Source organism: Lampetra planeri, chromosome 75, assembly GCF_965212315.1.
Source record: "Lampetra planeri chromosome 75, kcLamPlan1.2.h2, whole genome shotgun sequence".
Lineage (NCBI taxonomy): Eukaryota > Metazoa > Chordata > Hyperoartia > Petromyzontiformes > Petromyzontidae > Lampetra > Lampetra planeri.
The window spans coordinates 910911-1055089 of NC_136180.1; the positions used below are offsets into that span (position 1 = coordinate 910911).

Consider the following 144179-nt stretch of genomic DNA (forward strand, 5'->3'; position numbering starts at 1 on the left):
AACATGAATGGTCGATATCGTGAGGACAAAGGCGTTTTGTGATCATTTTCCAAGAACTGTTACAATCAATAAGTCGCAATAGTTCAAGAAGCAGTTTTGAACCAGACTTAATAGTCACTTCCTCCCACCATGAATAATCAGAAGATCAAAGTCAAAGGTGCCCCACAACACCGAAGTTAAACATATGACAAAAATGTAATGCTCCAAATTCATGGAATTACTAATAATAATGATTTTACAAATAGCATAATTTATGCAACTGCATCCCACAATGCTGTATATTTCACAAATACAGGGACAAAGATGAATGTTTTTAGAGAATGAATGAATGTTCATGCATGAGGCAGGAAACTGGAGTACCTGGAGAAAATTCACATGTGCAAGGGGCAACACTCCATCCCATAGAGATAGGGCAGTTAATATTAGTCAAGTTTATGAATTCCACTGCTTAAAATGTAATTGGTTATTTGTCTATCTCAAGCACAATTTGATTTGGAGCTGTCGATTCTGTATGAAAACTTCACTTGTAAATATAATTGATACAGATCTGATTACATCCTAAATTAATGTTTTTGTAATTTAATTTTACAATTGGGTTTTAAAAGTAATTTATCTGAGCTAATTTTATTATCGGAAATGTATTTAATTCAATATCAATTTATATTTATGCATTTTTTATGACATTTATTTTTGCACGAATTTATATTTGCTTCACTGTTGTGATTGTTTCATTTTATTGTGGTTGCCATTTTGGTGACCGAGGTCACTCTTGAAAATGAGAGTCATCCTGGTGTCGCGAGTTCTCACCTGGTTAAACAAAATGAATTTGAAACGCAAAGTTGAACATTCCAAATGTGCATGTTAACTTATTTTCCATCATACCTAATGCTCCATTTGATAAAAAATCGAATTGACAACCATCATTTTAAAATTACAACACAACACAAAAGGCACAAGGACAGGAAATGCCCGACAAGGCAAATGGCCAGCACACTGCACTGCTGAAGGTGCAATAGATTGGAGTTAATAAGATGTGATGGGTCGTTCTGTAATGTGGGGGCACAAAAACTCTCATGATGGATTGACCAAGGTTTTTACAAGGACTCGAGAACATAGAAGATGGTGGGGAATTCCACAGACAGGTAGTACGAGGGAAAAAAAGATTTAAACAACGTTGGGTTCAAAATTCCGTGGGTAACGAGGTGCTCTAACTACTGTACCACCTTTCCCTGTTCCCCAGTTAGAATTGCTCAAAAATGTCCTCCAGGTATGGGTAGATTTCACGGAGAGCCCACAGCACCATCCAGAACTGCTTGACATTTTGTCGTCTTATCACATTAAACAGCTCCAGCAGGTATTCAGTCGCATTCTCGCTGCCTTGCCACTGCTCCTTTTGTTTCACTTCCTGCACTGACACAGGCAGAAAGCGTGTTTCTTAGAGCAGAGTGATATTTCAGGCATTGGTAAATTTTCAGACCCATTGCTTAGACCCACTGCCAGGCTACTCTGTGTGTGTTTCGGTTAAATGGCAATGCTAATGGAAAAGGTTTGACTTGGCTTGATGTTTTGCATTGATGACAACACAATCCCTGGATGATGTTAACACTATCCAATTAAAAGTGTTAAGCGTTAACTTATTAATTCTATTCGTCGTTTTGTAATGTGGGGGCATAAAAACTCTCATCGAGATGACTCAATGTGAACAAGAGTTTAGTATATACATGCAAACTGAAAACACACTGATAATATATGCATTGTCTTTGAAACTTATTGGTCCACACCAGAGACGGCTTTCTTTTGAGCCTCGTCTCAATAGGTGCTAGATCAGAGGACGCCAAAAGGCGTACAGCTCAAAGACAATGCACTATAGACCTCCTTTGCCACAAGTAATGATTCTTTGTAAAAAGGTTTCAGTTTTGTTGCCAGAAAAAAGGGGACAAGCCCTATTATTATAGTTTAGTATAAAGTTTTGCTGCAATTAGGGTCTTGTCTTGAAGGATGTTGGCCAAATTGATTAGAGAGTCACCATAGATTTGGAAGCAGCTAGTGCCAAAAGGCTTAACTTTGCATATGGCCTCGTGGCCAATGCGCGTGCACCTCCCCATTTGCTCCCAATGACGTGAGGATGGGAACGTGATGGTATTTTTGATACTGCAATACTTCTGAGGACAAAAGTTAGACATGTTTATAGAATACTTGGATCACCTACATGAAAAATGTTAATGACGGCCGTTGTACCTCCATGTTATGGACAGACTGTACACCATCCTACTCTCTCACCTTGTAATTTCACATTTTCAAATTTATCCTGATCACCCTTAATTACTACACCAGACCATGGACATACCTGCACATTGATGTCAGTGAATATCTTTTGGCTCTGTAGTTGGGACAGCAGGGGTGTCAGGTTGGAGTGCAGTGCATCGATCAGCTTCCATTTGTGGGATTGGGTTTTTTCTACTAGCGAATAGTTGGTATACTTGTTCAGAAACAAGGTGGTCTTCTTGCAAAGCCTTTGGAAAAACACTGCAGTAAAAAAAGACAAAGTCAATGCTGTTTCAGCCTTATAGGTGGACAAGAGGAGGTTGGAGTGCTTTTGGAAAACTGAACTTGATCATGACAAGTAGCACCCATTTTCCTGAAGAATAACAGTTTAATTAATTGTACATTACCTGACATGACGTGCATCAAATACATGGACATTGACAAGGAATAAGGAACAAAGACTGGAAAATGTCCAAAGAAAAATGGAAAAGTGCACATTTAGAATTAGAGTGATAGACAGAAAGTGGAGCACATGTATTCATGTGTTATGCCGCCGCCATGAAGCCGCTCGGCGGGCGCCCCATTCACGACCTCGCCACCACCAAGCGACGGGGCCGACCCCGCTTCCCCCTCACCGCCCCCAACATAAACACACCCTCACACATTTCCCCCCATAGAGCTCCGAGGGGAGGTCACCTGGCCAACAGGTTTTCACCCGGAAGCCCTTATAGGGATAATCTTCACGGTTTCCTGCGGCCAGGGAATTGGGCGATCTCCCCCGATGCTAACTCGCACCGCGGCGCTGTGACCTGGGTTGAGATTACATGGTCACGGCAGTGGCTATCCAGCCACCACGGTTAAAATGCACCCCACACATGGATCGGCAGGCGGGCAGGGAGGGCGCAGCCACGAACGAAGGGAGAAACCAGAGTGGGCGGCTGATTGGCATAGCTGGTGCGCTCGGGGGCCGCCGCCGCGCAGCAGCCAACGGCGGGACCTTTGTTACGGAAACCGCGGCTGATGAGCATAGCAAAGGCGCCCGTGGACCGCCACTGGCGCCGCAGTCAGCGGGGGGGGGGGGGGGCCCTTTGTTAGGGAAACCAGTTTTGTTGCCAGATAGAAGGGTAAAAAAACAATTATCATATTTTTTACTGGCAAATGAGGTTCCAATGGTGTAAATGCTTACCCCGAGCTCTCATACTCTGATGGTGCATTGTCTTTGAGTTGTGCTCCTTTTGGCGTCATCTGGTCCAACCCATGTGAGACTAGGCTCTAAGGAAAGCTGTCTCGGGTGTCGACCAATCAACTTCAAGGATAGTGCACATTTTCAGAGTTATGTTTTTTGTTTGCATTATGACTGCAGGTATTGTGGTCTATACAAACATGACCCCTTGTAAAAAAGGTGTCAGTTTTGTTGCCATATAGAAGGGTAAAAAAACAATTATCATATTTTTTACTGGCAAATGAGGTTCCAATGGAACTAATCATAGCCTCGTGTGGTTTCGACGAGCGTTTAAAAGCGCGTGGTGCTGTGTGTACGTGCGCTCACAGCGTGTGTTATCAGTGCTCCACGGGTATGTGCTTCCTCTTGCTGTTGTGAACGCCCGTCTCGCAGCCCTTTACACCCCCCGTAATGAAAACTCCAGTCGGCAAAGCAGACGCGAGCGACGCCATTCGCCCTCCGACCCCTGACCCCCCGTTCAGAGCGTGTGATTGCTGCGCGGGGCTGTGTGAGGGGAGGCGTCTCGTTTGATTGGCGGAGAGGCAACGAAGCGTTTACAGGCGACCGTGAGCCGGCGACGAGCCATGCCCCTCTCGCGACCTCGCAGGGGTGCGACCCAAGGAGGGGAGCCATTAGGCGACAGCCCTTATCCTGCAAGCGATGAGCCCAGCGGCGGTAGCAGCTGTTCGCACACCAGCGAGGGATCGGGAGATGGCGGGACCCCTGCAGCCGGCGCCCAGTAGGGAGAGGCCTCTGGGGCCAGCGGCCCCAACACATGTATGTTGAACTTCTTGCGGACCATAAGTAGCCAATCGTTGAAGATTTAATGTCTTTGACTGCTGAGAAAATTAATTGGGCTTTGTTGGGACAGGTCGCGAGGAGGATTGCGAGCCCGGTGATAGAGACTCGCGATGGATTGGCAGAGAGAGGAGGGAATGCACCCAAGGGTGTGCACAGTGTCGAGTTGGAGGAGTTAAATTGGCTACATTTCTGGAGCTATATGGATTGTAAAACATGACTATGGATTAACAGTGGCTTGGGGATGCCTTCATTCAGCAGTGGATAGACTATAGCTGAGGATGCCTCGTAGAAATCGATTACAGGGCTATAGTAGCTGGGTTAAAACTGTCGACTCATTGCAAACCGACTCATTCGTGAGTGTGCTGACCACTTGGTCACCCAGTGTTCATATTGGCAGTTCTTTACATAAAAAAGCTGTAAGACATTTGAAATGTAGTAATTTCTCACCAAGAGAGCCCAGCCACTGCGTGACTTCAGGATACTCATCCTGCACGGCTTGCAGAGCAAACAGCAGCTGGAGGCAGTCGTCATTGCCTCTGGATATGAAGTAGTTGAGCAGTGCCTCTGCAGACTTATCACCGGCATTCATGCCCTTGGTTTGAGTGAAGATTCTATTAGGAATTCGTCCTTGACTCATCAGCTGCAGCAGGAGATGTCGGGGGTCTCTAGCGATCCACAACTTCAGATCCAACTTCTTCTCTTCAATGGACCGCACGGACTCACCTGTGACAAACAGAGCTTGGAATGCATTTTACATTTCTCTTTTCATATGCATTGTCTTTTCGTTTTACTATCCTGTTATTCCAAAATGTGCCAACAGAATAAAGGAACAGGAAACATATGTTAAATACGGTATTCAACCATTTTTAATATTCAAATTGGAAAGTTTTACAATACCCGTGCATATGCAGGATGTATTATTAATGTGGGTCATACCGTGCTTCTGAAACCAGCTCCTTAGTGGCTCATAGTTCCTCCTCACATAGTAGAGAACTTTCCACAGTTCCCACAACGCCGCCTCTTCTTGGTTAAAGAAGTGATTTAGTAGGACCTCCACACACTCTTCTCCATGCTTGTTTTTGGCTGCTTGGTAAACTTCGTGTGGAATAGAATGTGAGTCATCAAAATATTTCAGGAAGTGCGATATATCCGCTCCAATCCATTTCTTGAAATTCTCCTTGTTTTCTTTGATGAGTTTCAATGTGTCACTCTGATGGAGGTCATGAATTAGAGAACATGGGAGTTACGTTTTTTTTCTATGTGCAATGGATCCCAAAGCATACTTCATTCTAAGCATAGATACTAAACAAATGAAGAGTATGTTCAATTACTTCTAGATTTGAAGCTTTGGTTCTTTCGGTAAAGTCACGTATAAAGATAAAATAAGAAATTAAATAATAGCATACGACTTTTCGATTGCAACACAAGCAGTCATCAGGTATAAAAGAAATAGCAACTAAAATCTAACCAGAAAACTATAGACAGACATATAAGCAGACAGATATCACATAGATACACAGAGAGAGGACACGCATCGGCACAAAGAGAGAGATCGTCTCTGTGACGGGGCCTTAAATAGAGAGAGGGGGGGGCGGGGTCAGAGAGAGGGAGGAAGCAGAGGAAAAATTAGCATGTCAATGAGTAGGGCATGAAAAATTACCATGTCAATGAGTAGGGCATCAATGAGTAGGCGACGCCGCCCTACTCATTGACATGCTAATTTTCCCTCTGCCCCCTCCCTCTCTCCGACCCCGCCCCCCCCTCTCTCTATTTAAGGCCCCGTCACAGAGACGATCTCTCTCTTTGTGCCGATGCGTGTCCTCTCTCTGTGTATCTTTGTGATATCTGTCTGCTTATATGTCTGTCTATAGTTTTCTGATTAGATTTTTGTTGCTATTTCTTTCTTTTATTCCTGATGATGATTGCTTGTGTTGCAATCGAAACGTCGTATGCTATTATTTAATTTATTATTTTATCTTTATACGTGACTTTACCGAAATAACCAAAGAGTAATTCTTGCAGTCACGAAAGCTCCAAGTTAAGAGTATGTTCAATGTGCATGCAAACTGCATCTAGTTTACCTGAATTCCATTGGACACCACATCAACACGTGGCACACTGATTTCATTGTTCTTTGTTTTGTTACCACCTGTGAATAAATACAATAGTACTAGGTTGGTGTGGTTAAATAATATTTCTCATTTTATAGCAGCAAATTACATTATTATAACTGATTAATAATGATGCTAGACACAGAATATGAGACACTGAGATGAGAGTGAGGGAGGATATTTACATTACAAACGTTATAATATACTCTACAGACATGAACGGGAATTGAGGTTGAACAATTGCATTAAAGATCAATATGTCTTCATCATGCTACCTCGCATCCCCAGTGCATTCTACATTCTGCCAGATCATGCAGTTGCTGTACAATTGTTACCCGACCTCAAGATCTGCTGAAAATGCATCTCACTATCTACTCTTAGGTCTTCCCCTTTGTTGTTGCACTTCTGGAGACCACTCCAATGCCTGTCTCAACGATTGGCCATGACCCATTGTGTACACATGTCCCATCCAGCACAAACGTGTCTAACGATATCTAAACTGCTTACCGGTCATGTTCTCTTCCCAACTTATGTATTGCTTATGCTATCTTGTCATTACATTTCTAGAATAATTTTCATACATTTGTGATCAAATGCCAACATCATCTTATTTTCAGACGAGAAGTAATGTTTGTCGTCACTATCATGGTGTGGTTGCTGGAACACAGCATCATATGGTAACTGCTCCTTTTCCATTGTGTTCAGATTCCATTGGTCTCTGAGTCTCATCTGCCTCTAGTAACCCACATTACCAAGGCTCCCAATGCCCTGTTGTGGACGCTATTGTCTATTGTGATCATTGTCTGCATGTTAGGACTATACCAAGTGTCCCACACTCATGAAACTGATATCTGTAGCCATCACTTCCAGAAAGACCACTCATGACGTTGTCCATCTTCCACAACAAGGACAGGGAATTGTTTTTCTGGAGAGTAGAGCATTCTCAACGAACAAGGGAACCTCACCTCTTGACAGTTACAGCAAGTTTGTGCTAAACAGAAGCAAAACAGAATTAAAATAAAAGTGTAGCTCAGCACTGTCTCATCAGGTTAAAAGCTTGGCTGTGTCGGGTGGTGGCAGGTTTAATGACATATTTATATATTTATGCGATCTAACACGAAAAAACCTCTATTATGGAGGTTAAAATCTACTCAAGAATATACTAGCCTACAGTAGGATAGCATATGGTCACTAAAGATTGAAACTAAGTGTTTACATTTGGTATAACAATTTTTGTTGAATATGTAATGCGGGCGTAAGCGACCTTCCGGAGGTGACGTCACGGGGGGTGGAGTCATGTGACGTGGGGGTAAGGTTCGGGGCTTTAAGCGGGTAAACCGGAAGGGGAAGGTAGTCGGGGTGCGAGCGGAAAAGAGTGAGGCCACGCGGGCAAGTGTGGAGAGGGGGGGCGCCGACGGCGATCGGGAGCCAACCCCGAAGAGAAGAGGAAGCTGCGGAGTGGTGTGCAGCTGGAGAGGAGACAGCCAGGAGGGCTGCGTGTTAGAGGCAGCGGTGTGGCTGCCAGGAGGAGCTGCGGAGAGAGAGAGAGAGGGCAAGAAGCTGTGAGAGCTGCGGAGGGAGAAGAGCAGCAGAGAGTACAGCCAAGGGGGGCTGTGTGAGAGAAACAGCAGCGGAGCTGCTGTTGTGGATCGGGCCGACATTGGAGTCAGCACCGTGGAGAAGCTACAGAGTAAAGACAGCCGTGTGGGTGTACAGCACGAACCGAATAATAAAGGACACTGGGACAGACATCGTGGTCCAGTCGTTTATTACACTGGTGTCGGAAGTGCAACGGCATGTCGAAACAAGTGAGGAAGAAAGTTAATCCGGCGCCTGCATCGGCTTCTTCGTCCGACGACGACGAATTCCCTCCAACCACGGATCCTGTTGGGGTGGTGGAGGAGAGCCAGGCTGAGGCGACCACGGGAACGGGTGTGGAGGATGTTGGCGCGGTGGCGGGTCCGTCGACATCATCAGACGCGGATCAACGATGGCAAGCGATGGCGGTACAACTGGAGGCACTTCAGGACGTCCTGGCGCATCTATGTCATCTCGTCGCGCCAGGGACGATGGATGATGCAAGTGGTGCTCCGCGGGCCGCCACGTTGCCTGTCCTGCCGCCGCCATTGCCCACGCGGCAAGAGGCCGCCATTTTGCGCGCTCCGTGGCGCCAAACCGCCATCTTGGCCACGCCGCGGGCCGACGCCATTTTGAATTTGCCATCACAACCACCACCATTGGAAGACGGCGGGAAGAGGAGTCGGAGTCGCCACCTTACAACAGTTAAAGAATTTTCCGTCGGTGGGGACTGGAGCGCGTTCGCCTGCCGCTTCTTGGCGGCGGTACGCACAGCAAGATGGACCGATGCGGAGGCTTTGGAGGTGTTGCCGACTCTTCTGGACGACGAATCTGTCCGATTCTTCCGTTCCATAGCGACCGATAAGAAGGCAACTTTATGTGGTGTTTTTCAAGAAATGGCCGATGCTTATGAGCCACCAGATGATGCGCATCGGCGATTCGCTCAACGACAACGAGCACCAGAGGAGTCGCCCGTGGCGTTCAGGGGTGCGGTGCTGGAGCTGGCCATGGCAGCTTATCCTGAGACGCCACAGGACCTGCTTGAGCCTCTCATATTAGGGAAGATGTTGGAGCTGTCTCGGGATCTAGGGATCCCCATGCCTGTGTGTGGGCATGAGAAGCTAACTTCCCGGATGGCTGCTAAGTGTCTCGATGCGCAATTCAACCTCCGTCGCTGGAAACAAGTGACGGCGTGGACGGGGGGGCCCGTCAAAGAAGGGGATGCGCTGGGGTGGAACCCTGCGCAGGCCGTCTATGTTCCGGATGACCGGGGCCCTCAACAACTGACGGCCGCCTCCGCTCCATGGACGGGACGCGGCGGGCCGAGACCGCGCGCGGTGCTACCAGAACGGGGCCGTCAGGAGGCGAGGCCTGCGCTTCGGCGCAACGAGGCCGAATGTTTCCGCTGCGGGCGTAGGGGCCACTACGCCAGAGACTGCTGGGCCCGCTTCCCGCCTCCGCCGCAGCAGGAGGCCTCGGCACCGGTCAAGTCGGCTAAAGACCCTCCGAAACAGGCATGTCGGCACGCACCAGACACTCGGCAAGGCTTTCCACCTCACCCACCACCTGTGTTGCGCGATCCTATTGTTGTTGTTAAAGAAAGGCCATCGACGGGGCCTTGTCATTCAGTTACGCAGTGGCGCAAATTGGCACGGAGAGTTGTCGCGGCCGCTACGGGTTCGTCCACTGTACCGGGGTCCATACAAGGTGTGGACGTGCGCATTTTGGTCGACTCGGGGGCGTCTGCGACTATTATATCGGATGTCATTTTCCATCTGTTGGGCATTCCGTCGGGGGCTGTGCGTCCGGTTTATGGGTCGTGCGTCGCTGCGAACGGGGGTAGCATGGGCATCGTGGGTCAGGTGGATGCTAAGATATCTATTGGGGATGTGTCGGCCTCGGGTGTTGTGTTGATATCGAGATCTTTGGCGGTTCCTTGTTTGTTAGGCACCGATTTTTTGGCTAAGATGCCCATTTTGATCAAAATTAATGAGAATTGTATTGAACTGCCGGGGGGCCGTCAAATCTCGTTTCTGCCGTCGCCCTGGGGGCGACCTGCTTCGGCCGTACAAGTGCAGGCGCTGTCCGTCGCATCTGTGGACATTCCACCTGGTACACAGATGCTTATACCCTTGCGGTATCGGAAGCCCCTGCCTGATCGGCTAGGAGCAGTAGGGGTCTTGTTGTCACCGTCCGCCACGATAACAACCGGGTTGGCGTTAGTGGGGGCACAGACCATCGTCCGGCCGGATCAATTACCGTTTTTACAGGTGCTTAATGCGGGGGGAGAAAACGTCCGTGTCCCGGCCGGTACGGTTGTGGCACATGCCACTACGGCGTTTGCGACCCATGATTGTCCACATAGCCGGGGAGTTGTTGCTGGGGTTTCAGAGCCAAGGAGTTCGGATGATCGTTGGGTTGCTCAATTATGTGACGAAAATTCTTCCCTGTCCATGGAGCAACGTGGTGCGCTGCGTAAATTGTTGTTGACATATTCCGATGTGTTCAGCTCCGATGATTTGGATTTGGGCCGCACTTCCTTACTTTACCATCACATTGAGACGGGCGATGCTGCCCCTATTCGATTAAATTCGCATCGGATGAGTCCTGCGGAACGAGAACACGTAAGGGGGGCAGTGGAAGACATGTTGGCTGCGGACATTATATCGCCATCTAACAGCCCATGGGGCGCTCCAGTCGTCTTGGTTAAGAAGAAGGATGGCAAATTGCGATTTTGTGTTGATTTCCGCAAATTGAATAAGATATCGGTGGCAGATGCGTACCCCCTGCCGCGTATGGATGACTCCCTCGACGCATTGTCGGGGGCTAAGTTCTTTTCCACACTGGACCTCTCTTCGGGATTTTGGCAGCTTCCCCTTGACGAGTCCTCACGGGAGAAAACCGCCTTCCGTACGCCGCAGGGGTTATTTCAATTCAACTGTCTCCCGATGGGATTGAATGCGGCCCCTGCTACATTTCAAAGATTGATGGAGCTCGTTTTGACGGGGTTGCAGTGGGAGACATGTCTTATATATTTGGACGATATCATTGTCTTCAGCCGCACATTCGATGAACATTTGACGCGGCTGGAGACAGTGTTCACGAGGATGCGTTCTGCCAAATTGAAATTCAAACCAAAGAAATGTCACCTACTGCAACGGTCCGTCCGCTATTTGGGGCACATTGTGAGCGCTGAGGGAGTGTCCACGGATCCGGAAAAGACGGCGTGCGTCCGGGATTGGCCGACTCCGGCCACCGTGGGGGATGTTCGGCGGTTTTTGGGATTTGCCTCGTATTACCGAAGATTCGTGCCGGGTTTTGCGACGATTGCGAGGCCTTTGCATCTCCTTACGGGTAAAGGACGGAAGTTTGGTTGGGGACAGCCGGAGGAGGCGGCCTTTCGGAGTCTGCGTGATCTATTGGCCACGGCCCCAACATTGGATTATCCCGATTTCGATCACCCATTCATTCTTGATACGGACGCAAGTGACACAGGTATTGGGGCGGTGTTATCACAGTCTAAAGGGGGTGTAGAGCGTGTCGTGGCGTATGGTAGCCGAGTCTTGTCTCCTGCGGAAACCCGCTACTGTGTCACTCGCAGAGAACTATTGGCGGTTGTTTTTTTCCTACGGCAATTTCGACCATACCTCTACGGTCGTTCTTTTATTGTGCGTACGGATCATGCGGCCTTGCAATATGCCCTTAAAATTGACCAGCCATCCGGACAGTTGGCACGTTGGTTGGACACGCTACAGGAATTTTCCTTCCAAATTCAACATCGGAAGGGTGTGCGCCATGCGAACGCTGACGCACTTTCCAGATTACCGCGGCGCGCCCCTTGTAAATGTGAGTCGGGGACGCATAGGTGTTCGCCGATTCCAAACCCCCCTCAGCCGCTCACGTTGGCCGTCGAGAAGTCGGACACTCCGATGGAACCGGGACCGGCTGACGGGGTTTTGAATCTGCCGCGGTCTGTCTGGATCCGGGAACAGATGATGGATGAGTCATTGGTGTCCTTGCGGAAGCGGTCTGCTAAGGACAATGGGAGTCCGAGTACGGCTGTGGGGCCGCAAACCGCTCTCCGAGATGGTCTGCTTATGTGGCGGGAGGGGTTCCAGGAACGTTGGCGCCTGGTGGTACCAACGTCCTTGCGGTTCGAGTTGATTAGAACCCTCCATTGTGACACTCTCTTACATTTAGGGGTGCAGAAGACCTTGTTGACGTTGCAACGTCATTATTTTTGGCACGGCATGGCGACAGATGTCGTAGGGCACGTGCGCGCGTGCCCTGCGTGTGCACAACGTAAGCCGCCGAAACATCCTTACGTGCCGCCTCTCCAGTCGATTCAGGTGTCTCGAGTCAATGAATTGGTGGCACTGGACATATTGGGACCTTTTCCACCATCGGCGAGGGGTAATAAATATTTGCTGGTGGGGTTTGAGTACCTCTCCCGTTGGCCGATGGCCTGGCCGTTGCCTGATCAGTCGGCCGCGGCCATTACCGACGCCTTTTTGTTTGGGTATATTATGGATAAGGGGGCGCCTGAGAGACTCCTCACGGACCAGGGCAGGAATTTCTCTTCTAAATTATTGGCGGAAGTGTGCGCGGGCCTTGGGACTAAGAAAGTACGGACATCCCCATACCATCCGCAGACGGATGGTATGGTTGAGCGACTGAACAGGACATTGTCTGCCATGCTTTGCCATACCGTGAGTGAACAACAATCAGATTGGGATCTGCACATCCCCGGGGTGCTTTCGGCGTACAGGATGACGCCTCATGCGGCTACGGGATATTCGCCGTTTTACCTTATGTATGGTCGGGAAAACGTGCCGCCGGTGGATGTGCAATTGGGAACTGGGGTGAAGGGACCTCGGAAACCACTTCCTGAATACATTCAGGACACGGTTCGCCGAGTCACGGAGGCGCGGGAGAATGCCCGCGTGGCTACGGCCAAAGCCCAGGCCCGGAACGAGCGATATGCGCGACGGTCTGAGGGGGAGTGCCCTTGGAAGGTTGGGGACCTAGCCTGGCTTCATTGTCCACAGGTACGTCCGGGGACCTCGCCGAAATTGCACAAACCCTGGCATGGTCCCGTACGCCTCATTGCGGTTCCCAACCCACAGACAGCACGCGTCCAGATTGGGTCTCGTCGCTGGGTTGTGCATACGTCGCGCTTGAAACCATATGTTGCTCCCTTACATGATGCGTCATCCCCCAATGTTGCCTTGCCGGGGTCTGTTGCTGCTGACTCTCCCCTGCCTGCGTCCATTGATTTTGCTAGAGCGCCTGTCGTACCTGTTCCAGACAGGCCGGCCGTGACATTGCGGGGGACGAGGGGCCCTGCTCGGAGGACGCCTGCCAGGTCTGCGGAACCTTCGAGCCCTGCAGCCCTTCCGACCCAGCTGCGGGCACGGTCACAGGACGAGCCCAAGACTAACTCTTTAGAGACACGGGACGGCGGTGGACTTCCAGCTGCGAGAGGGGGATTACCCCCTGTCGTTCCTCGACTTTCATCGCGTTCCCGTTCTGCGAGTGGGCCGCCGACCGTCCGGGACGGGCCGGCGACCCGCACACGTTCCAAATCGCTTACGTTTCGTTGATTGTTGCTGTCTTGTTATTTTCTTCTTACAGTTGTATTTATTGCATGCTTTTGTACGATCGTTGATGTTGATTGCGTTGTTGTTGTTCTTGCTGTTACATTATATGCTTAGTGTCCTTTAGGGGGGGAAGCTCGGTTCGCCGCATTACGATTGGCTATTGGTCAGCCGAGGTCGGCTGGGATTTTTCTACGGGGGAGGGTGGTGTAATGCGGGCGTAAGCGACCTTCCGGAGGTGACGTCACGGGGGGTGGAGTCATGTGACGTGGGGGTAAGGTTCGGGGCTTTAAGCGGGTAAACCGGAAGGGGAAGGTAGTCGGGGTGCGAGCGGAAAAGAGTGAGGCCACGCGGGCAAGTGTGGAGAGGGGGGGCGCCGACGGCGATCGGGAGCCAACCCCGAAGAGAAGAGGAAGCTGCGGAGTGGTGTGCAGCTGGAGAGGAGACAGCCAGGAGGGCTGCGTGTTAGAGGCAGCGGTGTGGCTGCCAGGAGGAGCTGCGGAGAGAGAGAGAGAGGGCAAGAAGCTGTGAGAGCTGCGGAGGGAGAAGAGCAGCAGAGAGTACAGCCAAGGGGGGCTGTGTGAGAGAAACAGCAGCGGAGCTGCTGTTGTGGATCGGGCCGACATTGGAGTCAGCACCGTGGAGAAGCTACAGAGTAAAGACAGCCGTGTGGGTGTACAGCACGAACCGAATAATAAAGGACACTGGGACAGACATCGTGGTCCAGTCGTTTATTACAAATATTACACTGGATTTACACATGTATATACTTTCAAGCCGCACTTAACTTATCAGCTCAAATATGTATTATGTACATGTTCTCAATCTCAGAGTGTTCATCAGTTATTTTTAGCAAATAAAAAAAATAGTTTAGATAACAATGCCACGTTTTTAAAGTAAACTTTGTGGCATTCCTCCAGTATTATACCAAATAATCAAAACTTCCTATGATATATGGATAACCAAACATCCACAAACATCATTAGTAGTTGTACTGCATAATACGTATAATGTTGTGGGTTTACCCTTCAACACACCGGTGTGCTGAACTTGTTACGAATTGGCATGTTTTGTTTACGTGACAAACCTTACTAAATTGGCTGTGTTAGGTGGTGGTGAGTTTAACGACACTTATATTTACGTGATCTAACCCAAAAACCTCTTATGGTCATTATACCTATTTAAAAAGCTGTGTAAGGTGACATTGTGAGTATAACTTCTAGGATCTTGTCTTGACGATGTTTGCTGTTTTTAATTAAGTTAATCGAATTGATAAGTTTGGTCTTAAGGATTGTTCTGCAACTCATTAGCGAGGTTAATCAATAATGATTGGAGTATTAATCGCTAGTACACGGGTCTTAACGACACAGATTTGGTGATATTATTCTGTGGCCTAACACAATACAATTATGAATCATAATGTTTGCTGCGAAAAGCTATGTGTTAAGATTACAGCATTTCTGTGGCAGAGTTACGACTGTCCACTTGTCCTCCAAATGTTCATATTTCCAAAAGTTCACATGAAAGAGGTATAAGGCATACTCTTTGGTTCTTTTGGTAAGAAGCAAAGAGTATGGATTCCTGCAGTCAGGAAAGCTTCAAATCAAGGTATAAGGCATTTTATATAAAATAAATTCTTACCAAGAGAGCTCAGAAACTGTTTGATTTCAGGATACTTATCCTGCACGGCTTGCAGAGAAATCAGCAGCTGGAGGCAATCATCATTGCCTCTCTTGATGAAGTAGTCGAGCAGTAGCTCTGCACACTTCTCGCCGCCATTCATGTCCATGGCTTTAGCGAAGCGTTCATTAGGGATACATTTTTGTCTCTTCAGATGCTGTAGGAGATGCTGTGGGTTCCTACCGACCCACAACTTCAGAGCTGACTTATTCTCTCGAACGCACTGCATTGCATCGCCTGTGATTGACAGCATTGAATAAATGTCACTGGTATTTTTTCAATTGCTATTCACTTTTGCCATAATTGTGCTAAAAGAATCAAGAGGCGACGCAGAGATGGGTTTATAATTGTGCTCAAGCATTATGGCGTTTAACATTAAGTTGTTCAGTCACACGCCACATGGTGTGTGCCATCTTGTTTTGCGGCACAGAACATAACACCGATTAATTATTTGCAAGGGCAATCACACATGCTGCAAAGCTGTACAGAATACGAGCATATGAATTCATTTCATCCCTTGCTTTTTGTAAAAAAATTAATGCAAAATAAATTAACTGCCAGTACACAACTCTTGTTGTAATTAACGTGGGTCATACCTTTGTGCTCAAGCCACCTCCACAGCTGCAAATAGTGCTTCCTCACAAAGTAGAGTGCTTCCCACAGTATCTTACAGTCTGGCTCTCCTTTGTTAAAGAAGTGGTCCAGTATGAGCTCCACACACTCATCTCCATGCCTCTTCCTGGCCGCGTTGTAAACGTGGTGAGGAATCCACTTATAGTCCTTGAGATGCTCCAGGAGGTGTGAGGGATCTACTCCGATCCAGACCTTGAGATTCTCTTCGTTCTCTCGGATGAGATTCATTGTCCCACTCTCTTGGCTCCCCTGTGGTGAAGAACACGGGATCTGATTAATGAGGGGTGAAGCCCACAGCATACTTGTGAGTAAGCCTACACACTGATTAATTATGAAGGTTGGAGTCAATGTGAAAACATGCTGCGTTGATTTTACCTGAACTCCATTTAACCGAACAGCAACAAGTTTGTCGCTTTCATCATTATCCCTTCCAAAGGTAATGCCTGTGAAATGAATCCAATAAAATTAAGTTACCACTGATTCACGTGTAACAGTTGATATGGTTGATAATTTCCTTCTGGTAGCAGAGCAAAACATTCAATCATTGGAACCCATATTCAATTCAAAGAGGCCATCTATATTGCAAACATTTTCCAACTGTTATAAAGATGTAACAAATATTTGGTTGCAGAGTTGCAGAATGAAAAGTATTATTGAACGTTAGTGTTGAAACCAGAAGTAAGCAGTAGGAAACAGGACTAAAATAGAGGTGTGGTGGAGTGCTGTGAGCCTGCAGACCAAGAAAGCAGCAAAGTCGTTGCCTGCATTGTGCTGAAGACAATAAATATAACCTCATGTAAGAAGTCTAACCGGTTCATGGGAGAAAATGTTTGAAGGTGGTTTTTAAATGAAGAAAGGTTGCTGAAAAATATGGCCTTGAGAAACCTCTAAACATTTTTGTCAAAGGTGGGAAAATCTCAGCTCATAGTCGTCCAATATAGCTGTCCATGTAAAATGATTTTGGGTTAAATTGTGCATATATAAATGTGTCGTTAAACCCCCCACCTGACACAACCAATTAGCAAGGTTTGTCACGTAAACAAAACATGCCAATTGGTTACTATTCCAGCACACTGGTATGTTGGAGATTAAACCCACAAAATTTACAATTTGAGTATGAGGTTTTGCTGGTGATTACAACCAGCTTCATCAGGTGATCAGCCAAATTTGTGAAGAAGTATTCCTGTTTCAGTCTTAAAAAGAGTAATTATGAAGTCATCATTGTGAGCCTTTCAGATGCCAAGACCATAGGGGGTTTAATGTAGTAATATAAATTACAATGGATCATGTTAATCGGAGAATATGCAGTACCCATTATTAGTTGGGTTATTCACAGGTAACATTCAGTGGAATGCTTTTATGTTTACTTGTTGTCCCTCCCCGCACCTACGATTAGGATACATTAGATCTTAGAATATTCATATTGGTCGGGAAAGCCTACGTGCTGCCAAAATGTTTATATTGAGGGTCAAGAGATTAATTTCCTATAAAAACATTATTTATTGAAGTAAAATATAAATGTCAAAATATATTGGGGGTCACAGCCATTTTATGTCCAGTACACACCTGTCATAGATAGTGGCAGAACGATAGACAATTAAAATGTTCATAATATCTGGATTTGCAAGTTAGTAACATTTTAAAGGAAAAGTTTTATGTTGGAAACATTAGTCAAATTGTACTCTCATCTAATAGTCTCCAATACATGAAGTGCTCTCTCACCTACATTCTTAGTCATTATTGGAGTCAGTGTGTATCAGATTCTGCAGCAGATTCTGCATCATGTTACTATTTATACTTGATCTTGTTCAACATAATCACTGAGGCTGTTTGGTAGAGGTGCCCTTGTCTGTTGGAGTAATGAACATTTCCCTCAAGGTGAGCTGCGATGAACTAGAGGTTGATCAAGAGTTATCTGCATTTGTTGTGAAAGCGATTAACATTGTTAAAAAAATCTGGTATTTCTTTGGCAAAGTTGGGAGTGAAATTCATGCAGTTGACTAAACTATTGATCATGAATATGCACGCATTACGAACTTATGATTTGGAGTCATGCAAGGTATCATTGAGATTGACGTTGCAGTAGCTGAAAATATACAACAATGAAACATATGCAAGACGGCTCATTAAGTTCTGGTCTCGAGATGATCTGTCTGCCGTATGAGATAGTAAAGTACATGGGGTATGGTGTACTTTCACAATCAATTATAGTAACACCTTACTCTTTTGTGCCAAAATATGTATGGTGAGAAATATCAATAAACAATGATCAGAATATGTAACAGTTAGTTTCTGAATTCAATTACTTAGAGAATGCACCCGGAATATATCAAGCAGTGTCGCCATGGTAGCATAAGGATACAATTTGATAGATTCATCCCTTTTTGTTACTTAATAAAGGAACACTATACCTACCACAATGCTCCAGTGTTTTTTTCAAAGTAAGCCATTTCCCTTTTCTGATACGTCGAGAGAAAATCAATGCAGACAGTACCAGTGCAAGGACACATCCCAATACGATAGCTGTTGTAGCTGCAGTGTAGTTTCCTAAAGGATGAGAAACAACATGCTGTCAAAACCAGAATGTTTACAGTCTAATCTACACCTACTTGTCAGAATTGATAAATTGAACTGCATGTTAATCAATTACGTTTTAAGGTCATAACCCGTATCAGATCAAATAATTGGTACATTTAGTATTTTCCCCATTCTCATGGTGAAAGACTATCACGAAGGAAAGTGCCGTGTTTTATAGCCATTGTCTGCAATGGGTTCTCATTAGGGAGCGATGCTGGTATGTGACTTTATGTACTTAAGTAATTTGTGGGTACAGTAAACCCTCGCTATACGCGAGTTCTAGATTCGTGAGTTTCGCGAGTAACTAAATGCAAACTAATTCCTTATTCGTGACCCACTGGACTTCAGTATTTGCGAAAATACGCAGTACCAGACTACCAACACTGGTGAGGGGTGCACAGACTTGTATATTTGAAACAGTCTGCGAAGATTAGGCATGCCTCCTCGGCTGCCCGATTAGTCCTCAACTCTTGAAGTGATCCCACTCGGAACTCGCTATTGTGCATGCTTACTTAATATGTTCTCACAGTCCACTCGTTTATACATTCTTATATATAAAAGTCTCCACGCGCTCCCGCTTGCGGGGGATTTGGCTCAGGAACGATGGGCTATATGTAGAAAAAAAATTGCCAGGCGGCACGCCCTAAGCCCCGCGGTGGGAATAGGCTCTTTTATTTTCCCATCCCTAAACTTTAAAGTAGTTTAATTAACAAATTTGTGCCATTTCTATTATTAATTATTTACTTATTGCGCGACATCGACCGTACCAACTGACGCCAATTGCGTGGGGGGGGGGGGGGGGGCGGACCCTACCAAGTGATGCGCATTCGCTCCACCTCACGGGACATTTACTTTTACGCGTTTAACAGCCAACACATACACACATGACGCTGCGGATATTTCTTCACATTGTCATGTCCTCTTCGCCCCTCCCCCCCAACACGATGTGTCCAGTTTATTCTACAGACTCCGTAGATAATAATATTTTACTGCTTACATACCATTATTTTTGCACGGGCGGGGGATGCTGGGTGGGGGGGTAGCGGCCCAGCCCCTAGCCTGGCAACGTGCCAACTCCGCCTCCTCGCCAATGTCGGCCAGGAGGGGGGCTACGCATGGCACAAGGCCTCAACACGCCTATGGTAAGTACAAAGTTCCAAGTTTCTTAGACTAACAAATCAAGTCCAATGTTTTCTATTATTAAACACATTAGTTGACAAACATTACAATAATAATGTTTGTGTGCACAAAACTCCTTATTTTTAGGTTGCTAAATTTTCCATTTTTTGCTGCGCTTTTATGACGCTGCGACGGTCTGCCTGTCTGTGATGTGGCCATGTACGCCCATGTGTATGTGTGTGTCAGTCCATATGTGTGTGTTAGTCCACATGTGTGTGTGTTAGTCCACATGTGTGTTAGTCCACATGTGTATGTAAGTCTATACATGTGTGTGTCACTCGATATGTGTGTGTAAGTCAATGCGTTTGTGTGAGTCCATATGTGTGTACATCCATGTCTGTGTATCTCAAGTAGATGTCTGTGTGTCGTATGGGTGTAGGGCTGTGTGTGTATCAGTCTATCTATGTGTGTCTAAGTCCATGTGTGTGTGTCTTAGTCCACATGTGTGTGAGTAAGTACATATGTGTGTTTACGTCAATGTGTGTGTGAGTCCACGTATGTCTGTGTGTGAGTCGCTGTATGTGTGTACGTCGATATATGTGTGTAACTCCATGTGTGTATCTCTCAAGTGGATGTCTATGTGTGACAGTCTGTATGTGTGTGTACGGCAATGTGTGTGTGTCACTCTATGTATGTATGTGTGTGAGTCGCTGTATGTGTGTACGTCCATATGTGTGTGTAACTCCATGTGTGTCTATCTCAAGTGGATGTCTATGTGTGTGTGAGTCCATATGTGTGTGTGTCTGAGTCCATGTGCGTGTGTGTTAGTTGCTGTGTGTGCATGCCTCCATGTTAGTCAGTGTAAGTCCATTTATTTGCGTGTCTGTAGGCCCATGTGTGCGTCTTAGTCCATGTGTGTGCTTTATTGACCTGCTCAAGGCCTATGATACCATCAGTAGGCCTGGCATCTGGGTTGTTCTTCGTGCTTTCCGAGTCCCTCACCCACTGCTCACCATCTGTAATGACCTTCATGATGGTGAGCGGCCCCGCGTCAAACTACGTGGCCGTGAGTCTGAGCCCATTCTCTGTACACCTTGGGGTGCAACAGGGATGTCCTCTGGCTCCCACATTATTTTGCATATATTTGGACCACGTAGTTCCTGAAGCCTTCAATGGCTGCACCGCTATAATTTCCATCTGGTACAGATGTAATACCGTTGACGACTCTTGACGCCGGAGTTGGAGGCACACGGGTTTATTTCACAGCACAACAGTGGGCATATAACACTCGAGGGGGTATCGGCCCCCTCACCCGGCTAGCTGGGAATACGCACGCTAGCTACCCTAGCCTGCCTCTTAGTCCTCCACTAACGGGCTAGGGGAGGCTGTCTGGCCCGACACTGGTCAGTCGGGCTACGGTACCCGGAGTCCCAGAGCACTAGCTCTGGTTCTCGGGACCACGCCGCTGGCTCGGTCCTGCGCGGCCCTGACAAGGGCGGTGTCCCAGGGGAGTCCAGGGCTCTAGCTAGACGATCTTCGGTCTTCACTGGTTTAGCTTTAACATTCTCCCCCAGCCCTCTGACACATCCCCTTTTTATACTCAACCCCCGCTGAGGGGTGGGGCCCCGGGCTGCCCGGTGCGGACGTCGTTGAGAGCACCCCCCCCCCGTGCACTCACGTAGCCCCGCCCACTGTGTTTGTTTCCCATAAGCTGCCATGCATAACGGCTCTCTCTCTAACACCCCTACATCACCCCCCCCCCCCCCCCGCATAGCTTGCAGCTGTCCCGGCTGCCAACATACAAAAAAAACGACAATAAAAGCGCATTTACCCCCTGAACGCGCGTGTGCCTCACTATTTTTCAACAATAACAAGAACAACAACAAGAACACACCAAGAACGCAACAGCAAGAAGAGAAACCAACCCGACGCACCCCCCCCCCCCCGAATAAATACCAATTCCGTAAAACAGCATACATACGATTTGCAGGGAACCCACCACACACCCAACACATGGTGAGCCCAACGCATACGCATCCAATGAGCGGGGAACACACCATTCACACAACACACAATGAACACAACCTATGTACACATCTTCCGTCCTCACAACAGTCTGCGCATTTTAGCGCGCGTCCTTGCAGCGGGCCCCTCACACGGGGTAACCCCGGGTGGCGGACCGTCCTGTGGCAACAGTCCGTCTTGGGGTGAGTCCTCATCCGACGCCGCGTGACCCTTGGCATCCCCAGGAGGGGTGATCGGGCGTGAGCCCGTCACTCCTGATGCACCTGGAGGTGGCACAGCCGGCAAGGCATCAGGTGAGAGCGACGGAGACGGACCCAGTGAGTCGGCCGACCCCCCACGTTTGGCCACGCGTGTGTGAAGTGGGGATGTGTACTGCGACGAATGGTTTTAATCTAGAGGGGTGCACGAACCACCGCCGCTTTCCCCATTTGATACGCACGCACTGCGGTCACAACACCTCAACTACCTCCACAGGGCCCCGCCACGGCCGCACCAGCTTAGAGGAGGTTGCTAATGGCACCTGGGGACAGTGCAGCCATGTCTTGTCCCCCGGCTTCCACTGCAGCATGTGCGCCCGACCCCGTCTGAGTCGTTCGTTCGCTTTCTGACGGAGGTCAGAGTTTTGTATGGCAGCATCCCGTGCCTCTGTCAATTTGGCCAAATTAAATTTCACATGGTCAGCCAATTTAGTTTTTCCCTGAGGCGCGGGGATCTGCAGCTGGGCACGAACAGGCGGGTCAGGTTCGCGGCCGTACATGAGGTAGAAGGGTGAAAATCCCGTAGCTGCGTGGGGGGCCATCCGGTACGCCGCCAATACCCCTTGAATTTGCAAGTCCCAATCGGTCTGTGAGTCCGACACCTGCTGTGACAACATTGACGTGATGGTCCGATGCAGACGCTCGACCATCCCGTCAGTCTGCGGGTGATACGGGGAGGTACGAATTTTCTTCGTGCCCAGGAGCTCACAGACTTCTTTGAGCAATTTACCGGAAAAATTTTTGCCCTGGTCGGTCAGCAGCCGCTCCGGAGCACCTTTGTCCAGGACATAACCCTGAACAAAGGCCTCCACGATGGCTGCTGCCGACTGGTTGGCAAGGGGCCAGGCCATAGGCCAGCGCGTGAAATACTCCACACCCGTCAACAAATATCTATTGCCCCTGGGTGTGGCGGGGAATGGGCCCAAAATATCCAGCGCAACGAGTTCGTTAACTCTGGACACTTTGATTGACTGCAAGGGTGGGTTAGACACACGTGCTGGCGGTTTTCGTTGCGCGCACCGAGGGCATGACCCCAGTAAATCCCCGACATCCTTCGTCATGCCTGGCCAAAAAAAATCGAGTTGGAGTAAGGCGAGGGTCTTTTGGGTCCCCAGGTGTAGGAGGCGCTCATGTGCGGCCCACACCGCCTTGCCCCGCAACCCCGAAGGGACCACCAGCCGATGTCGATGGGATTTCCCGTCCCAATGCATCAGCAGACCATGCACCAATTCTCATGCGTCGGCATCACCCCTGCCCTGCCCAGCACAGACGACGCGACAACGCAACCCGAGGAGAGAGGTATCCTCCATCTGGAGGCGCCCCCATTCATTGACGGGCAACCCCAACTGGGAATCTTTTCCCTGTTGTGCGATTGAATTAGGAACCAATGTTTCGTCGTCGCCGGCGGCTGCCAGGACCGGAACCGGTATGTCCCCTGCTGGCCTGCAACGTCCCGACCCCAGGAGGCATGCACATTTGGAGGTGGTTGGCATGCGCGACAGAGCGTCCGCATTGGTGTGGCGAACGCCCTTACGGTAGGTGGTTTCAAAATCAAAATCCTGGAGGATCTCCAACCATCGGGACAATTGTCCCGATGGCTGTTGAACTCGCAGGGCATACTGCAGTGCCGCATGATCTGTGCGGACGGTGAAATGCCGACCGTACAGATATGGGCGATACTGTTGGATGAAATAGACAATTGCCAACAGTTCCCGACGGGTGACACAATATCTTTGCTCTGCCGGAGACAACACCCGACTGCCGTACGCAACCACCCGTTCCATGCCGTCAACCACCTGGGAAAGCACGCCCCCAATACCCGTGTTGCTCGCATCGGTGTCGAGCAAAAAAGGCTTAGAAAAATCGGGGTAAATCAAGGGAGGAGCTTTTACCAGGGCCTCCCGAAGGGAGCAGAAAGCAGCCTCCTCCTCCTGACCCCAGTGGAACCGAACCCCTTTTGATGTTAAAGCGTGTAGGGGTTTCGCAATCGTCGCAAAATCTGCGACGAACCGTCGGTAATACGACGCGAAGCCAATGAAACTCCTGACCTCTCCCACCGAGGTGGGAGTCGGCCAGGAGCTGACGCACTGCGTTTTGGCGGGATCGGTAGCAATACCTGAGCGCCCCACGATGTGTCCCAAATAACGCACCGAATCGCGTAACAGATGACATTTTTGGCGTTTGAATTTCAAATTAGCAGCCCGCATCTTTAGGAAAACCGCCCGCAACCTCTGGAGATGTTCGTCAAAAGTTTTACTAAAGACGATAACGTCATCCAAATAAATTAGGCACGAATCCCATTGCAATCCAGCCAAAACCAATTCCATCAAACGCTGGAAAGTTGCCGGCGCTGAGTGGAGTCCCATCGGCAACCGGTTGAATTGGAACAGGCCGTGCGGTGTACGGAAAGCAGTTTTAGGCTTTGAATCATCGTCCAGAGGAAGCTGCCAGAATCCCGAAAGTAAATCCAATGTGGAGAAGAATCGCGCTCCCGCCAAGGCGTCCAGTGATTCGTCCATCCGTGGGAGCGGGTATGCGTCGGCAACCGAAATTTTGTTAAGGCGCCGAAAATCAACGCAAAACCGCAACGAGCCGTCCTGCTTTTTAACCAGGACGATCGGCGCTCCCCAGGGGCTGGTGGAAGGAGAAATGACGTCGGCGGCTAACATGTCATCAATAGCCGATTTGACATGGTCCTTTTCGGCGGGACTTAACCGAAAAGGATTCTGGCGTATTGGCGCGCTGTCACCCGTATCAATATGGTGACGCAGCAGATGAGTGCAACCCAAATCGTATTTGTCCCGACTGAAAACGTCGGAAAATTCCCGCAGTAGCGTTTTAAGCTGTTGACGCTCTGAATTTGACAGGTCCATCGATCCCGCACAAAGCGCCTCGAGCCACCCTTCATCGCTGTCCGAATGTGGTCGTGGCGCAGGGACAGCACTCACGTGATTCGCGACGGGTTCCTCACAGGGCACCGGCGTCGCGTGAGCAGGCACGGTCCCCTGCGGGACCACCACCGTCTGCGAGCCCACATTGAGGACCGCGATGAAGGGGTCTCCGTCCCCTCTTACTATGGTCTGGTCCGGAAGTAAATGAGGTCCACTAACCCCGGCCCTAGACGGCCCCAGCAGAACTCCTTGGGCCCCAATGCCCTTAGCGAAGGGCCGCCGAAGTTTCAAAGGAACCAACATTTGTGCCCCCGGAGGAACGCGCACCGTTCTATCTACGAACGCCGGCACCGTTGCGAACGCCGTCCGACTCGTACCGGGGGATGGCAGGAACGCCATGCGTCGGCCCGACGGGAGCTCAATGCATCCCTGGTCGATTAATATCCTAATCGGCATTTTGGCCAGGAAGTCCGTCCCCAGCAGGCACGGAACCGCCAGCGAGGAGGAAACAAAAATCGGCCCAGACAATTTAATATCCCCGATACAAATTTGGGCTCGAATCTGTCCGATGATGCCAAGTGAGCCCCCGTTAGCAGCAAAGAATGGCACGTTAACAGGCATCAAAGGACGGCTCTGGGCAGGGAGAATATTGTAAATTAACTCCGAAATAATGGTCGCTGATGCTCCCGTATCGACCAGGATGCGCACCTCGACCCCGTCGATGTGCCCCACAACGGCCGACGACCCCGACGACGCGGCTACAACACGATGGGCCAACACGGACCACTGGCTGGGTTCAATCTGAGTACCCAGAGTGGTGCATGTTGGTGCGATGGTGCGCGATATTGGCCCCCCAATCGGTGTGGTGTCTGAGTGTGTGGCGGGTGTGTGCGTGGGCCAAACATGTGAGGTGCCGCGACTCGCCGGGTTATGATGATGGAGCTTGGGAAGAGGGCCGGCGTCCCGTCGAGGTGTCGTCCCGCGCTGCCGAGGAGAGCAGCACCCCGAGGCGACATGGCCCCAGATGCCGCAGTTGTAGCAGCGCGGGAGCGCTGGTGACGACGACGGATGATCGGGATGGCTCGAGCCGCTCCGGTCCGCCCGTACTCCCACTCCCTGCTGCCGTTGATGGTCGATGGCGCAGATCTCCTCCGCCGGGAGGGTGGCTGCGGCCACGGTACGCCCGCTCGCCGCCTTGCTGGCCTTGCGTCGTTGCGCGAGCAGGTTTGCGTGGAGGAGTCGTGCCGCTTGGAGGGAGCACATCTCCGCGTCGTCCTGTGCGACGATGACGATCTCCAAGTCGTCCGCCAGCAGGAGTATCTTCTCCGTAACCATGGCGTCGACACCTTCGTTGTCCATCCGTGGAAAGGCCGCCTTTGCCAGTGCCAGGAGGCTTGTGCGGTACGCCAGAGGCGACTCCTTTGCCCCCCGCTGGCGATCGTAGAAGAGTTGCCGACAGTCTGACGGCGGACCGTAAACTGCAGCCAGCACCTGCATCGCCGTCTGCAGCGTAGAGCGCCTCTCCTTCGGTGCCGATGTTAAAGTGGCGAGGGCGTCGCTGTCGAGGAGTGCTGGCAGCGCGCGGAGAGCCTCGGCGTCCGTCCACTCCGCCATTTCCTGGTGAGCGAGGAAGCGCCGCTGGAAGCCGCCCCAGTCGCCTTCCTCGCCCACAAATTCTTTGAGTGGAGGTAGCCGCTGATGTAACGCAGCGGCTGCCGCGGAAGGTCGCACTCCCCCGTCTCCCCCACCCGGCTGTGCCGCGACTCCGTCTCCCCCACCCGGCTGTGCCGTGACTCCGTCTCCCCCACCCGGCTGTGCCGCGACTCCGTCTCCCCCACCCGGCTGTGCCGCGGCTCGAACAACCGATGGCATCGCCGGTCGCACCCGTGGTGACGTGCCGTCCGTTGATGATGACGCGGCAGGTGCTGTATGCCCGCCGTTGGACTCGATGCTCAACCCGGCCACGCCCTCAACAGCAGCTGCGGCGATGGCGGGATTTTCAAATTGGTGTTCCGCCGAAATGGCGGGAAGGCGCTGTGGTCGTCGGCTTTCGTTGCCCCGTGGCGGTCCAGCAGCCCCCAGCTGAGTGATGTGGTCCAGCATGCTGGCAGCGGCGTGCAGCAGCTCCATCAGCTTGGCGTGCGCCTGCCTCAGCCCCTCTGCCGACACCTCCCCACCCTCCTGTTGCTGCGGCGTAGCCGTATCTGGCCCCGACTGCTCCGTGCTCTCTTCACCCGTCCCGGGCTCTCCGACTGCAGCGGTGTCCTCCGCCCACGGTATCCTGACTCGAGCTGTCCGGCGCGTGTCCATGTTCGTATATTTTTACTTCTGACACCAGATGTAATACCGTTGACGACTCTTGACGCCGGAGTTGGAGGCACACGGGTTTATTTCACAGCACAACAGTGGGCATATAACACTCGAGGGGGTATCGGCCCCCTCACCCGGCTAGCTGGGAATACACACGCTAGCTACCCTAGCCTGCCTCTTAGTCCTCCACTAACGGGCTAGGGGAGGCTGTCTGGCCTGACACTGGTCAGTCGGGCTACGGTACCCGGAGTCCCAGAGCACTAGCTCTGGTTCTCGGGACCACGCCGCTGGCTCGGTCCTGCGCAGCCCTGACAAGGGCGGCGTCCCAGGGGAGTCCAGGGCTCTAGCTAGACGATCTTCGGTCTTCACTGGTTTAGCTTTAACATTCTCCCCCAGCCCTCTGACACATCCCCTTTTTATACTCAACCCCCGCTGAGGGGTGGGGCCCCGGGCTGCCCGGTGCGGACGTCGTTGAGAGCACCCCCCCCCCGTGCACTCACGTAGCCCCGCCCACTGTGTTTGTTTCCCATAAGCTGCCATGCATAACGGCTCTCTCTCTAACACCCCTACACAGATACAATGGGAGGCTGATCGATGCCCGGGTGCGGTCAAGAGATGGCTCCCTATTGCTCAACCACGTTATGTATGCCGATGATCTGCTAATTGCTGCTCACTCGGATGACGAGTTGGAGGTGCTGCTGCTGAACCTGGAGCTTGCCACCAAGAGGTGGGGGCCTTACCATCAGCCCCACCAAAACTAAGCACCTTCCTGGGTATTTTGTACCATCGGACAATCCATCCCCACAGCTCACAATTTGAAATGCAGCAGTTGTGTAGAGATTGGAGAGATTCCCATACCTGGCCAGTGTGCTCTTGACTGGCTCCGGTTTAACAGCAGAGGTCTCAATCCAAATCATTCGAGTGCCATTATCTTTTCATCGGCTGCGTAACGCTGTGTGGAAGCTACCTGGTCTCTCGCTCCGCATGAAGCTCCAGGTCTTCTCGGCCACGGTAATTCCCTCCCTTCTCTACACTTGCGAAACGTGCACCCCCCTAATGGAACATTTTTGCTGGTTAGAAACATTTAGGCTGGCCTGCTAACGATCCATCCTGGCTTTAACGATATGTGTGTGTGTGTCGAAGTCGATGTGTTTCTATGTGTGTGGGTCGATGTCTGTGTGGAAGTCCATGTGCGTGTCTGCCTTTTTTGCCCGGGCAACGCCGGGTACTAACCGCTAGTTCGTTTATAACCGAATCAACTGTGAGATGCATTTAGAAGAATGCGGGAAAGTGTTGTGGCTCGTATTCTCCAAATTATAACTGTGCATTGCCATCAAACACGTGCATCTTCTGAGGAGTCATCCTCCTGAGCTCCTCAACATCACCACCACCTTCATCGTTGTAAAATCATCATCGTCAAAGGTAGTTACAAAAAAAACATTGTTTATTATTAAACTAAACCATTTATTTTTCCAGGAAAGGCCCACTATAGCTCTTTTTCAGAAATGACCTGGCCACAAATGATCACTCAACGAAGTGGCTTATCACGTGTAAATTTATATAGCAGCCAAATCCTCTAAATGCATGTTTCTAAATGTGGAGGGAAAAACCGGAGGACCTGAAGAAATTCCATGTGACCACGGGGAGAACATGTAAACTCCAAATATACAGGTGTCTGGGTGGGGATCGAACCCAAAACCTTCTGTATACCAGCAAGGCATCATCGGTCGGCCTTTTATTGTTATAATTGTTATTAAACATTTGCCATCTCCCCCCTATGTCCACTCGTACCAGGAATGTCACCCCATTTTACCATTTGGAACGAGGTTTCTGCATGGGTGAATTCTGTAATTGTGACCGTTTTCAAGAACGTAACCCTGGCAGATAGAGAAAGGGTTTACCATGTACTTAAAATTTTGCATAATTTGGAAGCCAACATACGTGCCAGAATATTTAAGAATAATATCACAGGATCTCTAATGTTAAGTGTGAAGCGGATGCCACGTAGTTTTTATGGATATATATATACCCATAATATTAATTAGTGTGGTTGCTGGTTTCGAACCTTGAACTTCGACAACGACGCACTACCGCTTAGCCATTAAAATTAAGATTTGGGTGAGTTGGTGAAGAGAGACGGTGACGTCATGAGACGTCGGGATGTTGAGGAGAGGGGTTCATGACGCTACGCGGGATTTGGGTGTGGCACGAAGAGGGGGTGAGTAATTGTAATTTATAATCCTCATACTGTATATAGAGATGAAAAATCTATATTTCTGTATGAAATCATCAGTTTATGAAATCATCAGAGTCTGTACATATTTGCCATCCTCTTACCATGGACGTTATGCGGATTTCTAATATTTAATTAATAATAAAATACAAATGAAAACAACAAATAAATTATTTTCACCTACGTGACTTACCGAAAAAAACCCAAAGAGTATGGATCCTTGCAGTCACGAAAATTTCAAATCTAGAATTAGTTAAATAATAGCAATGCTCACCTGATTCCAAAGAACACAGGATGAGATGTTACTATCCTTTGTGCAAGCACTTCCAAGTGTTCATGAACAGTGAGCCTGGTGAAATTTGGGGAGCGCATCGTCAGTAGTGAACCTTTGGTTCCTAGGGTGTTTCGGCCTTTCATACTATACACCCTCCCCAAAGGCGGCCAGCGACAGGGTGATCAATCCTACGCTTGCGTCCCATTGCCAATTAGTCATAGGAGTTGCCTTGTTGTTGATAGCCATCATCCCATGGGACTATGCATGGCAGGGGTGTCCTCCTCCCTGAGTCAAGCATTGTTGACTGCATACCTCCTGGCCCTCTCACCTGCATTGGTTAGGCATTGCCTCACCAACACTTACTTTACCTGGAATGGCACCTTCTACAAACAGAATGAGGGTACCCCTATGGGCTCCCCCTTGTCACCAGTGATAGCCAATGTTTTCATGGAGAAGTTTGAATCAGACGCCATCCAGACGTCTACCCTGCATCCTTCCCTGTGGAAGAGATATGTGGATGACACTTTCGTCATTTGGCCACATGGCCTCTCAGCATTGAACCATTTCCTGGACCATATCAAATCCAGACACCCATCCATCAGATTCACCAAGGAAGTGGAGAAAGATGGCAAACTACCATTCTTGGATGTTCTGTTTGAGAGGAGACCTGATGGCTCCTTGGGACATTCTGTTTACAGGAAGGCCACCCACACAGATTCCTACTCGAAACCTGATTCCCACCACCACCCATCTCAAAATAATTTTCTCATCAAAACACTATACCACAGAGCTCATTGCATATCTGACCAACACCACCTGACCAGTGAATTAAAACATATACATCTGGCCCTCAAGATGAACGGATACTCTGACCGTACTATCCGCCAAGCTGTTTCTCCCACCATACAGAAACAACCACCTGAAACTCCGATCAAAACCATCACGTTACCATACATAGCAGGCGTGACCAAAAAGATCTCCAAAATTCTAAACAAACGTAAGATCCAGGTCAGATTCAGTACAGTACATAAAATCCGTGATCTAATCCCATCTGTGAAAGATGTCATTCCTGACTTGCAATACCCTGGAGTCTATAAACTGAGTTGAATCTGTGGTGATTGTTACATTGGGGAAACGAATCGTCACGTCTCCGATCGTGTCCGCGAGCACAAGTCAGATCTGAAACACATCAAAATTGAGTCTTCCGCTGTTGCCGATCATTGTTATAACGACGTGGGCTCTCATGATAGTCTTTTCCGAGACCAAGGTGCTCTGCAAACCTTCTGGCTACCATCAAAGGTTTGTGCATGAAGCTATCCAGATATACAAACATAGACATAACTTCAACCGTGATGATGGGTACAAATTGAGTAATCATTGGAAAGATGTTATTAACCATGTAAAAAAGATTGAACTACTTGTCAAAGCCACCTCTTAGACACACTCAAGCTGTTGTGCTTACGATTCGCACTCCCCACCTGAAGAAGGATGTAATTAACCAAGTTTAAACTTTAGCTGCCGTGCATTTTACTTCTAAACAGCCAGTTTATATTTGTCTATTTGTCTAGGCGCTCTTCTTCCCACCTCCCCCCCTCTAACCCAGCTTAAATATACGCTCCAAGCTTGGTGGTGTTTCATTCTTCACCTGAGGACGGCTGCTTGCGTTGTGGCCGAAACGTCGTGAGAATTATTTCATTTTATTATGTTTTATTTTTATTATTTTATTACTTCCCTTCTACGTGACTTTACCGAAAGAACCAAGAAGAAGCCAGTTTATATTTACTCTCATAATCATATCCATATTGATTCTTCTAATTTTACAGTCATATCCAGCCTGATACACCACCATCACTAAGAAAAAAAGTCTGATTTACAACAGTGTTTCATTCCCATTCGCCATTCAGCGTCCAGGCACCGTACATGCATTGTACAAGTACCGTACATGCATTGTACAAGTGTAATGCGGGCGTAAGCGACCTTCCGGAGGTGACGTCACGGGGGGTGGAGTCATGTGACGTGGGGGTAAGGTTCGGGGCTTTAAGCGGGTAAACCGGAAGGGGAAGGTAGTCGGGGTGTGAGCGGAATAGAGTGAGGCCACGCGGGCGAGAGTGGAGAGGGGGGGCGCCGACGGCCATCGGGAGCCAACCCCGAAGATAAGAGGAAGCTGCGGAGTGGTGTGCAGCTGCAGAGGAGACAGCCAGGAGGGCTGCGTGTTAGAGGCAGCGGTGTGGCTGCCAGGAGGAGCTGCGGAGAGAGAGAGAGAGAGGGCTGCTTGTTAGAGGCAGCGGTGTGGCTGCCAGGAGGAGCTGCGGAGAGAGAGAGAGAGAGCAAGAAGCTGTGAGAGCTGCGGAGGGAGAAGAGCAGCAGAGAGTACAGCCAAGGGGGGCTGTGTGAGAGAAACAGCAGCGGAGCTGCTGTTGTGGATCGGGCCGACATTGGAGTCAGCACCGTGGAGAAGCTACAGAGTAAAGACAGCCGTGTGGGTGTACAGCACGAACCGAATAATAAAGGACACTGAGCCAGACATCGTGGTCCAGTCGTTTATTACACTGGTGTCGGAAGTGCAACGGCATGTCGAAACAAGTGAGGAAGAAAGTTAATCCGGCGCCTGCATCGGCTTCTTCGTCCGACGACGACGAACTCCCTCCAACCACGGATCCTGTTGGGGTGGTGGAGGAGAGCCCGGCTGAGGCGACCACGGGAACGGGAGTGGAGGATGTTGGCGCGGTGGCGGGTCCGTCGACATCATCAGACGCGGATCAACGATGGCAAGCGATGGCGGTACAACTGGAGGCACTTAAGGACGTCCTGGCGCATCTATGCCATCTCGTCGCGCCAGGGACGATGGATGATGCAAGTGGTGCTCCGCGGGCCGCCACGTTGCCTGTCCTGCCGCCGCCATTGCCCACGCGGCAAGAGGCCGCCATTTTGCGCGCTCCGTGGCGCCAAACCGCCATCTTGGCCACGCCGCGGGCCGACGCCATTTTGAATTTGCCATCACAACCACCACCATTGGAAGACGGCGGGAAGAGGAGTCGGAGTCGCCACCTTACAACGGTTAAAGAATTTTCCGTCGGTGGGGACTGGAGCGCGTTCGCCTGCCGCTTCTTGGCGGCGGTACGCACAGCAAGATGGACCGATGCGGAGGCTTTGGAGGTGTTGCCGACTCTCCTGGACGACGAATCTGTCCGATTCTTCCGTTCCATAGCGACCGATAAGAAGGCAACTTTACGTGGTGTTTTTCAAGAAATGGCCGATGCTTATGAGCCACCAGATGATGCGCATCGGCGATTCGCTCAACGACAACGAGCACCAGAGGAGTCGCCCGTGGCGTTCAGGGGTGCGGTGCTGGAGCTGGCCATGGCAGCTTATCCTGAGACGCCACAGGACCTGCTTGAGCCTCTCATATTAGGGAAAATGTTGGAGCTGTCTCGGGATCTAGGGATCCCCATGCCTGTGTGTGGGCATGAGAAGCTAACTTCCCGGATGGCTGCTAAGTGTCTCGATGCGCAATTCAACCTCCGTCGCTGGAAACAAGTGACGGCGTGGACGGGGGGGCCCGTCAAAGATGGGGATGCGCTGGGATGGAACCCTGCGCAGGCCGTCTATGTTCCGGATGACCGGGGCCCTCAACAACTGACGGCCGCCTCCGCTCCATGGACGGGACGCGGCGGGCCGAGACCGCGCGCGGTGCTACCAGAACGGGGCCGTCAGGAGGCGAGGCCTGCGCTTCGGCGCAACGAGGCCGAATGTTTCCGCTGCGGGCGTAGGGGCCACTACGCCAGAGACTGCTGGGCCCGCTTCCCGGCTCCGCCGCAGCAGGAGGCCTCGGCACCGGTCAAGTCGGCTAAAGATCCTCCGAAACAGGCATGTCGGCACGCACCAGACACTCGGCAAGGCTTTCCACCTCACCCACCACCTGTGTTGCGCGATCCTATTGTTGTTGTTAAAGAAAGGCCATCGACGGGGCCTTGTCATTCAGTTACGCAGTGGCGCAAATTGGCACGGAGAGTTGTCGCGGCCGCTACGGGTTCGTCCACTGTACCGGGGTCCATACAAGGTGTGGACGTGCGCATTTTGGTCGACTCGGGGGCGTCTGCGACTATTATATCGGATGTCATTTTCCATCTGTTGGGCATTCCGTCGGGGGCTGTGCGTCCGGTTTATGGGTCGTGCGTCGCTGCGAACGGGGGTAGCATGGGCATCGTGGGTCAGGTGGATGCTAAGATATCTATTGGGGATGTGTCGGCCTCGGGTGTTGTGTTGATATCGAGATCTTTGGCGGTTCCTTGTTTGTTAGGCACCGATTTTTTGGCTAAGATGCCCATTTTGATCAAAATCAATGAGAATTGTATTGAACTGCCGGGGGGCCGTCAAATCTCGTTTCTGCCGTCGCCCTGGGGGCGACCTGCTTCGGCCGTACAAGTGCAGGCGCTGTCCGTCGCATCTGTGGACATCCCACCTGGTACACAGATGCTTATACCCTTGCGGTATCGGAAGCCCCTGCCTGATCGGCTAGGAGCAGTAGGGGTCTTGTTGTCACCGTCCGCCACGATAACAACCGGGTTGGCGTTAGTGGGGGCACAGACCATCGTCCGGCCGGATCAATTACCGTTTTTACAGGTGCTTAATGCGGGGGGAGAAAACGTCCGTGTCCCGGCCGGTACGGTTGTGGCACATGCCACTACGGCGTTTGCGACCCATGATTGTCCACATAGCCGGGGAGTTGTTGCTGGGGTTTCCGAGCCAAGGAGTTCGGATGATCGTTGGGTTGCTCAATTATGTGACGAAAATTCTTCCCTGTCCATGGAGCAACGTGGTGCGCTGCGTAAATTGTTGTTGACATATTCCGATGTGTTCAGCTCCGATGATTTGGATTTGGGCCGCACTTCCTTGCTTTACCATCACATTGAGACGGGCGATGCTGCCCCTATTCGATTAAATTCGCATCGGATGAGTCCTGCGGAGCGAGAACACGTACGGGGGGCAGTGGAAGACATGTTGGCTGCGGACATTATATCGCCATCTAACAGCCCATGGGGCGCTCCAGTCGTCTTGGTTAAGAAGAAGGATGGCAAATTGCGATTTTGTGTTGATTTCCGCAAATTGAATAAGATATCGGTGGCAGATGCGTACCCTCTGCCGCGTATGGATGACTCCCTCGACGCATTGTCGGGGGCTAAGTTCTTTTCCACACTGGACCTCTCTTCGGGATTTTGGCAGCTTCCCCTTGACGAGTCCTCACGGGAAAAAACCGCATTCCGTACGCCTCAGGGGTTATTTCAATTCAACTGTCTCCCGATGGGATTGAATGCGGCCCCTGCTACATTTCAAAGATTGATGGAGCTCGTTTTGACGGGGTTGCAGTGGGAGACATGTCTTATATATTTGGACGATATCATTGTCTTCAGCCGCACATTCGATGAACATTTGACGCGGCTGGAGACAGTGTTTACGAGGATGCGTTCTGCCAAATTGAAATTCAAACCAAAGAAATGTCACCTACTGCAACGGTCCGTCCGTTATTTGGGGCACATTGTGAGCACTGAGGGAGTGTCCACGGATCCGGAAAAGACGGCGTGCGTCCGGGATTGGCCGACTCCGGCCACCGTGGGGGATGTTCGGCGGTTTTTGGGATTTGCCTCGTATTACCGAAGATTCGTGCCGGGTTTTGCGACGATTGCGAGGCCTTTGCATCTCCTTACGGGTAAAGGACGGAAGTTTGTTTGGGGACAGCCGGAGGAGGCGGCCTTTCGGAGTCTGCGTGATCTATTGGCCACGGCCCCAACATTGGATTATCCCGATTTCGATCACCCATTCATTCTTGATACGGACGCGAGTGACACAGGTATTGGGGCGGTGTTATCACAGTCTAAAGGGGGTGTAGAGCGTGTCGTGGCGTATGGTAGCCGAGTCTTGTCTCCTGCGGAAACCCGCTACTGTGTCACTCGCAGAGAACTATTGGCGGTTGTTTTTTTCCTACGGCAATTTCGACCATACCTCTACGGTCGTTCTTTTATTGTGCGTACGGATCATGCGGCCTTGCAATATGCCCTTAAAATTGACCAGCCATCCGGACAGTTGGCACGTTGGTTGGACACGCTACAGGAATTTTCCTTCCAAATTCAACATCGGAAGGGTGTGCGCCATGCGAACGCTGACGCACTTTCCAGATTACCGCGGCGCGGCCCTTGTAAATGTGAGTCGGGGACGCATAGGTGTTCGCCGATTCCAAACCCCCCTCAGCCGCTCACGCTGGCCGTCGAGAAGTCGGACACTCCGATGGAACCGGGACCGGCTGACGGGGTTTTGAATCTGCCGCGGTCTGTCTGGATCCGGGAACAGATGATGGATGAGTCATTGGTGTCCTTGCGGAAGCGGTCTGCTAAGGACAATGGGAGTCCGAGTACGGCTGTGGGGCCGCAAACCGCTCTCCGAGATGGTCTGCTTATGTGGCGGGAGGGGTTCCAGGAACGTTGGCGCCTGGTGGTACCAACGTCCTTGCGGTTCGAGTTGATTAGAACCCTCCATTGTGACACTCTCTTACATTTAGGGGTGCAGAAGACCTTGTTGACGTTGCAACGTCATTATTTTTGGCACGGCATGGCGACAGATGTCGTAGGGCACGTGCGCGCGTGCCCTGCGTGTGCACAACGTAAGCCGCCGAAACATCCTTACGTGCCGCCTCTCCAGTCGATTCAGGTGTCTCGAGTCAATGAATTGGTGGCACTGGACATATTGGGACCTTTTCCACCATCGGCGAGGGGTAATAAATATTTGCTGGTAGGGGTTGAGTACCTCTCCCGTTGGCCGATGGCCTGGCCGTTGCCCGATCAGTCGGCCGCGGCCATTACCGACGCCTTTTTGTTTGGGTATATTATGGATAAGGGGGCGCCTGAGAGACTCCTCACGGACCAGGGCAGGAATTTCTCTTCTAAATTATTGGCGGAAGTGTGCGCGGGCCTTGGGACTAAGAAAGTACGGACATCCCCATACCATCCGCAGACGGATGGTATGGTTGAACGGCTGAACAGGACATTGTCTGCCATGCTTTGCCATACCGTGAGTGAACAACAATCAGATTGGGATCTGCACATCCCCGGGGTGCTTTCGGCGTACAGGATGACGCCTCATGCGGCTACAGGATATTCGCCGTTTTACCTTATGTATGGTCGGGAAAACGTGCCGCCGGTGGATGTGCAATTGGGAACTGGGGTGAAGGGACCTCGGAAACCACTTCCTGAATACATCCAGGACACGGTTCGCCGAGTCACGGAGGCGCGGGAGAATGCCCGCGTGGCTACGGCCAAAGCCCAGGCCCGGAATGAGCGATATGCGCGACGGTCTGAGGGGGAGTGCCCTTGGAAGGTTGGGGACCTAGCCTGGCTTCATTGTCCACAGGTACGTCCGGGGACCTCGCCGAAATTGCACAAACCCTGGCATGGTCCCGTACGCCTCATTGCGGTTCCCAACCCACAGACAGCACGCGTCCAGATTGGGTCTCGTCGCTGGGTTGTGCATACGTCGCGCTTGAAACCATATGTTGCTCCCTTACATGATGCGTCATCCCCCAATATTGCCTTGCCGGGGTCTGTTGCTGCTGACTCTCCCCTGCCTGCGTCCATTGATCTCGCTAGAGCGCCTGTCGTACCTGTTCCAGACAGGCCGGCCGTGACATTGCGGGGGACGAGGGGCCCTGCTCGGAGGACGCCTGCCAGGTCTGCGGGACCTTCGAGCCCTGCAGCCCTTCCGACCCAGCTGCGGGCACGGTCACAGGACAAGCCCAAGACTAACTCTTTAGAGACACGGGACGGCGGTGGACTTCCAGCTGCGACAGGGGGATTACCCCCTGTCGTTCCTCGACTTTCATCGCGTTCCCGTTCTGCGAGTGGGCCGCCGACCGTCCGGGACGGGCCGGCGACCCGCACACGTTCCAAATCGCTTACGTTTCGTTGATTGTTGCTGTCTTGTTATTTTTTTCTTACAGTTGTATTTATTGCATGCTTTTGTACGATCGTTGATGTTGATTGCGTTGTTGTTGTTCTTGCTGTTACATTATATGCTTAGTGTCCTTTAGGGGGGGAAGCTCGGTTCGCCGCATTACGATTTGCTATTGGTCAGCCGAGGTCGGCTGGGATTTTTCTACGGGGGAGGGTGGTGTAATGCGGGCGTAAGCGACCTTCCGGAGGTGACGTCACGGGGGGTGGAGTCATGTGACGTGGGGGTAAGGTTCGGGGCTTTAAGCGGGTAAACCGGAAGGGGAAGGTAGTCGGGGTGTGAGCGGAATAGAGTGAGGCCACGCGGGCGAGAGTGGAGAGGGGGGGCGCCGACGGCCATCGGGAGCCAACCCCGAAGATAAGAGGAAGCTGCGGAGTGGTGTGCAGCTGCAGAGGAGACAGCCAGGAGGGCTGCGTGTTAGAGGCAGCGGTGTGGCTGCCAGGAGGAGCTGCGGAGAGAGAGAGAGAGAGGGCTGCTTGTTAGAGGCAGCGGTGTGGCTGCCAGGAGGAGCTGCGGAGAGAGAGAGAGAGAGCAAGAAGCTGTGAGAGCTGCGGAGGGAGAAGAGCAGCAGAGAGTACAGCCAAGGGGGGCTGTGTGAGAGAAACAGCAGCGGAGCTGCTGTTGTGGATCGGGCCGACATTGGAGTCAGCACCGTGGAGAAGCTACAGAGTAAAGACAGCCGTGTGGGTGTACAGCACGAACCGAATAATAAAGGACACTGAGCCAGACATCGTGGTCCAGTCGTTTATTACACAAGCACCGTACATGCAGTATACAAGCACCGTACATGCATTGTACAAGCACCGTACTTGCATTGTACAAACACCATACATGTATTGTGCAAGCACCGTACATGCAGTGTACAAACACCGTACATGCATTGTACAAGCACCGTACTTGCAGTGTACAAGCACCGTACTTGCAGTGTACAAACACCGTACATGCAGTGTACAAGCACCGTACTTGTAGTGTACAAACACCGTACTTGCAGTGTACAAACAACGTACTTGCAGTGTACAAACACCGTACTTGCAGTGTACAAACACCGTACTTGCAGTATACAAACACCGTACTTGTAGTGTACAAGTGTAGAGGTGTATTTGTAATGGTGTATTGGTACGGATGGCAAACAAACACAAGGGGCGTGGTTATGGCCGTACGCTACGAAGGTGCTTACATCAACGTCCGCACCTGCCATCCCCCACGGCCCCCCCGGGGGGGGGGGGGGGGCGATTGCTATATAAGGTGGTGAGCCGGAGGGCTCCGGGTCGAGTGTTAGCTTTAACCAGCGAAGATTGAAGACCAGCTAGAGTAGGCCCCGGAACTCCCCTGGCTCGCTGTCCTTGTCAGGACCGACCAGGGAAAGCCGGTGGCGTGGCCCCGAGAGCCCAGACTGATGTTCTTATAAGAGCCGGTCTGGAGACTCAGGGTGCCGGGAATCCCAGCTTGACCAGGGCTGGGATAGATAGCCTCCCTTAGCTCTGTAGTTGAGGACCTGGGAGTAGGCTAGCCGGGGTAGATGTTGGGTCTCCCTGTTAGACGGGTGAAGGGGCCGATACCCCTTCAAGTGTTGTGTATCCCCGGCTCTGTAAATACGTTGGTGTTAATAAATGCGTGTGCCTCCAACGACGTCGTCCAATCCTCCTGCAACTTACTACATCTGGCGTCAGAAGTGATCAATCAACGATGGACACGAGGGACGACTCGTTCCAGGGAGCCGGAGATGGAGGACACCTCGGCCGACTCGGCACCAGAGATGGCCGAAGTCGGATCCGAGCAGCCGGGGCCGAGTACACCCGCGCCGCAACGACAGGAGGGGTGGGGAGCGTCGGCCGGGGACTTCGGCTGGCTCACTCCCGCCTGGCGGAGCTGCTTTACGCTGCGGCCGCCACGTTGGAGGAGATCACGCAGCTGGGGGCTGGAGAAGTTGCACGGGGCGAAGGCGGCCGACACGCAGTGCCGCTTCCCGCCACCTCGACGCGGCTCGCGGTCAAATTTCCCGCCATCGCTACAGTGGGAGCAAAGGGCGGGGCCAGCCTGCGTCAGGTGACCGCCGAGTGCCAAGCAGAAGCCCCAACATCATCAACACCGGCCAGCGCGTCGCCAACGGAGCGACCGGCGATGCCATACTCTCTGCCCGCCCACACTGTACCGAGTGCCGGGATCGACGGGGCGCGATCCACGACCACGGACGTCGCATTACAGCAGCGACTACCACCCCTCAAAGAGTTCGTGGGCGAGGACGGGGACTGGGGCGGCTTCAGAAGACGGTTCCTTGCTCATCAGGAGATGGCGATTTGGATGGACGACGAAGCACTACGCGCGCTGCCGGTGATGCTCGACAATGACGCCCTGGCTACCCTCACCTCAGCGCCAAAGTAAAAGCGCGCCACGCTGCAGTTGGCGCTGCAGCTTCTGTCCGCTGTCTACGGCCCGCCTTCGGACTGCAGGCAGTTGTTCCACGATCGCCATCGGGGCGCCAAGGAATCGCTTCTGGCTTTCCGAACGGCTCTCCTGGCCCTGGCGAAGGCAGCTTTTCCGCGGATGGACGAGGAAGGAATGGACGCCATGGTGGCGGAAAAGCTGTTGCTGCTGGCGGACGAGTTGGACGTTGTCGTCTTGGCACAAGACGACACAGAGATGTGTTCCTTGCTGGTTGCGCACCACATCCACGCGAGCTTGCGGTCCCTGTGTCGCAAGGCCAGCAAGGGGGTGGCCGGCCATGCCAGGGTGGCTACCACCCTCCCATTGGAGGTCTGCGCGGCGGAGCGGCCGGGGGAGTGGAGATCCGCGGGACCACAGGCTCGGAACGGACCGAGCCGCCAGGATCAGCCCAGGCCGTCTGGGGCGCTCACACGCTGCTACAACTGTGGCATTCAGGGCCACGTGGCTTCAGGATGCTGGGCTCCTCGACGGCGCAGAGCGACGCCTCGTCCGGACGCCGCGCCGCCTCTACCAAGCTCCAGCAGCAGAATACGGTAAGTCGTGGCACCTCACATGTTTGGCCTACGCACACACCTGTCACACACTCACTCACTGAAACAAACAGGGGTCGCAAATCGCCAGGTGTTGCGTCGGTGTGTTCCAAAATGCGGCGGCCGCTCCAACCGGGGCAGTGGTCGGAGCTCGCCCATCGTGTTGTTGCCGCGTCGGCGGGGTCGTCGGTCGTGGTCGGTCACATCGATGGGGTTGAGGTGCGGGTTTTAATTGATACAGGAGCATCGGCGACTATTATATCGGATTTGATTTATAACATCCTTCCCGTTCAAAGCCGTCCTTTGCTCCCCATGGTGGTTCCATGCTATGCTGCTAACGGGGGCTCGCTGGGCATCATTGGGCAGATCTGCGCACAAATTTGTATTGGGGACATCAAATTATCCAGGCCGGTATTGGTCTCCTCCTCGCTGGCGGTTCCGTGCCTGTTGGGGACGGATTTCTTGGCTAAAATGCCTATCCGTATATTGATCGACCAGGGTTGCATCGAACTCCCGTCGGTCCGACATATAATGTTTTTGTCCTCCCCAGCTACTGAGCGTCGGGCATTTGCGACGGTGCAGGCGCTCGTGGCGAGGACTGTACGCGTACCACCGGGAGCTCAGATGCTTGTGCCTCTTAGGTTGCGTCGGCCGTTTGCTAAGGGAGTTGCGGATCGGCGGGTCCTGTTGGGACCATCTAGAGCCGGGGTCAATGGACCTGATTTGATAGCGGCTCAGACCATGGTGAAAGGGGACGGGGACCCCTTCATTGCAGTCCTTAATGTGGGATCACGAACGGCCGTCGTTCCTCAAGGGACCGTGCTTGCGCATGCAATGCCGGCGCCCTGTGAGGAACCGGTCGTGGGTCAGGTGAGTACCGATCCTCCGTCGCGACCGCTTTCGGACCGTGATGAAGGATGGCTGGATGCGCTTTGTGTGGGATCAGTGGACCTGTCCGACTCACAGCGTGAGAGCCTTCGAGTTCTCCTGCGTGAGTTTTCCGACGTTTTTAGTCAACACAAATTTGATATTGGTTGTACTAAATTACTGCGACACCATATTAAAAAGGGTGACAGCGCGCCAATCCGCCAAAATCCTTTTCGGTTGAGTCCCGCCGAAAAGGAGCATGTTTTGGGGGGCGCCGATCGTTTTGGTGAAAAAACACGACGGCTCACTGCGGTTTTGTGTCGATTTTCGTCGCTTGAACAAGATTTCCGTAGCCGACGCATACCCGCTTCCTCGGATGGATGAATCGCTTGATGCCCTAGCGGGGGCGCGGTTCTTTCCACGTTGGATTTGCTTTCTGGATTCTGGCAGCTCCCTCTGGACGAGGAATCTAAACCCAAGACAGCTTTCCGTACGCCGCACGGCCTTTTTCAATTTAACCACTTGCCGATGGGGCTATATTCTGCGCCGGCAACTTTTCAGCGGTTAATGGAATTGGTCTTGGCGGAGTTGCAATGGGATTCATGTTTAATTTACTTAGACGATGTCATCGTCTTTAGTAAAACATTCGATGACCACCTCCAGAGGTTGCGTGCTGTTTTCCTCAAAATGCGGGCTGCAAATTTAAAATTCAAACCACAGAAGTGTCATTTGCTCCGCGAATCGGTGCGGTATTTGGGTCACATTGTCGGACGCTCGGGGATTGCCACGGATCCCGCCAAAACGAAATGTGTCAGCTCCTGGCCGACTCCCACCTCGGTGGGGGAGGTCAGGAGTTTCATTGGGTTTGCGTCGTATTACCGACGGTTTGTAGCTGACTTTGCTACAATCGCGAAACCCTTGCATGCCGTGACGTCCAAGGGAGTCAATTTTCATTGGGGACCGGAGGAGGAGGCTGCTTTTCGCTCCCTCCGGGATGCCCTGGTGGGGGCTCCGCCATTGAGTTATCCAGATTTTTCACAACCCTTCTTGCTCAATACAGACGCAAGCAACACGGGCATTGGGGGCGTTCTTTCGCAGCTCATTGGGGGCGTAGAGCATGTGGTGGCTTACGGGAGTCGGGTGTTGTCTCCGGCGGAACAACGGTACTTCGTTACCTGTCATGAACTATTGGCGATCGTTTATTTCATTCAGCAGTACCGCCCATATCTGTACGGTCAGTGTTTCACCGTCCATACAGATCATGCGGCACTGCAGTACGCCTTGCGGATTCAACAACCATCGGGACAGTTGTCTCGATGGTTGGAGATTCTCCAAGATTTCGATTTTGTCACCACATATCGTAAGGGCATCCGCCACAGGAACGCTGACGCTCTGTCGCGGTTGCCGCCCACCTCCGAGTGCGCTTGCCTTTTGGGTTCGGGGCGTTGTAGACCTCCGAATGTGATCGCTGATTCGGTCCTTGCGGCCGCCGCCGATGTGCCTTCAACTTCGGGTCCTATCGAGCAAGAAGGGAGGGATTCCTTGCTGGGGTTGTCCATGGCGGAGTGGGGATGCCTCCAAATGGAGGACACTTCCCTCCTTGCTTTGCGCCGTCGCATCGGGGGGGCTGGTCAGGGGGCGGAAAAAGTTGACTCGTGGGGATTGTTCCAGGGGCTTTTAATGCACTGGGATGGGAGATTCTGCCGCCACCGGCTGGTGGTGCCTTCCGCATTGAGGGGTAGAGTGGTGTGGGCTGCGCATGAGCGGCTCCTTCACCTGGGGACCCACAAGACCCTTGCCATGCTCCAACTCGATTTTTCCTGGCCGGGCACGGTAAGGGACGTGGGCGATCTCTTGGGGTCGTGCACGCAATGCGCGCAGCGGAAACCACCGGCGAGGGGGTCCAACCCTCCGCTGCTGTCCATAAAGGTTTCCCGGATTAACGAGCTCGTTGCACTGGATATTCTCGGGCCATTTCCCGCTACACCTAGGGGAAATAGGTACTTATTGACAGCGGTTGAATATTTCACGAGATGGCCTATGGCCTGGCCCCTAGCTAACCAGTCGGCAGCAGCCATCGCGGAGGCCTTTGTCCAGGGCTACGTCCTCGGCAAGGGTGCTCCGGAGCGGCTGCTGACTGACCAGGGTAAAAAATTTTCAGGGAAACTCCTCCGCGAAGTGTGCGACCTCCTGGGTACGGAAAAAATTTGAACCTCCCCATATCACCCGCAAACTGACGGGATGGTGGAGCGGCTGCATCGGACTATCACGTCCATGCTGTCCCAACAGGTCTCTGAATCCCAGACCGATTGGGACCTTCACATTGCGGGGGTTTTGGCGGCCTACAGAATGGCTCCTCATGCGGCCACCGGATTTTTGCCTTTCTTCCTCATGTATGGCCGCGAGGCTAACCCACCTGTTGCGACTCAGCTAAAGCTCTCGACGCCGCATGCAAACTCTAAATTGTCCGACCACGTCAAATTTAACATTGAGAAATTGACAGAGGCGTGGGAGGCGGCCATACAGAATTCGGAACTCCGCCAGAGGGCGAATGAGAGGCTTAGGCTGGGTCGGGCACATGTGCTCCAATGGAAACCGGGGGACAAGGCGTGGTTGCACTGTCCCCAGGTGCCACTGGCAACCTCGTCTAAGCTGGTTCGGCCGTGGCGGGGGCCAGTGGAAGTCATACAGGTCTTGCAGCCACAATGTGTGCGTGTCCGATGGGGTAAGCATCGGTGGTACGTGCAGCCCTCCAGGTTGAAGCCATTCATTGCGCCCCATGTTCCTCACACACACACGCGTGGCCAAACGTGTGAGGGGTCCACCGACTCCCCGACTTCGCTGCTTTCGACTGACTTGTCACCGACTGTTCCACCTCCAGGTGCACCGGGATTGACGCGCCCGTGTCCTGCGACCCCACCCGGGGGGGTCGGGGATCGCTCATTCGACATACCCGGACGCTCCCGCACCCGAACTATTGACACCCACCACTGGTCCGACCGGGGCTGCACCGTGTGACGGCCCCGCTGCAAGAACGCGCGCCAAAACGCGCAGACTTTTGTGAGACTGGCCGCTGGTAGGGACCTTGCGGGGGACGTCCTGGGCGCTTGTATATATGTTGTGTGGTTGTGGGATGGGGTATTTATTCAAGGGGAGTGCGTCGGGACGGGTTTTTTTTTTCCTCTGTTGGTTGCTGGTTATTGTTGTTGTTGTTATAGTTATGTGAGGCACACGCGAATTCGGGGGGGGGGGAGCCATCTTGTTGGGACTTTGTTGCAGCTGGGGACGGCTGCGGGCTGTACAGGGGGGGGGGGGGTGATGTAGAGGTGTATTTGTAACGGTGTATTGGTACGGATGGCAAACAAACACAAGGGGCGTGGTTATGGCCGTACGCTACGAAGGTGCTTACATCAACGTCCGCACCTGCCATCCCCCACGGCCCCCCCGGGGGGGGGGGGCGATTGCTATATAAGGTGGTGAGCCGGAGGGCTCGGGGTCGAGTGTTAGCTTTAACCAGCGAAGATTGAAGACCAGCTAGAGTAGGCCCCGGAACTCCCCTGGCTCGCTGTCCTTGTCAGGACCGACCAGGGAAAGCCGGTGGCGTGGCCCCGAGAGCCCAGACTGACGTTCTTATAAGAGCCGGTCTGGAGACTCAGGGTGCCGGGAATCCCAGCTTGACCAGGGCTGGGATAGATAGCCTCCCTTAGCTCTGTAGTGGAGGACCTGGGAGTAGGCTAGCCGGGGTAGACGTTGGGTCTCCCTGTTAGACGGGTGAAGGGGCCAATACCCCTTCAAGTGTTGTGTATCCCCGGCTCTGTAAATACGTTGGTGTTAATAAATACGTGTGCCTCCATCGACGTCGTCCGAGCCTCCTGCAACTTACTACACAAGCACCATACATGCAGTGTACAAGCACCGTACTTGTAGTGTACAAGTGTAGTGGTGGTGTTGACGTGCGCCGACTGTGACAGTGATGGATCACGTGGCGGCACGGGGTGCGGGGTTGGGCACGCGTTGTGGGCGTGGTATGGACACGCGCGCCGGGAGTGACAGATGACGGGCGGCACGGCGTGGGTGTTGAGGCGCGCTGACACGAGATGGGGAAAAGAGGATCGTAGCCAGCGCCCGGTGATTGGTCGAAGGGGAGGTGCTCGCAGCGACGTCCGCAGGAGGGGTATAAAGGGTTACGCGCAAGAGCACTCGGGGCAGTTAGCCAGTTAGAGATTAAGGACGGAGTGGAAGGGGTAGGGCCTGTGTGGCTCGAAGGCGAGACCGTGGGACCCGAGGTCCGACGCCCATGTGGGTCGGGACTGTGGGACCAGGGTCGAGACGGACACCCCAGCTGGGTGTGTTCCGAGAAGCTAAGTGGCGTTAGTCGCCGAGTAGATAGTCGAGTAGCTAAGTGGGCGTTAGTCGCCCGGGTAGCTAAGTGGCGTTAGTCGCCCGAGTAGATAGTCGAGTAGCTAAGTGGGCGTTAGTCGCCCGGGTAGCTAAGTGGCGTTAGTCGCCCGAGTAGCTAAGTGGGCGTTAGTCGCCCGGGTAGCTAAGTGGCGTTAGTCGCCCGAGTAGCTAAGTGGGCGTTAGTCGCCCGGGTAGCTAAGTGGCGTTAGTCGCCCGTGTAGCTAAGTGGGTGTTGATCACTCGTGTAAATACAGTTGGTTCAATAAAAGAGTGTGCTACCCGTGAAGTCGTCTCCCGCCGAGTTACTACATTACACAAGCACCGTACTTGCAGTGTACAAGCACCGTACTTGCAGTGTACAAGCACCGTACATGCAGTGTACAAGCACCGTACTTTCAGTGTACAAGCACCGTACATGCAGAGTACAAGCACAATACATGCAGAGTACAAGCACCGTACTTGCAGTGTACAAGCACCGTACTTGCAGTGTACAAGCACCGTACATGCAGTGTACAAGCACCGTACTTGCAGTGTACAAGCACCGTACATGCAGTGTACAGGACTGCACCGAGATGGTTCTCTCACCCCCCCCCCCCCCCCCCCGACTCATTGGCTCCTCCCTGCCCAGCACCCTATATAAAAAAAAACGTGTCTTCAATAGCTTTTTTAGGTTTTTTCGGTAAAGTCACGTAGGTAAAAAAATTAAAATTAAAATTAATAAAAGTTAAATAAATAAAAAAAATCACGACGTTTCGTAGGCAACACAAGCTTCCGTCTTCAGGTGGAACCGTCACAGCCACGACAGCTGTATCATTTACTTGATAACGCTGTATCATTTAATTGTTACAGCTGTCGTGGCTGTGACGGTTCCACCTGAAGACGGAAGCTTGTGCTGCCTCCGAAACGTCGTGATTTTTATTTTATTTTACTTTTATAAATTTTAATTTTAATTTTTTACCTACGTGACTTTACCGAAAAAACCTAAGAATATGAATCCTTGCAGTCACGAAAGCTTCAAATCTAGAATTGAATAGCTTTCTTCACACGCTACAGTAATTTTACTGGAGCAGTTACACCTGATGACGGAGGCTTGTGTTGCTTCCGAAACGTCGTGATTTTATTTAGTTATTTTCATTAATTATTATTTTATTTAACATTATTACTTTTTTTACCTACGTGATTTTACCAAAAAGACCTAAGAGTATGAATCCTTGAAGTCACGAAAGCTTCAAATCTAAAACAATGAACCTTGTTTTGGATTTCACCTTTCAAGGCTAGAAATATAATTTTACAGTACCCTTGGTGATATTCACATTCAAACACGAGTTTGTATTTTGCCTTCATTCCTATGCAGCAAGAGTCTGCTATATAAGTTACTAGGTTGTTGTTGCTTCGACTGTCAAGCTAACAAATTAACTTCTCTACTCATGGCAACTGATGGCACCGGCTCGAGTGGCTGGTTAGCTCACCTGTGTGGTGTTCTTCATACAGACAAATCCCTGAGCCAGGGTCTCTCTTGAGTCCTTCCATGCACTGACACACGGTGTCCTGGGCCACGGAGCAGGCGTGAGCCACCTCCTCATCTGTAATGAGAAAGCATCGTACCAAGCCACCAACCCCTCCATTCAAGCCAAAGTTACTTAAATAGTTTTATTTTGCATCATTAATCACTGAATGAGAGAAAAAAATGGTTGCCAGTTTGCCTCACATAGAAATGTCTATAACAATAAGCATACCATTTAAGCCTGGGAAACAAAAGGAACCACCGCAATGTAAGGTAAGCATGCTGTACTTGCAACCCATAGGTCACTGGTTCCATTAATAATTTAATCATTGTCAAAACAAAACGCCTCTGTCCACCCAGCACAATGTCATGTATCGTGAAACATCAATCTATTCTCACATTGACCATTCAACTTAAGCATTTTTTTCCCATAAAAAATAAAAAATGTAAAAGAGTTAAACTGATTGGTTGGTGTCTCATGCTGCCACCCTTGGAGTTACAATTAAGAGGTGGAAGACCTCTTCCAAGGCGTCTGAGCAATGTGCCAGAGTCGGTCAAACACCCTCTAGAGGGGATGTCGTGGGCTAGAACAAAATAGTATGCTAACCTCTTACAAGAAATGTGGTCTTTGTGGAAGAGTAGACCAAAAGTCCGGTTATTAATTGCGAAAATAACTACTGGGACCTTTGTCGGAACGCGGACGACTGTGATTTGACCAATTTGAGAGGTTATAATCATATTATCGTATATATTCCTGAAAAAAAAACATCCCCTGTTGAGGTTGTTTGGCCATACTTCACACATAGCAGGTTAGTAAAGGTGAGGAACATCGATGTCGGAGAATAGTACAGAGAATAGTACAGTACAATTCAATTTGCTGCACTCTCCAGTACATATCCCCGTCGCGGTCTATACCACGAGTTCTATGCATGTGTAGTGTTGTACAGACGGACTCTTCAACGTCTTTTGTAGCACACACCTTTATTTGTCTTATGAACACAGTCCCTATGCACTGAGGGGTATACGGTCCCCTCACCCGTTAGACTCAGAAGGTACAAGCCTCCGCACCCTACAGGCTACTTAATATCCCGCTCTTTCAGTGTCCTCTGACTGGACCTAGGGGATGTCTCCCCGATCACTGGTTACACTGAACCCTAGCCCTTATAAGGGCTGGAGGGCTTGGTCCAGGGTCCTAGGCTTCTTCCGCCGTCTTGGGTCTTCGTGTAGTCAAACTCCCTCAGAGCTCTCAGCGCTCTGGCTTTATACTTGTTCGTGGCCGGGTTGTCCAATCCCCGGCCACCTTGTGGAACCCTGTGATTGGTCGTTCCTAATCTGCTTTTGGATCCCAATTCACCCTATCTGTCCCTGACCGTTTGGTCGCGCGGGAAAACCTTGTTTACGGTCAGCTCTCACAGCTTGAGACCCTGACCGTTTGTTTGAGCGGGAAACCTTGTTAACGATTTGCTCTCACAGTTTGTGAACATCGAGTAGTTAACTCTACTACATCACCCCCCCCCCCTTCAGAAGCCTCAGCCGTCCCGGCTGTTACAAGCAGAAAAATCCCCATCAATGAACCGATGTGTGTGCCAAAACCAACAAGAACAACAAGAACAAAAACACCCACTATAAATACCCCCCCCCCCCATCAATAACGCAACATGTGTACGCGGTCAGAACAATCACCAATAACGACATTCGCGACGCACGACGCATGCAGCATTCAGCTGCCGCAAAAAAATGATGGGCACTCAAGAAAACCGACGCGATCTAGCCCGTGTGTATATCGCGGGCCCGTCGTAGGGGATGGGTGCCCTTTTTCAGGCTGCAGGCTGACCAGGCATCCTGGCAAAAATGTCAGCAGGGGCAGGAGGCCTCTCTGTGGAGACCCTTGGAGCAGATGGGTCGGGCAACCTGGCAAACATGTTGGGCGGGTCAGGCATCCTGGCAAACATGTTGGGTGGGTCAGGCATCCTGGCAAACATGTTGGGTGGGTCAGAAGGTCTCTTTGCAGAGACTCTTGGTGTAGACGGGTCAGGCATCCTGGCAAACATGTTAGGTGGGTCGGGCATCCTGGCAAACATGTTGGGTGGGCCCAGAGGCCTTTTTGCAGAGACTCGTGGCTCGCATGGCTCCCTCAGTCCCGCATCATCTGCAGGAGGAATGACACGTCTGCGTTGTGGGTTAGGTACCAACGGGGCGACATCCGGCTCGTCGGGCATATCACACGCTCGGCCCTCGTGTTTTGAGTGTGACGCAGAGCCGCGCGGAGCAACAAATGACTTTAGACGAGAGGGGTGCACGAACCAGCGACGTCGTCCCCAACGGATTTTAACACATTGTGGGCGCATTATCTCGACCACCTCAACCGGACCTCGCCATGGTTTAAGGAGTTTAGCCGATGTGGACACCGGCACCTGGGAGCAATGAAGCCACGCCATATCACCTGGAGCCCACTGATGCACGGACGTGTGAGGGGCTTGCAACCTTGAATTAGCCCGCTGGCGGGAGGCGGAATTTTCGATCGCCGCATCACGAGCCTCAGACAGCTTTTGTAGGTTGAACCGCAAATGGTCAGTGAGCTTCGATGACCGTGGAAGCTGCTCTATCCCAAGCCGCACGTCAGCGGGGGGAATGGCCTCCCTGCCATACATTAGGAAAAATGGGGAGAACCCTTTCGCTGCATGTGGCGCCATGCGGTAAGCAGCGAGGACCCCTGGGATCTGCAGGTCCCAGTCTACGTGGGATTCGTCAACCTGATGGCATAGCATAGAGGTGAGGGTTCTATGCAACCGCTCCACCATGCCATCTGTTTGGGGGTGATAGGGCGAAGTGCGCACCTTCTTAGTGCCCAACAGGCGGCATACTTCACTCAGCAGGGTACTTGAAAAATGTCTTCCCTGATCGGTCAGCAACCGTTCTGGAGCGCCTTTGTCCAGCACATAGCCTTGAACAAAGGTATCCACCACGGCTGCTGCCGACTGGTTGGGGAGGGCCCAGGCCATAGGCCACCGTGTAAAATACTCCACCCCAACCAGAAGGTACTTGTTACCACGAGGCGTTGTAGGGAAAGGCCCCAAAATGTCGAGAGCAACCAGCTCATTCACACGGGATACCGTGATGGGCTGCAGCGGTGGGCATGCCGGCCTCGCTGGAGGTTTACATTGCGCACATTGGGTGCAGCCCGTTAAAATATCAGTTACGTCGCGAAGCATGCCCGGCCAGTAAAATTGTAATCTTAGCAACCCAATGGTTTTGTGCACACCCAGGTGCGACAATCGCTCGTGTGCCGCGCACACAGCCGTACACAGCAAAGCCGATGGCACTACAATTTTGTTCTGGCAAGAATCAGCATACCAATGCATGAACAGACCGCGGCGCATGGCAAAGGAGTTCGATTTACTTGAATGTGAGGGCGAATCACATGCTCGACGACGCAGAGGCAACAATGATGCATCGTTCATTTGGTGCCGACCCCATTCGTCCAACGTTATCCCCAGCAAGTCGTCACTTGCTGGCGGATTTTCGTGGTCCGCACCCGGCGCAGGATCGGAAATCAAGGGCAGCAGAAACCGTTTCAGGAGGTGCAACCGGGCGTACTATTTGCGGTTTGTACCGGCCAGAACCCGTAAAACAGGCGCATTCTTCTGACGGGAGGCGAGATAGCGCGTCCGCACTATTGTGCTGTGTACCCTTACGGTAAATCACCATAAAATTGTAGTCCTGGAGGACTTCAAGCCATCGGGAGAGCTGGCCAGACGGTTGGTCAATGTGTAGTGGTGCTGTTGACGTGCGCCGACAGTGATGGATCACGGGGCGGCGCGAGGGGCAGGGTTAGGCACGCGATGTGGGCGTGGTATGGACGCGCGCGCCGGGAGTGAGGGATGACGGGCGGCGCGGCGTGGGTGTTGAGGCGCGCTGACACGAGATGGGGGAAAAGAGGATCTTAGCCAGCGCCCGGTGATTGGTCGAAGGGGAGGTGCTCTCAGCGACGTCCGCAGGAGGGGTATAAAGGGTTACGCGCAAGAGCACTCGGGGCAGTTAACCAGTCAGAGATTAAAGACGGAGTGGAAGGGGTAGGGCCTGTGTGGCTCGAAGGCGAGACCGTGGGACCCGAGGTCCGACGCCCATGTGGGTCGGGACTGTGGGACCCCGGGTCGAGACGGACACCCCAGCTGGGTGTGTTCCGAGAGACTACGGGGCGTTAGTCGCCGGGTAGCTAAGTGGCGTTAGTCGCCCGAGTAGATAGTCGAGTAGCTAAGTGGGCGTTAGTCGCCCGGGTAGCTAATTGGGCATTAGTCGCCCGAGTAGCTAAGTGGCGTTAGTCGCCCGAGTAGCTAAGTGGGCGTTAGTCGCCCGGGTAGCTAAGTGGCGTTAGTCGCCCGAGTAGATAGTCGAGTAGCTAAGTGGGCGTTAGTCGCCCGGGTAGCTAAGTGGCGTTAGTCGCCCGAGTAGCTAAGTGGGTGTTGGTCACCCGTGTAGCTAAGTGGGTGTTGGTCACCCGTGTAAATACAGTTGGTTCAATAAAAGAGTGTGCTACCCGTGAAGTCGTCTCCCGCCGAGTTACTACATTACAACTGGCGTCAGAAGTAAACCTGTCTTCAAGAAGAATGGACACTAGGAAGACTACCCGTACCCACGAGCGAGGTCGGGAAGACGACGGCGTACCGGGGACACCAACCTCGGGAGGAGAGGACGAGGAGTTGCCGCCGATGCAGCCCTTCGCAGAGATGGCCGACGCTCCGCTCGCCTCCGACACCAGCCTGCAGGACGCACACTCCCGGTTGGCGGAGTTGCTGCTCGCCGCCGCTGCAATCTTGGCGGAGATCTCCATTCCAGCGGGCGAGAAAACGGCTGCGGGGTTGGAGGAAGGAGCGAGGCTGGCGGGATCCCGCCAAAAGGCGCTTCGCTCCAAAAGTTTTGAAGTTGGCGCCGTTTTTGAGGGTCCGCCATCGTTTGGCGGGAAACATGGACACCACGTGGCCGGAGACCTCCACTCAGCGCAGCCCGCATCATCAGCGCGCGCCGGAGCTCTCCATTTTGCGCCTGCAGACGGAGCCGACATTTTCTACAACCACAGCGGGGCGCGGGAAAATCTCTCCGACATCGACGACGATCGGGTCCTCCAGCAAAGATTGCCCGCGCTGTCGGCGTTCAAGGCGGATGGGGGCGACTGGGGAGCCTTCCAACGAAGATTCCTCGCACATCAGGAAATGTCGGGGTGGTCCGACACCACTGCCCTGCGTGCGCTGCCGGCGATGCTCGACGACGACGCGCTTGCAGCCTTCACATCTGCTGCGAGGTCGTCCCGCTCAACGCTCCAGGCCGCACTACACCTAATGGCGAAGGTGTTCGGGCCGCCCTCCACCTGTCGCCACCAGTTTTACGATCGGCGAAAGGCGGTTGGAGAAACGATGCTCGCCTATCGTACGGCACTGCTCGCCTTGGCGGATGCAGCTTTTCCCCGCATGGACAAGGAGGGGAAGGACGCCATGGTGACGGAGCAGCTGCTGGCGTTGGCTCACAATTTGGGAGTCCCCATTAATGTGGCGGACGAGATGGACATTTGTTCCCTGGGGATCGCCACGAGCATTCACGCCTACGAAGTCCTCAAGTGAAAGTCGACGGTCATCTGTGCATTGGCGGGGAACGGGGCACCGGCCGCCACGGTCACCGAGCCTCAGCCTGCTGCGGCTCGGGAGGAGGCTTTCACCGTATCGAGACCGGGGGACTGGAGGACGGGGGGGTCGTTCGCCCACACGCTCATCCCGCAAGCTGGAGCAACCGAAACCTACGACGTCCCTCATCGTCTGCTACAACTGCGGGCTTCGGGGTCACGTCGCGTCCGGGTGCCGGGCTCGGCGTCAGCGCGCCGCGGGACCACGTCCGGACGAGGACCAGGGCCACAAGCCGTCCCAGCTAAACCCGGCAAGTCGCGGCACCTCACACGCTCGGTCCACGCACGGGGCACGTTCGGGTCGCCGCTTGGGGGTGGGGGACCCGCGTATGGGCACCGGGGGTTCGGTCCGGCGAGGGGGGTTCGTACACGGCCCGAATGCAGTTCAATGGTCCGAATTGGCCCATAGGATGGTGGCTGCGTCGGCCGGGTCGTCCGTGGTAACGGGGTTTATTGACGGGGTTGAGGTCCGGGTGCTTGTGGATACGGGTGCGTCGGCCACTATCATTTCGGACCTTATTTATAACATTCTTCCCGTCCAATGTCGACCCCTTCTGCCTGTAGACGTGCCATTTTACGCGGCGAACGGGGGTTCCTTGGGGATTATCGGCCAGATTCGGGCGTCTATTTGTATTGGCGATATCAAATTGGCGGGTCCTATTTTTGTATCATCATCGCTGGCCGTTCCTTGTTTGCTAGGCACGGACTTTCTGTCTAAAATTCCGATCAAAATTCTCATAGATCAGGCTTGCATCGAGCTTCCATCGGGGCGGCGGGTTGCGTTTTTGACGAGTCCTACTAAGATACGCACGATTTGTGCGACGGTGCAGGCGTTGGCGACTCGGACCGTACGGGTGCCCCCGGGATCGCAAATGTTGGTACCCCTTCAGTTGAGGAAACCCCTCAAGGTGGAAAAGGGGGCACAGGGAGTTCTGTTGGGGCCGTCTAATAGGGCACAAGGGGGCCTCGGTTTGGCGGTAGCTCAGACCATGGTGAGGGGGGACAGTGAGCCGTTCGTTATGGTCCTGAATACGGGGTCGCGGCCGGCGTGATTACACAGGGAACGGTGCTGGCTCACGCCGCGCCGCTTCCCGAAGTGGAACAGCTCGTTGCTCACGCAGATTCGGGTACCGATACGCATCCTCAAAGCGAGGAGGGGACTGAGTGGTTGGACTCGTTGTGTGCCGGGTCTGGTAACTTGTCCAGTGTGCAGTTGGGAGCATTGCGGGGCTTGCTGCTTGAGTTCGCTGACGTGTTTAGCAGACACAAATATGATATTGGCTGCACAGACCTTTTGCGCCACCACATAGCTACGGGGGACGCGGCCCCCATTCGACAGAATCCTTTTCGGCTCAGCCCGGCCGAAAAGGAGCATGTGCAATCGGCGGTTAATGACATGTTGGCGGCAGACATCATTTCGCCCTCCTCCAGTCCGTGGGGGGCTCCCATCGTCCTTGTTAAAAAACAGGACGGGTCCTTGCGCTTCTGTGTCGATTTCCGCCGCCTAAACAAAATCTCGATGGCCGATGCTTATCCGCTCCCCAGAATGGATGAGTCGCTGGATGCCTTGGCGGGAGCACAGTTTTTTTCGACGCTCGATTTGCTTTCGGGTTTTTGGCAATTGCCCCTCGATGACGAATCGAAACTTAAAACCGCTTTCCGGACACCGGGTGGCCTATTTGAATTCAATCGTTTGCCCATGGGCTTACATTCCGCTCCCGCCACGTTCCAGAGGCTCATGGAATTGGTTTTGTCAGGTCTCCAATGGGACACCTGCTTGATCTATCTCGATGATATCATCGTTTTCAGCCGGACTTTTGAGGAACACCTCCAGCGGTTGAGAGGGGTGTTCCTCAGGATGCGTTCCGCCAAGCTTAAATTTAAACCGGCTAAATGTTTCCTGCTTCGGGAATCGGTCAGGTACTTGGGCCATATAGTTAGTCGGACAGGGATATCGACAGACCCTGCTAAGACGAAATGCGTCAGCTCGTGGCCAACGCCAACCTCGGTCACTGAAGTCCGCAGCTTCATAGGATTCGCTTCCTATTACCGACGTTTTGTTAAACAGTTTGCCACCATAGCCAGGCCCCTACACGCTTTGACGGCTAAAGGTGTGCGCTTTCACTGGGGGCCCGAGGAGGAGGCTGCCTTCTGCTCCCTTCGTGACGCCTTGGTGCAGGCTCCCCCCCTGTGTTACCCCGATTTTACGCAGCCGTTTTTGCTCGATACGGATGCCAGTGACACGGGTATCGGGGGAGTGCTCTCACAGGTGGTCGGGGGTGTCGAACGGGTGGTCGCCTACGGTAGCAGGGTCCTGTCCCCTGCGGAACAACGCTACTGCGTGACACGTCGTGAATTGCTGGCAATTGTATTTTTCATACAGCAATTCAGGCCGTATCTTTATGGGCGTCATTTTACGGTTCGTACGGACCATGCGGCTCTCCAATACGCGATGCGGGTGGCGCAGCCGTCCGGCCAATTGTCCCGATGGCTGGAGGTCCTTCAGGACTACCAATTCACGACGATTTACCGCAAGGGTTTGCGCCACTCGAATGCGGATGCCTTGTCGCGGTTGCCACCGCGCAAGGAATGCGCATGCCTGCTGGGATCGGCGCGGTGTAAACCTCCTGTCGCCGTTTCCGGGGAAGTTGTGCTCGCCGCCACTCACACTACGGGAGTCGACGCTCCCGCGGGGAGGGACTCGCTGTTAGCGTTACCTCTCATCGAGTGGGGCCGTCTTCAAATGGCCGACAGCTCCCTACTCACGCTACGTCGGAATGTTGACGCGTCGGAAGGGGGGGAAACGCAGCTGGGTTCCTGGGTGTGCAGGCAGGGCCTCTTGATGAAGTGGGACAACATGTCCCGGCGTCACGCGCTCGTTGTGCCTTTTGCCATGCGGGGTAGGGTCGTCCTGGCTGCCCATGAACGACTCATGCATCTGGGTTTTCACAAAACGCTCGCCCTAGTTCAGCGAGACTATTATTGGCCGGGGATGGGCAACGACGTGGCGAACATTCTTAAGGGTTGTGTAGGGTGCAACCAGAGGAAACCGCCACCGATTGCGGCTAATCCGCCACTGCAATCCATTCAGGTTTCGCGCATAAACGAATTGGTTGCGTTAGACATCTTGGGGCCCTTTCCCGCTACACCCAGGGGAAATAAGTTCCTGCTGGTTGGCGTAGAGTATTTCACACGCTGGCCCATGGCATGGCCACTCGCCAACCAGTCTGCTGCGGCGGTGGCGGACGCCTTTGTCCAAGGTTATGTCATGGACAAGGGCGCCCCCGAACGCTTGCTGACGGACCAAGGGAAAAATTTTGAGAGCGGTTTGTTGCGCGAGGTGTGCGACCTGTTGGGTGCAAAGAAGGTGCGCACCTCCCCGTACCACCCGCAGACTGACGGAATGGTTGAACGTCTGAACAGGACGATTACGTCTATGCTGTGCCAACAGGTCTGTGACGATCAGGTGGATTGGGACTTACAGGTACCGGGGGTACTCGCGGCCTATAGAATGGCCCCTCATGCGGCGACGGGGTTTTCCCCATTTTTTCTTATGTATGGGCGGGAGGCCGATCCGGCCATGGACGTCCAGCTGGGGATTTCCCAGCCACGTGCTAAATCTAAATTGGCAGACCACATCAAGTTTAATATCGCCAGATTGGCTGAAGCGCGAGAGGCTGCGAGATTGAATTCGCGGTCTCGGCAGATCGCGAACGAGAGATTGCATGCACGGAGGGTGCATACGCACGATTGGAAACCAGGCGATAAGGCCTGGCTGCATTGTCCACATGCACCGTTGGCTACGTCCCCCAAATTGTTGAGGCCATGGAAGGGACCGGTGGAAATTGTGTGGGTTGCACGACCCCAGAGTGTACTGATTAAATGGGAAAAACGCCGTTGGTATGTGCACGCCTCCCGACTGAAATCCTACGCGGCACCGCGTGACCCCGCTTTGTGCCGTAGCGACCGGGCGTGTGACGTGACCGTCGACTTGGGGGGGGATGTGTCGCAGGCTGATCCTCACGTGTCTCCACCTGACCCACCCCCAGGTGACTCGGGCTTGACGGCTGCTGACCGTCGGGAGCCGGAACCCCGCTGCACGCGTGGATCCCCGATGCCTGGCCCGTGCCTTCCTGAACCGCCGGAACCATCGGGCGGTCAACCACGTCGGGTGCCATACGACGGACCGGCTAGGCGGACTCGGGCTAGGACACGACACTTTTTGTGAAAAAAAAAAAAAAAAAAAATTTTTGGTGTTCCCTCTTCTTCAAACCTGAGCTCGCCGCCGTGTTCCCCCTCTCCCGGGGTAATGTCCCGTTCAAGGGACGCTCGGAAGGAAGGGGACGCTACACGAGCCGAGGAAACACATTTTTTTTTCCGCATACACATTTATTGTTGTCACTCGCCGGATTGTACATATTGTTCTTGTTGCTGTAGTGGCATTTGCAGATCCTTGCGGACTGCGGCGTTCGTGTTGTGTTATGTTGTGTGGTTATGGTTGTTGTTGTGTTACGGGGCACACATGGGGGATAAGGGAGTGTTGTTATTTTGTAGCAGCCGGGTCGGCTGCGAGCTATGTGGTAGGGGGTGATGTAGTGGTGCTGTTGACGTGCGCCGACAGTGATGGATCACGGGGCAGCGCGAGGGGCAGGGTTAGGCACGCGATGTGGGCGTGGTATGGACGCGCGCGCCGGGAGTGAGGGATGACGGGCGGCGCGGCGTGGGTGTTGAGGCACGCTGACACGTGATGGGGGAAAAGAGGATCGTAGCCAGCGCCCGGTGATTGGTCGAAGGGGAGGTGCTCTCAGCGACGTCCGCAGGAGGGGTATAAAGGGTTACGCGCAAGAGCACTCGGGGCAGTTAACCAGTCAGAGATTAAAGACGGAGTGGAAGGGGTAGGGCCTGTGTGGCTCGAAGGCGAGACCGTGGGACCCGAGGTCCGACGCCCATGTGGGTCGGGACTGTGGGACCCCGGGTCGAGACGGACACCCCAGCTGGGTGTGTTCCGAGAGGCTACGGGGCGTTAGTCGCCGGGTAGCTAAGTGGCGTTAGTCGCCCGAGTAGATAGTCGAGTAGCTAAGTGGGCGTTAGTCGCCCGGGTAGCTAAGTGGGCGTTAGTCGCCCGAGTAGCTAAGTGGCGTTAGTCGCCCGAGTAGCTAAGTGGGCGTTAGTCGCCCGAGTAGCTAAGTGGCGTTAGTCACCCGAGTAGCTAAGTGGCGTTAGTCGCCCGAGTAGATAGTCGAGTAGCTAAGTGGGCGTTAGTCGCCCGGGTAGCTAAGTGGCGTTAGTCGCCCGAGTAGCTAAGTGGGTGTTGGTCACCCGTGTAGCTAAGTGGGTGTTGGTCACCCGTGTAAATACAGTTGGTTCAATAAAAGAGTGTGCTACCCGTGAAGTCGTCTCCCGCCGAGTTACTACATTACAAATGCACAAAGCGTATTGTAACGCAGAGTGATCGGAGCGCACAGTAAATCGTTGACCGTACAGGTATGGCCTGTATTGTTGTATAAAGTAAACAATGGCCAGCAGCTCACGTCGGGTTACGCAATAACGTTGCTCTGCAGGGGACAAAACCCTGCTTCCATAGGCAACCACCCTCTCAACGCCATCAACGATTTGGGACAGCACCCCGCCAATCCCGGTGTTACTGGCATCGGTGTCCAGAATAAATGGTTTTGCGAAATCGGGGTAAGCCAGGGGCGGTGCTGCTACTAGAGCATTCCGTAAGGAGTCAAATGCGGCCTGTTCCACGTCTCCCCAATGAAATTCTACCCCTTTCGCTGTAAGAGCGTGTAGTGGCTTGGCGATTGTAGCGAAACCAGCCACAAAGCATCGGTAGTACGACGCGAACCCGATAAAACTGCGAACATCCCTGCAGAGGTGGGGGTAGGCCATTGGCTGACCCATTTAGTCTTTTCAGGGTCTGTGGAAATACCCGAGCGGCTGACTATGTGGCCTAGATAGCGCACAGACTCACGCAGAAGGTGGCACTTCTGTGGTTTGAATTTGAGGTTCGCATCTCGCATCTTTTCGAAGACAGCGCGCGCAACCGTTCAAGACAATAACGTCATCAAGATAAATAAGGCATGAGTCCCACTGGAGCCCAGCGAGGACCAGCTCCATGAGCCTCTGAAACGTCGCTGGGGCCGAGTGGAGCCCCATGGGCAATCTATTAAACTCGAAAAGGCCCTGTGGTGTCCGAAAAGCAGTCTTTGGCGTTGACGCTTCGTCGAGGGGGAGTTGCCAAAACCCTGACAGAAGGTCCAAAGTGGAAAAATAACGCGCCCCTGCCAGAGCATCCAATGACTCATCCATACGTGGAAGAGGATATGCGTCAGCTACGGAAATTTTATTTAAGCGCCGAAAATCTACACAGAATCGAAGACTGCCGTCGTGCTTTTTGACCAGCACTATTGGAGCACTCCAGGGGCTGTTTGAAGGAGAAATGATATCAGCCGCCAGCATGTCATCAACTGCCCATTTAACATGCTGTTTCTCCACAGGGCTGAGCCGAAACGGGGTTTGGCGGATAGGGGCAGCGTCACCGGTATCAATATGGTGACGCAGCAGCTTGGTGCAGCCAATATCAAATTGTGATTTGCTGAACACATCCGAGAATTCCTGCAAAAGAGCCCGCAATTTACTCTGCTGTGACCCGGATAAATCGCCGGCATCCGCGCAGAGAGCGTCAATCCATCCCTCATCAACGTTATGAGGACAAGGCTGCTGACTGTTCGCTACGTGTCCGACAACCCCGGTTCCCAGGGGCGCCACTGTCGCGTGAGCGAGCACTGTCCCCTGTGGAATGACGGTGTCTGGCAGACCGACATTCAAAACTTGTATAAATGGCTCCCTGTCGCCCGCTACAAGAGTCTGTGCGGCCACCAATGAAAGGTTGTTAACTGCTGTGTTGGAGGGTCCCAATAAAATGCCATTTACCGAGGCGGTGGGAGCGAGCGGTTTCTTTAACCGTAAGGGTACGAGCATTTGTGCCCCTGGCGGAATGCGTACAGCGCAAGCCGCAAAAGCCTGTACGGAAGCATTTTCCGTCCGTAACTGCGTGGCCGCGGGTAAAAATGCCATCCGGCGGCCCGAGGGAAGTTCAATACATCCCTGATCGATAAGGATTTTAATGGGCATTTTGGCAAGAAAATCAGTTCCCAGAAGGTACGGCACCGCAAGGGAAGAAGACACAAAAACAGGGCCGGCCAATTTAATATCGCCAATGGCAATTTGCGCCCGAATTTGCCAGAGAATCCCCAGGGAACTTCCATTTGCGGCGAAAAACGGAACGGAAACCTTTTCCAATGATCGACATCGCACGGGCAGTATATTGTAAATCAACTCGGAGATGATAGTGGCCGATGCACCGGTATCAATAAGCACGCGCACCTCTACCCCCTCCATCAAACCAACGACCACCGAGGAACCCGCCATCGCTGCAACCACTCTATGGGCCAGCTCTAACCACTGGCCGGGTCGTAGTGGTCTCGAAAAGTCGGCCAAACGCCGCGCGTCATACGCCGTGTTCTGAGCGGAGTCAATGGTGTGTTGTGGTGTGTATAAGGACCGAGCGTGAGGGATGCCGCGACTTGCCTGGTTATGCTGCGCTGCTCTGGAAGCTCTGTAGTCCCGGTCTTGGGATCCAGCGGAGCGGCGGCGAGGTGCACGGCAGTCGGGAGAGAAGTGGCCTCGGCGGCCACAGTTGAAACACGTTGCGTCGCCGCGGGAGAAGGGCCGTCCCCACTTCCGGTCGTCGCGGCGACTGGTGCGATCCGGTGATCGCTGGGGCGTCGCGCTGAACGTCGAGAAGACTCGATCAGGAGAGCGAGCGTCGTCCCTGCTGGCAGGCACCGATGTCGTAGCCGATGCAGTGATGGTCTCGTCCTGGTCCAGCATTAAGTGAGCATGAATGCTCCAGCCAGCTCACAGTGAGCACATGTCCTCTCGCCATCTCCATCAGCTTTTGTAGGACGAGTGCGTCGATAGCCTCCTCGTCCATGCGGGGGTAAGCTGCTTTTGCCATGGCGAGTAGCGCGGTGCGAAACGCCAATGGTGATTCTTTCGGCCTGCATCGTCTCTCGTAGAATTGGTGGCGCGTGGCGGAAGGAGGTCCGTATACATCGGACAGCCGCCGAAGTGCTGCTTGTAGTGTCGCTCTTTGTCGCTTGGGAATGGAGATGAGTGCAGCGAGAGAGTCGTCGTCCAAAGTGGCTGGCAGCGCACGAAGGGCTTGTGCATCTGACCAGCCCACCATCTCCTGGTGGCTGAGGAAGCGACGCTGAAATGCCACCCAGTCGCCCCCTGTGGACGAGAACTCACGAAAGACAGGCAGTCGTGCTGTAGAGCAGCTGTGTCGTCGTCTTCATCAAGGTCGGACTCGGTTCCAAACGCGGCGATGGCTAGGTCGACAACATGTACTGTACGGCGTCGCAGCTGTGATGACGCGGTGTTGCTGGAGGGTCCTGCAGAGGCTGCGTCATGTTCTGATGACGCGGTGTGCCGTGATTGGCCCCCAAAGGTCCCAGCATGTACGTGGCTTCCGCCTCCGGCGGAACCACGTGACCCATCGGCGGGAAGGTCGACCTCTTCCGGGTTTGCGATGGCGGGAACGTTCGCTGTCGGCCGCTCTTCTCCGCCCGCAGCCCCCAGGGTAATTTATTCCAGGATGGCTGCTGCAGCACGCAGCAGCTGGGCGAGATGGGCGTGAGCAGCCTGGATGCCGTCGCTCGCGGCGATCGGCTGCACTGCTGGTGGTGGGGCGGCTGGCGACACGCCAGCGTCTTCAGCGCTGCCCTCAGCACCCATGGGTGAGTCGGAGCTTGCGTCGTCGGGACTTCGCGTGCGGTTCGTTCGTCTTGTTTCCATCTTCTGACGCCAAATGTAGTGTTGTACAGATGGACTCTTCAACGTCTTTTGTAGCACACACCTTTATTTGTCTTATGAACACAGTCCCTATGCACTGAGGGGTATACGGTCCCCTCACCCGTTACACTCAGAAGGTACAAGCCTCCGCACCCTACAGGCTACTTAATATCCCGCTCTTTCAGTGTCCTCTGACTGGACCTAGGGGATGTCTCCCCGACCACTGGTTACACTGAACCCTAGCCCTTATAAGGGCTGGAGGGCTTGGTCCAGGGTCCTAGGCTTCTTCCGCCGTCTTGGGTCTTCGTGTAGTCGAACTCCCTCAGAGCTCTCAGCGCTCTGGCTTTATACTTGTTCATGGCCGGGTTGTCCAATCCCCGGCCACCTTGTGGAACCCTGCGATTGGTCGTTCCTAATCTGCTTTTGGATCTCAATTCACCCTATCTGACCCTGACCGTTTGGTCGCGCGGGAAGAACTTGTTTACGGTCTGCTCTCACAGCTTGTGAGACCCTGACCGTTAGTTTGAGCGGGAAAACCTTGTTAACGATCAGCTCTCACAGCTTGTGAACATCGAGTAGTTAACTCTACTACACATGGTTGACGCCAATTCAAACACTTTCCAGCCTGAAACTTGTTAGGCTTGTGATATATGATGAGATCAGGCACATTCCCGATAGTGTCATTAGCAGGACATTATTAATTACGACAGATCCTGGTCTGTTTGATATCCTATTTTGTTTTCTCACTGTACACTCCAAATATAACTTATCTGCCTTATTACAAGATGCTGATGGCACAATTGGAATATGATGCATACAAAGAGATGAATCTCAAAAACACGCAATGCAGATATGGCAGTAACCTACTTGCTGTGCTGTCATTTACCTGCTCCGCAGCTGCTGCACTGTGCACACTTCTCCTCATGGTTGACTGTTCATGAAGCTGCCCTCAGGACATAGATCACACACCGCTCTCATTTTATCAGCAATGCAGTCGATCACCTTGTACGTCCCTGGAGGACAAAGCAGTGTGAGCAGGCAAGAGATAAGCCTTCACTTTGAAATGGGAGTTGGACTATACGTTCAACCAGGAACCGATTCTTTGGCAGATAGAGACAACAAACTTTAAACACGGTCCTTTTAGGAACAAATCATGAACTCCAAGCAAATGGCTGTGTTTTTTCTTTATTACAAATTAAACCATAGTGGGGCCACTTGGAATATAAACTTCCATTGGATTTCCTTCCTGCATCTGTAGTGGGTTAACCTGGCCAGAAAACAGGCACCTGGGTACCACGCTGTTTGTTTCACACAGGAGTAGGGGACGAGGAACGCTTCTCAACCTGTGGTCCGCAAAGCCGTGGGAAGTTGTCCAAGGACGAGGGTAGAGACGTGTTATGAGCCTGGATGGACATGTCCGTGTGGGATTACCTGCAGGGCACAACTCACAACAGATGCCTCGTTGTGATTTGTAGAATCCATCACCACACTCCTTGGCAAGAGACAACTTGTGCAGTAAAGAGATCTACAGAACGGATCCATACGGAGAGGTTGGGCAATCAGGGGGAGGAACTGATCAGCAATAAGACCCAGCTAAATGAACCATAATTATGTGCCGTCTGCTTCACTCAGTGGTCATTCAAGATGCCCTGACATTCGCACCTTCAATTAGCTCGGTTGGCTACATACGGTGTGAGTCGGCCATTGTGTAGTGCTGAACTTTAAGCGGACAACTTCTTCCTTTTCTGTCGTCACCTTATTTAATCCAACTCAGCACATTTCGCCACCATTCTCCAATGCGTTCTCCGCTCGCTAGGCTCTGCCGGCCTCGCTCGGTTCCTCCCGCTCTCTCTCCGTCTCTCCCGACTCCCCTCTGCTTCTCCATCCCACTCCAGCCGTCGCTCTCTCGCTCGGCTTCTCCGTCTCACTCCGACTGTCTCTCTCGTTCCCGTTCCACTGCAAGCTTATCCGTCCTCTCATCACCTCTTCTTCCCTTGCTCCACCACTACCCTATTCTACCTCTCGTATCTTCCTAGTCTCCGTCTCTACTGCTACCCTATACTTCTTCTTCTACTCCACTGCTACCCTATACTTCTTCTACTCTACCGCTATTCTATACTTCTTATCGTATCTTCTTCTTCTGCTCCGACCTGTCTCCGTCCAGCTCCCAGCACAACTCCCCGTCTCACTCTGACGCTCCCGTATTTATCCCCGTCCCTATTAATTTCCAATTAATTAACTGGCGTCCCCCCAATGCCCCGCGCCCCCAGCCCCCGCCGCCACCTGTCCCCATTCCCAGACTTGAAGGCGCCACCCTGTCCCTGACAACATTAACTGGTCAATCACTGCCCTGCATCCATAATTTGCGTAACGGGCCGTCTCCGTCTCTCCCGTTGTCCCCCAGCAACACCAGCATGTCCCGATACGACCCCACTGTTCCCAACCCGCACGTGTTTACAATTACCCCCCTTGGCGCGTGTTAAACCACTACAATTGTATTCCGTGTCACAATCCAAATTTGCCAAATAAAAAAAAATGCCTGAAATTACTCAATTATCCAATCAAGGATGTGTATATATTTTCTTATTAGTAACTTGAGACCTGACGATCAGACTTAACTGCGATAAACTCAATCTAGATTTGAAGCTTTCGTGACTGCAGGAATCTATACTCTTTGGTTCTTTCGGTAAAAAAAAAAATGTTGCTGTGATTTTTCCACCTGATAATGATTGCTTGTGTTGCAATCGAAACGTCGTGATTTATTTTTTGCTGAAGTGGGAGAGAGAGTTGCCGTGGTAAGAGGTTATACACGTGTAGTGTTGTATAGGACGGACTTCTAAACTTCTTTATGGCACACACTGTTTATTGTCTTAATACACAGTCCCTATCACACAAAGGGGTATACGGTCCCCTCACCCGTTACCCTGAGGAGGTACAGCCTCGGGACCTTGTACAGCTCCACACTCACGCTTAGCTCCTATTCTAAGGACGTACAGCCTCCGGACATTGCAGGCTATCAAATCTCCCTGCTATCCTAGCAATCGAAATGTCGTGCATATGCAAATTATTTTGTCAAGACGCTCTTCGCCCCTCCATCCCAGCATAAATAGTCGCTCCAAGCCTGGGGCGTGCCATTCAGACTCTGTCTCTCGACAGACCTGTTCTCCACCTGAAGACGGCTGCTTGCGTTGTGGCCGAAACGTCGTGAGAATTATTTAATTATGTTGTATTTTTATTATTTTATTATTTTCCTTCTACGTGACTTTACCGAAAGAACCAATAAGAATCTCGATATATTAATACAGATATCAATATAAGTCTTTGGTGACTGGGCTTGAGGATCCGGTTTAACCGCAGTTGGCTGAAACCTGGATTCGAACCCAGGACCTCAGCAAACCATTAATCCTTTAACTGACAATTGACTGAGACAATGTGAGTGGTCGTCCTCACCATGAGCAGGAGTCTTACTCCCATTGTGAGCCCCGCTGGGTTTCTCCGCAAGGTTCTGACACTCCTCTCTCCACGCCACAGACTTCCAGACTTCTCCGTCCCTTGTCCAGTTCTTGTCCAGCTCAAAATGTGAGTCCTGAAAGTGCGACCTCCATTTACTGGCCTCAACATTTTGCTGTGTTCTTCGCAAGAATCTGTTGAGAAAAAACATAACTCTGGATTGTTATTCTGAATTATTTATTATTTTCCTGAAGATGCTTAATAGTGATTTTAAATTATTGTTTTTGAGCATATGACCAATGTTCCAAAAGGGAACCGAGTGCTCCACCCCACATGTCAAAACGATTCCAACTGTGGCTGAATTTGTGCTTTGTACAGGAATAATAGTTTCGATAAAAAATAAATTGGCATACGAAGGAGAAGCAAGCTATTTTGATGCCTCGTATGTACATATGTTGAACTTCTTTTTCACCAGACATAGCCAACCGTGCTAATCAGAGGTGAGAATGTTGTGATAACCATATTAGCGGATACGATTATTGTTAGATATGATGGAAGGGACCATCATTTCTGAAGTTGCCATCTTGCTTTATACCATTGACTTCACTTTATATTATTATCAATTATATATTGTCATAGCCAAGACAGACTGTCATGTCCATTATCTCGCAAGCTCCGAGGCACATATGCCATAACCCTTGCTGCACTGGGCACAAACTTCGACATTTTTTTCAATCCTCTAATTGTTGATCGCAGGAGGGATATTTTGACTGCTCGAGACTTAAAATAAATCTTTACAAATCCACATACAAGCAATTTCCTCCTCAACAAACACACAGCAGATGCCACCACCCTTGATGTTCCCTTATGTGTAGCCCAGTGTGCTATGACCCAAGTTCAAGATATATAGGAATAATTATGGATAGACCTTCAAGGCTCCACCAAATAAACAATCGCCCTGCTAACAACACTTGCAGGAACAACCTGGGACGCCTCAGCTGATGTGCTGCGAACTGCCGCCCTCTCACTTATATACTCAGTGGCAGAGGCAATGCCCTTTAGTCTGGTCCAGGTGCATGTACACAACATGGTGAGATGCACAACTAAGTAACAGAAAGTGCATCATAGCTGTAAATCTGAAACGGACACCAATCCCCCTGAATTCTCTGTTTAGGCGAAGATTCTGCCACCAAATATCTACATGCAAATTGCAAATGGTTTACACTTTTTCTTACCAATGTCCACAAATTCAATTTTGAGTGATATTGTTTATTTTGAGTGTCATAGCTCCTTGTAGATATACCGAAAGTCGGAAAAACATCAGATGATGGTGCCATACAACACTATAATTGGATCGGGAAACATAATTTGCATGATAAGAATCAGCAGAGCTGAGGATGGATAACCCTTGCTTGGGCAAGGAGTGACCCAGAAACATTTCTGAGACGGAAATTTATAGATGGGGTCTGGCATCAGCATCTCCAAAGGACAGAACAGAACAGGATATGGAAAGGATGACGGATGCAAAAACACCATAAACCACTGCCCATCCGAGGGCAAATAAAGGGCAAACAGACAAGAATGTCCCTTGCCGTTTCAAAGACTGTCTGAATTAACAAACCTTTGTGCCGAGAAAGTTAAAACGTTAAAATATTAACCCGTAAAAACAAAGTTTTTCACTGTAAATCCTTTATATGCATGGCATCGGGGCGGCTAGAGTCCTCTCATCCTCTGGCTTGAGATGGCTGCCACCTATGGGTCAGATGATTGTCTGCCACCATTAAGCAATTGGTAAATAAATATTTATTTATTTTTCCCTAAACAGTGTAAAATTGTGGAAATTTTTTTTCACGAAAATTAATTGTCACGCACAGCGAGTCTGTGTGCAAAATGTCAGCTCGATTGGATCACGGGAAGTGGGTTAAAAAACGACCGAAAGATTTGCATGGTCGTAAGCAAGCAAGCAAGCAAGTGAACTTAATATAAAGGATTTAAAAATGAGAACCACCGCACATGAAATATCGCAAACATTGTGGTACTACATGCCAATCTAATAATAGGATATATTGTTACATTACAATACAGCAAAGAGTCAGGAGGTTTTGAATTTGACGAATTGAATGTTTTATTAACATCCACTTATCCATATGTAGTGGTGGTGTTGACGCGCGCCCGCAGTGAGAGAGCACGGGGCGGCGCGGGGTGCGTGGTTGTGCGCGCTGACACAAGGTGGGAAAGAGGATCGTGGGCAGCGCGCAGTGATTGGTCAACTGGGGTGGGTGCTCTCAGCGGCGTCCGCATGAAGGACTATAAAGGGGGACGCGTGGGAGCACTCGGGGAGTTGTTAACCAGTCGAAGACCGAAGACGGAGTTCAAGGGGTAGGCCCTGAGACCCCTAGTCCCACTGTCCTTGTCAGGACCGGGGCCCTGTGTGGCTTGGTGGCGAGACTGTGGGACCCGTAGTCTGACGTCCATGTGGGCGAGACTGTGGGACCCAGAGTCGAGACGGACACCCCGGCTGGGTGTGTTCCGAGAGGCTATGGGGCGTAAGAGCCCGTGTGGGTGTAGCCGGGGTTACCCTGTGGGTTAAGGCTGGAGTTAGCCACCCGTGTAATATAATTTGTTGTTAAATAAAGAGTGTGCTACCCGTAAGGTCGTCTCCCGCCAAGTTCCTACATTACAACTGGCGTCAGAAGTAAACCTGTCTTCAAAAGGATGGATACTAGGAAGACTACCCGTACCCACGAGCGTGATCGGGAAGACGACGGCGTACCAAAGCCACAAACCTCGGAAGGCGAGGACGAGGAGTTGCCGCCAATGCAGCACTTCGCGGCGATGGCCGACGCTCCACTCGCCTCCGACACCAGCCTACAGGATGCACACTCCCGCCTGGCGGAGTTGCTGCTCGCCGCTGCTTCAATTTTGGCAGAAATCACCATTTCAGCAGGCGGGAGGACGACTACGAGGTTGGAGGAAGGAGCGTGGCCGGAGGGATCCCGCCAGAATGCGCTTCGCGCCGAAAGTTTTGAATTTGGCGCCATTTTTGAAGGCCCACCATCGGTTGGCGGGAAGCGTGGACACCACGTGGTCGGAGACCTCCACTCTGCACAGCCCGCGTCATCGGCGCGCGCCAGAGCTCTCCACCATGCGCCTGCCGACGGAGCCGACATTTTCATCAACCACAGCGTGCGCGGGAAAAGCATTCTTCGGAGGACGACGACCAGGTCTTCCAGCAACGACTGCCCGCGCTGACGGCGTTCAAGGCGGACGGGGGCGATTGGGGGGCCTTCCAACGAAGGTTCCTCGCACATCAAGAAATGTCGGGGTGGTCCGACAGCACTGCCCTATGCGTGCTGCCAGCGACGCTCGACGACGATGCGCTTGCGGCCTTCACATCCGCCCCAAGGTCGTCCCGCTCAACGCTACAGGCAGCGCTACATCTAATGGCTAAGATGTTCGGGCCGCCCTCCACCTGTCACCACCAGTTCTACGAACGGCGCAAGATGGTGGGAGAAACTATGCTCGCCTATCGCACGGCGCTGCTCGCCCTGGCGGACGCCGCTTTTCCCCGCATGGACAAGGAGGGGAAGGACGCCATGGTGACGGAGCAGCTGCTGGCGTTGGCTCACGACCTGGGAGTCCCCATCAATACGGCGGACGAAATGGACATCTGCTCCTTGGGGATTGCTACAAGTATTCACGCACACGAGGTCCTCAAGCGCAAGCGGACGGTCGTCTGTGCGTCAGCGGGGATCGCGGCACCTGCCGCGAAGGTCGCCGAGCCTCAGACTGCTACGGCTCGGGAGGAGACCTTCACCGTGTCGAGACCGGGGGAGTGGAGATCGGGAGGTCGTTCGCCCACACGTTCGTCCCGCAAGCTGGAGCAACCTATACCCACGACGTCCCTCGTCATGTGTTACAACTGCGGCCTTCGGGGTCACGTCGCGTCCGGGTGCCGGGCTCCGCGTCAGCGCGCCACGGGACCACGTCCGGACGACGACCAAGGCCCCAAGTCGTCCCAGCTAACCCCGGCAAGTCGCGGCACCCCACACGCTCGGTCCACATACACGGCACACTCGGGTCGCCACTTCGCGGTGGGGGGACCGCGTATGGGTACCGGGGATTCGGTTCGGCGAGGGGAGTTCGTACACGGCCCGAAAGCAGTCGAATGGTCCGAATTGGCCCACAGGATAGTGGCTGCGTCGGCCGGGTCGTCCGTGGTAACGGGTTTTATTGACGGGGTTGAGGTCCGGGTGCTGGTGGACACGGGTGCGTCAGCCACTATCATTTCGGACCTTATTTATAACATCCTTCCCGTCCAATGTCGACTCCTTTTGCCGGTGGAGGTACCATTTTACGCGGCGAACGGGGGATCTTTGGGAATCATCGGACAGATTCGGGCGACTATTTGTATTGGCGATATCAAATTTGCGGGTCCTATTTTAGTATCATCATCTCTGGCAGTTCCTTGTTTACTGGGTACGGACTTTCTCGCTAAAATGCCCATTAAAATTCTCATCGATCAGGCCTGCATTGAGCTTCCATCGGGACGGCGGGTTGCATTTTTGACGAGTCCTACAAAAATACGCACGGTTTGTGCGACGGTTCAGGCACTGGCAACTCAGACTGTACGGGTGCCCCCGGGATCGCAAATATTGGTACCCCTTCGATTGAGAAAACCCCTCGGGGTGGATGCGGGGGAACAGGGTGTTCTGTTGGGGCCGTCAAACAGAGCTGTTGGGGGCCTCGACTTAGCGGTAGCTCAGACCATGGTGCGGGCGGACAGTGAGCCGTGCGTTATGGTTCTGAATACGGGGTCGCGGCCAGCCATAATTACACAGGGCACGGTTCTGGCTCACGCGGCGCCACTACTCGTCGATGAACAGCTCGTTGCACACGTGGATTCTGGCCTCGATACGCATCCTCCAGTTGAGGAGGGGACGGAGTGGTTGGACTCGTTGTGTGCTGGGTCTAGTAACTTGTCTAGTGTGCAGTTGGGAGCGTTGAGGGGCTTGCTACTCGAATTCGCTGACGTGTTTAGCAGACACAAGTACGATATTGGCTGCACGGACCTGTCGCGCCACCACATAGCGACGGGTGACGCGGCCCCTATTCGGCAGAATCCCTTCCGGCTCAGCCCAGCCGAGAAGGAGCATGTGCAGTCGGCTGTTAATGACATGTTGGCGGCCGACATCATTTCGCCCTCTTCCAGTCCGTGGGGTGCTCCCATCGTCCTTGTTAAAAAAACAGGACGGCTCCTTGCGGTTCTGTGTGGATTTCCGCCGCCTAAACAAAATCTCAATGGCCGACGCGTATCCACTCCCCAGGATGGATGAGTCGCTGGATGCCTTGGCGGGAGCACAGTTTTTTTCGACGCTTGACCTGCTTTCGGGATTTTGGCAATTGCCCCTCGATGATGAATCGAAACCAAAGACCGCTTTCCGGACACCGGGAGGCCTATTTGAATTCAATCGATTGCCCATGGGCTTACATTCCGCTCCCGCCACGTTCCAGAGGCTCATGGAATTGGTTTTGTCAGGACTCCAATGGGACACCTGTTTGATTTACCTCGATGATATCATCGTTTTCAGCCGGACTTTCGAGGAGCACCTCCAGCGACTGAGAGCGGTGTTCCTCAGGATGCGTTCCGCTAAATTAAAATTGAAACTGGCAAAATGTTACCTGCTTTGGGAATCGGTCAGGTACTTGGGGCATATCGTTGGCCGTTCAGGGATCTCTACGGACCCTGCTAAGACGCACTGCGTCAGCTCATGGCCAACGCCAACCTCAGTCACTGAAGTCCGCAGCTTCATAGGATTCGCCTCCTACTACCGCCGTTTTGTCGAACATTTTGCCACCATAGCCAGGCCCCTACACGCTTTGACGGCTAAAGGAGTAAGATTTCACTGGGGGCCGGAAGAGGAGGCTGCGTTCTGCTCCCTCCGAGACGCCTTGGTGCGGGCTCCCCCCTTGTGTTACCCCGATTTCACGCAACCGTTCCTGCTTGACACGGATGCCAGTAACACGGGTATCGGGGGAGTGCTCTCACAGGTGGTCGGGGGGGTCGAACGGGTGGTCGCCTACGGTAGCAGAGTTTTGTCACCTGCGGAACAACGCTACTGTGTAACACTTCGTGAATTGCTAGCGATCGTTTTTTTTATACAGCAATTCAGGCCGTATCTCTACGGCCGTCATTTTACTGTCCGTACGGACCACGCGGCTCTCCAATAAGCTATGCGGGTGGCGCAACCCTCCTGCCAATTGTCCCGATGGCTGGAGGTCCTCCAAGACTACCAATTCACGACGATTTACCGTAAGGGATTGCGGCATTCGAATGCGGATGCCTTGTCGCGATTGCCGCCTCGCTCGGAATGTGCATGTCTTCTGAGATCGGCGCGGTGTAAACCTCCTGTCGCCGTCCCCGCGGAAGTTTTGCTCACCGCCACTGACGCTCCGGGGGTCGACGCGGCCGCCGCGCCCACGGGGAGGGACTCGTTACTAGCGTTGCCTCTTATCGAGTGGGGCCGTCTCCAAATGGCCGACAGCTCCCTACTCACGCTGCGTCGGAAGGCTGACGCTCCCGGGGGGGGGGGGAATCGCGGGTCGGTTCCTGGGTGGTCAGACAGGGCCTCCTGATGAAGTGGGACAATATGTCTCGGCGTCATGCGCTCGTTGTGCCATTTGCTATGCGGGGTAAGGTCGTTCTGGCTGCTCACGAACGACTCATGCATTTGGGATTTCACAAAATGCTCGCCCTAATCCAACGGGACTATTATTGGCCGGGTATGGGCAACGACGTGGCAAACATCCTTAAGGGATGTGTGGGGTGCGCCCAAAGGAAACCGCCACCAATAGCGGCTAATCCACTGCTACAATCCATTCAGGTTTCGCGCACGAACGAACTGGTTGCGCTCGACATCTTGGGGCCCTTTCCCGCTACACCTAGGGGTAATAAGTACCTGCTGGTTGGCGTAGAATACTTCACCCGATGGCCCATGGCATGGCCACTCGCCAACCAGTCGGCTGCGGCTGTGGCGGACGCCTTTGTCCAGGGCTATGTTTTGGACAAAGGCGCCCCCGAACGCTTGCTGACGGACCAAGGGAAAAATTTTTCGAGCTTTTTGTTGCGCGAGGTGTGCGACCTGTTGGGTACAAAGAAAGTGCGTACCTCCCCGTACCACCCGCAGACTGATGGAATGGTTGAATGTCTGAACAGGACGATTACTTCTATGCTGTGCCAACAGGTCTGCAACGATCAAGTTGATTGGGACTTACAGGTACCTGGGGTACTCGCGGCCTATCGAATGGCCCCTCATGCGGCGACGGGGTTTTCCCCATTTTTTCTCATGTATGGGCGGGAGGCCGATCCGGCCATGGATGTCCAACTGGGGATTTCCCAGCCACGTGCGAAATCTAAATTGGCCGACCACATCAAATTTAATATCGCCAAACTGGCTGAAGCGCGAGAAGCTGCGAGGTTGAATTTGAGGTCTCGCCAGATCGCTAACGAAAGATTGCATGCACGAAAGGTGCATACGCACGATTGGAAACCAGGCGATAAGGCCTGGCTGCACTGTCCACATGCACCGTTGGCTACGTCCCCTAAATTGTTGAGACCATGGAGGGGACCGGTGGAAATCGTGTGTGTTGCACGACCCCAGAGTATCCAGATTAAATGGGAAAAACGCCGTTGGTACGTACACCCCTCCCGGCTGAAACCCTTCGCGGCACCGCATGGCCTCCCTTTGTGCCGTAACGACCGAGCGTGTGATGTGGCCGTCGACTCGGGGAGGGATGTGTCGCAGGCTGATCCTCACGTGTCTCTACCTGACCCACTCCCAGGTGTCGCGGACCTGACGGCTGTTGACCGTCGGGAACCGGAACCCCGCGGCACGCGCGGATCTCCGATGCCTGCCACGTGCCTTCCTGGACTGCCGGCACCAACGAACGGTCAACCGCGTCTGGTGCCGTACGACGGACCGGCCAGACGGACTCGTGCTAAGACACAACACTTTTCATGAAAAAAAAACGAAAGAGAAGAAAAAAAAAAACCCGAGCTCGCCGCCGCGTCCCCCTTCTGCCCGGTGGAATGTCCCGTTCAAGGGGCGCTCGGAAATGAAGAGACGCTGCACGAGTCATTTTTTTGCATATACTTTATTGTTGTCGCTCGCCGCGTTGTACATATTGTTCTTGTTGTGTTGTTGTTGTTGTTGTTGCTTGTGTTACGGGGCACACATGGGGGGGGGTAATAAAAGTTTTTTGTAGCAGCCGGGTCGGCTGCGAGCTATGTGGTAGGGGGTGATGTAGTGGTGGTGTTGACGCGCGCCCGCAGTGAGAGATCACGGGGCGGCGCGGGGTGCGGGGTTGGGCACGCGATGTAGGCGTGGTGTTGACGCGCGCGCCGAGAGGGAGAGAGTACGGGGCGGCGCGGGGTGCGTGGTTGTGCGCGCTGACACAAGGTGGGAAAGAGGATCGTGGGCAGCGCGCAGTGATTGGTCAACTGGAGTGGGTGCTCTCAGCGACGTCCGCATGAAGGACTATAAAGGGGGACGTGCGGGAGCACTCGGGGAGTTGTTAACCAGTCGAAGACCGAAGACGGAGTTCAAGGGGTAGGCCCTGAGACCCCTAGTCCCGCTGTCCTTGTCAGGACCGGGGCCCTGTGTGGCTCGGAGGCGAGACTGTGGGACCCGTAGTCTGACGTCCATGTGGGCCGAGACTGTGGGACCCAGAGTCGAGACGGACACCCCGGCTGGGTGTGTTCCGAGAGGCTACGGGGCGTAAGAGCCCGTGTGGGTGTAGCCGGGGTTACCCTGTGGGTTAAGGCTGGAGTTAGCCACCCGTGTAATATAAGTTGGTGTTAAATAAAGAGTGTGCTACCCGTAAGGTCGTCTCCCGCCAAGTTCCTACATTACACATATATAATTCCCGTGAGGTCTGGGTTAAGCATATTAATTTGATAATGAAAAAATTAACCCGTAAAAACAAAGTTTTTCACTATAAATCCTTTATATGCGTGGCAGCGAACTTAATATAAAGGATTTAAAAATATATTCGCCTGTGGAGGACGCGGGGATCGATCCCGCGACCTTTGGCATGGGAAGCGAGGGCGCTACCAACTGCGCTACTCCGCCACGGCCTCTGGAGGGGTTACGCTCTGGGCTCTTATACTGTGACGTTCAGCCAAAGCCATGAATGAGTTATATTTGAATATATGTAAAATACATTTTTTTTGCCTTAAAATTTTGGGAATTTTTTTTCACGAACATGAATTGTCTCGCACAACGAGTCTGTGTGGAAAATGTCAGCTCGATTGGATCACGGGAAGTGGGTTAAAAAACGACCGAAAGATTTGCACGGTCGTAAGCAAGCAAGCAAGCAAGCACGCAAGCAAGCAAGCACGCAAGCAAGCAAGCGAACTTAATATAAAGTATTTAATTATGGAAGTTCGTATTGAACTCAGAAAACCAGGCTCAATAGGAGAGGGGACAAACAAGCACATGGCCACGCAGATAGAGATGAAGGCCGTTTCACAATGAAACAGACGTTCTAAGGCACACATAAACAAACACCACATCTAGGGGCTAACTCGTATGAGAAGACAGACATGACAATAGACAATTAAGTTGGTCTGTGTTCACAAAAGTCTTGGGATGACTTCCGGAAGGAGTATAATAGGGGTTAGGCTATCAGGTGCCAGGATGTCTGCTGAGCCAAAACCAGGGATGAACTCAGGCTGACCCAATGGATGCACCACGTGTTCAAAGGAGGAAGAAGCTTCGGGCCTTAATGTGTCTTCGGAAACTAATTAACTAAGCTAAGGATTATTATATAAACATCACACAAAATCATACAAACCAGTCTTGCAGAGGCAGACTCGGGATTTGCGGCTAGAAATATAGTCGAGTTCATCTTCTTGGTTCTTTCGGTAAAGTCACGTAGAAGGGAAGTAATAAAATAATAAAAATAAAACATAATAAAATAATTCTCACCACGTTTCGGCCACAACACAAGCAGCCGTCCTCAGGTGAAAACCAGGTCTGTCGAGGCGACAGCGTCTAAATGAAACACCACCACGCTTGGAGCGTCTATTTAAGCTGGGTTGGAAGGGGGGGGGGGGGGAAATGCGCCTTGATAAAAGAATCTGCATATCAAGATGAATTTAGCATATTTATGCGAAATGCAGGAATGCGACTAGTGCTACTTGTGAAATGCGTAGGAGGTGGGCGGGGGGTTTTCAAAGTCATATTATGCCCATGCATTATGCAGGATTAGCAGCATCAAAGGGAGGGGGTAGGGGTAGCATTAATAAAGGGAAGGAATGTTAATAGTAATAATGCAAACTGAGTATCGTTGGAAGTTTTCTTTTATGTTTTTTAAAAACATTTTTTGTAATTTGCAGAGTCAAGGACTTCGATAAGTTGCGTAGTGCCGTAGATGGGCCACGCTTACCAGCAGTGGTAGATGAGGGTGCCCCGTACCGCGAAGGGGGAGGGGGGGGCTGCGGGTTTTCTACGATCCCACACAATGCCACACCTCGATGGGGACCCCAGACAGCTAATCCTCTCGGCGCCACCAACGGGGGGGGGGGGGGGGCTGCGTGGAATCTGCACCCCTCGATGGGCAAAGGGGCTTGAAAGGGGACCTCCCCAGCCGATCGGGACCAGTCGCAGCTCAAGACCCAAGACCAGCCAACTTATGACCCTGGACCCCCTCGCCCCACTTGTCCTTGTAAGGGCCAGGACGCTGTGCGGGCCAGTGGTGGGACTCTGAGACTCCCGGCTCTATGTCCTTGTAAGGGCGAGTTCCGAGGAAGCCAGAGTCTTGACCCGCACCATTGGCTGGGCCTCTCCTAGGGTAATTGTAGCCGGAGAACCCGAGAACCTAGCCAGAGTAGGCTGTGTCCCTAGGCTGTGTCCCTAGGCTGTGTCCCTAGGTTGTGTCCCTAGGCTGTGTCCCTAGGCTGTGTCCCTAGCCTGTGTCCCTAGGCTGTGTCCCTAAGCTGTGTCCCTAGGCTGTGTCCCTAGGCTGTGTCCCTAGGTTGTGTCCCGAGGCTGTAACAGAGTATCAGGACTGTTGGAGTGTGGTATCGTAAGAAAGAAGTTACCTCTACAAATGTCAGGAGTGGCCATGGAGACAAGAAGTAAGCCACGTACCTTCAGTCTTGATGGCAATGTCGATGAGCAAGTGGCGACGGGGCAGCCAACTCCGGCCGACAATGACGCCGCACTGCCTGCTGAGCAGCCGTCCGCTCCACCGGCCATCCCTCCTCCAGCGTCGGGAGCAGCAAAGGAGGAAACGCTGCTTCGTCTCACGGAGCTGCTCCACGCCACCGTCTTCATCCTGAACGACATGCGTCGCTCACAGGCGATGGCGGGAGGTAGAGAAACGGCGAAGTGGCCGCACCAGCACGCCGCCGCTGCCGGCTCCGCCACAAATGTGGGAGATACTTCCGCCGGGGAAGTAGTGGCCGCTGGGATTGACGTCACTTTCGCCTGGGGAGCCATGACCGCTAGGAGCTACGTCACTTCCGGGCCCAGCGGGGTCCAACCAAACAATGCCGCGTCATCAGCGCTGCGACCCTCACCACCAGCTGACAACTCGGTAAGCACTGGGGACGAGGAGCCGGCTTCAACCGTGTCGCCAGGCAACGAACGTGGGGCTCACGTCCAGCAACGCCTGCCAGAACTCAAGGCGTTTTCTGCAGCTGGAGGTGAGTGGGCGGCGTTCGAACGCTGGTTTGTCTCTCATATAGAGACGTCCGGCTGGTCAGTGGCTGAGGCGATCCATGCCCTCCCGGCCATGCTTGACGACGACGTCCCTCGCCGCACTCCTTGCGGTGCCACGGCCGAAGCAAGCCACGCTGACGGATTCCCTTCATCAGATGCGGCTGATTTACGGACCCCCGTCCGAAGCACGTCACCGCTTCGATGCAAGGAAGAAGAAGGCCTCCGAGTCGGCGCTGGGGTACCGCATTGCACTGCTGGCCATGGCGCGGGTTGCCTACCCTCGCATGGATGAAGACGCTGTGGAGTCACTTGTGCTGCAGAAGCTCCTGAGCTGAGCCCGCGAGCTTCGAGTTACCATTCCGGCAGCCGACGACGACGACTTCACGTTGCTACATGCTGCCTGGTGCATCCAAGCACATCTCCAGTGCGAGGGGGACACAACTGTCGCCACCTGCGCAGGCCCACCTGATGCACAAGCATTCGGTGCCTCATCCGGCCTTCATGGCAACAGGAAGTCGCGGATCGTCCAACTGGCGATCCCAGCGGGATCACCACCAGTGGGACCGGCCAACCTCACACTAGGACGAGGCATCCATCATCTGCCACAACTGTGGCCTTCGGGGCCATGTGGTGTCCGGCTGCCGGGTCCCCCGACGCCGGACTTCAGGACCTCCGACCCCGGCACCTCGCTCACCACCGGATCCTCGGCATACCCAGGCAAGTCGCGACACCTCGCACTCTTGGCCCCCGCTTACACCAAGCACGCACCCTCACACCAAACAGGGGGGTCATGCTTCGGAGGAGGGGGATTCAGGCCCATCATTGAGCGACCGGGCGCTCGGACTAGGTCAATGGTCCGAGTTGACCCATAGGGTTGTTGCCGCGGTGGCAGGTTCCTGTGCCATAGTGGGCTCGATCGAGGGGGTTGATGTTCGTATGTTGGTCGACACGGGTGCATCGGCGACCATCAATTCAGACATAATTTATAACATTTTACCCGATACATGTTGTCACTTGCAGCCAGTTGCTGTGCCATGGTTTGCCACAAATGGGGGTTCGTTGGGCATCACGGGACGGATCAATGCCCAGATCCGCATTGCTGACGTCCAATTAGTTGGGCCCATTTTGGTCTCATCAACCCTCGCCGTTCCGTGCCTCCTCGGAACGGATTTCTTGGGGAAGATGCCCATTAAAATTCTCATTAACAAGGGGTGTATTGAGCTCCCCTCCGGCCGACGAATAGCCTTCCTGCCCACACCCACTCAGTTGCACTCCGCATCTATGACGGTGCAGGCGTTGGCGGCCTGTACAACTCACATTCCTCCCGGGTCTCAGATGTTGGTTCCCCTCCAGTTTCGAAACCCCTTGACTATGACGCGTTCATGGAGGGTGCTGTGATCGGGCCTTCGCTTTCAGCTGAGCGGGTGTCGGACCTCGTGTGTGCACAAACACTCGTGCGAATCGACCACGACCCCTTAATCCAGGTTCTTAATGGGGGATTGGAAACGGCCGTTATCCCTCAGGGAATGGTGCTTGCTCATGCGACGCCAGCCCCGTCAGGAGATGTGATCGTGAGTCACGTAGGGGGCGAGTCCTCTTCTGTTGCCAAGCCAGGTCTTGACACAGGATGGCTCGACGCGCTTTGTTCTACTTCTGCCGATTTGTCACCATTACAGCATGCTAAATTACGCACGCTGCTGAGCAATTTCGCCGACGTTTTCAGTCAAGGCAAATTCGACATTGGCTGTACTAAATTGCTTAGCCACCACATTGACACGGGTGATGCCGCTCCAATTCGTCAAAACCCATTCCGGTTGAGCCCGGCTGAGAAGGAACATGTACGGGTGGCCATCAATGATATATTGGCGGCCGATGTAATTGCGCCATCAAATAGCCCATGGGGGGCGCCGATCGTTCTTGTTAAGAAGCACGATGGGAGCTTCCACTTTTGCGTCGACTTCAAGGAAACTTAATACGATTTCTGTGGCCGACGCCTACCCGTTTCTCACGATGGATGAGTCGCTCGATGAATTAGCAGGTGCGCACTACTTCTCCACCTTGGATCTCCTTTCAGGGTTTTGGCAGCTACTCCTTGATGATGCATCCAAACCAAAGACGGCCTTTTGCACACCGCAGGGACTGTTCCAATTCAACAGGCTTCCTATGGGTCTTCACTCGGCCACGGCGACGTTCCATCACCTGATGAAGCTGGTCCTCGCTGGGCTCCAGTGGGATTCTTTCGTAATCTACCTCGACGATGTCATCCTGTCCAGCAAAACTTTTGATGAACACCTCACGCGGTTGAAGGCAGTTTTTCTTAAAATGCGGGCGGCTAACCTCAAATTCAAATGGCAAAAGTGCCACCTCATGAGGGATTCGGTTCGTTACTTGGGCCATATTGTCAGCCGCTCGGGCATTGCCACGGACCCGGAAAAGACAAATTGCGTGTGCTCATGGCCAACTCCTATCTCTGTTGGGGAGGTGCGGAGTTTTATTGGCTTCGCCTCATATTATCGCCGATTTGTTGCGGGATTCGCATCCATCGCGAAGCCCCTCCACGCATGAATGGCCAAAGGCATAAAATTCCATTGGGGGGAGTTAGAACAGGCCTCGTTCAATGCTATCCGAAAAGCACTGGTCAATGCTCCTACCCTGTCTTATCCAGATTTTACCGCTCCGTTCGTTCTGAATACAGACTCCAGCAACACCGGAATTGGAGGGGTGCTGTCGCAAATTGGCAATGGATTGGAGCACGTCATCACCTAAGGCAGCAGGGTGCTGTCGCCAGCAGAGCAACGTTACTGCGTGACACGCCGCAAATTGCTTGCAATCGTTTTTTTCATAAAGCAGTACAGACCCTACCTGTATGGCAGGCATTTCACAGTACACTCTGACCACGCAGCACTACAATACGCCTTGCGAGTGGACCAACCATCTGGACAGCTCTCGCGTTGGCTCGAGATCCTCCAGGACTTTGCGTTCTCTGTCATTTACCAGCAAGGGGATTCAACACGGGAACGCCGACGGGTTGTCACGACTGCCGACCGACGAGCGCTGTGCTTGTTTTCTGGGTGCAGGGCGTTGTAGGCAGCCTGACGGGGTACCGCCCCCATCCCTTGTGGCCGTGGCCAGAGATGGGATCGGGGACCACGGGGCTCCCTCCACGCAAGTTCCGCAGGACGCGTTGCTGGGCCTTGGGTTGGACGACTGGGGACGTCTTCAGATGGAAGACGTCTCCCTCCTTAAATTGAGACGCCGCATTAGGGATGCCGAGGGTCACAGGGGACAGGGGGGCCCCGTATCATTTGTCATCTGGGAAGGCGTCCTTATGCATTGGGATGGGGGGTCCCAATCCCACACGTTGGTGGTGCCCACCTCCCTGCGAGGGCGGCTTGTGGGGGAAACCCACAATCGCCTCTTGCACTTGGGCGTTCAGAAATTACTAGATAAAATCCAATTGGAATTTTTCTGACCAGGCATGGCAAACGATGTGGCTGACCTTGTACAAGGTTGCACCGAAGGTGCATGACGGAAACCACCTTCTAGGCCATCTTGCCCGCCGTTCCAATTCATTAAGGTTTCCCGGGTCAATGAGATCGTCGCATTGGATATTTTGGGTCCGTTTCTCGCTACTCCTTGGGGTAATAAGTACCTTTTGGTTGGGGTGGAATATTTTACCCGATGAGCCATGGCCTGGCCACTCCCTCACCAGTCTGCTGTAGCCATTACGGAGGCCTTTTTCCAGGGCTACGTCCTGGATAAGGGTGCTCCCGAACGGCTGCTGACCGACCAAGGGAAACATTTCTCTTCCACCCTGTTGCGAGATGTGTGCAACCTGCTAGGGACACACACAATTCGCACCTCGCCATATAACCCCCAGACTGACGGTATGGTCGAGCGATTACATAGGACAGTTACCTCCATGCTAAGCCACCAGGTGTCTGAGTCACAGACTGATTGGGATCTCCACATACCTGGTGTCTTGGCCGCCTATAGAATGGCGCCCCATGCTGCCACGGGGTACTCGCCATTCTACCTTATGTATGGTAGGGAGGTTTGCCCCCCAATCGACGTACAATTGCGCATTAAACAGCCCGCACCTAGGGCTAAGATTGCCGACCACATCCGTGTGAATGTGCGTCGTCTCGTGGATGCCCGGGAGGCTGCTCAAAATAATTCGGAAGCCCGTCAGCTTACCAACGAGCGGTTGTGGAACCTCCGCACGTCCCCCACCACGTTTGGGCAGAAGGGGACTGCGCCTGGCTCCACTGCCCGCAGGTACCATTGGCTACTTCCTTAAAACTGCTTAAGCCTTGGAGAAGCCCGGTTGTTATTATTCACGTTCTCCGCCCGCAGTGTGTCAGGATCCAGCATGGCAAGCACCGTTGGTTCGTGCACCCATCACGCCTAAAATCTTACATTCAACCCTACACACCTCCTTCACTTCTCGGGGGCTGAGAGTGCGACATGTCGGACGAGCCGCGCCGCGACGATGCTGGTTCTAACTCTCGGGCAGGTCCCGCTGTCCCGCCCTCAGGTGCCTCTGGAGTGAAGCCCGCCACGGCCGACCCAGCGGGAACAAGCTTGCCCACGGGATCAGCGACCCAGGACACAAGCGCAACAGTGGGTCATCGGTCCCCTCCCGCCTCCGTCGCGGCCAATGGACCTGCCACTCGGACTCGCTCCAAACTCAAACGATTTTCATGACCCCCGCCCACAAACTCTTGTCCCAACTCGCCGCCACTCACCTTGCCATCATGTATAGTGGGCGGTTGGGGCGTGCGTTCGTCCTGCATATAGGTGTTTATACAGTGTCGTTCTGCATTGGTGGCCTGGGGTTTTTTATGCGTGACCACAGGAGGGGGAGATACGCTTTCTTCTAATTTTTTTGGTCCATCCATTCAGTCATTGACACACGCATACACTCATTCTGCTGGTTAACACATTTTATTGTACCATTGTATTTTTGACAGCCGGGTTGGCTGGAGGCTACGTAGAGGGGGGTAATGTCGTGCCGTAGATGGGCCACGCTTACCGGCAGTGGTAGACGAGGTCCATCTGCAAGGGTGCCCCGTACCCCCAAGGGGGGGGGGGCTGTGGGGGATCTACAATCCCACGCAACGCCACCCCTCGATGGGCAAAGGGGCATAAAAGGGGACCTCCCCTGCCGATCGGGACCAGTCGCAGCTCAAGACCCAATACCAGCCAGCTTAGGACCCTGGACCCCCTCGCCCCGCTAGTCCTTCTAAGGGCCAGGACGCTGTGCGGGCCAGTGGTGGGACTCTGGGACTCCCGACTCTACATCCTTGTAAGGGCGAGTTCCGAGGAAGCCAGAGTCTAGACCCGCACCTTGGCTGGGTGAGGTCAGGTAGCCTCCCCTAGGGTAATTATAGCTGGAGGACCCGAGAGCGTAGCCAGAGTAGGCTGTGTCCCTAGGCTGTGTCCCTAGGGTGTGTCCCTAGGCTGTGTCCCTAGGCTGTAACAGAGTATCAGGACTGTTGGAGTGTAGTATTGTAAGAAAGAAGTTACCTCTACAAGTGTATCCGGAACCCATTACAGTTGTACTAAGAGGTGTGATAAGTTCCATGGTTGAGGAAAATTGTTCATACATTTATTTTAGCAAGAGATCGTATACAGTATTCCTCATGCTATTGTTCTGCGATGGTAATTTCTATATAATACCGTACTTAGCTAGAGGTGTCAGGGAATTGTTGGCAAAACGCCCATGGTGGCATAAAGCTACTTTCCCAAGTGGAGATTTGAGTTATACACCAATACCGAGTGTGGATGAAATATTGTTCAAGCTATAGGCTGGAAGAGTTGTTTGTTGTTAAGTCAACCTCACAAAGTATGAGGTGTAGAGAGGCCGGGAGTGTGAGCAGAGTCATGGGCAGGCTGCTGCATCGCGTGAGACCTCTGGGAGGGAGAAACAACAGGAGCTCGTGAACCAAGTGTGATGCCGCCGCCACGAAGCCGTTCAGCAGGCGCCCCATCTACGACCTCGCCACCACCAAGCGACAGAGCCGACCCCGCGTCCCCCTCACCTCACCTCACATGAACACACCCGCACGCATTTCCCCCCCCCCCCCGCATAGAGCTCCGAGGGGAGGTCACCTGACCGACCGGTTTTTATCTGAGAAGCCCTTATCGGGATTAACTTTCACGGTTTCCGGCGACCAGGGAATTGAACGACCTCCCCCGACGCTACTTTGCAACGTGGCGCTGCGACCGGCCTTAAGATGGTATGGTCGCGGCGAAGGGCATTCGCCCACCGCGGTTGAAACGCATCCCCCCACACACACCCCCACGGGTCGACGAGACAGGCAGAGGAGGGACGGGGCGGCATAGTTTAGCGTGCCAAAGCGGGCTCGAGTGCGTAGGTGCCATTGTTAGGGAAGTTAAAGGATAGGGCTGGAATTGCAAATAATCAGAGAGGCGACTCGGGCGCATAGTGCGCAATTGATGGGGCAGGTGGTGGAGACATGCGGAGGCTCCGCGCTTAACTTCCACAGCAGGCCGTTGTGATGGACGCCGCTGCATAATGTGCATGACCAAGGCGCCATGCATGAGAAAGGGATTAATTAGAATTAACGCCACACACGGAGCGCATCTGATTAGCATAGCAAGGGCACCCGGAACCGCCGCACGCGCGCTGACGGGCACGCGCCCATTGTTAAAGAAAAACTGGGAGGGAGCCGCCACCACGCTCGGAGCAGCGTCCCTTTGATGTAGGAAGGATAAAAAGGGGGTGCAAAGGGGAGATCGGGCTCTCTTGCTCCAGGATCAGGCCACGAGACGCTCTCCAGCCCAGCGACCCGGACGTCCGTGCGACGCATCGAGGTACGCTGCGAGTACGGGATCAACGGACCGCCGTGGGCACCTAACTGTGAGTAAGAAGGTGAATTAGGATCATAAGCAGATAAATCGGGTATAGGCATAAAGGTATCAGCGTAGGCCTGCCTCGTCGATTCAGACTGATTTAACAACAAGTCCCAGGTAGCAGACAATACATCATTAATAGCTGATCGTGGCCTCGTGTGATCTCGTTGAGAGGTGTGAACGTGTGTGGTGCTGTGTACACAGTGGTTCGCCACCTGAGTGAGCGCTGCGCGGAGCTGCGCGTGTGGGTGCGCGTGTGTTCACTACGTGTATGATACAGGTGCACGATCACAACGTGAGTGTTCAGTGGTGAGTGAGTGCCGTGGGGAGCTGTGTGCGTGAGTGCGCGTACGTTCGCTACGTTTCAGATACGGGTGCGCATTGGTAACGTGGTTATTCGACGTGGAGGCGAGTGCCGCACCGGGCTGTAGACGGGCACACGCTCGCAGCGTGCGAGAGCTGTACGTAGCGGTGTAAAGAGGGGGAGTATGGCGTTTGATTGATGATGCTGTGCGCACGTATGCTTGCAGCATGGGAGCGCTGCGTGAGGCCGTATGGGTAGGGGCGTCGCGTTCGAAGGCTGGTGAAACCCTAGCGGGTATTAGGGTGGTGGGGTAACGCAAACGGAATAGGGGATGCTGGCGGGGGAGACCCCGGGGGCCAACGGCCCCCACACAAGCACTACCAAAAGGCTGCTGCCAGGCAACGTGCTGTGCTTGCGTTGCTTCAACATGCTCCAGCTGCAGAACGAGCCTGGCGTGCAGACAACCTGAGCACTCAGAGCATCAGATAACGGCTGACTGGCAGAGGGCTGACTCGAGCGCCGCGAGCAGACTTCAGCTGTGGATCGCGCATGATGCACAGACAACCCTGCGAATGAGCACCGATCAGCATGACCACGAGCACTCCAGCTGTGGACCAAGCCTGCCGTTCTACACATTGTTGTGGGACTGGAGGTATTTTCGGATTGAAGAAAGGAGACAGAAGATGGAACATTAACTTTACACTCACCATCTTTAATTGTACCTTGTAGAGCTTGTGGGCCAAGAAGAATATCAACTTACATATGTAGTGACATCGGGGATGTCACTGTATGGTGACAGCACCGGGTGGGTTGCTGTGTGAGGCCGGCATGAATATAGCATGGCGTGCGATGTACAGTCATCGCACACACCCCGTGAGTGGGTGTAGCACCAGCCCTAGCGGGGCTTGGTGTGCGCTGGGATAGCGCAGGCACCAAACACAGTGTGCAGCACGTGCTCCCACAAGGGGGTGTGGGAGTGTGTCAGCTCAAGGGCAGGGTTACCCCGGGCCATGGCATTCTGGTTGACCCCGGAGACACGTGATCCGGAGTGTCCACAGAGAGGCCCCCAGGTGGGATGGGGGGGCTAGGGGGTGGTCACGTGTCCGGGGAGAGCTCTCTAGAGTCTAGACGGATCGAGAGGGAGCTCGAAGGCAGGCGGGGTCTGGGTGGAGCCAGCCCTGATCCAGGAGGATATAAGGTGCGTCCCTGAGTGTTGCTGCTTTCAACCAAGCTGGAAAATCTACGTTTAAAGCTGGAAGCTCTACGAGACATCAACACGTGGCCGGGGCCCGAGTGAGGGTCCGACCCTTCGTAGCTATAACTCCAACGTATAGAGTAGTTAGCTGGGTGGTCACCACCCTAGGCTGTATCTGGTAAAGGGGCAGTTACCCCTTTGTGTTAACGTGTTGGATTTAATCATGTTTTACCTCCAAAAAAGAGTATTGTCTGCGAATCAGTTGGACTCACTACACATGCATTACACGTCATAACAAACGAAATGTGTATTGTCGCTCTAGCATGATACATTAGATGGGCTTTTTATCACGTGATCGTGAGATCCAATTGTTGATGCTTTCTAACCATTTGATACCATCTTCTTGGTTCTTTCGGTAAAGTTACGTAGAGTGGAAATAATAAAAAAATAATAAAAATAAAACATAATAAAATAATTCTCACGACGTTTCTGCCACAACACAAGCAGCCGTCCTCAGGTGGAGAACAGGTCTGTCGAGAAGACAGAGTCTGAATGACACACCCCAGGCTTGGAGTGTCTATTTAAGCTGGGATGGAGGGGGGAAGAGCGCCTTGACAAAGTAATTTGCATATCAAGAGGAATTTAGCATCAATATGCTAAGTTCCTCTTGATATGCAGAGGAATTTTGCATAAAGTCCTTTAAATTAGGGTCCAAGTGCTTTTTTCCTAACTCGTGCATCATCTAAATTGTGAGAACTGTATCCTGTCGTGAGATGTGCATTCTGAGACCTGAGATAATTACATATAATTCATGAAGCGAGAATCATTGCTATTATCAAGATTGATAAGACATACCTCTAAAAAACGAGAGATTCAATAACAATAAGAAGAACTTGTGATAACTTTATGCATAAGCGCATCATAATCATATGCATATGTAGTGACATAAAATTAGCTATGTAGCAACTTCGCGCTGGCTGCTGGCGGGGAAGGGGATCTGCGGCTTACAGCAGCCCTGATGTCAGCAGGCCAGGTGATACACCAGAGGGGAGAAATCTGGGGGAAAGGTTACAGAAGGGGCACGTGGGGGGAGCCCGGGAACCCGATAGTAGGTTCTAGAAAGGGGGCGTGTCCGGAGCAGAGCGGGGCCACACTGGGAGCATAAGAGGGAGCCCTGAGCAAGAGCTCGGGGCTGTTGTTTGGAGTGAGATCTCGATCGTGCTGTTGAAGATCATCGCCTTCGTCGCTGTTGTCTTCACTCGATATTATGCTGCTAGACGGTAGTTGGCTGTCTCGGTTCAGATCCGTCAGTGTTAGATGGCTAGCATTGGGTATAGGCTAGCAACCCACGTAGATTCTAGATTTGAAGTTTCCCTAACTCGTGCATCACGAGTTAGACAAGCCCACACAGATTCCCACCACCATCTGGCACAAAAGAATTATCTCATCAAAACACTATACCATAGGGCCCACTGCATCTCCGACCAACACCACCTGGCCAGTGAATTGGAACATGTACATCTGGCCCTCAAGATGAACGGATACTTGGACCGTGCTATCTGCCAAGCTGTTTCTCCCACCGTGGAGAAACAACCCCCTGAGACTCCGATCAAAATCATTACGTTGCCATACATAGCAGGGGTTCATACTCTTAGTTCTATCGGTAAAGTAACGTAGGTAAACATTTTAATTTTCATTTTTTACCTACGTGACTTTACCGAAAGAACTAAGAGTATGAATCATTGCAGTCACGAAAGCTTCAAATCTAGAATTAATAGCAGGGGTTACCAAAAATATGTCCAAAATTCTAGACAAACACAAGATCAAGGTCCGATTCAGTACAGTACACAAGATCCGTGATCTGATCCCATCCGTAAAGGATGTCATTCCTGACTTTCAGTACCCTGGTGTCTACAAACTGAGTTGCACCTGTGGTGATTGTTATATTGGGGAAACAAAACGACATATTTCTGACCGCATTCGCGAGCACAGTCTGATTTGAAACACGGCAGGATTAATTCTTCGGCCATAGCTGACCACTGTTATAATACTGCTGGTTCTCATGACATTGTGTTCTCCAACACCAAGGTACTCTGCAAGCCTCCTGGATACTACCAAAGATTTGTCCATGAAGCCATCCAGATCTACAAACATAGACATAACTTAAAGCGAGAGGATGGATTCAAATTGAGCAATCATTGGAATTTTGTAATTAACCAAATGATGTAATTAACTTTAGCTGCCGTGCAGTTCACTGCTAGACAGCCAGTTTATATTTATTTTCATATTCATATCCATATTCCCAGTCTTCTACTCCCAGCTTTACTCACTACCATCACCATTGCCACACGTTGTTTTTTAGCTTGGACATTTCTAATTTACCCCCCTGGCAGCATAACAAAAGGCTGCTTAATCTTAACTTTCTTATTTACTTCTGCCCCCTGCATCAGAAAGCTTCAGTTTGAACTCCATGCGTTGCCTCCCAGCGCCCCCTCCCCCCGTGCTTCACAACGTTGCCTCCCATTCCACAGCCCGCCCACACACTCACCATGGCCCCTCCCCTACCTCCATCCCCCGCGACTATATAAATCCTCGTCACAGCCATCTCTTAGACACACTTAAGGGGATGTGCTTTCGCTACGTTGTCCCCACCTGAAGAAGGAAGCTTGTGTTGCGCCCGAAACGTCGTGATTTAATTTAGTTCTTTTCATTTTTTTTATATTCTACCTACGTGACTTTACCGAAAAAAACAAAGAATATCAACCCACGTAGAGTTGTGTATAAACGAGCAACAAAATAGTGTGTATCAGCGTAGGGTGTGTATTGTGCAAAAGGGTTATTGGTTAAATAAAAGAAGTGCCTCCAAGTCTTAGCAAGTGGGGTCTCCGAGTTAAGTCACTACACATATATGGGGTTCATTAAGTAGTTTTTTTTAATAATCGCAATACTTTTTCATGAACAACCCCAATTTTTACTTACACTCAAACACATATTTAATTACCTGTATATTTCATAACATTAACAATACACAATTAAAATGTTTAGCAAATTTAATTATTTTCACATTTTAATAGTTTTAATCATTTTATTTTTATTGTATTCTTTAATTTATCACAATATATACAACATAATGGGGTTGGCTCATCCGGGATCTCCTGCAGGCAATTTAAGCATGAAATCGGAAATGAACCACTGTTGTGTTAACCAAAGTGTTTTAAACGGACGTTGTGGTACCTAATAGTAAATGTGTTTAATATACATATACTTGGTCGGATTACCAGAGTAGTTAATGTCATAACTAAGATACATGAATTAAGATACTTTTCTTGAGTCGATCTAACTGTACCCTGTGATAGTAAACGCTTTTAAAATACGCACTCTGAGTCGGATTACCAGAATAGCTTATGTCACACATGAGATGCTAAAATTAAGATAATACCCTTCAGTCGATTGACTGTCCCTTACAGTAAAAATTACGTATGATAGCGGAATTCTGGGTCGGATAACCAGACGAATGGTTTTGGGTCTGAGGACCGGACATCTCATATTTTCAGGGAATCAGGGGAAGAGGAATATTGGGAATTCGTATTTAAACGTACGGGTCGATCTGATAAAGAGCAGACGAGGCAAAGAGCCTAGCGGGATAAACCATGACCACATCAACACATATGGCAGGGACGACTCGCGAGAGACATATACTAGAAAAGCATTGCCGGCATAACACATATGACAGTGACGACTCACAAGAGCGACGTAAATTATGTAAGTCATGGGACCAACACAAAACGCACAGCAAGCATGAATCAAAAAGCTCACTTATCTCAATAAGAGGTTTTTGGGTTAGATTGCGTAAATATATAAATGTGTCGTTGAAACCCGCCACCACCCGACATAACCAACTAGTAAGGGTTGTCACGTAAACAGAACGTGGTCAATTCGTCACTAGGACAGCACACCGGTGTGTTGGAGAGCCAAGCCACAACATTTACAAACTGAGTACGACGTTTCGCCAGTAATTACAACTAGCTTCATCAGGCGACAGCCAGATTGTGGAGATTTGAGGAGAAGTCTTACTGTTTGGTTCAAATATAGAGACATGTTAACCAACCTTCTGCGCTCTTGCACAATGTGTGTTGGGGGGGGGATTACTGAGGAAACGTACATTATTCATGTGCATTATGCGAGCCCTTTGAACTTGGCCTTCCTGTCCTATAGAAGTGTAATGCGAGCAAGGATTGAGGGGGGCGGAGTCTGGGTCACGTGAGGAGAGGGAGGAGTTAGGGTCACGTGGGGGAGAGGATTTAGGGAGAGAACTGGAAGGGATCGGGGAGTTGAGACGGAGTGGAAACGGGAGGAGGCCACGCTGGGCAGTACCGAGAGGGTGGCGCGATCGCCACGTGTTGGGAGACCACGGCACCGTCGGCCATCGGCGTCCGGGGCACAGAGGAGCTAGCGGAGTGTGGGAGGCTAGCCGGGAGTGAGGAGGAGCGGAACAGCAGTGTGGCTGCAGAGCATAGCGGTGGTGTGGCTGCAGAGCGGAGCGGCGGTGTGGCTGCAGAGCGGAGCGGCGGTGTGGCTGCGGAGTGCTCGACGGAGGGAACGCGGGCCTGAGCGAGGACGCCGTGGGAGCGAGATTTACACGAACCCAAATAAAGGACAATGGAGATCGACACTGTGAAAGAGTCCTTTATTACAGAAGTACGCTGCCCTTTGTAGGCATGCATTTAAATAATGTATGATTTGATGATTCGCTTCCACGCAACACGTATATCACTTGATAGGCACAGGGAATATGTTAAGCACAAGATCCGCATCAGTATTAAGTCGCCTGACAAGCACAAGCCAAAGAGACAACACACACCACCTCTAGACAAAGGCAATGTGATAAACCGAGAATGCATACTGGACACAGGTCACGGGACAGACATGAATCACCAGAGGAATGTGGACCATGCTATCGGCATAACATACACAACAAGTTATTTTTAAGAGTTGGAAACAGCTCGGGTGATAGCTCCTCTCACATTGACCAACCTTCACAAGACTCCATAAATAGGACAACTCTTAAACTGATGGATAAAGCTCTCGTAAGAATTCCATATTTTGACCCACACAATAAGAGCCGTGACCTATACACCCATATCTCAACAGTAGATGAGGCCAAAATCAGAGGTCTAAGGAAGTTAGAAGTCGCTACCACACGCGATTATAAGTGATTGTAAACTCCTGAGCCAAGCGGTGATTAAAAGGTTGGGGAATATTAAACTCTGTTTAAGGGGCTTAATGCTGCTAAGACGATGACTCAGTATGTAGATGAGGATCCACGAGATTACCTCCTGTGGTTCAAAAGAGCGTATTACTCAGGTGATGTTGCTCATTTCCATGAGGATGACATAGTGTTTAAGGTGATGTTTTTTCAATCCTTGAGTCCAGATATTACAGAAGTTATGGGACTGCTATTGGACTCAGAGACAACCTCCTTATGCCACATTAAGAAAGAGGCTCATACGGCCTGGCTATATAGAAGCAAGAGCCATATCCCGGGCAGAATACACATGGCCACCAGAGATAATGAACTCCACCATCTTGAGGGAAGTGAAATTCCCAAAAGCAGTTACAGCACCCTACAAGTGAGCCGTAGAATGCCCCAGGTGGCATCACAATACAGACAGAGACAGGCACCCATGAACTAATGACAGAATTACACACACAGCTATGAAGGTAACAATCCTGCTAGGGGGTGGCACACACATCTAATGGGACCACAGGGCACACAACCAGGTGATTTGGGGAATAGCAGGGTGTGGGTAAGTCGGGGAATCATACCATGACCCCATGCCACAACCCACTCATGGACAAACACAAATCTGGCCCACCCCCATTGACACCCCACCAGCTATAAGAGATGATCAACCATCAACCAGCGACAACAACAGGTTCGCTTACTCTAACAGGATGAAAGGAACACCCCCGGAGGTAGAGGGAGCAACCATGTCAACAGTAAAAACCAATACACCCACGCAATTCGTACCAGAATGGTATAAGGAATAAAGAGTTGGGGAGGAATACATCTTGTTCTACAGCGATCCAAAATTTGGCACAAGCGCTTGATGAATCATACAAATAAATTGGGAATGAGCTGCCATTGAAAACACTGCCAACTGCCTTCACGACTGAAATGGAGAATGAGGACATTGACATACAACTCTTGTTTCAAAATGACAGCGCCCTTGGAAAACATCTGCAGGCTGCTAGTGGCAGGGCAAACCATGGGGATTACAATAATTGGCAAACCCTAGATGAATAGGGTACCAATTCAAATACTGTGGTGGAGAACGCAAGCATCACCCCAGCAATTGACACAGCTAAAGAACGTAAAAAAACATGACTGCCTTGATGTGTGACCAAACAGTGGATGACGACAAACAGCAGTGGGTAAAACCGGATTGCCAGCATGACGCAAAACACATGACCCACACCTCACGCAACACACACAGAACATGCTGAGCATGAGTCAAGAGGAACATACCACACCTGGTACACACACACAGCGCATAGTGAGCATAATTTGAGAGAAACATACCTAATCTGACACAGAGACCGTACAGTGAGCGCAATTACTGCATATCTAGTAGGCTAACTGAACGAGTGGCCCATTGTCGCTGGATTGGATGATTTTACTTTGGAAAGGGCGGATACATGCTCTAAGGGAAGTAGGCATCTGCCTTTTGATGGAAATTGGGTGATGACATGTTTATGATGGATGTAGATGAGTGTGCTAAAATAGAGGAATGTAAGCTCAATGCCGTATCCGGAATTGTGTTGGGATCCAGTCCAATCAAAAGCACAAGTGGGGGGGACCTAACTGGGCCCAAAATAAAAAAAAATTGCCGATTTTAGAACAAAAAGTCGTGGTGTGCACCGAATCTTGCTATGTGCGACACAACTTCACCCCGCGCATTCCGACATGGAAAGAGAATGGCATAGATAAGGTGCCGTCCATAAATGACGTCACGCGATTTTGGACGATTTTTGCTTCCCCCCCCCCCGTCGTCACACGGCGTCACAAAAAGTCAGACTCCCCCCTCAGATATGATGTCACAAAGCTCTGCCCCCCCCAAAAAAAAAAATTTAAACATGCTTCAAATCGCTTTAAACTATTGTCATTGTAGTGCATATTTAATGTGGCGCTGCACTCTGATGTTGTAGGAGAAAACATTTATTAAAAAGTCTATTTAATTAAGTAGAACGTGTTGTCTATATTTATTTAAAGTTGCGCATTTTTACGTGACGTCACATTTCTCAACCCCACCCCCCCATCGTCACACATCGTCACAAATGTCTGATCCCCCCGCTCCCCTTGGTGCGTGACGTAATTTATGGACGACCCCTAAATACAAAACGAACAAGTAAACCATTGGCAGTTGATCAAAGCCATAAAGACGATGATTCAGGAAAATTGTGGGTAAAGGTCAAAGGTTACTTTAAGGTCCTTTGCAAACATAAATTGGGCATTGACCAGGAAAATGCCCTAACAAAACAATGAAGTTTGAGGGACAGCCAGGATGTCTGATTTCAGAACCTGGGATGAACTCAGGCTGACCTAATGGATGCACCACGTGTGCAAGAGGTGGGGGGAGCTTCGCGCCTTAATGTGACTTAGGGAATTAATCAAGTAAGCTATACATGATCATATAAACAGCACACACCATCATACGAACCAGTCCTGCAGAAGCAGACTCCGGGATTTGCCCTCGTGACTGGCAGTAGAGTTGAGTTTTTGATAGTTTCGCTGAAAACGTTATTTTACGTTTTATTTATATTTTGATTCACTTGCAGAGTCAAGCACTGCAATAAGTAGTACTCAGAGGTGTGATAAAATAGTTGTTGATAATAGTTGCTGGTGGCAAGGGACCTTATACAGCATTCCTCATGCTATTGTTCTATACAGTGGCGGCTGGTGATATTTATTTTTGGGGGGGGCGCATTTTTTTATTTTATTGAGGGGGGCAAATAAATATAAAGCAGTACCAAAAACCATTTTGAATACTTGAATATAAATTTTGATGATCTTTATTTACATTTCAGACCAAAAAAAAAGTACCAAAAAGCATGTTTCCTACTTGAACATAAATGTTTCTCTTTTATATACATTTCAGACCAAAGTACCAAAAAGCATGTTTCCTACTTGAACATAAATTTTGCTCTTCTTTCTTTCTGGCCAGCAAATTTCTCAACTACTCTCTGATTAAAGTCAGTCATCTCCGTAACAAGTCTCTTTTCCATGGACAGCAATGCCAGTGCATTCAGCCTCTCCTGGGTCATGGTGTTTCTGAGAAAAGTTTTTATTCGTTTCAAGGTTGAGAAGCACCTCTCAGCTTCAGCCGTGGTCATGGGTGTGGTAATGATAACTTTTAGGAGAGTCACAGTTTCGGAAAAGACTTCTTCGAGATTATTCTCCATAAACAGCTGGAATAGGTCCACAGCACCACGGCAGGCTCTGAACTCTTCCTTGCTGTAGATGAGACTGAGCTCCGTCTTCAGCTTGCTTCCACTGAGCATCGGGTACGCTTTCATGGTGCTGCTCAATGCATCTTCAGGAAAGGTATCCTTGTACTCATCAAACCTGTCCCCCTGCAACAAGGTGGCACAGACAAGGTGGTCTGTGAAGGAGAAACGCTCCCTAGTGTGTCCCAGGATTGTGTCACAGACCTATAGAGATAATTAAACAAATAGATATATAAATGTAAGGTAGTAGCCTGGAGTAGACCACTAATTGTCACAGTTGCAATTACTTTCAAAAGAAAAATAGAGCCATTTGAGTTTTTGTCCCATACAAGACTGTAGTTTTTGGTGGCTTCAAATTTCATTTGATCATTTATTTTTATGTTGCCAATTTATTATTTTTGGGATGCTATTGTATATTAAAATTAAGATTTTTGTTAGGATTTATACCAAACTAAAAATGTTTTCTTGAGTCTGTAGAATATGATATGTAGGCAGGACATCTCTGCAGCACAACAATAATGTAAAATGGTATTTTGACTGATTTCTATAACAAACTCACCTCTGCTGCAATCCTTTCACGGTCTTCCGAACTGAGCGCCCGGCGCCTCTTTGTTGGACGAGAACCACTGCTTTGCTCACCAATGGAGTGGAGAGAGTTTTTGCAAAGGACAAAGATAATTTATTATAATTTTGGCAAAGGATAAAGAGAGTTAAAAATGAAAGAGAAAGCAAATAATGATCATATTACAGGAATAAAGTTACCTGATCTTTTGTATTTCTTGTTGGAACTGTTGGATGCTCACTTTGATATGGACTGAATCAATGTTCTTTTTCTGGAGCTTGGCATAGAGGAAGTCTACATGTGGCATGATGTGGTGATAAAGTTCCAGAAAGAACTTAAAATCCTCATCCTCCAATAGCATGGCCAGGGCTCCTGCTTCTCTGACAGTATTGGGGTCGAAGTCACCTGAGTCTTGTATGCTCTCAAAACAGTGAATGAGATCCTCTCTGTGCTCAAAAACAGTATTAATGGCACGGCTATGAAAGTTCCATCTGATGTTGCTGGATCTTGGCAGTCTATGGGCAACCACTTTATCCAGAAAACATGTCCGCTTGGGTGACTTAGAAAAAAAGCTGGCAAATCCACCAATGTTAGAAAAAAATATTCTCGTCTTGGATATGTGAGACATGGCCTGTTGCATTATCAGGTTGAGCTGATGTGCGTAGCAGTGGATGTAGTGGGCATTTGGGTACACATCTTGTATTTTTCTCTGAACACCTGCAGTGGCACCCCTCATCACGCTGGCCCCATCATATGCCTGGCAGATGAGCTTACTTTTCTGATCCTTAGGAAGGATAGAAGCAAGACGCTCTTTTAGTGCAGTAGCAATGGACTCAGCTGTAGCTGACTGCAGAGGGATAAACTCAAAAAATCTTTCCTGCACGTTATTGTTGTCGTCGATGAAGCGCAGCACAGGCACAAGTTGGGACTGTGTGGCAATATCTGTTGTTTCATCTGCCTGGATTGATAAAAAACTACTTGTCTGGACTTCTTTGATTATTTCTTCTCTTGTAACAGACAACATACAGTCCAGTAGCTCGTTCTGTATAGTTTTCGACGTTCCCTTAAATACAGTAGCACTGTCAAGGTGCTCTTTCAATGCTCCATCAAGAGAGGCAACAAAATCCACCAACCCGCGAAATATACCGGGGTTATCTGAGCTCTCACTCTCATCATGGCCACGTAACGCCAACTCAAATGCTCCACAAAATTTCACACAGTCTATTATCCTAGACAGTATGTGTCAATTTTTTGTCACCTCTTCGTTGTGCCTTCTAATGCCAATCCTGTAGCCTTCATCTAGTTGTTCAGCAATGCTAACTCTGCCCAAAAACGTTAGTTTCATGCTATTATCAATATGGCTGCGGCTACTTTCATGACGTTTGCATTTGTCAGAGAGATGTTTGAGGTCTCTTACCCCCGTCGTTGTCCACAAAACTTCAGTGCCGACACTTTGAAATAAAAGACAGGGAAAACAAAAAAGAGAATTGCTAACATCACATCCAGCCAGCCACCTCCGTTTCTCATAACAAGCGCGGGTGAAGCTTCGTGTGTAGCTTCGTCCTCTGTCACTGGCCTGCTGCTGGATTTGTAAATCGGGTTGGTCCGGTCCGAGATCCTTTATCTTTTTTATTTCTTCCAGCGAAAGCCTTGTGAAAGGGTTTTTTTGTAAATAAATTACAGAATTTGGATGAACTGCTGCCATTGTTTACACAAAACATTTGATCAGCCTAGCAAGTGTCGAAGTGGTGTCGCCTGCGCACTCGCAGTAGTGGCCCAGAGCGTAAAGTTGAATGACAGGTGACGAGAACCAATCAGATTGGATAAAATAACATGTATCCAATTCTGATTGGCCAGGGACGCAACGACTTGCGCCCTGAGGAGAATCTTTAAGAAACCAATTAGAGACCAGCTTCAGGTCACATGCTGTCCGAAAATTTGAAGTCTCACATAGACATCTATTTGTCCGGCGTCCCGCATGAAACACATTGAAAAACATAGAAAATAGTTGACCGATTAAAGCCAGTTTTTATTAAATGCTGATGCTTTTCATACTACCAGCCGGCACATCGTATGAAAAAAATATTTTATTTATGTATTTTTATATAATTTTTGTATATGTATATTTCTTGAATCTTGATGGGGGCGGCGCCCCAGCGCCCTCTATTGACAAGCCGCCACTGGATATAATACTTTACTTATCTAAGGTTTCAGGGAATTGTTAGCAAAACGCTTGCGGTGGCAAAAAACTACTTTCCAAAACCGAGTGTGCATGAAATATTATCCAAGCTATAGACTGGAACAGTTCCGTTTGTTCTCAATTCAACCTAACATGGTATGAGGTGTAGATAGGTGAAGAGTCTGAGCAGATCACGAGCAGACTGCTGTACCACTACACATTCTCTACTGCTGTACCACTACACATTCTCTACTGCTGTACCACTGCACCTTCTCCACTGCAATACCACTACACCTTCTCCACTGCTGTACCACTCCACCTTCTCTACTGCTTTACCAATACACCTTCTCCACTGCTGTACCACTACACCTTCTCTACTGCTGTACCACTTCACCTTCTCTAATGCTGTACCACTACACCTTCTCTACTGCTGTACCACTTCACCTTCTCTAATGCTGTACCACTACACCTTCTCTACTGCTGTACCACTACACCTTTTCTACTGCTGTACCACTACACCTCTGAGTGGTTACTCGGCGCTTCAGCCGTTCTCGTGCAATGCGCGACTTCTATCGAGCGCAGCTTCGCAAGCACGGGGGTGGCGCTCGCTACTCGGCTAACGCGAGCAGCAGGGCTGTCCCCGGCTCTCTGGGCCTTCTGGGCGCTCTCTGGGCTCCGGAGCACCGAATCTCATCCTCCTCCCCTCCCCTTCTGCTGTTTCTCCTCTTACGTAGCCCACTGCTATAATCAGTTTGAATGAACCAGTGTGTAATAATAATAAACAATATTTATTATCGGATGTATCTCATCTCTCGCTTGCGAGACAATCGAGAGCTTGCAGTTAAAACCAGGCCTCAACTGCTTGGCCATCAACCCACGCTCATTTTTGGGAGACAAGAGTAGTTTATGTGTGGTTGGCCTTGAGTTGCGAACCTCGTAAATGTAATTGGGCCTCCCCAGCTTGGCCATCAATCTAATGAAGTGCTCTGGAGTAAGGGTCTCTGGGACATTATGAACCACCCTCCAGAACTTCCTACAAGGTTATAATTGTTACATAGCTCTTAATTAAATTGTCTATCCACGGTTCCAACTTTCCATAACAAAATAATATATATGCAAACTGAAACAACCATTAACTAATCAACTATCACTGTCATTGCTATTAAAGTACAATATTATTGAGACAATGAAAGTGTAATCTTTATTGGCACTAAATCTTGTTTTGTTATAAGCGTATACCCACGACAGCACTTCACTGAAAATTTAGCAACCCGAGTTTGATTCCTACTCACTGCCAACAGGAGTGATTAATATCTGACTCGTACTCGGACACCCTTTGAACGACTCAGCCTTAAATAATTATCGGGTCTGTGTAAACATCATAATTGGGGATACAAAGACGGCCAAGCATCGTCTCGGCCACAGCATCAATTCATAGTACGCACTAATAGCACTTGCCCCAACAATATGTGAGGCTATACAGGGGATCTTTGTAATTTGTGTGTACGTACAGGTGCGTGCAAGCATTTGTGTTTGCGTGTGTGCGTGGTATATTCCTGTCTGTGTAGGTATTTGTTTATCAGGGTGAAACGAAACTTGTCTCACCACTTCCCTGCCATTTCCACACATGGCCAGAACAAGGTGAAACAAGGTGAACCATTTTGTTCTGAACTAAGTACAAATATCCATTGCTGTCCCGTAATTATATTCCCCCGTGTCTACTCTCTCCGAATTAACAACCCCCTTACTGACGTCGCGGTGAAGTAAGGTCACATTACTCCCCACAGCGCACACGGTGTGAGGAAGTCCGCATAGAGCAGTGGACTGACAAAAAGGATGGCACATGTATATCCTTAATACACACAGTACATAATCCTCTTCATATCTACACATTCTCCACTGCTGTACAACTGCACCCACTCCACTGCTGTACCATTCACCCACTCTACTGCTGTACCACTACACCTTCTCTACTGCTGTACCACTACACATTCTCTACTGCTGTACCACTGCACCTTCTCCACTGCAATACCACTACACCTTCTCCACTGCTGTACCACTCCACCTTCTCTACTGCTGTACCACTACACCTTCTCCACTGCTGTACCACTCCACCTTCTCTACTGCTGTACCACTCCACCTTCTCTACTGCTGTACCACTACACCTTTTCCACTGCTGTACCACTACACCTTCTCCACTGCTGTACCACTCCACCTTCTCTACTGCTGTACCACTACACCTTCTCCACTGCTGTACCACTACACCTTCTCTACTGCTGTACCACTACACCTTCTCCACTGCTGTACCACTACACCTTCTCCACTGCTGTACCACTACACCTTCTACACTGCTGTACCACTATACCTTCTCTACTGCTGTACCACTACACCTTCTCCACTGCTGTACCACTACACCTTCTCTACTGCTGTACCACTACACCTTCTCTACTGCTGTACCACTATACATTCTCTACTGCTGTACCACTACACCTTCTCCACTGCTGTACCACTACACCTTCTCTACTGCTGTACCACTACACCTTCTCTACTGCTGTACCACTACACCTTCTCCACTGCTCTACCACTACACGCATTCCACTTCTGTGGAGAAGGTATTGTCGTATTACATATGCACACATCCTTTATTCAACCACTTGAAATGTGCTTCTATACAAATAAATAACATGTGCTGACCCCAAGCCACTCCAACGCGTGTCGTACTGTGAACATAAAACGTAACATTAACCATCATCAGCCATGAGCGATCAACTGCTGGATGAAGGCTTCCCAAAGCCGTCACCATCTCTCACGGATCTGCGATGCGAGAATCCTCCCAGTACCTGCACACGGGATGAGTTCATCGCTCCATCTCCTCTCAGACGCGTCCGTTCCTGGTTACTTCACGTACTGTGGAGTTGTACGGCGCTGACCACTCAGAGACCCTCGCATTGCAGAACGCTGCTGCTGTGTCGAGAGGCTGAAACCTCTCCCCTTCTCACGGTTGAACCGGTTCTGTGCGGTTCTTGTCCCCCACATTGTATGGGGGTGATGTTGAGTGCCGATGGGGTGAGAAAATATTTTTTAATTAATATTCTCCGAAGCTCATGGCTATTTTGATTCACGTATGATGCAACGTTACTTTAATCTATGATCTATATCTTCACAGAGGTTCCTTTAACATCTGGCAGTCCACCAGAGTTTGCTTGTAGTGAATCAGTCTGTTGAAAGTATTCACTCGCAAAAGGTCAATGCTGAAAATCATTACTGTTCGTGTGTTCATTTCATCTATAGAATCAGAATCTGTATTTAAATTGCAGGAGGAATCCAATGAGCCATGAAGCGCTATTTCATAGATGTCCAGTCGGGGCAGGTCAGCAAGTTACAAAACATTGCAAATAAAAAGGATAGGAATGAAAAAAATATGGAAAAGGGAAGAAAGTCAATACACGTAAATAAATACAAATATATAAAGAATATGATTACAAATTGCACACATGCATATCTAGTGAGCGACTTCCAAGGCACGACGCTGAAGTGCCGAAATGCACTTCAGCGCCGAAATGCACTTCAGCGCGTAGGCAAGATCATCTCTGACAGACCCCATTGAAACTCCATGGAGGGTTCATTTTGTCTCGCATACATGAAGAAAAATGGCGAAAATCCAGTGGAAGCATGGGGAGCCATCCTCTATGCTGCCAGGACTTCCGGAACATGCAGATCCCAATCGGTTTGAGCCACACTGACCACCTGGCAGAGCATGGATATCAGGGTTCTATGCAGGCATTCCACCATATCGTCCGTTTGGGGATGGTATGGTGCCGTCCTCATTTTACTAGTGCCCAGTGCATCACAAACTTTGCGTAGCAGCTTCGATTAAAAATTCTGCCCCTGAACAATGAGAAGGTACTCGGGGGCCCCTTTGTCCATTACATGACCGTTCAAAAACGCTTTGGCAATGGAAGCCGCCGACTGGTCGAGCAACGGCCAGGCCATCAGCCAACGAGAAAAAAAAAATTTTACCTCAACCAGGAGAACTTTATTCCCCCTCTGCGTGGTCAGAAAGGGTCCCAGAATGTTGAGCGCGAGCAAATCGTTAATCCTAGATTTGAAGCTTTCGTGACTGCAAGGATTCATATTCTTAGTTCTTTCGGTGAAGTCACGTAGGTAAAAAATGAAATCAAAATTAATAAAATAAAATAAAAATCACGACGTTTCGGAGGCACAGCCAGATTTGCTGCATCAAATCTGGCTGTGACGGTCCCACCTCATGACGGAGACTTGTGTTGCCTCCAAAACGTCGTGATTTTTAATTTATTTTATTAATTTTGATTTCATTTTTTACCTACGTGACTTTACCGAAAGAACTAAGAATATGAACTCGTTAATCCTTGACACTGAGATGGCCTGAAGTGGAGGCTGGGACTTCCTCAGCAGAAGTTTCCGGTGTTCGCAATCCGTACAACCCTTAATCAAGTGGTACACGTTGCTCGACATTCCTGGCCAATAAAAGTCATGCTGCAACATTAACAACGTCTTCCGCACCCCAAGATGTAACAATTTCTCCTCGTGCACCACCCATGTCAATCTGCCCCGAAGGGTGGTGGGAACCACAATTCGACGACGTTGCAGCCCTTCATCCCACCACATCAAAAGGCCATCCCGAAGGATCGGTCTTGGGGCATCAGTGGGAGTCAACTTTTTGTGCCCTAATTCAGCTCTCTGTGGGGGGGAACAACGTCAAGTGGAAGCCACTGGTGGACCCCTGGAAGGTGCTGATGCCACCACTGCACATCAAATTTGGCCTTATGAAACAATTTGTTAGAGCTGTAGATAAGGAGTCGGCAGCCTTTAAGTACCTTCAAGACTTCTTCCCTAAGCTGTCTGAGGCAAAGGTCAAAGCCAGTGTCTTCATTGGACCACAGATAAAGAAGATCCTGGAGTGCAATTAATTCCCCAAGAAGCTCACTAGTAAGGAGAAAGCAGCTTGGAACAGCATCATCGCAGTGGTTCGTGGCTTCTTCTGCAATCACAAGGTCGAAAACTACGTGGAGCTGGTTGAGAGTATGGTGAGGAATGTTGTATTTATGCCCCTTTTTCCCAAAATTTATATTAAGAATAATTAGGCCAAAAATAGTTTATATATATTCTTAGGTTTTTTCGGTAAAGTCACGTAGGTAAAAATTAAAATTAATAAAAGTAAAATAAAATAAAAATCACGTTTCGGAGGCAACACAAGCTTCCGTCTTCAGGTGGAACCGTCACAGCCACGACAGCTGTATCAAGTAAATGAGAGATTGCAGGAGCTACCACTCCGTTTATATAATGGTTGGAGAGGGGGGGGGGAAGCGGCAAGTACAGCACACTTTTTATTCATATGGTAAGGTGAGGCTTAAGAGGGTGAGCCTTTGTTATGGAGAGGTACGGTTTGTGACTCAACCTGTGACAAGGAGAAAACAACTGAACATGGTAAACCTGTAATAGTTGTCTGTCAAATAAGATTGGCCAAATAAGTGTAGTTAAATCTTTTTTGCATGGTTAATCACATCTTTCCAATGATTACTCAGTTTGTAACCATCATCACGGTTGAAATTATGTCTGTGTTTGTATATTTGTATGGCTTCGTGTACAAACCTTTGATGGTAGCCAGGAGGTTTGCAGAGAATAGGTTTATTTTTGTACACTTGACAACGATTTACCCACTCGCGCACATCCTTTGACATTCTTGGCCAAAAATATCGAGATTGCAGCGTGATCAATGTTTAACAGTGGCACAAGTGCACACGTTGTTCAGCTTGCACTTCTAATAGTAACTCTTGTCGCAAAGGTGTTGGTACCACGAGGAAACGACGCTGAATTTTAGCGTCCTATCTCATCAAGAGCCCTCACCATTTAATAAATGTAATTCCTGCTTGATAATTTCGAGCACGTTCATCTGCTTGTGCAGCGAAGGACTGCTAGTGGGTCATCATATTTTTGCAATCGGATCCAAGATCAAGATCTACGGGGGGTACATCATGTTCCAGCTTTGCTGTCAGGGAGGGTCGGTTTGCACCGTGCCACTCCCGGAGCACACATACATGGGTCTTCACACGGTCACATTGACAACGCGTCAGCATTACAATGACCGGTGCCCTTCCTGTGTGTGACATCGTAAGAGGATTCCTGGAGTTTTTCGATGCACCTCACCATCTGTCATAAAGGTTGATAAATTCTTAGCGACAATTGTAATGTCGCATGATCAGTCCACACGGTAAACTGGCGGCCACATAGGTAGGGCCAAAACAACCTGACAGATTTTATTACTGCCAGCAGTTCTTTACGAGTGATGCGATAGCGCTGTTCAGCAGTGGAAAGCACGCGACTCCCTTACACAATTACCACTTCTGCTTTCCCTTGTATTTGTGTCAAGACAGCACCTATACCGACATCACTAGCATCTGTATCGAGGATGAACAGTAGTGAGACATCCGAATATGCTTGTGGGGGAGCATCAGTCAAATGTCGATTATTCGTTTTCCCCCCACCGGAGTTGTACCCTTTTTGGTGTCAGGGCATGCAAGGGTTTCGCCGCTGTAGTGAACCGGGATACAAACCTTTGATAATAGGAAACAAATTCGAGGAATCGCCGCACTTCCTGTGCCGAAGTCGGTGTTGGCCAATATTTGACGGCAGACTTTTTTGTCAGGGTTAGTTGCAACCCCTTTACCGCTGACAATATGACCCAAATATGTACAAAATTACACTTAGATGGTTTCAGTTTAGCGGCTCGCACTTTGAAGAAAACTTGTTGTAACCTCACCAAGTGTTCCTCAAACGGCATACTAAAAATAAGGACGTCTAAATAAATCAAACATCTCCTATAGTAGGCCCGACAGTACAAGCATCATTAGGCTTTGGAAGGTCGCCAGCGCAGTGAGATATCCCATTGGGAATAGATTACATTGGAATAATCCCTGCTGTGTTCAAAAAGCCATTTTTTATTTGGATTCGTCGTCCAGGGGCAGCTGCCAAAATCCTGATGACAGATCTCACGTAAAATATTTTACTCAAGCTAATGGATCTAGCGAATCATCAATAAACGACAAGGGATACGTGTCCACTATCGTAACCTTTATTTAGTCGTCAGAAATCTACACAAAACCCCATGGAGCCATCTAGCTTTTTAACCAGCCCCTGCAATTTCTGTCTCACGTGTTGAGCATTCCCCATATCAATTTTGGTGCTGCATCAAGTCCGTGCAGTCCACATCATACGAGCCCTTACTGAAAATGTCATCAAATTCGAGAAAAAATATTTTTAATTCGGTCTCTTGACCTTGAGTCAATTCAGGTTTCTGCTGAATTATTTCCTCCGCCCATGGAAACCCTACAGCATCCTTCACTTTATGTATCCTCACTACTAGTACATCTTTCTGAATCTCACTCTCTGGGGAAATCTGCGCAATTTCTATCCTCTCCTCGCAGTATAATCGCCCACTTTGATGTATATAAAACTATCAAATGTCAACCAATTGTTGGTCCCGATGGTGACGTTCACCCCACCACCCTCGCTAGGCAGGTGGGGCGCGACATCCGCCCGTTCTCCACCTCGTCGTTTGGCTCCCGCCCGGCCCCCGCCGACCAAGAGATCGAGCCCCCCGCGCTAGCGGCCTCTCTGAGGGACATACTCGTGCTGCCGGCTCGTAGCCACACGGAGTTAAACCACACATCTGTGCACACCACAGCTATCGCTAACACAGGGGGGCGCGAACGAGCTCGCACCTGCAGGCGATTATCTCTTAACGCGTGCACACACTGCGGCTCCGCGTTCACTCTCGCCGCTTTTTCCCCCACGCAGTCGCTCCACACAGAAGTCACCGACACCACACCTATGCTCTGTGCTAACTTTTATTCTCGACGCAAACCCCGCACTACCCGCGGTGGAAATTTTTGTGAGAAGAGCCTATCCTACTGCTGCCTCAGTCTCCAGATATGCAAACGCCCTACCACGTACTTTGTAGCTGTACTCAGGGTGTCGCACGGACGCTGTGAGAGTCTGAGGGAAGAGGACAAAAAATGTTGCCTATCACTGCCTCAGAGCAGCACTCGCTGGCATCGCACAGATGCTGCGAGCGGCTTGAGAAAGCAGGATGGCAGGGGGGGGGGGTCTTGGCGACTAAGATGTTGAAGAAGAGTCTCCTTTGCACGGCCCGCGGTTCCCCCTTTAACCCCCTGAACTCCAAAAGCCCGGGTCACGGTGTAACGCGCGGCCAATCGTGCGCCTACCTGTGATTACCGCCCATTTTTAAATCCTTTATATTAAGTTCGCTTGCTTGCTTGCTTGCGTGCTTGCTTGCTTGCTTGCGTGCTTATTCTTAGGTTTTTTCGGTAAAGTCACGTAGGTAAAACATTAAAATTAATGAAGGTAAAATAAAAAAAAATAAAAAATAAAAAAAATAAAAATCACGACGTTTCGGAGGCAACACAAGTCTCCGTCATCAGGTGGGACCGTCACAGCCAGATTAGCTGCACCACTTGATGCAGCTAATCTGGCTGTGACGGTCCCACCTGATGACGAAGACTTGTGTTGCCTCCGAAACGTCGTGATTTTTATTTTTTATTTTGTTTTATTTTACTTTCATTAATTTTAATGTTTTACCTACGTGACTTTACCGAAAAAACCTAAGAATACGAATCATTGCAGTCACGAAAGCTTCAAATCTAGAATGCTTGCGTGCTTGCTTGCTTGCTTAGGACCGTGCAAATCTTTCGCTCGTTTTTTAACCCACTTCCCGTGATCCAATCGAGCTGACATTTTCCACACAGACTCGTTGTGCCAGACAATTAATGTTCGTCAAAAAAAATTCCCAAAATTTTACACTTTTTAGGCAAAAAAAAAATATTTTACATATATTCAAATAGAACTCATTCATCGCTTTGGCTGAACGTCAAAGTATAAGAGCCCAGAGCGTAACCTCTCCACAGGGCGTGGCAGAGTAGCGCAGTTGGTAGCGCCCTCGCTTCCCATGCCAAAGGTCGCGGGATCGATCCCTGCGTCCTCCGCAGGCGAATATATTTTTAAATCCTTTATATTAAGTTCGCTGCCACGCATATAAAGGATTTATAGTGAAAAACTTTGTTTTTACGGGTTATACTTATTAAATCCTTTATATTAAGTTTGCTTGCTTGCTTGCGTGCTTGCTTGCGTGCTTGCTTGCTTGCGTGCTTGCTTGCTTGCTTACGACCGTGCAAATCTTTCGGTCGTTTTTTAACCCACTTCCCGTGATCCAATCGAGCTGATATTTTCCACACAGACTCGTTGTGAGTGACAATTAATGTTCGTGAAAAAAAATTCCCAAAATTTTACACTTTTTAGGCAAATTTTTTTTATTTTACATATATTCAAATATAACTCATTCATCGCTTTGGCTGAACGTCACAGTATAGGAGCCCAGAGCGTAACCCCTCCACAGGCCGTGGCGGAGTAGCGCAGTTGGTAGCGCCCTCGCTTCCCATGCCAAAGGTCGCGGGATCGATCCCCGCGTCCTCCACAGGCGAATATCTTTTTAAATCCTTTATATTAAGTTCGCTGCCACGCATATAAAGGATTTATAGTGAAAAACTTTGTTTTTACGGGTTATACTTATGTAATAAATGGACTCGACCACAGTATCTGGTCTGGTGTCCTTTATTCGGGTTCATTCTTCTCTTCCCACACGGCTGTCTCACTCTCAGACCCTCCGCTCGGCGCCGACGCTGCTGCCACACCCGTCGCCGCCAATAGCCTCTTTGCTGGTCTCCTCGTGTCGCTCCCGTAGCCTCTAGCAGCCTTGCTGCTGTTCCCCCACACGCAGCCCCTCCGGCTGCTGTCGCTCCCGTAGCCCTCTTGCTCTGCAGCCCCAGGCTGGCTGCTGTAGCCCCTAGCAGCCTCGCTGCTGTCTCTCATACGCAGCCTCTCCGGCTGCACTCGCTGCTCCCAGCTTTCGCCCTCCGTGGCCTCACCCTCGTCCAGTCTCCATTCTTTCCTTGCCCGACTGCCCCGATCTCTTCCTGTCTCACCGCTATACTATCTCCCTCTCACGTGACCCTGACTCCTCCCCCACATGACGTCACATCCGCCAAGCCCTTTACGCCCGCATTACACCACCCTCCCCCGTAGAGAAAATTCCAGCCGTCCTCGGCTGAAACAGAACCAAATAATGCGGGCGAAGGCATCACAACCAGGAGTCCCCCAGACACAATAGACCTTATAACAACAACAACAACAAGTAACAAAAGGGGAAGGATCAGGAACCGGAACAGAACAACAAGAATAATAATAGCACAAAGCACAACACAACGGCCACCAACACGCCAAAAATGGCACACGCGCACAACCCAGAAATGTGGTGTCTCAAAGCGTGTCCATGTTGTTGTTCCATCCGCTCGGCTCAAGTCCAACATCAAAGAGCAAGTGGTAGAGCAGAATGACGAACGGCGCTCAATTGCTCCTTCAAGTCCTCATCCAGCTAGCACACCAGGTAACACCCAGTGCGACGGGAGCTGAAGAATCTGTGACGAGAAGGAGAATCCAATCCCCTGAGGCACAGCACAACAACGCACATCCGCATGTCGTACACGACAGCCACCCGGCCTCAGGGTAGTGGAGATGATGTAAATCCGGCCCGCTTAAAAAAAAAAATACCCCAATAATTACCCAAATTAACCGCGACCGATGCCCCAGTATTTACATTTTAACAACAATATTATTTACACGTGACAACAACAACAAAAACATATTCTGCTCTCACCCACCAGCAGTCCTCCCTTGAGGACCAGCACAGACCTCAGACGTACACAGCATGTACCCACAGTCACTCTCAACAAACCAACAAAACCCCTAATCGCACACCCTCGCGTGGAGAGAGCCACGCTCCCCAGCGGTAACGTTTAACTCGCCGTAACCCTCACCGTGGTCGTCAACCCACAGCAACATCCATTTACCATACTCTCGGCTAGTGCCATTTCGGGGATGAGCAGCACTCGGCCATGCTCCTCCCTTACTATCCCATCAGCGATGGACACACACCAGCCTCTTATAGTCTGACGCTTTATAGCCAAGGGAAGATCAATCCCTCGGCAAGGCCAGATATCAACGACCCCCCCCCACGGGGTAATGTTCTCTTATAGAGACAATAACGCCCTAACCCAAATCCCGTGAGCCCCCGGCACACCAGGTTCAGTCTGCCACCGCACAACTGAACCATGACTCCCCGAGCCATATGAGCACACGGCCCATTAGTTTAAGACATACCACGGAGGTTTCGCCTCCGGGCTGTCAGGTCAGCCATCAGCCATAGGCCGACGTGACCACCACTCGTGCATCACCCAATCAACAATGGCAGGCATAACAGATGGAATATTTGCCCCACGAGGTTTTTCCCGCGCGCTCAAAATGGCAGCCCCCTTCGCCCAGCGCGTTCGCGCAATATCTCGCGCGTACTCAAAATGGCGGCCCTTTCCGCAAAGCGCATCGTCGCCATACCCCGCGTGCGCGCAAAATGGCGGCCCAACGTGCGAACACGTGGCCAGTTTTCTCCATTCGTGCACCCCAGCTTCCCTTTGCTGGGGGTCACAAAATGCATCCCCTGTCTTATTGTAACAATCCCAACAACGATAGACGCACAGCCCCAGCTTGCTGCGCGCAGCAGTCATATCGGGGAATTTTTAACCAATATTTTACCAACCACATTGGTTACACAACCCAACTCGCAAAGCAACTCGTGGCTGCATGCGATCAACCGAATACGCGACGCCACTTGGCGCCAATTTACGGTCCCATTAGCATTAACCTTTGAGACACCCACAACGGCGTCATCACACACCCTCAAAGCGCGCTCTCTCTCTCACAAAGCGCAATTACCCATAATATACACAAAATCGCGTATACATAACATCCATACGACCAAATAATAGGGTCCCCCTCGAATTTGTTACCAATTTCCAAACAGGTACGCACAATTAATAACATCCCAACCCCAATAGTCAATCAATGCATCGCACCCCATAACCGTACAGAACGGTGTAAACAGCAGATACAGTCAGCATATCGCGATCACACGCGCACATTTAAGCACAATAGCAAGCCGATCTGCAGGCAACCAACACACCATTAATCCAGTCGTAACATTGCAGCAACAACACAAATATTCTCTCTCTTGCAACAACCACATCGCACATAGCACCTCGCAGCACAATACACCAAAAAAAAAAATATATTTTTCAATTAAGCCCATCGCACAAGGTAACCCACGAGATAATACAGCGCAAGATACCCGACGCTCCCGAGTTAATAATTAACTTCGCCATCAAGATAACAACTCCACACCGCAGCGCACACACACAATTTAACACTCAGCAAGCACAGCAGACTCTCCGTCCATTCTCAACACACGTACACACTTTAATTGACACCGAGCAACAAGCAGATAGCGCGTTCATCGTTATTACACACACATACACACAGACCGAACCGCGCTCCGCACAATCGAGTCATGAGAGAAAACAAAATCGCCCCCCCCGGCCCTCGAAAGATGGGTGAGGTGTGTGTAAAGGCCGGGTGCGTATCGTCACGACTCGCCCGGGGCTGCAGCAAGAAGAGGACGGCAGGGCGGCAACTTGAGTCGTCTCGCAGAACTCGTTCGGCGACTTGACTGCTCCGTTGTCACGCACCCGAGCCAGGACGGGAAGCTCCCGCCCCAGCAGATGCAGCATCGTCGTCCTCTCCTCGCAGCTCGTCCTCGCGCAGCAGCTCACAGCAGGCTGCTCTCCCCGAGGCACCTCCCGATGGCAGCGCAAAGCTGCATCACCGCCGCGATGTTGAAAATGGCGGCGTCTCCCCGCCGCGGTGAAGACAAGATGGCGGCTTCCCGCCTTTCTTCGCCAGCCGCGCCCAAGATGGCGTCTTCGTGCCGCGTGGCCGATGGCGGCGACAGCGAAGACAACACGGACTTCTGCGGACCACCAACCTCTCCTTCCGACGCCGCCCTTGGCGTGCCGAGCTCACACAACTGTGCAAGCACGTTCTTAGGAGTTCCAAGTTGGTCCGCCATCTGTTGACATGGGGAATCCTCGTCCGTTGATGCTGACGGGCCCGCCACCACGGCGACATCTTCAACTCCAGTTCTCGTGCTCACTTCAGCAGGGCTCTTTTCCACGACTCCAGCTGCATCCATCGTCGGAGGAAGATGAAGCCGATGCCGGAGTATTCTTTTTCTTCTCAGTTGTTTAGCCATACCGTTGCACTTCTGACTCCAATGTAATAAATGGACTCGACCACAGTATCTTGTCTGGTGTCCTTTATTCGGGTTCGTTCTTCTCTTCCCACACGGCTGTTTCACTCTCAGACCCTCCGCTCGGCGCCGACGCTGCTGCCGCACCCGTCGCCGCCAATAGCCTCTTTGCTGGGCTCCTCGTGTCGCTCCCGTAGCCTCTAGCAGCCTTGCTGCTGTTCCCCCACACGCAGCCCCTCCGGCTGCTGTCGCTCCCGTAGCCCTCTTGCTCTGCAGCCCCAGGCTGGCTGCTGTAGCCCCTAGCAGCCTCGCTGCTGTCTCTCATACGCAGCCTCTCCGGCAGCACTCGCTGCTCCCAGCTTTCGCCCTCCGTGGCCTCACCCTCGTCCAGTCTCCATTCTTTCCTTGCCCGACTGCCCCGATCTCTTCCTGTCTCACCGCTATACTATCTCCCTCTCACGTGACCCTGACTCCTCCCCCACATGACGTCACATCCGCCAAGCCCTTTACGCCCGCATTACACTTATTTCCCCTTACATAGAGCGCTGCGGGCAGGTGCTTCTGCGACCCATTATCCGTCCGTACTCATTAATTTATTACTCATCCTTGTTAATCTGGAAGGACGCCCAGCTGGCGAATACACACCCTGCTAGTGTGTATTCGGTCTGGGGCCGGGGGAGGTCGTGGTTCTGCGATCCCCTGACCTCATGGTCTGCTCTGGTCGTTTAATACTCCACCCCAGCCCCTCCCGATGTCGTGCGTGACTCATTGCAACTGGGCCGGTGAACTTTTTTGCGCCCATACAATTTTAAGCCAACTCAGGGGCAACGCAATGTGACCTGACCTGCGAGGGTCGGCCAATCTCCTAGCATCAGGAAACCGTGGGACTTTCCTCCTCGGGACCCTTCGGATTAAAACCCGTTGTGCCAGACAATTCCCTCCAGAACACAACCTGTGTGCACTGTGTGGGGGCCAGGGGGGAGTCACGGCGCTTGCAAAGTTGCTTCAAGGCCGTGGCACCACAGTGACACTAACACATTCCTGCGGAGGGAGCTGGTAGGAACGTTGGGTTGCTCGTTCAATGGCCAGGGTCAACGGCGGCGTTGTGTATTCCGCAAATATGGCCGACTAAGGGCGGGCACTAGCCGGCGTGAGTAAGTTAAACATAGAGTTTTATAAGGGCACCACGGGGTGACCAGCCCCTCCCCACCCAGATCCACCCCTCCCACCCCCCACCCATCCCCACCCTCCCCACCCAGCCCCTCCCCACCATCCCCACCCAGCCCCTCCCCACCCTCCCCTCTCCACCCAGCCCCACCCCTCCCATTTTGGATTCACAACGGACGGACGGACAGACAGTAACCAGGAGGTTCCTACCAGTATAAGTGATGCATCCATGCATAAGGTGATAATAGTGATTGATATCACAAGGGAATCAACACCTGTGATAGTGGCGGAATGGTCATCGACTCTCTCACCAGGGCGTGTAATCCGCATCAGGCCACAAAAAATACATCCGTTTCCCTGATGGCATCTCAACACAGCCCTGGTCCGTAATTATCTTAATGTGTAGCCGACTTAAATAATCAATACCCAGCACGCATGGTATTGCTGGGGAGGAGGAGACCAATACAGGGCCCAAAAAACACATTTCCCCGATGTGGATTTCCGTTTTAACAAACCATTAGCCTAAGAACCAAAGAGTAATTCCTGCAGTCACGAAAGCTCCAAATTAAGTTTAAACCATTAGCCGCCACGAATTTATTGTAAACCGGTTCAAACCGACGTTTACAAGTGGATAACATATCAAAGACTAGTACAGAAATGATAGTTACTGATGCTCCCGTGTCCACCAACACCTTAATGGGATTTCCCTCTTTCATTCCGATGTTCACGTGGCTGCTGCTGCCACCCGTCTCGCCAGCTCTTTACATTTTGTCTTTGATGCTGGCCAAATTTGCCCTGCTGTATCGCTGTGATCGAGTGGTGTGCCAGTGATAATGGCGATGAGGGTTTTGATGAGGTGTATGTGTGGTCCTGCAGAGTGTCTGGGGTGTCGCGACTCGCCTGGGGTTTTTCCTTGGATGTCCCGCGATGTTGCCCGGAGTTGGCTTGGTTATCTCGGGTCGACATTCATCTCGGCATCCTCTCGTGATGTGGCCCAGCGTCCTGCAATGGTAGCAGTGGATCACCGTGCGGTCCCGGACTCCTCCGCGGTTTTGTTATGGTCGCTGCTGTTGTAGTTCGTGCCTTGAGTTGTTGAATCCCCGGGTGGCCGCTGCCATCTCCTCCAAGGTCGCCTGAAGATCACCCTCTGTGCTGGGCTCGGCGGCGGTCACCGTTGTCGCTGCTCGACTACATTGGAGGCTTATTCTTTCCCCAACACTTTTCTGCAAAGTCACGACGATTTGTGTCCGTAGACGACATCTACCTCGCAACTCAAGTCTGTAAATTTGACAGCCTTGAAGATACCTTGAACAGTCAGCTGGCCATGGTAGTAGATTAGTGGAGCAATTGGAGACTTCAGCCAAGCAAGGAGCAAGACAGTTTGCAGTGCAGTTCACCTACAAAACGTTGGAGACAACTACAAGCTCAAATTGCACCTGAATGTCCGGTTGCTACTGCAAAATGCAGAGCCTGCCTTCCTGGGAGTGACATTGGAGAGGAGTCTGACATTCCGTCAACACCTGCTTAAGGCATTTAGCAAGTTGCGCTCATGGAACTATTTTTCGCTGCAATTTGTGCTCTGTACCGGGATGTGTTGAGCTATAATAAAAACAATAACCATATTTACATATAAGAGCTAAAAATTAAGACTCGTAAAATAAAAACGCAGTATAAAAAATATAATATCGTATTGGAAGATACATTAAAAGTTAAAAAGGCGTTTAACTTCCCCTACTTGTGTCCCTCTCCCTTTATACGATAGGAAGAAAAAACTAAAGGTAAAATGACTTTTAAAACTATGAAGTTTTGTCCACAAAAATGTCTCATAAGATGCGGTGGAGTGCACGCCACAGTCCTCTCCGCATCAGTAAAAACTCCTCGTTCTCCACTACTCTCATATTTTCTATCAATGTGCCTCAGACCCACGAATAGTCTTGATATTATTACGTATAACTTTTATCCATGTCTTAGTTTGATCTCAGATGCTTGGTGCTTCACTCCACGCATCAAATTATTGAGCTATGGAAATGAAATCTCCTTTGCAGACAGAATCCTGCTTGTATACAAGATTTCAGTTCATCCAACTTTCATAATTTTAAGGGATTTATTTTCTATTTTACTATGCACCCAGATAGATGGCGCTCAAGCGCTCCTTTTAAATTCCAATCATATCCTCGCGGGGATCAGTTGGTTCTTGTGTTTTTTTTTAAATAATAGCTGTTGATCTTCTTGGTTCTTTCGGTAAAGTCACGTAGAAGGGAAGTAATAAAATAATAATAATAAAACAATTCTCACGACGTTTCGGCCACAACGCAAGCAGCCGTCCTCAGGCGAAGAATGAGACATTATCAAGCTAGGAGCTTATATAGGTGTAGCGAGGAGGAGCGCCTTAACAAAAGAATGTGCATATGAAGAGGAATTTAGCATACCAATGGGCAACGTGTAGGAGGTGGGCGGAGGGGTTTCAAAGTCCCATTATGCCCATGCATTATGCAGGATCAACAGCACCACGGGGGGGGCGCAAGTAACAGCGTTAATAAAGGAAAGGAATGTTAATGATATGTAGCTGCATTTACCAAACAACCACGTAGAAAACCAAAGTAAAAACTACATAAAAAACTAAAATATAAACTGATACTTACTATACTCTACAATAAGCTGAGTTACTAACAACAAATAATAAATTACAATTCTACGTCGTAAGAAGTATAAAATATACTTCCATATAAACTTTATTCTCTTAGCATATACAGTACTATATACTGCCATAGATTAACCCAACGATAAATTACATACTGTATTGCTGTAAACCACCTTATACTTTATACATTTTAATATAACACTATGTATTATTCAACTCACCCTAATGTGTATCGAAATGGTTTATTACGTCCTTCCAATGATTGCTAAGCCTGAATCCGCCTCATGAACGAATCTCTCATGATAGCCAGATGGCTTGCAGAGAACCTCCGTCTTGGAGAAGTCAATGTCATGAGGCAATCCACATATACAAACACAGAGACAATTTTAACCGAGAAGATGGATTCAGGCTTAGCAATCATTGGAAGGACCTAATAAACCATTTCGATACACATTAGGGTGAGTTGAATAATACATAGTGTTATATTAAAATGTATAAAGTATAAGGTGGTTTACAGCAATACAGTATGTAATTTAACGTTGGGTTTATCTATGGCAGTATATAGTACTGTATATGCTAAGAGAATAAAGTTTATATGGAAGTATATTTTATACTTCTTACGACGTAGAATTGTAATTTATTATTTGTTGTTAGTAACTCAGCTTATTGTAGAGTATAGTAAGTATCAGTTTATATTTTAGTTTTTTATGTAGTTTTTACTTTGGTTTTCTACGTGGTTGTTTGGTAAATGCAGCTACATATCATTAACATTCCTTTCCTTTATTAACGCTGTTACTTGCGCCCCCCCGTGGTGCTGTTGATCCTGCATAATGCATGGGCAAAATGGGACTTTGAAACCCCTCCGCCCACCTCCTACACGTTGCCCATTGGTATGCTAAATTCCTCTTCATATGCACATTCTTTTGTTAAGGCGCTCCTCCTCGCTACACCTATATAAGCTCCTAGCTTGATAATGTCTCATTCTTCGCCTGAGGACGGCTGCTTGCGTTGTGGCCGAAACGTCGTGAGAATTGTTTTATTATTATTATTTTATTACTTCCCTTCTACGTGACTTTACCGAAAGAACCAAGAAGATGAATCCCTGCAGTCACGAAAGCTTTAAATCGAAATAGCTGTTGATACCGAAACAAACGACATGGGAATCATTGGCAAGATTTTAGTTATTTTTTTAAAAGTTGTTATACTTCTTCTAAACAGCATTTTTTTGTTAACTCGTGCGTTTTGATACGTATGTGTATTTGTTTTTTTAATGATGAGTTGTCTGCATTCTCTGGTTGTCTGGATGCAAAGTGGGCAATCTCTTTGCCGAATCCTGGCCAGTTGGATCAACACTTAAGACATGCCGTGAAATGAGCTCCGTTGCTTGACTGAGATGGGCATTGTCAGGATGAGTGCCAATTTCTGAACCAGGTAGCTGGTTCAGGTTTCGATCTTGTTGACAAGGTCCCGCTCTTTTAGCAGGCGTGGTCGCCTTTTAAGTGATTCGTTATTGCGAGTTCACACTAATTCTGCTACAGACCCATAATAAAATTGTTTAATGCTCAGTTTTTAAATTGACACCTCCAAACCCACTCGTGATATCTTATTCATCATCAACCTAAGTGAAATATGTACTTCATAACTTCATGAATTTTTTGTTATCATTCCTTTGCCCTTCATTTAATCTTGTTAAAATGTTAGTTACCTCAACATTCACGTTCATTCCAGAATGTGTCCATTGGCCAAGGCATTTATGGGGGAGTTGGTGCCGATTCTCTTCCTTCCTGCTCGTCTGTGGTTCCTATTATTTCCTCCGAGTCGTTCTCTTTCTCGTTGCAAATGAGTAAAAATGTTCGATTCCTTGCAAATAGAAGTTATTATCATGCAGCCAGTGGCTCGTGACATTTCCACTAGGTGGTGCTGTTGTCAGTGACCTCTGAAAATATGGTGCTCTAATTAAGCAAAACCTCGTGATGTTATTGACTTTCCCGTGGACGTGATATAACGGTCTAATCTACCAACGGTAGGCATTTATAAACATTACGAAACAAAACAACAAAGCACTCATGCTGTCCAATTATTCTCAAGTAGTCCACACCACAAAACCCTTTTGACGCTGCCAAAAGCCTAAAGAACAATTAAAGATCAGCTGACACGACTCAACAAACCCTTTCAAATTCAATATTTAGGAGTGACTCCACAGGGTTCGTTGCTAATTCTTCGTTAACTGCACCTGCTGACATCGTCATTGTTGCTGTTTCCTCCTAGAGCGTGGAGGCTATGAGCTGCTGCTCTATTTGCATTAGAACCTCGCGTTGTGACGACGTAATTACAGCCATGGCCGCCTTTTTAACCGTTCTGAATGGGTCTCAAATGGCGTGGCAAAAATGCGAAGCTAATCGCAATGAATGAAGGAAAATATCTCACTTTGACACCTTCACAGCCGCCCAAGACCTCCACAAGGAACAAATCAGACTGTGTTGCGGCGGTTTCTTATATTAACAACTTAAAATGTCACCTTCATTAGGCAATTCACGTTGAAATAATCATATTTTTCTTGTTTTAAACACATCAAAACAATTTATTTAAAAAATGTATAATTTTTCGAAAAATAATTTCTCATCTCCAGCTGCTTGGTAAGGTGGCGCCCCAACGCCCCGAGTGGAGTAACTGCGCCTGCATGCAACTCAGTGGGAAAATCTCGTAGAGTTCCACAACTCCTCTTTCCCACACACGACGGGGTGGGTGACCAGCATCACGTCCGGTCTCCCCAGTGGCGATGTTTACCCATTTGAGGCCGAGTCGACATAGAAGAGTCCCAGGACCGATTCAGATAACCGTCACTGTGTTGGCAGTGAACGGGAATCAAACTCAGGTTGCAGGGTTTGTAGCACAGCGTGCTAACCTCGACAATGCCACTCCCCTAATATTATTACTCTCCACCTACTAATCACTCTCCCCTGTTTTGCAATGCTCTTAGAGATGGCCTACTGAGACTGTTACAACACGTGATGGATGCTGTGACCAGAACTATGCCTGGACACCTTGGTTTCATTGGAGCTGATGTTTTCACACCATACCAGGTACTAAGTTATGACTAAATACCACCCGACAGGAGGCCCAGGGTAAGTTATGGTATCACTTGCCACTGACGTTGGCTGTGGCAGCGAATCAAACTTGAATCGCACTGTACAAACCACTGCGCTACCGCTCTCCTACACATAGACACACTGTCGCACATATGAGACGTACATGTTTATTGTCATAGTACTCAAGTTTATTCATATAAGATATATGTCAAAGTACAGTGTGATTGAACAGACAACTCCAGAATCACAATTACCAAAGTTACATAGACCTACAAAACCCAAAGATGAAATACACCACTGTACTCCAAGATAAATTCAATCATTAGCAACATGATGAACACATATCAGAAGCGAGTTATCACTAATTCAAATTAAATCATACATCTAAACACTACGTTAAATCATCAAAAAGCATTACAATTCAAGCAAACTAGTCAAGACAGTCGAGTGATTATACAAAATTGCAATTCACCACGCTTACATAATGTGCGTAATCACCGCAGGACTAACCTCATAAGTTATTGTCATTTGAGGTCCAGCACTGACAAAAACGAATCGGGTTACCGTGATGTAATGTTTCACGATTGCAATGCAAGACACGGTTTTTCAGATTTGCGGATAACAATCACAATCTCGCATTTAGATTGTTTTCAATCGAAGTGGCAACATATTCTCACTCAAACGAGAGCAGGGTGATAATTTTATCCAATCATTGCTTCATATCTATTTTACAGCCTTAAGCCAGCAGTTTAAACTCTACATTCCCATGGTCGGGTCCTTGACTGGTACCACAAGTCCTCCTTTTAAAATATGTAATCATGTTTAAGACAATGCAGTTTGTATTAAGACTGCGTCTAAAGGCAATCACATCTCAAGACGCTGTACAACACAATGGTGCATGTGCGTCATGAGGAGAACGGAAGGTGTGAGTATTTACTCGCCATTTCCACTCTGCAGGATAAATCACACAAAGATAATTGTGTCATCTGACTAAACAAAAAGGATCCATAATATGTGAGATGGTAACCTTAAGATTTTGACACGAACAAGTTACACATCACAAATGTTTACAATAGCATGTTTTCAGAATAGCTAAAATACGTAATGCACTACAGGAAAGTTATTTTCACAGTGCAGGTTTGTGTGTTTAAACTTCACATCTTTTAAAACTACGCTTATATAGTTTGAACATATCTCAGACAATGAGCAGGTTCAGCCGGGATAGCGCTTAAATTATAATCAACCACGATGTATGACATACGTGGCTGTATTGTGATCAGCAGAGGGCAATCCGTTCCCGTAACATATTCAACCAACTAAGAAATTTACGCTATTTCCTGAAGCAAAGGATGCTGTTTATGACAAATCTAAATGGCTATGAAATACGAGAAGTCCGAGCTACTCAGTGAAATTACCAAGCACTTTCTTCCAAATTGGCAGAAATGTAAGTGGTTTACTTTACAAGCACGAAGCAGCCCAAGATCTTAAGTCCCATTCCGATGTTGACTAAACTCAGTATTCATCAACGTCATCCCGACCCACTAACTGAAAATATCTATGAAAAAGTATTGGCCAAATGGTGCCAACCAATGATGTATAATTCAGTCTTGCGCCAATGTTAATTACGATATAAATCAGAGAACACACAAAAGCTACACCATTCCCAAATAATAGTGAAATATAAAATAAAGGATACGTTTGTTTAATAATAAAGATCTAATGGGCTACTGTAAATAAAACGCATTTATAGCACGAAGAAGGCGAATGACAAACTGACGTCGCATTGAGCAATTGTTCCCATTTAGTAACTTGCCAATTGTGTTGAAACTTTCTTCCGTAAGTCTGCAATCGCTTGATTCTTTGTAATTGTTGTCCAGCCCTCTGGAATGGTGCCACGGCCTGTAAATTGCACTTTGTAAAGCCTCTCTAGGTCTGACTTAAATCTGCAGACAAACCATTTCCAATATGGTTGCACGGTTAAGTCTGGCGTGATGTTCCAACTTGCATATTTTGGCCCTGCTGTACGATAATCCTTATATGGTATTTCATTGTCTTCTGAAAGCACTAACCACCAGTCACTTGCAACTAAACTAGTACAAATATCAGTGGAAAAAGTATCTGTTTTACACCATTTCCCCCCTGTCACTGCCTCTGGCCGATGAATCGGAATGCGGTGGTTTTCGTCATGACCGGGTATTGTGTTTGTGCAGATGGCTTTACAGAATGGGCACTGCACCCAGCACCCACTCATCTGTTCACGTAGCATGTCTTGAGGTTTGTTCCTTACGTCTTCTAAATCCCTTATGGATGCTGTAGAATATTGTTTTTTCAACTGCGTCACCATGGTTTCCAATGTTGTGGTTAGTTCATATCTAAAGCAGGGAATGTCATGTATATCTTTGTAGTCAGCTCTAATCAAACTGTGCCTTGGGAAATGGATGTTGTCACCAAGCTGTTTACAAAATTCATCCAGCCACGATGATCCATCGCCTTTGTTTGACTGGACGGCTGTGATTGCATTCGTAATTGCAGTGAAAACATTTCGCGTGTAAAACTCAAGACAGGACTCAAATATTTCTCGAATTTTAATATTTTCCTTCGCCGAGCAATATTCTTCAACACCTTCTGTAATGTACTTTTCAAAATATTGTTTTGGTTTCTGAATGTATTCCTTAAATTCCACGAATTGTTCCTTCTCTGCTAAATGTATCAAAATGTAGTTTTCTAAATTTGATCGATTTCCTTTAAATGCCAGACAATCGGACTTCATTTTGTCTACAATGTCAAGGCTGGCTTTGTCACAGACTGCCTGGTGCATGGCTGTTTTAAGTTTTCTAGACAAAACTTCAGCAAAGATGGTAATGTTTGCGTCTCCTTTACATCGAATCTTAAAGCTGTTGAAGTACTCTTCTTTCTTGCTGCTAAAATATATTAGAGGATCGTTTGCCCTCTGGAAATCATAATCTATTTTCTGAAACCTCACTTCAGCATTTGCCAATATGTGTATTGCTAAATCTAGCCTATACATATTTGTGACCTTCAGTCTTGCATGTTGCTTGGAACTTGAATCTATAGCTGCCAGCATAGCTTTTATTACGTTATGTAGATTGGTTTGATTGTAACCAAGCTTCCGTTTCTCCAGAGATTTAATAACCTCGCCGGCTACATAGCTTGCATCCTCTGTAATGTTTTGACGATGTCAGTCTCCAGTAAATTAGTGGAAGAGAAAAATGGATTAACCTGATTCCAGACACCTTTTCGTTTAACCACAATATGTTCTCCATGACAAAATAAAAATGATTTATTTTCAGACATTTTAATCAATTTTGTGGATAATTTGTCTTCACTTTTAAAATGTGCAAAAAGCGTATTTTCTGCTTGCATTCTAAAATCTATTTTTCCAGGTGGGGTAACGCTTTTTTCACTTCATTTGTCCATTCTTCCCACATTGTCTCGAACTTTTTTCCAATTGGATATCTTTCACTCCAGAGGTTTTCAGTTTCGAAGCCAAATCCTTGCTCTTTTTGAAAAGCCGATCCTCAAAGCTTGATCTATATTCATCCAGACAGTTCCATACACTCTTTTGATTCCTCAAAACAGTATTTTTTTGTAATTATCAGTCACAAGCTCGTCTTGAATTGTTTCAAATTTCATGATGAAGTTAGTTTTCCATTGACTCAACAATTCAGCAGCATGTAATCGATTAAATATGTTTCAATGTCTTTCCTGATTTCGTTGTATTTTGGAGAAAGGGTTTGCTCAATGTTTGACCTAGTCCAACTAGACAATACGTCTGTCCTGTTATTAATAATATTATACAGCTTATTCTCCTCTTGAATAAGATGACTCCTAAAGCTCCAAGTCCATTTCCCATACATGTCTTCAAGTTTGTTGTAAGCTGCAATCTCATGGGTGTTATTGAAGCTAAACACAAAGTCTTCTGAAAGCAATGCATTCCACAAATCTTGGATACGATTTTTCAATTCTGATATTTTTAAAACATTACTTTTTGTCTTGATGATGCTGTCTTTAAGTTTTTTTACATGTTGGAAGTAGCTTGGATGTGACAGAGCCATTGAAGGATCGTCTTCCCAAAAGTGAGAAAAGAAATGGATCTGAGAGTTCACGTCGAACCCAATCACATCGTCAAATGATACAGCGTTGCACTGCTCCTGTTCTGCAGCTGTGCGAGTCATCTCATCTAACATATTCTGGAAGAGTCTCCTTCCATCCATGACATTTTCTTTTACAGTCATATCCCCGACGTTTTGATGGACAAACACACAGCTTGGTGACAACTTCACCTGCTTCATTTTCAGAAACGCCTGCACAGCGATCTGTATAATGTTGCGCATCTCAGAGGGATTCTCTCCAAAAGTATTGATCACGGTCATGTTTGCAAGGCCGATCACAAATGTAGCCAGTTCATCGTCAAGAGTGGGTGTCGCATTTGATAGCTCTGGGGCACAGAGCCCTTCTGTGTCGACTATCAACAAAAAGTCATATCCCAGCTCTTTGCTGAACTCTTCCTCCACTTTCACCAACTGCATGTGGACCCCTCGGGTGCATCTCCCAGCACCCACAGGGAACTGGAGACCAAACATGGCATTCAATAGCATGGACTTGCCACTGCTCTGTATGCCCAGTATGGAGAGGACAAATATTTTTTTGTTCCCAATTTTTTCAATAACTTCGTCCAAAACTGAGCAAATCCAAGTGAGGGGGGCATGTGAGGCATCACCATCCATGAGTTCAAGAGGGAACCCAGAGAGCATCAAATCTGCTGCGATGCCTGGCAAAGCAGCTGAGGGTTTGTCAGCTGTGTGCAGTGTCTGTGACGCTTCATAGATCTGCCCAACTTCCCTGAAAAGGTGATGAATTCCAAAAGAGGATGCCTCACGTTTTTTTTATATTCGTTCCAGCTCTGCTTGTTGTATAGGCAGTAACCTACTGCCAATAACTGTTCTCCTGGACTCAATTATCCCTTTCAGAGCCTGGTGATACTCCTGATGAAGTTGTGATATGCTACCTGCAGACAGGTTATCTAAATAGATTTCTAGCCAATGCAGTGACTATTGTTTTACTGAGTCTGCATGATGCCCCATATTATCAATGAACGATCTCATTAATGTATTGAGAGGAGATGCTTTGTGAAGCTGGGCTTCCCGTATTGATTGTTTTTCCATTGCAATGTTGTCCCTATATTCCTCCACGCTTTGGTCCCCCTCTACTCTCAAGCGAGCGAATTCTTTGTCTTTCTTGCACCACTCGTGCCACAATTTACCTTGAAGAGGCAGAAAAGTCTCCTTCATGGAAGACAATGGCTTGTCCTTCAGAAGACTCAATAAGACGTCTGCCATTGACTTTCCTTGTTTACATTGTTCATCATCTCCATCAACACTGAAGCCGCGCTGTCTAGCAATGTCTGAGCAACCATCCATTTTAACCGTTTGTGTTGAATTGGCCAACATATATTTGAGGGTTCACTTCAATTCATTCATTAGTTCAGCCTCATTCTTGTTCTTGACAGCAATTTTTACTTTTGTTTTACAATGTCCACAAGAGATTTGTTCTTTGTCAGCCCAAAGGCAAAGTAAAGGCTTTGGAGAATTTAGACAATCTACCAAAATGCCTTTAGCTTCATCATTGTTATCACAATCTGACATTAATATCACGTTGACAGTGGATATCTCGAGGAGAAATTGCACCTGCTTTTTGTGCTCTCTCGCATCTCCGTGGAGGTTGGTGAATGCTATGCAGTCATTAAATACGTCATCATCCCTCCCACCTGGACAGTACCAGGCGATCTCTGTGACTCCTTCCATTAGTAGACCATTTTTGCTGCTTCCCTTGCAGTGTCTATGAAAGAAAACTTCATTCTTTTGCTTTCCAAGCAGAGAGTTCAGCATCTGAGATTTCGATGTGAGTGATTCACCAAACCTAATGAATGACACTAGAGGAGTGTCAGCGTCTACAATCGCACAGAGGTTAGTTTGCTGTATCTCAGTAGATGCAGCACGGGATTTCCAGCTCTTTTTAATCTGTCGGAATGCCAAAATAGGGAATTCTATTTCTGAGTTACAAGGATTTGGAACTAAAAGCGGCAGTGCAAACTGGCAAAATGAGAGTTTGGTGTAAATGTACTGCCTCACAAAATTGTCTCCACAATGAAAAATTGTCATTTGCAAATCCATTGGGTGAACATGGGTTCGAGTGTCTGTCATAGACCAATCTTGACTACTCACAATATGATCATCGTTAAAAAACTTTTCATAATTAGAGTTTTCATTCTGCATGGTTTCATTGTTTGCATTTTCACCCGGCACACTAACATACCTTGCTTCGTAGTCAAACATCATCAGTTTCTGCAAATAATGAAGAACAAGCTCTTCCTCAATGCTTGGGGCTTCTTTAAGTATTGCTGACTTAATAACACACATATCCTTTGTGTGCATTTTCTTCGGGTAGTATTCTTGAAGCCCCAGTATTTTACGCAGATTCATAAACGTTTTCATCCCCTCTGTTTTACTCTTAACCTTCGATGTCTGCGAAGGAGCCAATGTGATAGTCAGTGTTCCAGCAACAAGAGATTTCAAAGTTTCCTCGAGCCGGTTCCAGTCAATGGGGCTTACATCATGGACCAGCACCACGTTTGATACTTCGGTGCAGATGGTTGCATCCAAATAGGATTTCATAAACGTTAAATGTTCCTCTTTTTCCAGGGGGGTCCGTGAATTAGACTGTGCTCCTGTAGTCAAACCGTTCAAGAGGACGTACGCCTGAGCCTTGAGAGTACTTTGAGATTTGAGAGCTGAGTACTTGATGTATGCCGTGTCCACTCCGTGCTGAAGACAGTTAACGTCTTCATAGTCGAGGAGGCGATGGAACGATCTCTCCTTTGCACTGAATCCTGAAGCAGCAGCAGCTGAAATGAACAGGAGCTCCTCCTCAACCCGCTTCATTTCTCGGAGGCACCGGCACAGGGAATTGAGGGAAAATGTGACGTCATTGGTCCCTTTCACCTTTGCTTCATCCAGCGCAGTTTAAGAATAAGTCGATGCATCCGTCGCTTCTTTCAATCGTTTCTTTGTTTCTGTAAATGTCTTAACAAGGGCCTTTAGCTCAACATCAAGAACTCTGACGGTATCAGACCCATAAACCCACTGCGTTATCGAGGAGCGCTGGGGGAAGTTCTCCACTGCATAGATGTTGGGTTCCAATAGGTACCGCATTTTTATTTTAATCCATTCGGTTTCATCACAAGAGTGCCTATATGCCGATACAATCCGCGTCAGGAATTCCTGAAGGGCTGGGTGTGAGAGACACGTGTCAATCCAGCTCCTGTTAGTTTTTGTGCATTCGTAGAACTTCTGTTTAAGATCCGACAGCATTTCCAGATGATCGTCATTGTCAGATTGCTCCCATTGCTTCGCATCTTCCATTATCGATTGCGCTTTGAAATTTATGTCAGCCAATTTATCCTCTGGATAATTACGTACTTTTTTATTGTTAAAATAGTGTAAGCTCTTTGAAGATCACTGGCCAACTTCAGGACATCTTTAAATCGCATTTATGATTGGACAGGACGATTTCCCATACTGGTATAAACCTGATTCCTCGGTCTATGAGAGACCATGTCCTATTGTTGACAACAATAGCAGATTCCCACTGAGGGAGATTACGTACATCAGGATTACCCCCTGTTGTGGTTACAGTCATCTGTATCATATCGGTGAGCACCGGGCTGTAATGTCCAGAATCACTTGGAGCTGGCTCAGTTGTTATTGTAGCACCTGTATCAGTCGTTGTACTACTGCCGCAGTCAGCACCAATGTTTGGTACGAATAACTCAGACAAGAGCAGTTTTATTTCATCTTGCTGATGTAAACTGAAACCTTTAGCTGATGCATTCCTCCAAAAAATTCCTCCAAATTGGAGAGGACCCTCGTTTGCGTGAGAGCCAAAATTGTGGAAGAATTTGCAGCTCATGTTGGATAACACTTTGCTTTTAAAATCTTCCTTTGTATTTTCCAACGTATTCTCAATCATTTGTAGCTCCTTCAGGGCTGCTTCAGATAGCCTGAGTTGTGCCATATGAAGATTACCTGAGGCTAAGGGCAGGTACATAAACTCTGTCCTGGAAAGATAGGAATGATCAGTCTGAGTATTTTGTATTTCCTTAAGATTAATTGATTTGACTTGCATTAAGACTGGTTTTCTACTCAAGCTCGAGACACATCCTTTCTCCGAGAAAGTGCTGCTGAAGCCCAAGACTTCTATTGTCTTCCTGAACATGGATTCATCCTTGAAAGAAATAAACTCGTGTTGTTTTGTCTCTGACTTGCCGATCAGACCCACGAGCTGGAATGTTTGTGGGATCATCAAGAGTTTTCCTCTCTTTTCTAATGTATCCTCTAAATTTCCACTCATGTAAACCCCCTTTAGAGCAAGACCCCCTGATGCGTTTTGTAAAATCTCTGTATCTGACCCACAATGTGTTGAAACAGATGTACATATTGCTTGGGCAGGCTCATTAATTCTCTCAGACACGACAAAAGGCAACAGATTATCATTTTGTATATGTGGAGTCAAGCTTATTGCCTTTTTAGCACTAACAACATCATCAGCAGCAGCAGCAGCAATTCCAAGCATTTTATAAAATGCCCGCTTTTCCCACTGTTTACGGAAATGTGAATCCAGTTCTCTGCTGTCCTGTTGGTCGAGGTGAAGCAGGGCCTGTGCATTAGAAATGAGCAGAACCTCACGCAGTTTCTGTTTCCAGTAAACTGTGTCAAGACCCACATCTCTGAGCTTTTGTGAAAGTTCATCATCAGCCTGGCTTATGCATTCGTCTTCTTCCTCTCCAGACATTGCCTAGGGAAAGGCACGTTATTACAATTATAATTTTTTACAACAAAAAACCAAAATTTTACAAAAAAATAAGAAACGTCAGAGAGTGCGTTCTAAAAACACAAATGATAAGTGCATGCACACCATGGCAAGGGTACATAGCCGCTGTACCTCTCGTTGCCCAGGAAACAGATAAATAACATTGTGAGCACAATGAGGCATCGTTCAGCCTTCCACATGTACATTTGTAGTGCCACAGCCGCGGAGCAACTCCACCAACGCCGCCATCCACACACACGCATGCACACCCCCACTAAACACACACATACGGTCTCGATGGGGGGGGCGGGGTGCCTGGCACCACGAGTTTTCATCGGAAGGGCCCCTTGCAGGGATGTCCCCGGTTTCCCATTGCCAGGAGTTTGGCCAACCCCCGCCCCCCCAGGCCGGAATACATGGCGCCCCCCCCTAAAATAATTTTTAAAAAGTCGTAGGGGCGCATAGAGCTTTACAGGCTCGCCGCGATGAAGCATACACAACACGGGAGGTGGGGCCTCGAAGGCAAACACTCTATGGGAAGTGCAAACAGTGGGTGGGGGGACAATCCATGAGGGCCCTAGGAGGGGGATTAAATAGAGAGACACAGGAAATTACCGGTGAATCAGAGACGAGGAACGCAGATACGGGGACATTGGAAAGGTGGGGGAGAGGGCGGGGAGGATGACAAGAACGTTAAAAACTCGGCAGTTAAAGCGCTCGATTGGCTGCCGATGTCACCCGGGGATTAACGGGCTCTGAGAGGATAAGAGAGGAGGGAGAGAGCAAATTAAGATCAGAGTTCTCCTGCGACCCGTGGTGAATCCCAGCCGCCCTCGACGTCCGCGTGACGCCTGCTGGGTGTAGCTGCGAACCATCGCCCAGGCAGAGTCTTCACTGTCCAGCGTCCGCCCCAACTCCCACTATGTCCGTGTGACGCCGTGAGTGTGTCTGCGAGGTGAGTGATCGTTCAGTTGGTCGATTCTGCCCAGTTCGCCCGTTAGACCTAGCCCAAGATAGTCGCACATCGCGAAGGGTGGGAAATAAGAGGCTAAGCGCTACCCGTGGGGTGTTCGCTGGGGGCCATGAACAGGTATTCACTATTCGCGCCGGGAATAAAACCTTAGTACAAATAATCGCGTTTTTTTCTGGAGGGACTGGCTCACGCTGCGTGCGACCACTCGACTCGAAATCCCACCAGGAAGTGCCCCAATCGCCCTGCCTCTTTCAGTGACGTCACCACTCTACTGCTGGGCGTTCCCTTGTGGGGGCCGTTGGCCCCCGGGGTCTCTCCCGCCATCATTCCCTATTCCGTTTATGTTACCCCACCTCCCTAATACCCGCTAGGGTTTCGCCGGCCTTCGAACGCGACGCCCCTACCCATACGGCTTCACGCAGCGCTCCCACGCTGCAAGCATACGTGCGCACGGCATCATCAATCAAACGCCATACTCCCCCTCTTTACGCCGCTACGTACAGCTCTCGCACGCTGCGAGCGTGCGTCCGTCTACAGCTCCCCGCGGCACCCACTCACCACGGAGCACTCACGTTGTGATCGCACACCTGTATCATACACGTAGCGAACGTACGCGCACTCACGCACACAGCTCCCCGCGGCACCCACTCACCACGGAGCACTCACGTTGTGATCGCGCACCTGTATCATATACGTAGTGAACACACGCGCACCCACACGCGCACCGCTCTGCGCAGCGCTCCCCCCGAGGCGAGCCGCAGCACTACAGAACCACTGCGTACACACGCTTCCCCACGCGCTCAGCTGCACGACAAGATCACGCGAGACCACGCTTCGCTATTAATGATTTATTACCTGGTAACTAATGTTGAATCAGTGAGTCGACGAGGCTGGCCTATTCCACTAAACCGGTACCTATTCCCTATTTATCGGCTATTATCCTACTTCACCTCCCCACTCACTGTTTGGCGCCCGCGGAGGTTCGCTGCTCTCTGCGCTGACAGCGTACCTCGATACGTCGCACGGACGTCCGGGTCGCTGGCTGGAGCTGCTGCTGGTCCTCTGGCCTGGAGAGAAGAGAGCCCCTTCCCCCTTGCGCCCCCCCTATTTATTCCCCTTACCTCAAAGGGATGCTGCGCTGAACCATGGGCTCGTGCACCTCGAGCCCGCGCACGGCGGTTCCGGGCGCTTTTGATCTGCTAATCAGTGAGCGGCGTAAATCCTAATTAATCCCTTTCTCACGCAGGCCCCCATCATCGAGGTTCATGCGGCGGCGTCCATTACAAAGGTGCGCCGTGGGAATTTGTGCACGCCTGCCCGCGTGACCCCGCTCTCCAGGTTATTCATACTAATAGCCTTATTCTTTAACTCCCCTAATAATGGTGCCTGCGTGCCCGAGCGTAATTACGTCGTCCCTCCGCTGCCTGTGCGGGGGGTGCCTGATTATGCGTTCAGATGCGCTGCGTGTTTTCTAATGATGCTCCTCCATCACAATGCTTATTCCCTCTGCCTGCCCCGTCGATACTCGTGTGTGTGGGGGGAAATGCGCCTCAACCGCGGTGGCCGAATGCCCCACGCCGCGACCACACCATATTAAGGCCGGCCGCAGCGCCGCGGTGCCACGTAGCACGGGGGAGGTCATCCAATTCCCTGATCGCCGGAAACCGTGAGAGGTAATCCCAATAAGGGTTTCTCGGATAAAAACCGGTCGATCAGGTGACCTTCCCTTCCAGCTCTATGGGGGGGGGAATGCGTGAGGGTGTGTGCTTATGTGGGGGGGGGGTGATGGGGGGCAGTGCGGTGGGGGAAGCCGGGCGGCTCCCTGGCTCGGCAGAGCGGCCCCGTCGCTGTGGCACCACATAGCCCCCCGGGGTGCCAGTCCCCGTCCCGGGTTGACTGGAGCACCTCGCCTGGGTTGCCCCCACGAGGTATCGCCGCGGGGTCCGCGGGATTCGCCCGGCCATTGTGGCTGGCCTCGGGGGTGGCGGCTCCGTCTCCTGGGGCTCCGGCGTGGTCTCCTCCTCCATTCCAACGGCTCCCCTCGGCCCCTGGCACCTGCGGGCTGGGGAACAAACTCAGAGGCGGTGGGGTTTAAGGGTCGCCGTCCTCGTCGCCCCCGGCCCCGCCCGGGGCCCCTCGGAGCCCGGGGCTCCGTGGGGCCCATATACTGCGCGAGGCCCCCGGGCACGGGGGGTGGGGGGACCCCGGGGTTTCGGGGTACTTGGACGGCGGGGCTCCCACCCTCGGGGGCTGCTCGCCACGGCTTCAGTCGGAGGATGTTGACCACCATCTCCCGGCCCCTCTCTCCTCCCTGAATCAGCACCGTCCATGGTGAGATCTGCCGTCTCACAATCCAGGGTCCTCGCCAGTAGGTGGTCAGCTTCCCCACCTGTCCGGCACCGACGCGGGGAGTGTACAGCCACACCTCGGAGCCCGCAGTGTAGAAGGGGGGCTCCATACGGGGTCGGGCGCTCTGCTCTTGCCGCTGGTGCGCGGCCTCTCCGTGCGGGTAGGCTCGGCCCCTGGCCCCTCGCAGGGTCTCCAGCAAGTGCTCCACGGGGTGGCTCCCTTCCTCCCGTTGCGGCGGAGGGACACCGAACAGCAGATCTGCGGGCAGGCGAGACTCGCGACCAAACATCATTAGGAACGGGGTCTGTCCTGTGGATGTGTGAACGTCGGTTGTGTAGGCGAACAGGGCATAGGGGAGGTGTTCGTCCCAGTCCTGTTGATTCGCAGCCGCCATGCGTTTAAGCTTCCCGGCCAGAGTCTGGTTCATCCTCTCTACCATCCCGTTCGCCTGGGGGTGATACGCTGTGGTTCGGTCCTTCTGGATCCCGAACTCTCGGCACAGCGCCTGGAATAGTTCGGCCTCGAATTCACTACCCTGGTCGGTAATGACTCGTTCGGGGATCCCGCACTTAAGTACGTAATTTTCCACGAAGGCCTGGGCCACTACGAGGGCTGTTTTATCCGGGATAGCCACCGCCACAGGGTAGCGGGTGAAGTACTCCACCGCTACGAGAATATATCGGTTGCCCCGGTGGGATCGTGGAAAGGGCCCCTGCAGGTCGATTCCGACAAACTGATTCGTCCGACTGACTCGGAACGACCTCAGGGGTACCTGGTACCTCGCCGGCTTTTGCCCACACTGCTGACAGGCCCGGCAGCCCTGCACCCAGGCGGCCACATCTTGCGCCAATTTAGGCCAGAGATACTGGCGACGCAGAGTCTCCCGGGTGCGCCGTTCCCCATCATGGCCCCCGAGCGGGTGGTCGTGTACCAGTCGTAGTAGTTGGGGTCGCACATGAGCGGGAACGCAGATGCACCCCGGCTGCCCAGCGTCGGCCAGTTCCCTCACCACCCCGTTTTCTACACACAACCGGGCATACAAACCGCTCCAGGGCCCTGGTAGTGCATCCTTCTTCTCTCGCAGTGCCGCCTCCACCGCCGCCAGATCCGGATCCCGCTGCTGGGTTTGTCGCAGCTGCTCGTCGTCCAAGCCCGGGAAGGCGCAGCCGACATCCTCTTGGATCCGCCCGGTTGGGGTGGGATGATCCGTCTGTCCCCGGGCTCCTTCTGCAGGGGTTCCTGCGGCGCACACCGCACTCTCTCTCGGGGGAGGGAGTTTAGTTTCCGCGCGCTCCTTGGGTTCTGCTGCCTGGCGGCAGCGTCCCCCCGTGAAGCACGGGCAGGCGTCTCCCTCCCTCGTCTCAGCGCGCACCGCGGGCCGTCTTGACAAGGCGTCCGCGTTCGCGTGTGTCCGCCCCGCTCGGTACTCGATCTGCAGGTTGTACTCCTGCAGCTGCGCCAGCCATCGAGCCATCTGCCCCCACGGTTCCTTGAATGTAAGGAGGAACTGCAGTGCATAATGATAGGTGCGCACACGACATCTCCTGCCGTACAAGTACGGTCGGAACTGTTTACATGCGAAAATCACGGCATACAGTTCCTGACGGGTTACGCAATAGTTCAGCTCGGCCCCGCTCAGGGTCCGACTGGCGTACGCGATGACCCGCTCCGTCCCACCCTGCACTTGCGACAGCACCGCGCCCAGCCCACTGCTGCAGGCGTCAGTGTCCAAAATAAAATCGGTGGTGAAATCTGGGAAAGCCAAGGTGGGGGTGTGGGTGAGGTGGTCTTTGAGTGTGGTGAAAGCCGTCTGACAGGCCTCCAACCACTGATAGGGGTTCTTAGGGGAGGTGAGTTGGGTGAGGGGGCGTGCAATCTCACTGAATCCCTTTACAAATCGACGGTAATAAGTGGCGAGTCCCAAGAATGACCTGATCTCCGTCAGGTTCCTCGGCCGCGGCCAATCCACTACGGCACGCACCTTCTCGGGATCGGTGCTCACCCCTGCCTCGCTGACTCGGTGTCCGAGGTACCCCACCTCGCGCTGCGCAATGTAACACTTATGCGGCTTGAGCTTGAGATGAGCCGCTCGCAGTCGCTGGAACACCTCTCGAAGCCTGGACCAATGCTCAGACAAAGATCTACTGAACACTATCACATCGTCCAAGTAAATCAGGCACTGTTCCCACTGCAAGCCCCGCATCACCAACTCCATCAACCGCTGGAACGTCGCGGGCGCGTTAGTGAGTCCGAACAGCAACACTCGAAACTCAAACAGGCCCATCGGGGTGGTGAATGCTGTTTTTGGCCGATCCTCCTCCTTCATCTCCACCTGCCAGTAACCGGACGACAGATCGAGGGTGGAAAAATACCGCGCTCCTGCGAGACTGTCGAAGGTGTCGTCGATGCGGGGTATGGGGAAGTCATCGCCGAGCGTGACTGCATTTAGTTTACGGTAATCGACGCAGAACCGGGTTGACCCATCCTTTTTCGTTACTAGTACCACTGGGGCTGACCAGGGGTTCGCCGAGGGCTGAATTATGTTATCGCGAAGCATGTCCCCAACTGCCTCTTTGATTTGGGCGCGTTCGGGTGTGCCCACTCGGTACGCAGGGAGTTTGATGGGTCGGGCTGCACCGGTGTCAATTTGGTGCTTAACAAGATCGGTCCGACCCACGTCCGAGTCGTGTTCACTGAATACGTCGGCATACTCCCGCAGTAACTCGCACAGCCGATCGGCCTCTCCCTTAGGTAAATCCGCCCATGGTACATGTAACGCATCGAGCAGGGGAACGACCTCGGCTCGGGGAGTCGGGCCGACTCGCCAGGCCAGGTCCTGGTCACCCTCAGGACGCCCGGGGTCCTCAGCCCAGAGTGCGAACACCGAGTCGTTAGAGTGGCGTGCGTGCAGGGGGTGTACGGTGGCTATCGGGGTGCGCCGTCGCAGTATCGCTGGGGTATTGTGGGGGTTAAACATCCGCATAAACAATCGGTCCCCATCTGCGTTTACCAACGTGGCGGATCCCACTATCCCATACCGTTTTGCCAACTCCGGGTGAGGAGTTAGCATTACCTCTCCTGATGGTCGGAGCGCGGGGTCGGTGGGGGATGTTGCCACCGGCACCAGCATCTCGGTGAGCGGGCCGATGGTGACTGCCGTCGCCAGGATAGCGGCCACAGGTGCGAAGCGGGGGCGCGTCAGTTCTCGTCCCAAGAACGGTATCCGCTCGCCGTTGCTCTCCATGGTGGCGCATCGCTGGCGGGGTTGCACGTTGAGTCCCAGCCGTTCTAAGAGGTCGGTACCTGCGATACACTCGTGACACAACGCACTCGACACGTAGAACTCCTGGGTGCACACCTGACTGCCTATGCGGACCTCTAGGGTGGCTCTCCCCAGCAGCCCCATTCCGGCTCCGCTCGCCGTGTGCAGCGCGCGGTCCGGTGCCTGCAGGTGACGCACGTCGACCCCGATCGCGCTGCAGTGCGCTGCGCTCACGAGCGAGGCCACCGCCCCCGTGTCTAGCAGGATTCGGGTACGCACTCCGTTAACCTCCCCTTCCACCAGCGACGTGGCCCCCGTGATCCCCGCCACCAGCTCCCGTAGCCAGTCGCCAGGAGTCACCGTTTCCGTGGGCGTTGTTGCTGGAACCTGTGTGGAGATCACTCGCTCGCCATTATTATTACAGCTGGTTTGGGTCGGGTCTACGTCGATTTCATCCCCCGGTGGTCCCCTCTCTAGGGGGGCCTTAGTGTTTGACCTATGCGTCTGCCTAGCTCGGGTGATTTCAGGACAGTCCCTCACTAGATGCCCTCGGCGATCGCACATATAACATGCCCGGGGAGGGGGGGCGGCTCCGTAGCGGGTCCCCTGTCCGCTCCCTCTCCCAGTACGCAGTTGTCCCAAATCGGACTCTAATTGGGACACCCTCACGGCTAGTCCCCCTACTGTCGAGCGTAGTTCACCCATCTCAGACTGGAGGGTCTTCATATTTTTATTTGCGTCCTCGCGTACCTGGGTTACCTGGCTGGAGACATCCTTTATACCCGTTTGTATACCGGCAACCCATCCCGGGGTTGTCTCGCGGGACACTGGAGGCTCTCTTTCCCGGCCCCTTACCGTCCTCGCGAGCTCCTGTTCCTCCTCCTCGTCTTCCGAGAGCAGGCTCGCAATGGCGTGCTCTCGTCCCAGCCCCCGGAGCTGCGCGCGTTCGCTGTGAATTCTTTCACACTTACGTGCGCGCTCGACAAGGGCGTTAAAGGGAAGACGTGGGCAGCTCATGTCTGGCTGCCACCACGCCGTGCGAGACAGGTACCGCTGGATTTTCTCGGCGGCCAGTTCCTCAATAACATCAGTTGCGTACCCCGGGCGTGCGATCTTTGTTAACTCGCGCACATCCTCGGCGTAATCACGTAGATCTTCGCCAGGTTGGCGACGGCGCGCCTCTAAGGCCGATTTTGCTTCCTCCTCGTCACGCGTGCCAAAACGCTGATCGAGTCGGCGCATCAGCTCCTCTAGCTGTGTCTGTGCGCTCGCGGGTAACGCTTCTACAAAATCGGCTGCCCGCCCATCAAGATTCATATTAAGTTGACGTACTGCCTGCGCGTCCGTCCATCCATTAATTTCCTTGGCCCCTAAGAGATTGCGGGCGAATGCCTTCCACGAAGGGGCCCCCCGGCCGGTAAATATTAGTCTTATTTTAGCGTGAGATAACGCGGGGGTCCGTACCGCTTCTGACACCAATTTGTGGGGGTCGCTAGCCCCCAAGGGCCCTCCCGCCTCCATCCCCTATTTCGTTTACGTTACCCCACCTCCCTATTACCCGCTAAGGTTTTGCAGGCATTCGAACGCGACGCCCCTACTGTTACAGCCTCGCGCCGCGCTCCCACGCTGCGAGCATACGTGCGCACAGCATCATCAATCAAACGCCCCACTCCCCCTCTTTACACCGCTACGTACAGCTCTCGCACACTGCGAGCGTGTGCCCATCTATAGCCCTGTGTGGCACGTTACCAACGCGCATCCGTATCCGCCACGTAACGAACGTATGCGCACTCACGCACGCAGCTCTGCACGGCACTCACTCAACACTGACCACTCACGTTAGGATCGCGCACCTGTATCGCACACGGAGCGAACGCACGTGCACACACGCACACCGCTCCGTGCACTCCAACTCCACACTGACTACTCCAGTTACGATCGCGCACCTGTATCACCCACGGAGTGAGCACACGCGACACCCACTCTCGCACCGCTCTGCTCAGCGCTCCCCCGAGGCGAGCCGCAGCACTACAGAATCACTGCGTACACACGCGCACCCACACGCTCACACTGCACGACAAGATCACGCGAGACCACGCTTCGCTATTATTGATTTATTACTTGGTACCTGGAACTAGATGTTAAATCAGTGAGTCGACGAGGCTGGCCTACGCTGATACCTCTATACCTATTCCCGATTTATCTGCTATGGTTCTAATTCACCTTCTTACTCACTGTTAAGTGTCTACGGCGGTCCGCCGATCCTTGTGCCAACAGCGTACGTCGGTGCGTCTCACGGACGTCCGGGTCGCTGGCTGGAGCTGCGTCTGGTCCCCTGGCGCTGGAGTAAAGAGCTATTTCCCCTTTTTGCCCCCCTATTTATCCTCCTTACCTCAAAGGGAGGCTGCGCTGAACAATGGGCTCGTGCACCTCGAGCCCGCGCACGGCGGTTCCGGGCGCTTTTGATATGCTAATCAGTGAGCGGCGTTGGCGGCGTACATCCTAATTACTCCCTTACCCTTCCTAACAATGGGGCCTGCGCGCTCAAGCGTAATGTTCCCAACCCTCCATGACTATGCGCAAGAGCCCATGCGGTCCCGCTATTCATGCTGTCCCCTCCCTCCTCCGCTTGTCTCGTCGACCCGTGGGGGTGTGTGTGGGGGGAAAATGCGCCTCCACCGCGGTGGCCGAATGCCCCATGCCGCGTCAACACCATATTAAGGCTGGTCGCAGCGCCGCGGCGCAACGTAGCACGGGGGAGGTCGTCCAATTCCCTGATCGCCGGAAACCGTGAGAATTAATCCCGATAAGGGTTTCTCGGATAAAAACCGGTCAGTCAGGTGACCTTCCCTTCCAGCTCTATGGGGGGGGGGGGAATGCGTGCAGGTGTGTGCTTATGTGGGGGGGGGGGGTGATGGGGGGCAGTGCGGTGGGGGAAGCCGGGCAGCTCCCTGGCTCGGCAGAGCGGCCCCGTCGCTGTGGCACCACATAGCCCCCGGGGTGCCAGTCCCCGTCCCGGGTTGACTGGAGCACCTCGCCTGGGTTGCCCCCACGAGGTATCGCCGCGGGGTCCGCGGGATTCGCCCGGCCCTTGTGGCTGGCCTCGGGGGTGGCGGCTCCGTCTCCCGGGGCTCCGGCGGTGGTCTCCTCCTCCATTCCAACGGCTCCCCTCGGCCCCTGGCACCTGCGGGCTGGGGAACAAACTCAGAGGCGGTGGGGTTTAAGGGTCGCCGTCCTCGTCGCCCCCGGCCCCGCCCGGGGCCCCTCGGAGCCCGGGGCTCCGTGGGGCCCATATACTGCGCGAGGCCCCCGGGCACGGGGGGTGGGGGGACCCCGGGGTTTCGGGGTACTTGGACGGCGGGGCTCCCCCCCTCGGGGGCTGCTCGCCACGGCTTCAGTCGGCGGATGTTGACCACCATCTCCCGGCTCCTCTCTCCTCCCTGAATCAGCACCGTCCATGGTGAGATCTGCCGTCTCACAATCCAGGGTCCTCGCCAGTAGGTGGTCAGCTTCCCCACCTGTCCGGCACCGACGCGGGGAGTGTACAGCCACACCTCGGAGCCCGCAGTGTAGAAGGGGGGCTCCATACGGGGTCGGGCGCTCTGCTCTTGCCGCTGGTGCGCGGCCTCTCCGTGCGGGTAGGCTCGGCCCCTGGCCCCTCGCAGGGTCTCCAGCAAGTGCTCCACGGGGTGGCTCCCTTCCTCCCGTTGCGGCGGAGAGACACCGAACAGCAGATCTGCGGGCAGGCGAGACTCGCGACCAAACATCATTAGGAACGGGGTCTGTCCTGTGGATGTGTGAACGGCGGTGGTGTAGGCGAACAAGGCATAGGGGAGGTGTTCGTCCCAGTCCTGTTGATTCGCAGCCGCCATGCGTTTAAGCTTCCCGGCCAGAGTCTGGTTCATCCTCTCTACCATCCCGTTCGCCTGGGGGTGATACGCTGTGGTTCGGTCCTTCTGGATCCCGAACTCTCGGCACAGCGCCTGGAATAGTTCGGCCTCGAATTCACTACCCTGGTCGGTAATGACTCGTTCGGGGATCTTGCACTTAAGTACGTAGTTTTTTACGAAGGCCCGGGCCACTACGAGGGCTGTTTTATCCGGGATAGCCACCGCCACGGGGTAGCGGGTGAAGTACTCCACGCTACGAGAATATATCGGTTGCCCCGGTGGGATCGTGGAAAGGGCCCCTGCAGGTCGATTCCGACCAACTGATTCGTCCGACTGACTCGGAACGGCCTCAGGGGTACCTGGTACCTCGCCGGCTTTTGCCCACACTGCTGACAGGCCCGGCAGCCCTGCACCCAGGCGGCCACATCTTGCGCCAATTTAGGCCAGAGATACTGGCGACGCAGAGTCTCCCGGGTGCGCCGTTCGCCATCATGGCCCCCGAGCGGGTGGTCGTGTACCAGTCGTAGTAGTTGGGGTCGCACATGGGCGGGAACGCAGATGCACCTCGGCTGCCCAGCGTCGGCCAGTTCCCTCACCACCCCGTTTTCTACACACAACCGGGCATACAAACCGCTCCAGGGCCCTGGTAGTGCATCCTTCTTCTCTCGCAGTGCCGCCTCCACCGCCGCCAGATCCGGATCCCGCTGCTGGGTTTGTCGCAGCTGCTCGTCGTCCAAGCCCGGGAAGGCGCAGCCGACATCCTCTTGGATCCGCCCGGTTGGGGTGGGATGATCCGTCTGTCCCCGGGCTCCTTCTGCAGGGGTTCCTGCGGCGCACACCGCACTCTCTCTCGGGGGAGGGAGTTTAGTTTCCGCGCGCTCCTTGGGTTCTGCTGCCTGGCGGCAGCGTCCCCCCATGAAGCACGGGCAGGCGTCTCCCTCCATCGTCTCAGCGCGCACCGCGGGCCGTCTTGACAAGGCGTCCGCGTTCGCGTGTGTCCGCCCCGCTCGGTACTCGATCTGCAGGTTGTACTCCTGCAGCTGCGCCAGCCATCGAGCCATCTGCCCCCGCGGTTCCTTGAATGTAAGGAGGAACTGCAGTGCATAATGATCGGTGCGCACGCGACATCTCCTGCCGTACAAGTACGGTCGGAACTGTTTACACGCGAAAATCACGGCATACAGTTCCTGACGGGTTACGCAATAGTTCAGCTCGGCCCCGCTCAGGGTCCGACTGGCGTACGCGATGACCCGCTCCGTCCCACCCTGCACTTGCGACAGCACCGCGCCCAGCCCACTGCTGCAGGCGTCAGTGTCCAAAATAAAATCGGTGGTGAAATCTGGGAAAGCCAAGGTGGGGGTGTGGGTGAGGTGGTCTTTGAGTGTGGTGAAAGCCGTCTGACAGGCCTCCAACCACTGATAGGGGTTCTTAGGGGAGGTGAGTTGGGTGAGGGGGCGTGCAATCTCACTGAATCCCTTTACAAATCGACGGTAATAAGTGGCGAGTCCCAAGAATGACCTGATCTTTGTCAGGTTCCTCGGCCGCGGCCAATCCACTACGGCACGCACCTTCTCGGGATCGGTGCTCACCCCTGCCTCGCTGACTCGGTGTCCGAGGTACCCCACCTCGCGCTGCGCAATGTAACACTTACGCGGCTTGAGCTTGAGATGAGCCGCTCGCAGTCGCTGGAACACCTCTCGAAGCCTGGACCAATGCTCAGACAAAGATCTACTGAACACTATCACATCGTCCAAGTAAATCAGGCACTGTTCCCACTGCAAGCCCCGCATCACCAACTCCATCAACCGTTGGAACGTCGCGGGCGCGTTAGTGAGTCCGAACGGCAACACTCGAAACTCAAACAGGCCCATCGTGGTGGTGAATGCTGTTTTTGGCCGATCCTCCTCCGTCATCTCCACCTGCCAGTAACCGGACGCCAGATTGAGGGTGGAAAAATACCGCGCTCCTGCGAGACTGTCGAAGGTGTCGTCGATGCGGGGTATGGGGAATGCATCGCCGAGCGTGACTGCATTTAGTTTACGGTAATCGACGCAGAACCGGGTTGACCCATCCTTTTTCGTTACTAGTACCACTGGGGCTGACCAGGGGTTCGCCGAGGGCTGAATTATGTTATCGCGAAGCATGTCCCCAACTGCCTCTTTGATTTGGGCGCGTTCGGGTGCGCCCACTCGGTACGCAGGGAGTTTGATGGGTCGGGCTGCACCGGTGTCAATTTGGTGCTTAACAAGATCGGTCCGACCCACGTCCGAGTCGTTGTTCACAGAATACGTCGGCATACTCCCGCAGTAACTCGCACAGCCGATCGGCCTCTCCCTTAGGTAAATCCGCCCATGGTACATGTAACGCATCGAGCAGGGGAACGACCTCGGCTCGGGGAGTCGGGCCGACTCACCAGGCCAGGTCCTGGTCACCCTCAGGACGCCCGGGGTCCTCAGCCCAGAGTGCGAACACCGAGTCGTTAGAGTGGCGTGCGTGCAGGGGGTGTACGGTGGCTATCGGGGTGCGCCGTCGCAGTATCGCTGGGGTATTGTGGGGGTTAAACATCCGCATAAACAATCGGTCCCCATCTGCGTTTACCAACGTGGCGGATCCCACTATCCCATACCGTTTTGCCAACTCCGGGTGAGGAGTTAGCATTACCTCTCCTGATGGTCGGAGCGCGGGGTCGGTGGGGGATGTTGCCACCGGCACCAGCATCTCGGTGAGCGGGCCGATGGTGACTGCCGTCGCCAGGATAGCGGCCACAGGTGCGAAGCGGGGGCGTGTCAGTTCTCGTCCCAAGAACGGTATCCGCTCGCCGTTGCTCTCCATGGTGGCGCATCGCTGGCGGGGTTGCACGTTGAGTCCCAGCCGTTCTAAGAGGTCGGTACCTGCGATACACTCGTGACACAACGCACTCGACACGTAGAACTCCTGGGTGCACACCTGACTGCCTATGCGGACCTCTAGGGTGGCTCTCCCCAGCAGCCCCATTCCGGCTCCGCTCGCCGTGTGCAGCGCGCGGTTCGGTGCCTGCAGGTGACGCACGTCGACCCCGATCGCGCTGCAGTGCGCTGCGCTCACGAGCGAGGCCACCGCCCCCGTGTCTAGCAGGATTCGGGTACGCACTCCGTTAACCTCCCCTTCGACCAGCGACGTGGCCCCCGTGATCCCCGCCACCAGCTCCCGTAGCCAGTCGCCAGGAGTCACCGTTTCCGTGGGCGTTGTTGCTGGAACCTGTGTGGAGATCACTCGCTCGCCATTATTATTACAGCTGGTTTGGGTCGGGTCTACGTCGATTTCATCCCCCGGTGGTCCCCTCTCTAGGGGGGCCTTAGTGTTTGACCTATGCGTCTGCCTAGCTCGGGTGATTTCAGGACAGTCCCTCACTAGATGCCCTCGGCGATCGCACATATAACATGCCCGGGGAGGGGGATCGGCTCCGTAGCGGGTCCCCTGTCCGCTCCCTCTCCCAGTACGCAGTTGTCCCAAATCGGACTCTAATTGGGACACCCTCCCAGCTAGTCCCCCTACTGTCGAGCGTAGTTCACCCATCTCAGACTGGAGGGTCTTCATATTTTTATTTGCGTCCTCGCGTACCTGGGTTACCTGGCTGGAGACATCCTTTATACCCGTTTGTATACCGGCAACCCATCCCGGGGTTGTCTCGCGGGACACTGGAGGCTCTCTTTCCCGGCCCCTTAACGTCCTCGCGAGCTCCTGTTCCTCCTCCTCGTCTTCCGAGAGCAGGCTCGCAATGGCGTGCTCTCGTCCCAGCCCCCGGAGCTGCGCGCGTTCGCTGTGAATTCTTTCACACTTACGTGCGCGCTCGACAAGGGCGTTAACGGGAAGACGTGGGCAGCTCATGTCTGGCTGCCACCACGCCGTGCGAGACAGGTACCGCTGGATTTTCTCGGCGGCCAGTTCCTCAATAACATCAGTTGCGTACCCCGGGCGTGCGATCTTTGTTAACTCGCGCACATCCTCGGCGTAATCACGTAGATCTTCGCCAGGTTGGCGACGGCGCGCCTCTAAGGCCGATTTTGCTTCCTCCTCGTCACGCGTGCCAAAACGCTGATCGAGTCGGCGCATCAGCTCCTCTAGCTGTGTCTGTGCGCTCACGGGTAACGCTTCTACAAAATTGGCTGCCCGCCCATCAAGATTCATATTAAGTTGATGTACTGCCTGCGCGTCCGTCCACCCATTAATTTCCTTGGCCCCTAAGAGATTGCGGGCGAATGCCTTCCACGAAGGGGCCCCCCGGCCAGTAAATATTAGTCTTATTTTAGCGTGAGGTAACGCGGGGGTCCATCCCACTTCTGACACCAATTTGTGGGGGCCGTTGGCCCCCGGGGTCTCTCCCGCCATCATCCCCTATTCCGTTTATGTTACCCCACCTCCCTAATACCCGCTAGGGTTTCGCCGGCCTTCGAACGCGACGCCCCTACCCATACGGCTTCACGCAGCGCTCCCACGCTGCAAGCATACGTGCGCACGGCATCATCAATCAAACGCCATACTCCCCCTCTTTATGCCGTTACGTACAGCTCTCGCACGCTGCGAGCGTGCGTCCGTCTACAGCTCCCCGCGGCACCCACTCACCATGGAGCACTCACGTTGTGATCGCACACCTGTATCATACACGTAGCGAACGTACGCGCACTCACGCACACAGCTCCCCGCGGCACCCACTCACCACGGAGCACTCACGTTGTGATCGCGCACCTGTATCATATACGTAGTGAACACACGCGCACCCACATGCGCACCGCTCTGCGCAGCGCTCCCCCCGAGGCGAGCCGCAGCACTACAGAACCACTGCGTACACACGCTTCCCCACGCGCTCAGCTGCACGACAAGATCACGCGAGACCACGCTTCGCTATTAATGATTTATTTCCTGGTAACTAATGTTGAATCAGTGAGTCGACGAGGCTGGCCTATTCCACTAAACCGGTACCTATTGCCTATTTATCGGCTATTATCCTACTTCACCTCCCCACTCACTGTTTGGCGCCCGCGGAGGTTCGCTGCTCTCTGCGCTGACAGCGTACCTCGATACGTCGCACGGACGTCCGGGTCGCTGGCTGGAGCTGCTGCTGGTCCGCTGGCCTGGAGAGAAGAGAGCCCCTTCCCCCTTGCGCCCCCCCTATTTATTCCCCCTACCTCAAAGGGATGCTGCGCTGAACCATGGGCTCGTGCACCTCGAGCCCGCGCACGGCGGTTCCGGGCGCTTTTGATCTGCTAATCAGTGAGCGGCGTAAATCCTAATTAATCCCTTTCTCACGCAGGCCCCCATCATCGAGGTTCATGCGGCGGCGTCCATTACAAAGGTGCGCTGTGGGAATTTGTGCACGGCTGCCCGCGTGACCCCGCTCTCCAGGTTATTCATACTAATAGCCTTATTCTTTAACTCCCCTAATAATGGTGCCTGCGTGCCCGAGCGTAATTACGTCGTCCCTCCGCTGCCTGTGCGGGGGGTGCCTGATTATGCGTTCAGATGCGCTGCGTGTTTTCTAATGATGCTCCTCCATCACAATGCTTATTCCCTCTGCCTGCCCCGTCGATACTCGTGTGTGTGGGGGGAAATGCGCCTCAACCGCGGTGGCCGAATGCCCCACGCCGCGACCACACCATATTAAGGCCGGCCGCAGCGCCGCGGTGCCACGTAGCACGGGGGAGGTCATCCAATTCCCTGATCGCCGGAAACCGTGAGAGGTAATCCCGATAAGGGTTTCTCGGATAAAAACCGGTCGAACAGGTGACCTTCCCTTCCAGCTCTATGGGGGGGGGGGGGGGAATGCGTGCGGGTGTGTGCTTATGTGGGGGGGGTGATGGGGGGCAGTGCGGTGGGGGAAGCCGGGCGGCTCCCTGGCTCGGCAGAGCGGCCCCATCGCTGTGGCACCACACCCTCTCTCTCAAACTCTGCCTTCTCTCTCTTTTCGTTTGTGACGTAATTTTAACAGTAACCTGGGATCCTGTGGGCATTTCTACCCCCGGATTGTGTAAGTGTAATGACCGAAAATTACCCCAAGCCAAGGTGCAGCCTAAAGGCTATTAAAAAATAAACCAAGATATCAACAAGGCCTCAACAGGGATTGGTCAGGAGGCAGGCTTTTGAAGTGATTGGAGGGAAAGCTTTTAATGAGAATAGGCAGGAAACAAAGTGGAACACAGAGGCGAAAGTTTGGATCCATTAGAGGGAAAGGACAGGGATTGGCTGAGGGAAATAGAATGAGGGAACATTTGAGAAAGGGGGCTGAGGGATATATAAGGGGAAAGCACGAGGAGTGGGGTCGTTCTGAGGAAGATACAAGCTGAAAGACACCAAAGAAGCCTAGGGTCCCTTATTGTGTAATTACATAATAGGGTTCCTTATGGTGTCAACTCAATAATAGTGGCTCTTCAAATCAAGATTGGCTCTTCTTATTCCTTGTAGTCGGAGTCATTATGTAAGTATTAACACTACATATGTATGTAGAACTTATTTTTCACCATATGTAGCCAACCATGCTAATCAGACGTGCGGATGAAGGACAACAAACTAACCACAAAAAGCAGTTCTAAAGAAATAAGTTTTCAATCTATATTTGAAAGTGCATAGCTCCAGTGGCTTCCTAATATTTAAAGGAAGGGCGTTCCAGATGAACACAGAAGCGGATCTGAAAGTACACAATGCAATCTTGATTTGAAGCTTTCGTGACTGCAGGAATCCATACTCTTTAGTTTTTTCGTAGGTATAAAATACACACACAATGCAGTGACCATCTTTGTTCGATCACTAGCCAAAAGCCTCTTCGAGGATGACTGGAGTTCGAGTGATTAATTAGGTTCCTTGACAAGCTCAGAAAGGTATTGTTCATTTATGGCAAGCATTTTGTGCATAATGAGTGTGACCTTATGTATAATTTCGGCAACAGGAAGCCAATGCACCTCGGCGAGCACTAGATGGACATGGTCGGATCTTGTAGTACCCATCACAACACGTTCGAATGTATTTTTGACACACTGCAGCTTGATAAGTTTTTTCACCTGATTTTGAGCTCTAAATCGCCCTACACACTTTCGCCACGGATGACACATCATCCAACCAATCGCAGGGAGTGGCTGCTTCCACCAATATTTGACGCACAGTCGCTGCTTCCCACAGTGCTGCAGGCCGACGCTGCTCGGCCTGAGCAGCGTCGGCCTGCTGCGTGGCCCGCACAGTCGCTGCTCCCTGCAACACCGCTCAGCGAGGCTGCTCGGCCGGCACAGCCACCGCTCCCTGCAGCGCCGCGGGCCGATGTTGTGCGGCCTGAGTGGTGGCCATTCCAGGCGGCACCGTGGGCTGGTGCTGCACAACCTGGACGGGCGTTGCTCCCTGCACCACCACTCGCTGAACTGGCCCAAGCACTTGCTGAGCCACCGTGGCCACCAGCTGAACCACTGTGGGCGCTCGCTGGCCACAGTGGGCCCTTGCTGGGTGAGCAGGTCGGCTGGAGCCAGTCGGGGAGTTCGCGGCCGGTGGAGGCAGCCTATGACCGTCCCTTCAGGGCTGCGATGGAAGTCGATGGGTACTGCCCGCTGCGCTGGGTGGCGATTTCTGGGTTAGTGGGGAGTAGGGGTGCTCTTGGGCCTGCGGGTTGCCGTGCCAAATAGTGTTGCAAGGAGGGCCTGAAGACGTCTGCCCCAGCAAGGTGCTGCTACCATGCTCTAGCCCTCTCCTCCTCGGACATGGCCACACTGAAGATGGAGGACGTTCCGCCGGTTTTAAGTCCTGGCAGGATGGGGGTGTCGGGCGGACTCAGGGTCATCCAGGCATGCGCTGGTGAGCTGTGTCACCAGGACGGGCATACCGTTTCAACCACACGTGGGTGGACTAAATGCATAACAACGGTTGTGGAGGCAATGCACCTGGTTGTGTTGGTAGGTTGTGTTTGGGTGTTTTCCTTAATTTGGCACTAAGCGCAGGGGTAATCTAACTTAGTTGGGCTTGCAAAATGCAGTCCATAATTAGCCGTGGTGCCTTTCC

The 144179-nt window shown here is 51.5% G+C and overlaps 2 protein-coding genes across 4 annotated transcripts; both read right to left on the bottom strand.

Moving 5' to 3' along the window:
- Positions 1 to 839: 839 nt before the first annotated feature.
- Positions 840 to 99655, bottom strand: LOC144737930 (uncharacterized). 3 transcript variants are annotated; one of them, XM_078620820.1, is made up of 14 exons: positions 99498 to 99655; positions 65305 to 65498; positions 63286 to 63379; positions 62741 to 62867; positions 47284 to 47397; positions 18303 to 18434; positions 16263 to 16330; positions 15851 to 16136; positions 15216 to 15491; positions 6370 to 6437; positions 5225 to 5498; positions 4736 to 5011; positions 2348 to 2526; positions 840 to 1405 (listed from the first exon to the last, which is right to left on the bottom strand). In XM_078620820.1, exons 5-14 carry the CDS (start codon positions 47342 to 47344, stop codon positions 1241 to 1243), a joined length of 1785 nt encoding a protein of 594 aa, XP_078476946.1. In that variant the 5' UTR covers positions 47345 to 47397; positions 62741 to 62867; positions 63286 to 63379; positions 65305 to 65498; positions 99498 to 99655; the 3' UTR covers positions 840 to 1240. The 3 variants fall into 3 exon arrangements, with proteins under 3 accessions (XP_078476946.1, XP_078476948.1, XP_078476947.1); XM_078620822.1 differs by having other exon boundaries at positions 840 to 1410; XM_078620821.1 differs by lacking the exon at positions 99498 to 99655 and adding an exon at positions 94476 to 96516.
- A 24191-nt stretch (positions 99656 to 123846) lies between these two features.
- On the bottom strand, positions 123847 to 126989 carry LOC144737918 (interferon-induced very large GTPase 1-like). The gene is given in 4 exon segments (XM_078620799.1): positions 123847 to 124289; positions 124292 to 124372; positions 124375 to 125286; positions 126938 to 126989. Coding segments are annotated over 4 exon segments (1488 nt in total).
- Between the last annotated feature and the right edge of the window lie 17190 nt (positions 126990 to 144179).

Excerpts from the sequence above, each read along its gene's own strand:
- LOC144737930 (XM_078620820.1), bottom strand. The coding sequence starts at position 47,344 with ATGGAAGGACTCAAGAGAGACCCTGGCTCAGGGATTTGTCTGTATGAA. Across the intron at positions 15,492-15,850 it reads GAGGTGGCTTGAGCACAAAG|GCGATGCAATGCAGTGCGTT; the intron begins GTATGACCCACG and ends TGTCAATCACAG. Across the intron at positions 5,012-5,224 it reads GAGCTGGTTTCAGAAGCACG|GTGAGTCCGTGCGGTCCATT; the intron begins GTATGACCCACA and ends TGTTTGTCACAG.